Here is a 144,179-nt window from a genome sequence, read left to right on the forward strand (position 1 = left end):
AGAATTGTACCAGGATGTCTTTGCCAGTTCTTCATGGGGGTGCCTATAGCTATGCAGTTCTTTTCTCCCACTGGGTTTCAGCCCAGAGGGAGAGCCAGGGCCCTGCAGTCAGATCTCCTTGCATTACTCCCTTTCTTTCCCTCCAAATCCACCCAGCAAGGAGGAACTTGTACTTCTTGCTGGATGCCTTTATGATTGTCTTTGATATGGTCTTCATTCAACAAATACTTGTTTGTTTGTCTGCTTGCTTATTTATTTTGAGAGAGTGAGCATGTGGGAGGGGCAGAGAGAGGGCTCTGCACTGTTAGCATGGAGGCGGATGTGGGGCTCAAACTCATGAATCATGAGATCATGACTTGAGCTGAAACCAAGAGCTGGCCGCTTAACCCTCTGAGCCACCCAGGTGCCCCTCAACAAATATTATGGGACACCTGTAATATACCAGGTCCTAGTCTACATACTCAGGATATACCCACGATCAAAACAAAGGCTCCTGTCTTTATTGAGTTTACATTCTAGTGTGGGGAGAGGGGAGAGAATCAATAGACATAGAAAATAAGTTAATTATATAGTATATTAGAAGGTCATAAAAGTTACTGAAAAGGAATAAGAAGGGCAAGTAGGATGGAGAGTGTGGGGCTGGAGGGCAGGATGCACTTTTCAATGGAATGGTCAGGGTTGGCCCCAATCAGAAGGAGGGATGCAGCAAAGGTTTGGGGGAGATGTCTGCGTTGACCATTTGGACATCTGGGGAATAAGTGCTCTGGGCAGAGGGAATAGCAACTGCTCTAAGGTGGGGGTTTGACTTGCACACAGAAAGGAGACCACGACCAGGGCCAATCAAGACATCATGGCGGTGGTGGGGGGGGAGGGAGGTGGGGAGGGAGGAAGAGGAACAGCAGTGACTACAGTAAGGAAGCTTATGAACATGGGGTGGGATCATGCGATTGTCTGAAATTGTACAGCTCATTTTGCCATGATATTTTTAACTCCTATTGCAAAGGTGTGTTTGATACTTCTTTTCTTGCCAGCACGAGAGGTGCTCAATATTTACTGATTCGTTTTAAAAACATTTAGAAACTTTTTAGGGATTTTAGGGATTATTTGAGCATGGGTCAAGAGTGACAAGATGATGGGCTAAATTCCCTTCTGTAGTTCCATCTGTCTCTAAATTCTGGGCAAGGGTTGCAGCTGCACTTAGTCCTGAGTTAGGGTGAAATATTTCCAGTTTCCGTGCAGATCTATTCTGGTTCTGGTGGCAGAGCCTCAATGAGTCAGGTTGGAGTAAGAAGATTCTCATTAACATTCTGCCTTGATTCAATGAGACACTCAGAGATCACAGTCCAGGACAGAGAAAGGTTAACAGTGGCAGCAGACTAACAATGGCACTTAGCTCAAAAGCACAGGGGCTTGCTGGTAACAGATGCTTTTGCCTAAAAAAGTGGCATTCTTGGGCGCCTGGGTGGCTCAGTCAGTTAAGCGTCCGACTTCAGCTCAGGTCACGATCTCGAGGTCCGTGAGTTCAAGCCCCGCGTCGGGCTCTGGGCTGATGGCTCAGAGCCTGGAGCCTGCTTCCGATTCTGTGTCTCCCTCTCTCTCTGCCCCTCCCCGTTCATGCTCTGTCTCTCTCTGTCTCAAAAATAAATAAAGGTTAAAAAAATTTTTTTTAAAAAAGTGGCATTCTTACCTAATATTTATGTAAAGGAGACAACTATAAATGGTTGGGGAGGGGGAGACAACTATAAATGGTTCCTGAAGCCCAGGAAATTCATTGCAGGGATTTGGCTGGCTTACCCTGCAGAGACAGTTCAACTCAGTGAGATAGATAGATAGATAGATAGATAGATAGATAGATATCTTTGAAAATGAAATTTATAGAGCAAATCTACCAAAGAGAAATTAACAAGTTCCATTTCTGCCCAATCAGTGAATTTGATGTAATGTCTGGCTCATAATCCTTTTTTTGGTAAGCTTTATGTAAACCGAATTTACTTGTTTTCTGAAGGGGATCTGGATAAGAAGCCAGTAGCCAAGCATCCAACAAGTTACTTTTCGGTGTTTGAACAACTCAGCTACAGAAATGTGAGGAGCATGTTGGAAAAGGAGGGACTGCCCTTCAGTGTCTGTTAAGAATTTGCTGTGCGTGTTTGTACTGTGTACAAGAGCAATCTGTGAAGTATCACATTCCTAGAAGGAGGATTAATGAAATTCTGAAACCATCTAAATATGATACACCTCTTGGGTATCCTCACATGTGTTAAAACTGTTACAGACATTTTCCTGTCACCGCAATTACAATTTTTTTGTGTGTTGGGGGGTGCAGGGAAAGAAAGGAAAAGGATTCACGAAATCAAAGTAAGTCTTTGACATGTGGTGAATCTATCAGATACGTGATAAATCTTTTTGAGAGACGCACTCTGTATGGTGAGAGAGCCTGTTCTCCTTCACCACGGCCTGGCCTTCAGTAACTCGGGACTGCAGTTAATTGCACTTTGCATGAGAACAAAGTTCCAGAGGCCTCCAGTGGGCAGTTTGCTGTATTTTTTTTGTACATTTTAAGGTTGTATTTTCAGTTGTTTGTCTTTCCCCTCTTTGAATGCCATGCAGTTTACTACAGTAGAATTACTTTTATGTTTCCTTTCTCTTTCATGTCCATTTCTGGCTGGCTCTTCAATACTGTGGCCATTGGCATGGGCCATAATGCTTTGGTAACTGGGCGAGCCATTAGTAGAACCAGACAGATCTGCCTTCTTCAGCAAGGCTTTCCTGGCTTCTCCAAACACAGCTGGCCAGAAAAGGACCATGAGAAGAAACCAGTCAGTCATTTCTTTCTTTAAAAGAAATGAACTCAAAATTGTATTATTAGGTGTCGTTTTGTAGTTGAAGACAAGATGTTTCAGGCACCAATGCTGCAAGGAAAATGTTGGAGGGTGCTTAGCCTTTTGTGGCTCTCTTCCTCCGTTGTAGCACAGAACTTGGGGTAAAACATTCAGATTTCAGGTCAACACATGGCTAATGGAAGAAGCTTCTGGAAATCTCCACTGACATTCTGAGAAGCCAGCTTGAAGGGGAAGAACTCAGTGAGACACCTCTTCAAACATCTTGGAAACAAATGATAGATTAGTGCTGGGGCTGTAATTAGAGCCTGAGATGAGAATTCTTCTATCCTGGAAACTAAACAAACCAGAGGGGAAAGAAATCCAAATATAATTTATAGACACAAAAGGAACAATTGAATTAGTAAGACTAGGCAAGAGCTCAAAGGTAAATTGGAGCATGAATTCTGTAGGCACAAGATCACATGAAATATATTTTTAAAAGCTTTTCAAAAACTTCTGAATCCCGTTGCTCTTGAAATGCAGTCGAAGAAATGGAAAAAGCATGGCTGGAAGCTCTGGTGAAGCCAGGGGAGTAGAAACTGTTGGTTCTACCAGGCTGAGCTCATCTTGGGGACTGGGAAGGAAGAGAAAAGTTGTGTCCCCACATGGTCCCTGTGGAGGATACAAGCACTGTGGCCTCACCCCTCACCTTTTTTTAAATGTTTATTTGTTTTTTTTGAGAGAGAGAGAGAGCGTGAATGGGGGGGGGCAGAGAAAGAGGGAGACACAGAATCCGAAGCAGGCTCCAGGCTCTGAGCTGTCAGCACAGAGCCGGACATGGGACTCGGACTCATGAACCGAGACGTCATGACCAGAGCAGAAGTAAGGATGCTTTACCGACCCAGGCGCCCCTCACCCCTCATCTTTGTAGATGTCATGTAGGATCAGTCTTGATGACGATGATAAGTCCTTGGTGACTGTGATACCCACTATCAGATCCTTCACATTTGACCTAGGACTGGGATGGAGTGGAAGAGTGAAGAAGGGGGAGGGAGAGAAAGGGATCACAGGGGATGGAAGAGAGTCATGAATTTCTTTTTTTTTAAATTTTTTTTTCCACGTTTATTTATTTTTGGGACAGAGAGAGACAGAGCATGAACGGGGGAGGGGCAGAGAGAGAGGGAGACACAGAATCGGAAACAGGCTCCAGGCTCTGAGCCATCAGCCCAGAGCCCGACGCGGGGCTCGAACTCACGGACCGTGAGATCGTGACCTGGCTGAAGTCGGACGCTCAACCGACTGCACCACCCAGGCGCCCCAAGAGAGTCATGAATTTCAAACCAACCACAGGATGACACAAAGACAGGACTCCTCAGAAAAGTTGCAAGACTTCCTAAACAAGTAAGTTAGGAAAACAACACTAATCGTGCTGCCCATTAAAGGTAGTAAGCAAGAGGATTCCTTTCTATTGTCTTTTCTGAAGGCTGGAATAAGTTCTCTTGGATGCTTTTGCAAATAATATTGTAATTTTTAACTTTTCAAGTTGCTGGAGCTCACCACTTAAGCTGGACACCTAGGAGGAAGTTGTTTTGTGCAGTTTTCCAACTTACAAGAATAATCTCCAAGGAAAGAGCACTGTCCTGGGACATTTCAGATGTGGCTTCCTGCCACTGGCTACTTGTGTGACCTTAAACAGATCAGCATCTCTGGACCTGCCTCCTAATCTGAAAAATGAAGGCTTTGGGTCGAATGACCTTTCACAACTCTCTAAGTTCTGGAAATGCCCCCCAATTTAATATTCTATAGATTTAAGTTTATCTTATTCCTTGCCATAGACTGGCAACTTCCTTAAAATTCTCTTTAAAAGGAAAACTTCATGTAAAATATTTCCTATATAGTGAAAGAGTTTAGAAGACACCACCCTAAAATGAGCTGCTCTGGCATATTGATTATTTTGAGTTAAAGGCACTTGAGAACAGCAGATGCAAGGAAGGCACCATTCCTTTTTCTTCCTGAAAGGAGGAGATGAGGCGCCCATGTGGAAGATGTCCTGTCTGTACCAGAAGAAAAGAAACATTCTTATCACCAGGGATGAAGAGTGGAGACCAGGAGAAATTTGCATAAACAAACCTATTAAATGAATTCTATCTTCCTAGTCCACTTTCTGTAATTAACTACCCCAGCCTAAGCCCCTTTGCCTTGTCACGTGCTTACCATTTAGCGCTTGTTGTCCAACTTCATGTGGAAGTGTTTGACTCTAGCAGCTTCTTTGCTTCCTCATTTTTTCTTGTAAGGACTCCAATGTACAAGTATAAAGAAAATAATTAAAACTTGTATGCTTTTCCCCCTGCTAATCTATCTCATGTCAGTTTAATTCTTAGGCCGGAGGAAACCCAAATGTAGAGGAGAAATTGTTCCTTCCCTACAATAGCAATATGTGTCTCTCATTTTTATATGCTAAGCGCATGTGATGAACATTGCCATCTATAGGAGCGTTCTCCTCCTTCTTACTGTTCTTCTGGGGAACAGTTGTCTTCCTTTCTTTCTGCTCTTCATACAATTGCAAATGATGAGACCCAAGTAGAAGCCTTAAAAACAATAATAGAGTGAGAGGAAAAAGATAGGAAGGAAAGGAAAAGGAAAGTGAAAAAATAGAACAGGTCGTAATGAGAGGAAAAAGAAAAGGATGTGAGGAAGGGATTGGTGAGGGAGAAAAGAGCAACCCCCATGAGGAATGGCCTCTGTCTCTGGGCAGCCCTCAGGCTGAGAGGGATTCAACAGCCCTACAATTGCTCAACATTTCTTTAAAAACTAGAGATGCTTTAACTGGCCTACCTGAGAATATACACCTACTTACTCTTCAGTTCTATGGGGCTTTTTGTAACACAAATATAAGGGCACTTGAGTTTAACAGCCCCTGAGACAGAGTTGGGATCTACTGACATAGAAGTGAGCAGCCCCAAGGGGGCAGCACCACCACGGGAAATTGGGGAGGTATCCCTTAAGGCCTCCTATTAAACAAACAAGGGCTGGGTTCTTTTTGGGGGATGCCTGAGAATCATGCAAGCCCATGGATTGCCATTGGATCCACGGATAAAGGTCACTATGCCTCTCCACTCACTTTCCCAACCCAAACCACTCACACACCTAGGGTTGCTGCCAGGTCTTTGCGTGAGGTGGATGCTTGCGGTCACCGGCCACGTTGCATCTAGTCTGACACAGGGGACCCTCTGCTGGCAACCCAAATCAGCAGTGCTGCTCAACCTTTTTCATACAGGTTGCATACGATGAATTATCATCCAGGTCCATACCAGGCTCAAATTAGTCAGCCACTAATCAGCAACTCTCAGCACTCTGGAGAAGCAGAATCAAGTCACTGCTCAAGGAGAGGGTGTTAGCGCTGCGTGATCCTGGTCCCCAGGAGGGGACCTAAGTACCGGTCCCCTTAGGCATCCTCCTTTAAGTCTCTTTTAAAAGTGAAGAGCTGCCAGCCAAACTAGACTTTGCTGAAAGTCAGTAGGAGAGGGAGAAGCGGTAGTATTTGGAAAGAGCAACAGGGCTTCTAGGTGCCGGTAGTGTTGTCTTTCTTGATGGGATGCTCATTACACAGCTGTGTTTGGTTCATGAAAATTCACTGAGCAGGACAATTACGATTTGTGTACTTTTGTGTGTATATATTACCATTCAATTTAGAAAATGGAGTCTTTAGAAAGCGCCCTAGGTTGTACTCTCCTTGAGAAAAAAGAAAGATTGGATTTTTATTCGCAGCCCTATCCCCCTCTTTGAGCAGTGTCTAGCTCAAATTAACTACTTGATAAATATTTGTTCAATGAAAAAAAAAAAAAGAAGAAGAAGAAGGAATGGCATTTTCCCAGTGTCCCAGCACCAACCATTTGTTGTGCTTCAGAAATTTTGGTTTCCGACCTGACCAGTGAGCCACTGTCCACACACAATTAACAGATGTCAGCTAGTGGCAACATTTCTGTGCTACGTTGGCAAGGAAACTCAATGGACAGGTGCCTGGCTTTTTGGGTTTCAAGTTCTCTTAAGAACAGGATGGCCCTTTAAGCCTGCAGAAGCCGTGCTAATCACAAATGTAAATCATCTGGGACAAGAGCTCCATGGTGGAGAGAAAAACCAGGCTTCAAAGATAAAGGCCCAGCTGCTCTTGGAGGAACCCAAAGAACTGCTCCAGGAGGTTCTATCTTACCCCCAGGGGATGGAACAGCCAGGCACCCTGACATCTGAGCACCTTGCCGTCAGGTATTTCATTGCCACCATAGGACATATTTGTCCTGGTATAAACAAAGTACTTAAAATTTATTTTAAACAATCACAAATTTACAGAAAGTTTGCAACTGTAGTATAAAAAAACATGTTTTCTGGCTGAAATGGTTAAGCGTCCGACTCTTGATTTTGGCTCAGGTCAGGATCTTACAGTTCATGGGATGAACCCCACATGGGGGATCCTCTCTCTCCTCTCTCTGCCCCTCCCCCATGCTCGCTTGTACACTCTCTCTCAAAATAAATAAATAAACTTAAAAGGTGTTTTCATTTTTTTTATTTTTTTTTCAACGTTTTTTATTTATTTTTGGGACAGAGAGACAGAGCATGAACGGGGGAGGGGCAGAGAGAGAGGGAGACACAGAATCGGAAAAAGGCTCCAGGCTCTGAGCCATCAGCCCAGAGCCTGACGCGGGGCTCGAACTCACGGAGCGCGAGATCGTGACCTGGCTGAAGTCGGACGCTTAACCGACTGCGCCATCCAGGCGCCCCTAAAAGGTGTTTTCAAAACACGTTTTCTGAGCTAGGTGAGAGTCGGTTGCCGACCTGATGCCCCTCATCTCTAAATACTCTAGTGTGCATTGCACGCAGCCAACACGGGCTCATGGCCACAGTGCAACCATCCCCGTCAGGAAATTAACAGACATACGTCACTACCGCCTCAACTTTAGTTTCCACTACAGTTCCACCAACTGTCTCAATAATCTCTTTATGGCGAAGGGATCCAGTTCAGAAAACGCATGCCCTGTCGTTTTCATGCCTCTTTGGTTTCCTTATCCAGCGGCGATTTTTCAGTCTTTCCTTGGCTTTCATGCTCTACGAGAGTATAGGCCAGTTGTTCAGTAGACTGTCCTCCAGTTTGGCTTTCCGGGCTGTTTCCTCATGATTAGATTTCGGTTCTTTGTTTTTGGCTGGGAAGTCACAGAAGCGAGCCTGTGTTCTCTCGATGCACCCTCTCAGATGCACAGGATTTTAATTTGTCCGGGGACTGATAATGTTGACTTTGATGATTTGATGAAGGTGGTGTGCGTGTGGTTTCTCCACCGTATAGTTACATACAGGTATTCTGGGGGAGGTGATATGAAACTGTGGAAACATCCCATTCACCATCAAACTTTCAATGTACTCATTTATTAATTAAGTCTGTATGGACTCAGGGTTTCTTTCCTATTTATTTAGATGCTCTAATGTAATTGTCCCTCAATTTGTTTTTTTTAATTTTTTTTTTTAACGTTTATTTATTTTTGAGACAGAGAGAGACAGAGCACAACGGGGGAGGGTCAGAGAGAGACGTAGACACAGAATCTGAAACAGGCTCCAGGCTCTGAGCCATCAGCACAGAGCCCGACGCGGGGCTGGAACTCACGGACCATGAGATCATGACCTGAGCCGAAGTCGGACGCTCAACCGACTGAGCCACCCAGGCGCCCCAATTGTCCTTCAATTTGGGCAGTGGACCCCCTTCAAACTGGATTCTGTGTCCCTTGACATGACTTCCTCATTCTTTGAGTGCTTTGTTTCCCGCCAGAAGATGCTCCAGGCTTATCTTGTCCTTTCCTTGCTATTTCCTTTGGCCAGCCAGGGAATGAGCCATTTTTCCAAGTAGTGACGCACGCATACATACACACCCACCCCCACACACTCACACACACAATCTTTGTTTCTATAATTAGCTTTTGTATGGAAAACTACAAGTTCATATCCTTTTCTCCGATTCTCATTCAGTACCAATATGGCAGGGTTCCTATTTGTAGCTTCCTTCTCTGTCCATGAGAGACTTGGCTCCCATTGTCCTTAATATATTTGCTTATTTGATCTGTTTCCTTGAACATAACTGATAGCTCTTCTGCACTACCATCTCCTCCTCTGCATGGTCACCCTCGGCATGCTTATGCCCTGCTGGGGCTCTGCACCCTCTGCTGGGACGCCCCTCCGTGTGGTCTGTCCTCACTCTCTGGCATCCTCTCTGAATCACCTCACATTGGGCACCCTCCGCACCTGCTTTGTCTCTGGCCATCAGTGCTGCCCACCCTTCGCACAGGCTCTGACACTTGGTGCCGGACTGCCCCCACATGTGAATACCCTCTTTACCTGATCTGGACTCCGACTCCCTGGTGTGGCTGCCTCTGCAGCCTCTGGGATCTCTTCCCATCCCACCTGCACCCCGACACTCTGCTCTGGGCCCTGTGGCTTCCAACCCTCTCCCACCTGCCAGTGTAGAAGCCCACTGAAGGCTGCCCCACTGCTGACTCTAGATGTGAATCCTTCAGGAAAGGAAGGAAAGAGAGAGGAGGGGGAAGGGGACTAGGGGGGAGGAGAGCTTTCTCCGAGATTTTGGCCCAGAAAAATGTATTCAGCATAGTTGTTTCAAACGTGAATTATATTCTACTATTTAGATGGTTCACTCATATATTTTGACTTATCACAGAGAGCTGTCCTTTCAGACAGTAAGGAGGAATATCTGATTGTTTTTATCATAGTTTTCAGAAAAATGTATACCATCTAAGTCTTATGATTTCAAGTTACCCTGGTCAATCTGTCTTGGTCAAGGAGGATCCAAGATGCAGGTAACAGCTTCAGAGAGGAGAAGATTAATCTGCCTTTATTTTGTAGCTCTCAGGAGAATCCATGCTACTCTCCTTCTTTCAGAGGGACCCTGGTCACACCGGAGAACCTGTCTACACTGTTGCTGTGGAGAGGGCTGGGGGGAGGAAGGGGCAGGATTCTATCCCCATTCCCCCTTGGCCCTGGCCTGGTGGGGCTTCTCATCACACCTACGTATCTCTCCTGCATTTTCCAGGGTCCTTCATCATTTTCTACCTCAGAAAGACCCTACCTACCTGAAGGCACTCCTCAGCCATTTGGGGCCAGGTTTTGGGCCTCTTTTCCTATTTGAGATGCTTAATCTGGGGTCCTAACACAAAACATTAGTTGCAATGCTGTTATCAACATTTCTTCCACAGGTGACTTTGCCTGAAACAGTCCATGCTTTGCTAGAATGACTTCCTTGCTGCCTGTAAAAATCTTCCATTTCATATAGCTCTTGGGAGCTCTTTTCTCCTTGCCAGATGGGATGCTGCCTGATTCCTGAATCATTGAGTAAAGCCAATTCGATCTTCAAATTTACTCAGTTGAATTTTTTTTAACAAGCCCTTTGGAGTGTAAGACTTATCATCTCAAACTAGTGAAATACAAGAACTTCATGCATTGTCATAGACTCTAAGTCTAAAGTTCTCTTTTGGCCAGCAAAAGAGCGGACACAGGATTGAAAGTCAGAGATGGCTAATGTCTGGGAAAAGACAAGAGCCCCGAATAAGGGTCCTTGCCCAGTTTTATTAGGATCAGAAGGCTTACAAACATGGCGATGGATGTGCACAAAGGGACAATGAATCTGTGAACATTAACTTGTGGATGTGAGGGAAAGGGGGTCTTGAAGATATTCGTGGTTAGGGGTTTGGGTTAATACAAAACAAAATCTGGGCACCAGGCAGTCAGGAGGAAGGTTGTTTACAGCAGACAGGAGGCAGCAGCTCTGTTTATCTTAACTAGCTTAGGGATGAGACAGATAGGGGAGTAACCTCAGGGTTGACAAGGCACCTTTTCTTTTGTTAACCATCTCCGCTCTGGGCTGCTTTGCCTGCAGCGCAGTGATCCAAAGTCCAATTCACCAATTTACCTAACCTGGCCCTATTCTCCTATGAAAGCAGCTTTCTGCTCTAGTACTAAACTTGGGGTGCTTTCACCCTGGATATCTAATCTTGTTATTCCTATGTATTGGGCACCTTTGCATCATTTCTATCTCAGGACTTTGCTTCTCCCTTTCTATTTTGGGGGCTCTGCACCCCCTAGTTTGGGGTGCCTTTACACTTTCCTATTCCTGGCACCTTTGTGCCTCCCTATTCTTGGGGTGTCTTTACACCCCCCTATTCTTTTTAAATGTTTTTTTAATTTATTTTTGAAAGTGAGAGAGAGAGAGAGACAGAGCATGAGTGGGGGAAGTGTAGAGAGAGATGCACCCCCTATTCTTGGAGTGCCAATCTGTTTGATCCAAACTCGGGTGTGAGAGTTTTATGACTTTGTATTTCTTTATGACTTGTCAACCCATTGGTGTAAGCCTGGGGGATTCCTAAGCTTATCCCCCACAATGCATAGCATGTAATGTAATTAGAGGGAAAAGTTGTTTTCATAAAAACAAAACAACAGCAATAACAATAAAAACCAGCAGTATTGGGCTTATTTTCAGAGTATCTTGGGTCAGACATCATAAGAATCATCCCATTGTCCTCTTATCCACCTAACTTGTTTGGCGTTAACTTGAGGCATTTCTTGTAGAAGGAAACTTAACCACCTCTCCCCTCCCTAGCTCAGGCCTCTTTGTTGTGTCCCCACAACACCCTCTGTCCCACAGAAAGTTAACAAATTATCCTCTTTCCCTCTGAAAGATTCACTTCTTAATGCAGGGCGTATTCATACCTTTAAACTTAGCATCTGAGTAAATAAATGAGCAACAAGTTAATTCTGCAGCCACCTTTGCTAGGTAAGATACTTTGAAGATTTCATTTGTACAAGGGTGTGCTCCAGCTCTGCAGGAAATAGGGGACATGGACCCTTTCCTTTTAGGGAGGGAAAACAACTTTCCAGAAACTTGGCAAATGTTTCATGGAAATCCCACTTTTGGTTCTCTTAAGGACTCTTTTCTTGTTCATCACTCCATATGCCTCATAGACCAAATTGCCACATTATTCTGATGGTTCAACATGTTCTTGGCTACAGAAGGATGAAATCCTGCTACAAATTGAGCCTTGTAGGAACTTAAAAGGAGATGCATCTCATGGGAAACCTGTCCTCCAGCATGCCTTAAGTGAGATGCAGGCATTTGAAGACATCAGACCAAGACACCAAAATGAAATTAACAAGAAGGAGCTCTCAGGGGGGACTCGGGTGCCTCAGATCCAAACGAGCAGTCAATTGAGTCCAATAAGGGTGCTAATGAGCTGTTTTATGTGATTCTGGGGAACTCACCCTGCACCCATAATTTTCTCTCAAGGTATCATTAAAATTAAATGATCCCTTATTTTGGGTATCCATTTACACTGTAATTATTTTGGTCTTTTGTAGTGACTTTCGCGGTTAAATTAGGCAATTCTTCTCCTGCCTGGTAGATAATGTAATGACTTTTTAATCATTTGTTTTTTACCAGCCAAATTGTTTCCATGATCCCATTAGAAATTCTTCTGTAGTGACTCCAATGGATTTATTGAACTACTGGTGACAGCCACATTGATGAACTGCAGGCTGCCTGCTGCTAAATACAGCTGATGTATATCAAACACCTTCTATTTTCCCGTGAACCCAGAATGAATCTCATAATTTTGATCGATGGACATATTTCCAGACATTCCCCATAGAAGTCATAAGGAATACCATGTGGTTACAGTAGACTTTTTAAAGATTGCGTTTATTTTTTTGTTCTGATTATAAAAGTAATATGTTTTATTACAGAAAATTCAGAAATATATGACAATACAAATACTACAAATACTATAAAAACATCTATAGTTTCACCAATGACTTAAAACCATTTCATAATTGACGGTATTTCCTTATAGATTTTATCTACTTTTTTGTTTCTATTATGTATCACCTATCTATCCATCTATCTCCAAAATTGGAGCCATAACTTGCATGCAGCTTTTTAATCAAATTTTTTTCATTTAACATTCATGATAAGCATTTTTCCAGGTCACTGATATTCTTTAAAGTTGTTATTTTATTTTATTTTATTTTATTTTATTTATTTTTTGAAGTAGGCTCCATGCCCAGCATGGAGCCCAACACAGGGCTTGTACTCATGACCTTGAAATCAAGACCTGAGCTGAGATCAAGAATCGAATGCTTAGCAGACTGGGCCACCCAGGTGCTTCTGAATTTGTAATTTTAATGGTTGTATAATATTCTATTATATTTATTTGTCCTCTAAATATTTTCGGAGCTCCTACTAGAAACAAGCATAAAATTTGCTGTAATTTATTTCATTATTTCCTTATTGTTTGAACATTTGGATCCTTTAAAAATATGTCACCTTGTGCCTCTCTGCTCCAAACCCAGCAAAGGTGCCCTATTTTGCTAAGAGTTAAGTCTTTTGAAGCCCTTCATAACTGCCCCAAACTCTTTTCTCTCTGGTTTTTGGCTTCATCTCCTACTCCTCCCCCTGCTCAGGCTGCTCCAGACACACTGGACCCCCTATTGATTCTCTAATTGCCAGACAGGCTTGTGTCCCTGCATCTTCAGACCAGCTGTTCCCTCTGCCAGGAATGCCCACGGACCCACTGTCTAGATAGTTCACCTCCTTTAAAACTTTGCTCAATTGTCATCTTCTTATTGAAGCAACCTGTTCCTCTTCAACTTGCTCCCAGCCACTCATGATCCCCCTCATCTTGCTGCTTCTTTTTCTTTTTTCCACACCATCTATTCTCTCATGTACTATTTTACTTTAGCTATTTACTAAGTTTACTGTCTATTACCTATTTTTTCCACTATAATGTAAATTCCAACAGGGTAAAGATTTTTGTCAATTTTGTGCACTAGAGTATTGCCCCAAACAGTGCTTGGCACATAGTAGGTTCTCCGTAAATATTTGTCAAATGAATGGGCAAATGTTTTGCATTTGGGGCTATATTGAATCTAAATCTTTGACTGAATTTCTTATAATTTTCTGATACTGAGTCAAGGAAGCAAATTTTAAGCCTTGAGATGTACCCTTAAGTGACTTTTTAGAAAAGTTGTCCTGATTATGCTTTTAGAAGCAGACTTTAACTGTCCATCTCATTGCATTAACATATGCATTAAGTATTATTTAAAAATATCTTTGCCAATCTGACTGATGAAAAATGCTGTTCATTTAAAAAATTTACAGTAAAAGTTTTGCAACTATTTGATTACTAGTAAATTTGATGATTTAAAAATTGGTTTATTAGTCATTGACATCTCTTCCTTTGAGGATCACCTGATCACATACCTTATTGATTTTTCTGTTGTGAATATCAGGATTTATTTTCATTCATACTAGGAATAATTTGTGCATAGCAAGACAATATATTTAGAGAAATAAAATAAATAGTCTTGAACCTACCACCCAGCCTAAGAAATAGTACCTCATGGATTCTTTTTTTTTTTTTTTTTTTTTTTTTTTTGAGAGCAAGAGAGCGAGCAAGCAGGAGAGGGGCAAAGGGAGAGGGGAGAGAGAGAATTCCAAGCAGGCTCCTCACCCAGTGTGGAGACTGACTCTATCTCACGAACTGTGAGACCACGACCCGAGCAGAAATCAAGAGTTCGTCACTTAACCGACTGAGCCACCCGACGCCCCTGAATTTTTTGATTTAATATTTATTCATTTTTGAGAGAGAGAGAGAGAGAGAGAGAGAATGAGAATGATGGGGGGAGGGGCAGAGAGAGAGGGAGACACAGAAACTGTAGCAGGCTCCAGGCTCTGAACTGTCAGCACAGAGCCCGACACGGGGCTCGAACTCACAAACCGTGAGATCATGACCTGAGCCAAAGTCAGATGCCCAAACAACTGAGCCACCCAGGTGCCCCTTCCCTGGATGCTTTTGAAACCCTAATGAGTGCCTCCCAATCCTATTGCTCAGCATCTTCACAAAGAAACCACTGTTTTTTTTATGTGCCCCCAAATGGCATATTATTTAATTTTGTCTCTTTTGAAAATGAAGTCTTACTGTGTATAGTTTTCTGTACTTTAACATCGTGTTTCAAATTCACCAATGTCCGATTTCTGCAGCCGGAGGTCATTTGTTTTTACTGCTGCATAGTGTTCCCGTGTGTGGACATACCACCATTTATTTATCCAGTGTCTTGTCAGTGGGCAGTTGGGTTGTTTCTAACTCTCTGGTATTATAAACAACACTGCTACAAACATCCTTGTTCATGATTCCTGAGGCATTATATGCAAAGTCTCTCTAAGGTATGGAATTGCTGGATCTTAGAGGATGTGTATGTTCAACTCTTCAAGATAATGTGAAACTCCTTTCCTACTTGGCGTGTATCATTGTATATTCCCACTATGAGCAGATGGTCATTCCTGTGGCTTCACATTTTTTCTAACCCTTGTACTGTGTCGGAATGGCTGAAAAGTGATATCCCATTTTGTTTTAAATTTCATTTACCTTTCAAGTGATTATTGGGTATTTATCTTTCCTCTTCTCCTTCTTCTCCTTCCCCCCCTCTTCTTCCTCCTCCTCTTTCTTCTTCTTCTTCTTCTTCTTCTTCTTCTTCTTCTTCTTCTTCTTCTTCTCCTTCTTTTAAAAGTCATGACTCTTCAAATGATAGCTGAATGGAGCAAGAGTAGAAGCTGAAACACAGCATATCTGGAGGTTATAAACAGTCCCAGATCCACAAGACAGAAAGGTTTCCAATTCCTTTGGAGTAAACCTTTCTTATGAATGAAGTGCATTCATTGATTTATTCAGTCATTCATTTTCAACCACTGAAGTTCTAGGACCTCTGTTTGACTACTCTTACTGTATTGTGGGCATGAGCTTCTTTCCACTTGGGAAGAAATTACATATCAACCATTTTTGTATACACTATATTTTGTGTGGTACCCAAAGCAATGTTACTGACTATAATCATAAAGAGTAGAAGATTCTGGAACCAGGTTGCCTGTGTTCAAGTACTGGATTGCACTAACTAGCTGTGTGACTCTGGACATGTCACTTAACATCTTGTGCATTGGATCCCTTATCTAAATAATGGAAATAATAATTGTACAAACCTCATAAAATTTTTGTAAAGATTATGGGGTACCTGAGTGACTCAATTGGTTAAGTGTCTGACTTTGGCTCAGGTCATGATCTCACAGTTTGTGGGTTCGAGCTCTGTGTTGGGCTCTGTGCTTACAGCTCGGAGCCTGGAGCCTGCTTCCGATTCTGTGTCTCCTTCTCTTCTGCCCCTTCCCCACTCAAGTTCTGTCTCTGTCTCTCATGAAAATAAATATTTAAAAAAAGAAAAATAAATTTTTTTTGGTAATGGTTCAAGTAAAGGTTTAACAGCCAGCTCTCTTGATTTGTAGTATTTGCCAATCTCTGAGGGGTAAATACTCCCTCCATGGACAATTAGAAGCCACCAAAGTAGCATCACTGAATATGGAGTTGGGAAGAGATGCACAGTAGCTCACCATGACATAACATTTCCTTTAACACAGATGCACTACATAGAAATAACCTCAGGAATGTAGATAATAATAAGATAATTAGGGAGAGATTCATTTGGAGCATTTGTTAACCTTGTTTTTAAAAATTATTTATTTATTTAATACTGGCTCTGTTTAACAGTTGTTAAATTGTTCATACATTTCCAAAAATTTAACAATTAACATTCTCTCATGAGCTGGTATAAACTGACTCCAGCTTATTTAAATTAATGTACATAAAGAACTTTGAACAAAGCCTGGCACACAGCAAAGGATATATAAGCGTTACCTAGTTTCTACTGCTACTGCCATTGTTTGACAAGAAAGCTCTATAAATGCTGAAATTAGGTATTTTTTTAAATTACCCTAGAAAAGCCCTGGCACTAATGTAAAGTCCTCTCCTGTCACCAGAAATGACTAATTACTGTTAGAAGAGACCCACATTTAAGAGCATGGGCACCCAAGAACAGCACTGATTTGGTAGCAAAATGGAGGCGATGGTAGGTTTTCCATCACTTTCTCAGAATGCCTGATGCATTCAAAGCACTTTGGGCTTGGGAGCCAACTGTTAGGAAGAAAGAAGAGGCCTAGAGAGGGGGATGAGGAGGGCAGCATCGAGCTCAAGATCAACATCTTAGGGATCTTGGGTAAGAACCACCAGCTATAGAGGGGCAGAGTTGAAGCTTGGGTCTCTTCATTCCAGTCTGCTGTTCTTCTGATGCATCATGCTCCCTGTTAGTCTTTAGCCGGTAACCTTTTGTTCTCTGCCTGCCATCTCTACCTCTGATTTAAAGCTGAGCAATATTTAAGAAGCAATGTGGAGATCAAGAATTTATAAATCACTATAGACACCATCTGAAGGTAACTCACTTAGAGAAGTGCTTTAGCTAGGCAGTTCACACCAGCTCCCTAAATGTCAGATGCTACTTAAATACCTAGAAAATTAATTCATTATAATGATCCATTTATCCTTTGTTGATGAATTAATTCCGAAAGTTGTAAACGTCTATCTAAACTTTTAAAGTATTTACAATAATTAAAGTGTTTTCTAATACTTCTTTAAATTTTATTTATTTAAAAAAAATTTTTTAGTGTTTATTTATTTTTGACAAAGAGAGAGAGAGAGAGACAGAGTATGAGTGGGCAAGGGACAGAGAGAGGGAGACACAGAATCCGAAGCAAGCTCTAGGCTCTGAGCTGTCAGCACAGAGCCTGACATGAGGCTTGAACTCACAAACCAAGAGATCATGACCTGAACTGAAGTCAGACGCTCAACCGACTGAGCCACCCAGGCACCCCCTCCTTTAAATTTTTTAAATTTTTATTTATTTTTGAGAGACAGAGTGCGAGCGGGGGAGGAGCAGAGAGAGAGGGAGGCACAGAATCCGAAGCAGACTCCAGGCTCTGGGCTGCCAGCACAGAGCCCAATGTGGGACTCGAACCCATCAACTGCAACATCGTGACCTGAGTCAAAGTTAGATGCTTAATCGACTGAGCTACTCAGGCACCCCTCCTAATACTCCTTTAATGTTTAAAGCTAGAATATAACATCAGCTTATTCTGGAATATGTAGGGGAAAAAGAAACAAATTATATAAAACCAACTGATTTACAAGTTAAACTGGAAGTTCTTTGTGTTGTAAGTCATAAGTTTTAGTTTTCCTTGAATTAGCTTCAAACAGAATCACATTAAAAATTCTGAAGAAAAAAACTGTGTAGTAAAGACTCAACTTCAGAGACTTTGATCTGTTCTAGGACTGTGTGCCCCAAAGTGTGCTGTGTAAAATTTTATTCCCCGGGAGATGCCTTAGGGAAAAAAAGTCCTTTGATCAAGTTAGTTTGGGGAATGCTGGAGATTAGCCCCCTCCTGGAGATGCACAATGCATCTAGTGTAGTAAAAGCTCTGAGCAGTGCTGCTCTAAAGACAACTCCCTAATGTGGTGTAACTCTTCATCTCTTAGATTATTTGGCCCCAGCATCTTGTTTCCACGTAAATCATGTTAACATCCCAGGCAATTGGTGTTCTTCAGGAACAATTTTGGAGTCTCCACACTGAGGTTATCGTTAGCAATAATCAATTGCTTGTGATCTTCAGCAAACCCTAGCCTCAGTTTCTCCTTCGAACTAATAACCCCCTCCCAGAGATGCTGTGAACCAAAAGTTCCACAGAAAGCTTCTCTAAAGACTTTGGAATGCCACTTCTGTATCTGGCTAAGGTTCGTCACCAGAAAGCCACCTTATTGGTTCTCCTATTGTTCCGTTACAAGTCTCCACAACGCACCTCCAGAGTGTCATCTTGGACTGGCACACATGTAGATGTGGACGCTGGATAAGGCCAGGAAGCTACAACTTGCTTCAATTTCAACCTGATGGTTTGTTTCAAAGGTCATTTGTTTTTTCTCCTAAAGGTACAGCTGCTGTAGGAACTTCCTTTGGTACATGTGTAGCCACTTACGTTGAGACAAGTTGTCATGGGATAACCTGTGTTCACATGGTCATTTCAAGGGTGGCTGAAATGTGGACCCAGGATGGCCACAACCTTACGGCTCATCTTGGCTTGGTTTTCTGCTGCCTTCTTGGTCTGGGTTGGGTTTAGAAACAAGGTAGTATATAATCCAAATAAAGAAGTCAGGGCAAAATATCCAAATGACTGAAAAGCAGAGTGGCTTTAAAACTCCAGTAGGACACTTGGAGTTTAGCTCTTGTGACACAAGCCAATAATCCATTAATCAACACGGTGCCCAATAATCCATTAATCAACATGGATTAGGGGCCCACGATTGGCTTTGCTTCTGCTCCTTCCCAGAGACTTTGAGGCTTAAATGCAAACGCAGAGCAAATATTCATCTTTACAAAGTAAAAAATAATTACAAATTAGCTTTGGCTGTTTCCTTGAAGTGAGGCAAGACTAATTTGGGCTTTGCAGGACATTTGTCTTTGGGGTTTCTGGAGAGTGTCATAAGGCTCTTCATTGAATCAAGCTTCCATGGGTGGAGATGAACTTCATTTCTAAAACAAAGCTTTAGATCCCAATTCCAGCAAGGTTTCTGCCTTTCTGTCTTCTAATAAAGAACAGCAGTTATAAGTTGGAAAACCCCAAAATTATCTTTTTGGTTAAAAAAATTGTTCATAAAATTCTGAAAAATATCTTTCCCTTGCGACCTTTAATTGAAAGCTACAAATTCTTTCTTAAGCAGGAACTGAGGTTCAAAGAACTTCACTAGATTGACATATAAAGCAATAAATTTTGTCCTCTTAACTTGCCCCATACTTTCTTCCCCATTTTTGTGTTTGCAGTATTAACACAGGAACAATTCAGTACATGGTCCCTGACTTAACTGGTTCCATGGCGAATGAATCTTCCATTCTCAAGGCTTGGGTTCTGAAGTTGAGAGTGGGACAGGCACAGAAGAGCTTATCTGGCCAGTGCCTGAGGACAGGCAGATGTTTTGCATTTTCTCTAAACTTCCTTGTCCATGGACCTAGGAACTTGCTCCTCGACAGGGCCAGCTGCATGAATGTGTGAACGGTGCAGCTGTACAGGCTCTGCATGGAGAAAGACCACAGGCTTAATGCCCTGAGGTCACCATGTTGATATTCTTCATGCTTTTTTGAAAAATTTATTTATTTTGAGAGAGAGAGACAAAGAGAGAACAAGCACGGGAGGGGCAGAGGGAGAAAGAAAGAATCCCAAGCAGGCCCTACGCCTAGCCTGAGCCAAAATCAAGAGTTGGACGCTTAACCAACGAGCCACCCAGGTGCCCACTTAATGCTTTTTGAACAAGGGGTCCCACATTTTTATTTTGCTCTGGGCCCCTTTAATTATGTAGCTAGTCTCCTCTTGGATTATTGTTGACCAAGGCTCTCTGCTCTCCTCCTGCTCTTCTCTCCCACCTATGGCCCGAGACCCAGTATCAAGGCTATGCTCAGTGTCATGTTCACTGGATCAAGAAGCTAATATTTACTTTGTGGTGAGTCAACTTTCAATGGCCCTCTTATGAATTTCATGGATTAGTTATCATCTCAGAGTGGCTTTCTCTTGGTCTGGACTTTCAAGAAATGCCAGGACATTTCAACAGTTGTGCCAGCCAAGCATGGTTAGGAAGGGAAATGTGTTATTTAGAAAAAGCCCTGCAATGCCGAGGGCGCCTAGGTGGCTCAGTCGGTTAAGCAACTGACTTCAGCTCAGGTCATGATCTCGCGGTTTGTGGGTTTGTGCCCCACATTGGGCTCTGTGCTGACAGCTCACAGCCTGGAGCCTGTTTCACATTCTGTGTCCCCACCCTCTCTCTGCCCCTCCCCTGCTCATGCTCTGTCTCTCTCTCTCTCTCTCTCTCAAAAATAAATAAACATAAAAGAAAAAAAGAAAAAGCCCTGCAATGCCAAAGCTTAATAAAAATTATTTTTCATTTGTAATCTCTATATTTTTATTAACGATAAACCAATAAATAGGTGCAAAATCAATTTACAATTGGAGTTTTATATTTGAATTTTAAAAAGTCTTACTGAACACCTGAATACTTTGTTTTATGATGTCAGTTTCCTGTATATTGTTTCTATTTTTTTTATGTTGAGCCATATGGAGGACATTTATTCAGTATGCTTATTAAACTTTTATATTTGCACCCCTTGCATAAACTGCCTAAAAATTATGACGACAAAATTCCTGTCTTTGGAGTCCTTTGTTTTCTTTTCTTTCTTTCTTTTTTCTTTTTCTTTTTTTTTTTTTTTTTGCCCCAAGAAATTCTTCTGAAAGTCAGTGTTTCCCATTTAACGAATTTATTTATTTTTAAAAGGTTATTTTATTTATTTTGAGAGAGAAAGAGAGAGCATGAGCAAGGGAGGAGCAGAGAGAGAGAGAGAGAAAGAGGGAGAGAGAGAGAGAGAGAGAGAGAAAATCCTAAGCAGACTCCATGCCATCAGCACAGAGCCCAATGCAGGGCTTCAACCCATGAACCATCAGATCATGACCTGGTCTGAAACCATGAGTTGGACACTTATTCAACTGAGCCACCCAGACATTCTGCTCATTTAACTAACTTAAAATTTTCTCACCTCATGATATTTCCTTATCCCCCCTTATTTTGGTAGAAATGCTTTTCTTGAACTGTACTAATTGTGATGATATGTGCCTTCTTGAAGAGCGTGGAAAGAATAGTCCTATCTGTTATTGCTCTGTCTATATGACTGAGAACATTGTGTCGTATGTGACCTTCGGACGTCTTTAGGAGAACCCACGGGAGACATTGCTCTCCACTTGCAATCAGGGCTGGTGGAAGGGCTGGCTTGTCTGGGGTGATGCCTAGCACAGTGAGCTAATATTGTGCCGCAAGGATCACTGGACGGGGAGTGGGATGAGGACAACAATCTAGTTACCAAAACTTTTAGGAGGAGTACTGTACACGATTGAAGGGAATATTTTGAGAAGCCACGTGGGGAGGTGCTAAGAATTTCAAGGAGCATGATCAATGTGCTCCCTGAACTTCCCTCTGAGCATCTTGGCTGGATTTTGCTGGAGAGCTTCTGTTTGCTGGGTGGGGCATGGCATTTTAGGACTGGAGACAAATAGCCTAGGATACTGGATGAGAAGCTGAACCCTGTCAGCAACCCTCCCCACCCCCCTTTAAACCTCTTTAAGCAGCTCCTCTGTAAATATATGTGGAAGAGATATTTGAAAGGCTATTCGCTTGAAGGGACGCCAAAGCAGCTTTCCTGCAGACCTACTTACCTTGAGCCAGCCCTAATGTAAGTGCCTTATATAGTTTAACTTCTCCTGAGCAACTAGTTTTTGTGTTTGTGGTCTTTGGGACTCGTAACCAGCCCTGATTTCCTCTTTGAAGTGGCTGGAACAGGGCTTGGAGCAACACCTGTGGTCTACCTCTCACAAGTGTGTGGGTGTCCCCGTATACCTTTTGTCCTAACCTCATTCCTGGGCCTGTTTTATTGTTTAACCTTTATTTCTTCCTGCCTTATTTTTCCTACTTATTTTATCTTGCCAAACAGCATACATCTTCTCAGACTGCCTTGACTCCTTACTACTTTAACCTTAAAATTATTGTTTAGAAGTGTTTTACATAAATAATTCTCCTCCTCTTTCCCTTCCTCCTCTTTCTTCTTCCTCTCCCTTCCCCTCTTTTGTGGTTACTTCGTAAGAGTAACAGCAATTATTTTGTATCCTATAATATTGTTCATTGCTTCAAGAGCTGGCCTCTATCGTTGTGATTCTACATAAACAGACAAAGTAACCATGGGGCATATTTTGGATGAAGATTCATAATACATATGGTGGGAAAGGGAGGGAGGAAGTGCTCAATTTGCCAAATAGTAAAGACTCTACTGTTGTGTAAATAAACATGCACACAGGTAAGCAGCAAATGGTATTAACTATATAGGACCTAAAGACACAATAAAATACAAGTGAATCATACTGTACTTCGCCAAATAAAGCTGTTATATATGTGTATATTAAAAATAATTCAATATATAATTAGTACCATTCACTTATAACTGATAATCAACACATTATCAGACTAACCTCCTGATCACTGTATTTCCAAATGACTACCAGTCATTTCCACCAAGATGTCCCACACAGGCACATTAAACTCAACATCTTCAGTACCAAAGTCAACATCTCTGGAAGCCTTCACCGCTGCCCGTACTTGTTTCTCCTTGGTCATTCATATCACTGTTCAGATTCCTCTTTTTAAAAAAAAAAGTTTATTCATTTTTGAGCGAGCGAGCATGAGTGGGGTAGGGTCAGAGTGAGAGGAAGACAGAGGATAGGAAACGGGCCCTGAGAAAAATTGCCTCACAGAGGCCCAGAGCTCGACGTGGGGCTCGAACTCACAAACTGTAGTAAGATCATGACCTGAGCCGAAGTTGGATGCTTCATCAACTGAGCCACCCAGGAGCCCCAGATTTTCTCTTTTCTTAAACCCTACATGCAGTCGGCGACCCAGTCCCTTGCTTATGTTTGAAATCCCTCTCAAGTGCAGACTCAAGAATTCTAAAGCCATTTTGGATCCGATGTGTTTTCCTCAGTGATGTCTTTGCCTGAGTTCTCCTGTGGGGGCCTGTACTCCAGGGTGCACATAAAACTGTCTTCTGGGTGAGTGGTGAAAGTATTAATATTTTTATCTCTTCCACGTTTCTGCTTTTATAATGCATGCCAGTTATATATGTAAATAAATATAAGCACAGGTAGTACTATGCGCTCAGACATTTCCAATGGAGTGTAGAGTCAAATGGTTTGGAGATGACCAACCTAGGCTATTGTGCTTTGTTACCCTGCCTTCAGTCTAACTTTTCCACATTTCTATTACTCATTCATGAGGTAAAGGGCTTAGAATAAACTATGTACTATTAGTGTTAGCTATTAGTACTATTTTAGTTTATTTATTTATTTTGAGAGAGACAGAGAGCACGTGTGTGTGTGTGTGTGTGTGTGTGCATGCGCGCGAGAGAGAGGGAGAAAGGGAATCCCAAGTAGACCCTGTGCTGTCAGTGGGGAGCCCAGCACGGGTCTCAATCTCACAAACTGTGAGATCATGACCTGATCCAAAATCAAGAGTCGGATGCTTAACTGACTGAGCCACCCAGGTGCCCCTAGCTCTTAGTACTATTATCGTATCCCCAAACTTAACTTTCTGTCGCCATCTTGGATCCTCATCATCAAGCATCTGGATTTTTACTTCAAAGTCTTAAATCAGTTGGTTCTCATATTCAGATCCCCACGGTTAGCTCCCTGGGTCCTGACTGGCTTTGCCAAGTATGTGTGAGCAGAAGCTGGCACACCGGGCCCTGGCTAGTTAGAGGAGAGAGATTGCTGTGGTCTAGGACCACAACGAGATGTGTTCAGTCTGCTTCCAGACTCTCCCTTGATCACTTCCCATAACACGTCATGCCCCTAAACCGCACAAATCATTATGCCACTGCCCAGGAAAAGAAAACGTGTAGGCTTCAGATTTTCTATAAAATAGAGTCCACATTCCCCTGGAAGGATGAAGAGAATAAAATATGTTGGAAAGCACCTACTTAGGATTTGTGGAGTTTTGTGTTCTACTGTACTTGCTGAGAAAAGGGAAGGAGGAGGAATAGTCTAGTGTTAGTTAAGGCTTCCAAGTCAGGTGACATGAATTCAAACGTGCCCCTCTCTAGGGGCGCCTGGGTGGCTCAGTCAGTTGAGCGTCTGACTTCCGCTCAGGTCATGATCTTGCAGTTTGTGAGTTCGAGCCCGCGTCGGTCTCTGTGCTGACAGCTCGGAGCGTGGAGCCTGCTTCGGATTCTGTGTCTCCCCCTCTCTCTGCCCCTCCCCTGCTCATGCTCTGTCTCTGTCTCTCAATAGTAAATGTTAAAAAAAATTAAAAACAAAAAACAAACGTGACCCTCTCAAGTGTGATCTTGGGTAAACTGCTTCATATCTCCCTACCTCAGTTTTCTTATCTGTAGAAGGGCATAATGATACCTGCCTCACAGGATTGTAAGATAACACATACAGTGTCCTTGGGAACCAGTAAGGTTTGAATAAATGGTAGCACTTGTCGTTTGCAACATCCTGACACATTTAGAAAGTCTTAGAAAGTCTCCTACTGAAGGGAAATTTAACACATTCTAGTTAGAGAAGACTTCTTGAAAGAAATGTCAACTGGGGGTGGGAGGGAGGGGAGGGTGGGTGATGGGTATCGAGGAGGGCACCTTTTGGGATGAGCACTGGGTGTTGTATGGAAACCAATTTGACAATAAATTTCATATATTGAAAAAAAAAGAAAGAAATGTTAACTACACGGGAGCTGACATACACAGGAAGGTCACAGGCAGTGCCCAAGGTGTAACGCGGTGTGGCTAGAGCCAAGGCAGAGAGCTGGGAGGGAGGGGCACGCCTGGGGAGCAGGGCAGGGTCAGAGATGGGAACATCTTCTCTTTTTCATGATAACTACAGAGTGTTCACTACCACTCACTGCAACCAACTTTATTTCTGCAAGATAGCACGTGCAAAGACCACTCCATACAACCCTCTGAAAACTAAAGCAGCACCTTTATTTTATACAAACAGTATAAAATGTTTATTACGTAAGAGCTGTGTTTTGTTTACAATATATTATATTGCTTCAAGCCAATGCCAAAAGTCCATACATTATATTCCCTATTTTATTGTGTTTACATATATTATATTGTTAAATGCCACTGCCACAGTGTTCTTTCTTCTCTTTCTTTCTTTCTTTCTTTCTTTCTTTCTTTCTTTCTTTCTAGTGAATTCTCTGGAATCATGGTAAGGTCAAAATATATTGTGTTGAGAGTTTACAAACAAGGGGAATTTTAAAAATGTGACAAATGTCTAAATACCTGACAATAACACTAGAAATGTGGTAACTTCAACACAATTAAGTGCTTCATCCAAACGCTGTGATTTATGCCTTTTTGTTCCACGTATCTTCTTCAGTGTTCCCCAGCCCCTTGACACTGTGAATGCATTGCAATTTTGGAAATAATCTGCCAGCTACACAACTGAAAAGACACAGTTTTAACCTGATCCACTGACATAACATCAAATCTGTCCCAAAACACTGAAACAAGAAAATCTATGCCATCACTCTACAGACGTACTTAGAAAACTTAAAAGGAAGAGTAAATATCAGCTCAGTGATTTATAATGAAGCTAATAAAATTCAGGCCAGTTTTCTTAACTGTAATGAACATTATTTGAACATTCAACACATGAAAGGTTAACAAAGGCTATGAACTTGGTGTAACTTAAAACGTTTCAGATGTCGGAGTTCACCAGATGTAATTGGATTCAGGTGGATCCTGCCTCCCCTCGGCCTTTTTAAGTGAAGGCGTGTGCTGCCTGAGCCGGGCGCCTGCTGGCCTCAGGGCATGCATGAGGCTGGCTCCGTACCCTGTAAAATTATTCACAGCTTAAAAGAAAAGAAACTACAAAAACGGGCTCTACAGATTCATTATTAACCATTCAAATGAAATCCATTTTCCCTTTTCATCCCAGAGTGAAAGACCACAGTCACCACAAAAAGCCACCTGAATGAAGAGATGTTACAGGTTCAGGGTCTCTGTTAAAAAAAGAAACCCATTTTAGGAACCATCCAATCTGGCTTCCATTGAAGCTCTGATTCACTATATGTTTTGGCCATGCAGAAACTCTTGATCAAAGTTTGGATGAATGTGACTGAATGATTTGCTCCACCCAAGGGCTGGTAGGGATTTAGCACTGAGGTCCCCAAAGCAGGGATGCTTCTGCAGAGGATTTGATTATTTTCACCGCATTACAAAACCAGCCTCGATTAAATTGATCCAGAACACCCCGACTGTTCGTATCAATCACACAATCAAGTGTGGCTATTGCACTTACATAAAATAGGATTTGGGTAAGAAGTAAGGGCTTCTATGATACATTTTAGAGAAGGGTTATGGTTTGAACTGACTCCTTATCAATGGGGATTTGTCAGTTTCAGTCTAGGTGGGCATCTGTGCATTTCCAGCTCACTTGTAAGTGAACTGTAACACCGAGTAACATAGCTTCGGGCCTCCCTTCCTCCTGGTTGTGAACCTCTGGAGGTGCCTGGGGCACTGACTCATTTCTACTGATTTTCTAAAACGGATCCAAGACAGCAATCACATTTTAAAAATCTCCCACCATCTTCCTGGGCATTAGAGTCGAGTTTGGCATTCCGTTTGTTCCCTGTGGTTTTTAAATGCAAGCATGCCATTAAATAACTACTGAGAACAGAATACTTTGTTCCTGAATGTGTTTCTTTGAATTGTCAGTATGTAGGCTAGTAGCTCATGGAACAGCCAGAACGTGAGCCAACAACGCGCTGGAGTAAATCCCTACCCTGCTGCTCTCCCCGCCACCCATGAAGCCCGAACCTCCCTGCTGGCGGGGGGTGAGCCTCAGCCGGGAAGTCTGTCTCCAGTGTCCTCCTCCCCAATAACATGTCTGGGTGCCCAGGACCTCCCAAAGTGTCACCTCGCTGGGAATCTGTTCCCAGCAGAACTCTGTGCCTCAGAGCTTCCTAGTCACCACCCCCTGGTCAAAATAAACCTTATTCTTCCAGCCCAATTCTCTAAGCTAATGTACCAAATGGCTGGGTGGCCTCTCCCAGAAAACACATTTGCATCTTAGTCAAGCACCAGGGCATCTTCTTGATGCAATGCCTTGATCTGAGGGAGCCACGTAGTCGATGACAAAATGACAACACTCTCAGCACCGAGTCTGTGAATGAGGATGTCTGGGGCTGGCAGACCTGTGAGAATTGCTCACCAATGCCACCTGAGGCCTCCGATGCCACCTGAGGCCTCCTAACTTGCCTTCTTTCTGGAGGAGTGATATCTGAGGGAAAATATCTAAGCATGTTATATGTAAGTATATGTTATATGTAAGTATATCAGCAGGAACGGGGCCCCTTTACTCTCTGGCTATCACTCTTGGTCACCAAGCCCCAAATGTGGGGTCTCAGAAGATCTTTGTAACTGAGGCCTGGGAGGTACAGTGTGTGACCTCAGCTCATCCCTAGGCCTGAGGACATCTTGAAAGCTACTTTGATTTGGGGACAAACCTTAGGGTTTGTATCCCGAGTTAAGGGCCCCTAAAAGGATTTTGTTTACTCTTTCCCAAAAGGTCTCCAGAAATGGTTAGTTTTCTACAGGTCTCTTTTAGTTCAAAAAAGCCTTACCCCAAGTATGTCCCAGCATGGATACCATTCAACCATTACCACCTGGGGAAAGGACTATTTTCCGGAGAAGCTGCAAGTCTTGTTAAGCTCTGCCCATCTGAAGCCAATTCAATCTACCATACAGTCAATTCAGTGAGTGAAAAAGGCTCAAATCAATGGCTTAGTGTAACCTCGACTAGACACAAACCCACCTTAAACAAACAAACAAACAAACGTGTATACCTGCATGTAGATGTATTAGATATACATCATAATAATATAATGTGAACATTATAAAATATGCACAAAAATCAGAGGCTTTGGATTGAGATGTATACATATACTTACATATAACATGCTTAGATATTTTCCCTCAGCCTAGCTGATCATTTCTGTACTCATGGGCTACATGCACCACCCTCTGGACACCGTGGATCTAGGAAAACATCTGAGGTGGAAATGATCTGTTCAATTTGTGCCCATTAGTTTGGAGACCCGATATGACAGGCACAACGTGGGCTTCTGCTATTGAAGGATGTGATATGACAGAAGCCTTCCTTCCCTCCGAGGAAAAGTGGACAGCGGGCCCACGCTTAGGAGACTGAGTTCCAACCGCCAGATGGATAGCAGCCACGTTGTTTATTTTGTTCACTTGCTAACTGTCCCTCCCACTAGAACCTGGGCTCCGCCAGGCAGGGCATTGTCTCTCTGTTCACTGGCATCTCTCCGATGCCTGGATTCCTGCTTCCAACAGGGAAGATATCAATCAAAATGAAATAGTTGAATTTAGCCCGTTTCATTTTGTGTCTAAAATGGGCCAGTGGCTTATTATCTATACAGCTAGTTCAGAAGCCTTCTTCAGAAGGCTCCCACTCACTTTTATTGCAGTGTCTTCCGTGCCAGCCTTCTTGACACTGACATTTGTTGGGTTCATGGCAAGTTCCATGTGTACCGCAGCCAGGCTCACAGACAGCTAGAATCAGAGGAGACAAAAAAGAGCGTTTCCTGAGCTTTCGTTGTTCCACAGAATCACACAGCTGCTTTTCTTGCAGTTCTTTTTTTTTTTAATTTTTAAATTTATTTTTGAGATAAGAGAGAGAGAGAAAAAAAAAAGAGACAGAGCACTTGCAAGGGAGGGGCAGAGGGAGAGAGGGGAGGGAGACGCAGAATCTGAAGCAGGCTCCCAGCTCCAAGCTGTCAGCACAGAGCCTGATGGGGGCTCGAACCCATGAGCCGGGAGATCGCGACCTGAGATCCCACTTAACTGACTGAGCCACCCAGGCACTCCTCTTGTAGTTCTTTAGAATGTGTTAGTTTGGGTTTCATCCCCTGTTGCTTTTTATTTTCCCTAAGCCAATCTCCAGCTCTAAGTCAGTCTGGGACTTTTTGAAACAGTCCTGAAGCGCCTGTGTGTCTCAGTCGAACCTTTGATTCTTGATTTTGACTCGGGTCATGATCTCACGGTCATGGGATTGAGCCCTGTGTCAGGGTCCGTACTGAGCGTGGAGCCTAAGATTCTCTCTCTCTCTCTGCCCAGGCTCACACATGCATGCTCTCTCTCTCTCTCTCTCTCTCTCCCTCCCTCCCTCTCTCTGTCTCTCTCAAATTAAAAAAAAATAAAAAATAATAAATAAATAAATAAATAAATAAACAAATAAATAAATAAATAAAATTAAGTCCTGACAGAGATCTTAAACTAATCTTGATGCTTCTCATTCACAAAAGATGCTCAGTAGGACCTTGAAACTGCTGGAATGGAAGTTTATTTTCCTTAAGAAAACTCCAAATAGTTAAAAAGTTCAGTTGCTTGTGTGTGAATATGTCTGGTTTTTGTTGTTGTTGTTGTTGTTTTTTTACATGCATGGATTTCATACAGTGTTTTTCTTCTAGGTAAAGGGAACATATATGTCAGTGAACAGAGGTTAATCGTAATGCCGAGGCAACATGCAGTGGGTGAAGAAGTAATGTAGGAAGAGCTTCCCCAAGCCAGGCTGATTCTGTGTATGGATACTTACGCTTTGAACAGAGGTCTCCTTGGTAACCTTTGGAGCACTTACATTTGCTTTTACCAATGCATTTACCTCCATTTCGGCAGGGTTGCGGGCATTTGCCTGAAACAAGAGAAGGATGCAAACAGGCAAGGAACTCAGTGCTTCGTTCAGAGGTCATCACATTTTACAAAGGAAGGGCAGGGCTTTGAGAAGATAACTGGTTTTTAAATGGCAGCGATTCCCACTTGTTTCCGACCTACTCTGGCTTTGAGACCGTTTGAGTTTCATTCTTTGGGACAAACAGGCTAGTGTTATTACTTAGGATTTCTAACTTAGATCTTCGACGGTAAATGTGTTGCCCACACATTTATATTTCTATAAATGTATTGATATTACTTGTTTATAAACGGAATAAACTTCTGATTCATAAACACTTGTAATTTAAGATAGAGTAAAAGTTAAGATACGAATTAACCTCTAAATGATCTTTCCTCGGAGCTCAGACTTTGTCGCTCTTTCCGCAAGCAGGCCTGCACCTGTACCTGACAGGATCTTTCTCCGCCTAGGATTCCCCAGAGAGCAGGGCTGGCTTGCAGGCAGAGAGTGTCTTTGGTGAAGCAACCCTAGGAAACCGGGATGGGGGGACAGGGAGAATGAAAAATGGAAGGAGGGAAAGCCAGCACAAAAGTATATTTGCAGGGTGGCCATCACCGTGGCTCTATTCTGGACCAGGCTCCATCCTGCTGGGTCCTTCTGAGGAGCCGTGGAGACTGTACCCTCAAGTCACTTTTAAGAAGGGAGAGGGGAGCATTTCTTCATTGTCTCCCACTGGCCGAGGGTCACCTTATGGGATAGCTTCCTCACACTTCCAATGTGTCACTATGTGAGTGCACACTGATTTTTTAGAACTCAGAGGAGTCTCTGGGTAGAAAGCAGAAGTGTGGAGCAGCTAAGACAGGATGCAACCTGAGACACCTGGGTGGCTCAGTCGGTTAAGCGTCCGACTCTTGATTTTGGCTCAGGTCAGATCTCAAGGTTTGTGAGTTGGAGCCCCACGTTGGGCTCCTCACTGACAGCATGGAGACTGCTTGGGATTCTCTCTCCCTCTCTCTGCCCCTCCCCTGCTCTCTCTCTCAAAAAAAAAAAAAAAAAAAAAAAAAAAAGAGGAGGGGCAATCAGGTTATGCCTGTGCAAAACGGGTTGCCATAGCAGTAACTGGAGTAAGAGGCTGGCTGAGAACGATATGAGATAGGGCACCAAAGGGGCCCGATACCACACCTGTGCATTTTTCTGGAATGTCTTCGATCCTAATGATACATCACTCTTTCTTCGATCTTGGGACCAAACGAGAATTGCTAATGTGTTCACAGCTCTTTAGATACAGGATTTTAGAGCTGGGATAGGGCCTTAGATGTAAAAATTACATAATGATTGTCTTCTTTCTTACTCCAGAAGCTATTTATTCTCCCTCTGCAGTCTAGAATTTGCCATCCTAAGGCTGAATGTTTTGAAGAAGTAGAAGGAAAAGGATTGCTCACCCGGAGCTGACTGGCGTAATGATGTTCCAAAGAGAGAAAACAGCCATTAGATTGTGGTACTGGAGGAGTTTGGATTTTTTTTTTAATTGTTGTTCTTTTTATTTTCTACATTTTAGCAGAATACTCATTACAAAAGCCTCAGCACATAAGGAGAAGCAATGAAACTTTTATCCTAAAACAACACACTTTTATTCTCTAAGTTGTTCTTTTTATGGCCAAATGAAGCTTTGAAGGAAGTGAGCTACAATATGATTTACTGGCAAGCGCTGTTTGAGACACATGAATTCCATGTGCAAATTATTTTGCTTCTCTTTTAACTTACCCGAAAGGACCTTCTTCATGTATAAATTGGTCAAAGCAGCATTTAGTGGAGACAATATAGACATAATATTGATATGTTAGAGTCTCTTGAAAACCTGGAATGCCATTATATCTACAGGTTTTTCTGACACAGGGATGTTCTAGAAACAGGCATTAAAATAACCTTAATCATAGAATACCACCTTTTCACTAACCATTAAAAATATAAAGGATCCTTTTGGCTAGGTTTGTATACAAAGAATAGCATTTACCATGTGGTCAAGATCCCAACTCTTACCTAAAGGAAAAGAATACCGAATTCTGAATTTTCATTTGCATCCATGAAGCATCTGACCCCATCATATGCACAAAATTGGATAACATGGTACTCTGTCATGCACTTGGGTTTTTCAAATAAACAAGATGTGGGGCAATAATTATGTGGCACAGAAGATAGTACTTATTATGAAATACTGGGTGAGCCCAAATTTCCTCACATTCAATGAAAGGTGAATTTGGTAGACAGGGATATCACAGAGAATGAGTGGCAGAGAGAGACTTTTCATTGACTCCCTGGGTATTTTTATTTTCTTGGTCAGAGGGAAGGGAGGGTCCTCAGGTTCACCACAGCCAGGAAGAAGGACATTCTCTCCTGGTTATCACACAGTAGAAATGTGACTGCAGATGGCTGTCTGAAGGCCATTCCAAATCAAATCTTATGAAGCCATATCTTATGAATCTCACGAAGGCGTGATCGTTTTAAAATTCAGAATCCTGTAAGTGTCTTTAATATCGACTTCCTTTTCCTGAAAGTATTTTTGCAAGAGATTCTATCCATTAGACAGTGGGGAAAGTGAGTCAACTTGAAAGATGACACCACATTTTTACCTAAACCAGACTAAGCATTGCCTGAAGACAAACAGATTTGACTGTTTAATCAGTGTTCTTATTATAACTAGTGGATGAGTCCAGTGAGAACAATGAGCTAGGGATTGACAAAATAAGGACATTAAACTTCCTCTGCCCATCAGGTTGCAGGATAATTTAAAACTGGAGCTCTGCTTCACATAGAAAACAGATTAAAATGGTTTATGATAAGTGTCAACAACTATCATCACTGGGTCTTAGGATTATGGGTGATTTTGAATTGTTTTATTCAGTATTCTAAATTTTTTATAAGGAAAATTTTATACAGAGGATTTTTATGATAATAAGAACCCGTTAAGTTATTTTAAAAACCATTTATAATACAGTATAAATAATTCATGTAAACTTTTTACCTGAAAGTTCACTGAAGATTCTTGGGATATCTATGAACCTTAAATAACAAGATAAACCAAATGTATACTATGTACATCCAGATATTTCTAACTATGATGTTATTAGTTAATTGGCAAGAGTATCTCAAATTAAGTCAAAGTGAAGTTTGAGACGATATCGGTCCTGACAGAGGTCAGGGGAAACGAAAATATAAATTACATCAGAATAGCGTATGTGTGTATATGTGTGTGTGTGTGTGTGTGTGTGTGTGTATACATACACACATATACATATATATATACACACACATATATATGTAACAGAATACTGTTCAGCAATCAAAAGGAAGTAATGATACATGCCACAACATGGATGAACCTCAAAAACATCACGCTAAGTGAAAGAAGTTGGCCATAAAAGGACATATATTGTGTGATTCTATTATATGAAATGTCCAGAATAGGAAAATGTTAAGAGACAGAAAGTAGACTGGTAGCTTCCAGTATCTTGGAGAAAGGGAAATAGGGAGTCACTGCTCATGGGTACTGGGTTTTTTCTGTGGGTGATGACATATTCTAGAATGAGACAGAAGCGATGCTGTACAATTTCATGAATATACTGAATTACATATTTTTAAATGGTGAATTTTATGGTATGTGAATTATATCTCAATTTAAAAATAAGAATTCATAATTCAACTCTTTGTCTCTACTATACTAGAGGCACTTATCAAGTCAAGACCTATTTCCATATTTTCTTGGTTCTTATAATAGAAACAGGACACTTCCTAGAAGGGTTTGAGCATAACTTGTGATAGGGATAATCAGGAGCGTTCAAAGGCCTACATTTCGGGTGCAGTTAGGGGGGGAGAAACAAATAGAAATCATTGTCTCTGCCAATGGAAAGGTCGTAAACCCAAGAGCATGAAAGGGTATTTACATAGAGAGAAATGAGCCCATGAACAAAGATTCCTAAATATGATCTAACTAAGTATGTGGAGTCTGAGAGCAAGTATGGAAAAAGAAATTTGAGGGGAGTTAGTTCAGAGATACCTTTATCAGGGCAGGGTAATTAATAAGAACAGAAACCACATCCTGACAATCAATTACATGTTCTATGGAAACTTCAGAGGTATTTCGTTTGAACTCTATAAAAAAGCGGTTACTTCATCTACTACTCACTAAAGTACAGAAACTCACAAACAAATTAGAGCTTGAAAGTCAAAATTGCAAGTCAATATTATTTAATTTTGAGCCTACTGCAACTTCAGAAACCATGGCTGTACTAACCAGCAGTATTTTACAGATATGATACAGCTGGAAATGAAAATGCCATATTCCAGAGCCTCCAGAAAAGCAGGGACATGGCACCCGTAGCAGACATGCTCATGTTCCTTTTGCTCCTTCCTGAACGGAGTGCTGGTGTCATCTCTTTTCTGGATCCTAAAGCAATCTAGGGTGCCGTTGGCTCCTTTCTGAGTTTCAGAGAGCTTCAGTGATTTGCTGAGGGTTGCAAGGCCGGCAGGGGGCAGAGCCAGGAGGATAAGCAGTTTGATATCCTGATTCTGAAAACAATGATTATCTACCACATTCCACCCTTACATTTTTCTTTCTTTGTACTGAAGCATGACAAACACATAGTGAAGGCATAACTGCGTTGATCTAAAGTTTACAGCTCAACTATTTTTTTTTACATAAATAAACACTCAAGTGATACTTCATCAGTCAAGATATCGAGCATTTTTGGCAGCCCATAAAGTTCCTTTCTGCCCCTGAGCACTATCCTGGTTTCTACTGTCATCCATTAATTTTGCCTGTTCTTAAACTTCATAAAAATGGAATCGTGCGGTATGCACTTTTTTGTACCTCGTTCCTTTACTTAACATCGATGAGATGCATTCATGTTGTGTATGCTATTATTAGTTTGTTCTTTTTTATTGCTGCACACCCTTTTCCCCTTTTTCTTGAACTTGTCCTTTTCTCTTAGGTGGGATAATGGGCTCAGTCTGATTCAAGAAATGTGGCAGTGAATGGCAGGGAAGAAACTCTATGCCTGCAGGTAGATAAACACATTCACCTGTCCCAAAACTCTGGTCTACATTTCCAGGCTGAAACTATGGCTCTGCACAATGAGAAGGGGACAGACTCACTAAAAAGAAGCAATGCAACATGCCAAACAACCCAAGCCCAGATGAGAGGGCATCAGAGTGTTTGCTGTGAGTCATCTGAGCTAAGCTATGGCACCCTCTGCCCCCTCCCCCACACCCAGTCCCCCACCTTTAGCCTAAGTGAATGGTGGCTAAATCTAGTGAGAAGGAACCACTGGCCTGAGCCCTTAGATAAGCTCTTCATGGTCTCTGGGCTTCAGCTTCCTCACTGATTAGATGATAGGGTTGGATGGGGTTTTGAAGCTCCCCCCAGAAAAAAAGAGAATACAGAAGGTCAATACTCACTGATTTCACACTGTTCCCCCTCTAGTCCTGGAGGGCAAATACACTTCCCAGGGTAGAAACAGGTCCCTCCATTAAAGCAGGTAGTTGAGCAGTTTGCTATCAGAATGGTAACAGGGTATTGCATTAGACAGTGGGCTAAATCTTTTAAAAAAAAAAAAAATCCAACTTCACTTAAATTTAGGTGATACTTCTGGGGCATCTGCTTTTTTTTTTTTTTTTTTTACATAAACACTCATGTGATACTTCATCAATCAAGATATAGAGCATGTTTTACTTATTTAATCAAGTAAGCGGCTTTGCAAATCCAAGAATTGTAACCAATCGCTGAACCATTTGCAGATTCCAACAAGTTAAGAGGAGAAAACACACATTATATATGATCCTCCCCCAGGGGCTTATATCTTGGAGAAAAAAGGCATGGTGTGTAAACTTTTTAAAAAAATTATCTTTTTAATTTTCTTGTAAATATCTGTGCCCTTAAAAAAAGAAACACTATAAACTCCCCGAAGTATTTTTTAAGCTAAAAGAAGATGGAAAAAGGAGAAAACTTGCTTTGGAATAGATAAAAGGGAGACAGGCCATAAGTACTAGGATCCGGCAAAAAAGAAAGCAACTTTTTTCCTTTTCAGAATATGAATTCAGAGATTCATCTTATATAATAGGGATTTTTTTAAAAAAATAATTAACTTTTATATCATTTGGAGGAAGGAGTCCTGGTATTCGGGAAAGGACAGCCTGTCAGTCCTCATGAGACCCTATAGGTGGGCAAGTGGCAGCACCCAGTTGGACAGATTACCGTGGGAGTCCAAGTAACTAGGTTTTCCAGGTAAAAGTCATACTGTTTGTGATTCATCCTAAACCCTCTCTTCATGTCAACGTCTGGAATTTCACTGCTCACTGGAACATAAATAGAGGGAAGACAGAAATGGGGACAAGGGAGAACAAGTATCCAAAAATAGACACATTGGCTCATTCTATAAAGGACATTAAAATCAGAGCTTGGATTCTCAGCAATTCCAGTTATATGGCCAATTTGTTCTTGTCCTATATGGAACAGGCCAAAGTGGGCTACAGATGAACAAAAGCTGAAGGAAGCTTCCAGTAGGAAAATCAGAAAGGAGATCCAAAAGTTATGTGTATGCTTTCTTTGTGGAAAAGAAAGCCAATCAGCATGTTCTGCAAATATCATGCTTCTTAGAGGATAAAGCTTTTTGTTTAAAATCTTAAGTATCTCCCATCTAAAGACAATGCTGTACTCGCTTTGGCAAAATCCAGCCTCCTGATGCACAAGGGAACAGCAGCATTTGGGTACAGAATTTAGGATTTAGGACAACCAGCTCTTTGGGCTTTCTCTTTGCTACTTGCTGCTAGTATTGTTAGGTTTGCGAGTGTGACTCTGTCTCCCCATTTGTCCCTGTTTCTCCTGGGGAACTAACAAGAGAAGAGAAAACATCAGGATCAGGGTCTGCTTGGCCAGAGCTGACTGGGCACTATCCCTTACTAACAAATAGAATGCAATGAACCTGAGAGCTTAATTGGAAGTTATGGGATAATGACAAAGCTAGTTAAAGAATCTGGCCACTCTGTTAGTATTTGTATAATATTTTACAACCTTCTCTTGATAGTCAATGATTCTTGACTAGGAATCAGAGACACCAAGTAACTTTCACTGGGGTTGAGGGTATGCTGGGCCAGTGCTTAACTACTCATTTCCTAAAGTTTGCAACAGATGTCCCAAGAGCCAATGAAAGTTAATCTTTCATGTTTCTTCAAATACATTGTGCAAAGGTCTAGCTCCGTGCCAGTAATTAAACTGTTTTTCAGAAGCTCTATACTCCCTCCTGGATGATAAATGCATCTTTTTGTTGAGGTAGTAAAAACCACTCTTTTTTAATATTCCCCGATCTCCAGTGAGACCAAGTGGAATTTCAACAGACTTTCCAAAAGAATAATGATAATAATAATAATAATAATAATAATAAGTACTGGAGTCTAACAAGTAGGGAAAATCTTTCATCTGAAAGGTAAAATATTACAAAATGTAAAACATATTGGAATACACATATGTTCCTTCAACAGTGACCACACAGTGTTTGTGACTCTATAGCATCAGAAAAACACTGTAGTTAATTCTCCATTGTGCAAACTACAGCAAGAACAGCCACATCTAAGTAAGCAGGCCTCCCAAATGGTGTCTTTAAACCTGTTCATACAGGAGTGCCTCATCCAGATCTCTGAAGGATTTGCTGTATTTCCCAATCATTTTGTGACAAGAGGAATTTAATTTTGAATTAGCAGAGATGCTGAATGCTAAATTTAGACAAATAAAATAGTTTGTTTTTTTTTTTTTTTTTTTTTTACTCACTAGCTGTTCTTATCACGTCATCAGCGCTTAATCTTTGTGAATACAAACTTCAACATAGTGTTAAATCCAATACTCCAGTTTGGGATCGCTTAAAAATAAAAAGCAGAGATAGTCTCACATGCTCTCTCAATTAGCTTTGGGGGACCAGGGGCAATGGTTTAATTCCCATTTTAGAGACGGGAAAAGTATGACCCACAGAGAGACCAAGTTTTATCAGCCTAGGACACAGAGGTACTTGTGGAGGAGCAGGGACCCGAAACAGGTAGCCTGAGGGGCAACATGGTACGATAGAAGATGTGAGTTTGGGCCAAGAGACTGAAGCTCTGTAAACCTCGTTTTGCCCATCTGAGAACGAAATAGATAAAATGTTCCACATCTCAGGAAGCTGTTGGGTATAAAGTAAATTATTATTCTGACTCATGCTGAGGGATTCTTCCTTTAGCTTGTCCTTCTTTTGAAAAAATCTGTTTATTTCCATCCTTTTTTTTTTTAACGTTCATTTATTTCTGAGAGAGAGAGAGAGTGAGTGTGAGTGGGGCGGGCTCTGCACGGACCGCACAGAGCCTGATGCGGGGCTTGAGCTCAAGAACCGTGAAATCATGACCTGAGTGGATGGAAGCTTAACTGGCTGAGCCACCCAGGCTCCCCTGTTCATTTCCATCTTAACTGGTGCCAACTGTATTATCACTCAAGAGACACTTCTCAAAAAGGCACATCCTCTTACTTCATGGCATATATTTATTTTAAAAAATAGTACTCCACTCATGCAATTAGCCTTTTTGACACCAGGATAATTTCATTACATACACCTTGTATGACATTATTAATTTTTTTTCCATAAAATATGTAACCTGGGCAAAACAGACAGGTATCTTGTAAAGTGTATGGATCATTCAATATTTACACCAAGTTTGAACCCACTTTCTGAGAGAAAAACTGGCTATGATGCTGCATCATAGGCAGAGGGAAAACCATCTCTCAGGGATGTCATCTGTGAGCAGGTCCTTAAATTGGGGGTCAGTGGGCTTCTAGGTCAGGAAATGGGGAGCAGGCTGTTTCATTTCAGTCTTAGAAGCTCATCCATAGAATTTATTTAGGACATACCAAAACCCCATATGGCAGAGAAAGCTACATGTTCACAAAATCCACACTCCTCTCCCATAAAGTCGTCCGTGGGAGACAGTTGTCCAGCCAGGGATGACATTTCTCCAGGCTGCTTCTGGGACCAGCACTCTGGTAGGACCGTGAGGGCTCATACCTCTCCATGGAATAGATGTGGAAGTTTTGTGGATCACTTCTGGGACACAGCTTTTTAAAAAAAAAAAAAAAAAAAAAAAAAAGAGAAGTGCCTACATCAGTCCCCACCTCTGCTCACTGGCTGGTTTCAGGGAGCTCCAGAGCTGTAGGGAGGACCACTGATGTCAGGTACCTAGGCCCCAGAATCACAGCATGGAGAAGGGCTTCCTGCACTGGAGCATTCTGGGAGTGAAAACAAACTTCTACTGTGTGGAACTACACTAGAATTTGGGGTTAAAGTTGTTACAGAAGCCAACAAAGTGTTACACTCTATTTACAGAGCTATTATGTAGAGTGATAATATATTAAATATATTCCTTTTAACTGCACATTTAGAAAGTAAAAAGAACCTTGTTCTTAAAAAGAAACTGTTACCTTTATCACAATTGACTCCATAGAATCCAGGTGGGCAGATGCAGAACCCAGGAGTGACACAGAGCCCGCCGTTCATACACCGTGGTGTGCAAAGGGCTAATAGAGAGAGAGCTCCGATTAAGGTCAAGTGGGGTTTTGAGAAGGGCCATTTTGGAAATATCATTAATACAACAGTTCTACAATTTAGAAATTTTATTTGAGAGAGAGAGAGAAAGGGGCAGAGGGAGAGAGAGAATCGTACGCAGGCTCCATGCTCAGCTCAAAGCCCAACAGGGGCTTGACTCGGGGCTCCATCCCATGACCCTGGGATCAAGACCCGAGCTGAAATCAAGAGTCAGACACTCAACAGACTGAGCCACACAGGCGCCCAAACAGCTCTTCATTTTTGATCTTTGTGGTTGATTCTAAAGTCTGTAGAGATACAGCTTTGACATATATATATATATATATATATATTAATTTGAGAGAGAGAGCACAAGCAGGGGAGAGGGGCAGAGGGAGACGGAGGGGGGAGAGAGAGAGAGAGAGAGAGAGAGAGAGAGAGAGAGAATCTTAAGCAGACTCTACACTCAGCATGAAGCCCAATGTGGGACTCCATCCCACCTGGGATCATGACTTGAGCTAAAATCAAGAGGTGGACGCTCAACCAACTGAGCCACCCAGGCACCCCACAGGCTTGCTATATTTAACATTATTTATGTGTTGCAAATCAGTTTTTTTTTTAACCAGTTAATAGATGAGAATTTTAGAATTGTGCCATTTCAACGCCTGATTAAAATTTGCCTAGAATCATTACTTTGACTAAGAAGTAGCCTTCTTAAGACTAAATATTTTCCCCTGCCCTTTTTCCTAGATCTTCTAATTCCAAAATATATGCAAACAAGAAAAATTCTTATTCTCAAAGATGAAAAAGACTTTGCTTACTCTCACCAAAGAAACCCTTAGTATTTAAGCATCCTGTGGTTAATACAACTTGCTTGTTTAACTCTTTCATATAATAGTAATTTTACTGAGATAGATATATTTACAGTACAAATAATTTTCTTTTTTTTTTTTTGGTCTTATAGCAACTTCATAACTCAGATATATACTTAATTGTGAATCAAGGTACTTTTTATTACAGTAGACACTGTCAAATCAATCATTATATTAGCTTGTTAAACCCAACTTAAGTGGAGGAGAACTTTCTTAGGATTATGCCAAAGTATATAATAGTGAATTAAAGATGGCGGGGGAGTGGCCACAAAGAATGTAGACACGCTGCTGAGGTTCTCTGCCCCTGTCACCATATATTGGACTTAACAGAAAACCACTCCTATAAGTACTTTCCATTTGCTCTTCTGTGGCTTTTTAAGATTTTACCAATCCTTATGCTACGACCAGAAAAATAATTTCGATTTTTCCGAATGTGTTAAAAAAGCACATGTGGGGCTCTGGTGTGACGCCCATTTCATTAGGAAGCAAGTAGGGGTAGTTGGGTTCTGTCCGTTCTGTACCTTTCTCGCAGTGAGGGCCATAGAATCCATCAGGACACTCACAGATGCGTCTTTCATTACAAAAGCCTCCATTTCGGCACCCTCCTGGGCATTCGGCTTCACCAAAGAGAAACAAGGTTATACCCCTTGAAACTGTGTTGGGGGAATTAACTGCGGGCATGAAGAGGCTAGTGCTGATGTTCCCCCCTGTGCACTGATTATCATAATCTACTGAATACTGATAACTTCTACCTCATTCTCTCTGTACCACTTGTCTGTCCTTCACTAAATCCTCATCAAAGTAAGATTTTGTTTCTCTCAATCCCACTTACAATAGCGGGGGGCTCATGGAGGAAGGCAAAGCAAGCATTATTCTGCCTTCGTCCCCACCTATCAATCTACTGTACCTTCTTAGATTCACCCTGAAATAAAATGAATGGAATTGCCCACGATATTCACTTTCAGAGGGCAGAATGACCTTTTGGTACATCTTTATTTACTTATGTTTTTAAAGTACGCTTCGCGGCCAGCATGGAGCCCAACGTGGGGCTTGAACTGTCAGCTCTGAGATCAAGACCTGAGCTGAGATTAAGAGTTGGATGCTTAACCGACTAAGCCACCCAGACATCCCTTGGTACATCTTTAGAGTACTGAAAGCCTCTCGAGCTTAAGTTCTGTGCTGGAAAAGCTTGTATCAGGATGGGAAAAAAAAATCTAGGGCTTCATGCTTAAGTGGGCATCAGGGTGAGGTGCCTATGCCTGGCAGAGATTGCTGGTGTGATGGTGGCACTCTGTGCTCTGGAGAAGTCAGCCGCACCAAGCGTGTGGCCGTTGTGGCAGATAAGAGTTGTATTGCCTTGACAAGCGGTAGTTGCTGGTAATGACTGGTGATCTTGCTATGAGACTGGGGACTCCCAAAGATTATGCTGGAAGAGGGGAAGGAGAGAAGTAGAAGAGAGGGCTTTTGAAGGGGTATTGGAGTTCCCAAAATTGTGAGTGGGATCATAGCAGAGAAAGTCTGTCTTAGTACTATACTGGACCCCGTGGTTACCAGCCTCCTGCCATTAGTGTGGTTATAATTATACCAAAAAATTATCCTCTTCCTTCCTTCCCTCCCTTTCTTTCTTTTTCTTTTCTTTCTTTATTTCTTCCTTCCTTCCTTCCTTCCTTCCTTCCTTCCTTCCTTCCTTTCCTTCCCTTCTTCCCCTCCCTTTCCTCCTTCCTTCCTTCCTTCCTTCCTTCCTTCCTTCCTTCCTTCCTTTCTTCTTTCTTTCTTTCTTTCTTTGTATCCCCATCACACCTGCAAGTTTTATGAGCCTTTTCTTGATGATGATCACTGATTACCTTGTTGACATGTTTTAAAGAAGATAGCATTTTGAGGTGTCTGTAGGATGGTGTTGCCTTCAGAATTCATTACAATCACATTCACTTCAAAAGCTGCCACTCCATCTTGTTTTCCAAGACATGGGAAACCAACCTGAACAACTAAAGAAAAAGCAAGTATAGAGAAACAGTTTATTTAGTTGATTCCAGTTATATAGACATCTTGGTAGGAGAGACAAAGAACAAAGCAAACGTGTTCATATTTCATTATTTCATATTCTTGTATCTACACCACAGTAGAGACTGTATTTTGATCGTATGAGCATTCTCCAAAGAATTTATACATCATGCTGGGTGGAGAAAGAATGAATAATGCATTAATATGTACCTTACTGATATGGAATTGGGGGTATTTTGTTCCTAGTCTGGGCTTGTACTATCTTGAAAAAGAGATTTTCTCTAAAAATTAAAGGTGCAAATAGGCAGCACAGATTGATGCCAGCAAGAAACTTGTGGGCATCTTTACCAGCCTCCATATAATCCAAAAAAGAGCTTTAAAAACAGTATTCTAGAATTTTTAAAATAAAGCCCCATATAGGCACGAGCTTTAGTTTCAAGCTCGGTGTGCTTGAAAGTGACAAAATATATTCTTTGGAAATATCCTACAACGCAGACTAGACTCCAGTTATTGGATTGAGTTAGTGAAGCTAATATTTTCTTAGGCTAATATTAAAATGTGTCCATATCTTGGGATCTAGAAGAGAGTTTGGTGTGATGAAATAATCTCACAAACTTATACCTAATAATTTAGGTTCATAAAAATGAGCCATTTGCTTTTTGGGAGTATAATGATCACTTGGGGTATATCATGCTGACTTAGCAAATGAGTGGCGGCCAAAGATGATGGTGTACTGAGAGGGCAAGGAGGCCACCAATTGGGGAATGCCCACAAGTAAGTGGGTGGAAACTGGATCAAGTCATTGGCTAAGAGACTGACTGTGTAAATTTCTAAAATCCACTAGCTTATCATAACATATCCACTGGACAAGAGTGATTTAATTGATCCATTAGACTCTAGTTCTTCCTTATATATAGGAAGAAATATTGCTATAAATATGTTTGAAATTTTACTTCCTTTTGTTTCCAGATAGCAGCTTATGGTTACTGCCAAGCTTGGGGAAATCATACCAAACCAAGAAAAATCCTTTCCCTGTAGAGTTTTCATAAAACTTTCCCCTAGATGTATAAGAAGACATGAGCTGGAAATTGGCTTGCTCTCCCATAAGGCACTGCACACAAGCTGGCCATATAATCTTATTAGTGTGCTCAGCACTCAAGAGCCCCTCGTAAGGCTTTGCCACCGTCAGTGTTTATTACTGTGCCTTTCTCAGAATAACATGGATTCCCAGTTCTCTTGAATCTGGAGATCTGACCGTTGCAAACTAATCTGTTAAATGGTAAAAAGGAAATAGGGGCATTTTAATAGACATAAAAAGAGAGAGAAAAGCAAAATTGTGTCTGCCGTTCTAAAGTAAAATTGTCCCCGCTGAAAGCCTTGGTTTAAGGAAATCTTATACATGAAAATGCCAATTTACAAAACACAAAAATCCATTGTAGGGATTTCCATTTCAAAAAGAAGCAAAAGAGCTGGCAATTTCTTTCAATTGTTACTCTTCCAATGCATTTTCATTGTGTTCAATTCTAAAATTTCGTTAACCTTTCTCATGATTTTTTTACACGAATGGGTAGGCCAATAATTGCCCTCAGACACAAACAGAAGAAACTGAAAGGATTGTTAAAGATAAAACTTTTAGAATTTTCTCCCCACACGTTATCATCCAAACTATTATTTTCCAGGTGCATCTTTTTCCTGGACCTTTTTCAAGCCTCCACTTTGCAGCCCACTTAATTCTTTAAAAAAGGCGCTTCACTTTTATTTTAACTCTCAGAATCTTGGCATGGAAGAGAAGATCCTTGTAAGTAAATTCATCTTCATTTCTGTTTATCAGCATTGTCAAATTTATTTTTTTAATTGTTTTTAATTAAAAAAAAATTTTTAATGCTTTTATTTTTGAGAGAGAGACAGAGTGTGAGCTGGGGAGGGGCAGAAAGAGGGAGGGAGACACAGAATCCGAAGCAGGCTCCAGGCTCTGAGCTGTCAGCACAGAGCCCGACATGGGGCTCGAACTCGTGAACTACAAGATCATAACCTGGGCCGAAGTTGGACACTCAAGCGACTGAGCCACCCAAGTGCCCCATCATTGTCAAATTTTAAAACACACTTTGGATATTAAATATCAAAAATGCCTTATTATATGTATGGAAAGTTCAGTTAAAAATAATTACTTGCTTGCTCTTTCCGCCATCTTGGAACCCGTGGAGGCCTGCTGGGAACAGGACTCCTGAAACGACAAATATGTCTGGAAGGCTGTGGTCCAAAGCCATTTTTGCTGGCTATAAGCGGGGTCTCCGGACCCAGAGGGAGCACACAGCTCTTCTTAAAATTGAAGGTGTTTATGCTCGAGATGAAACTGAATTCTGTATAGGCAAGAGATGTGCTCATGTGTACAAAGCAAAGAACAACACAGTGACTCCTGGTGGCAAACCAAATAAAACCAGAGGAATCCGGGGAAAAGTAACTCATGCTCATGGAAACGGTGGCATGGTTCATGCCAAATTCCGAAGGAACCTTCCTGCTAAAGCCATTGGCCACAGAATCTGTGTGATGCTGTACCCCTCAAGGATTTGAACTAACTGAAAAGTAAATACATAAAGGTGTAGATCTGTTCTCTTGTAAAAAAACCAAATTACTTGCTTGCACATATTTTCAAATGTGCTAAAAGCAAACCATTTATAAATATGCTTAAATTATGACATATTCACAGGCTCCAGTCATCAGGGGGAGGATCTAGAAGGTCTGGAGTGCTCACATAAAAGTGTGCGATCTGCTAACGTGACCTCTGAGTCAATGAAAAGTAAAGAAATATGCAGAGGTTTCCCTGTCCTGTGGTCATCTTAAAACTATGGTTCTGAACAATCCCAGGAAAGAGAACCAAGGATGCAAAATCCCATAGAAGTTCCACAAGGAAAACACAACACAAGTAACTTTCTTTTGAGTCTTCAAGATGAATTTTTCTCTTTAAGTGGTTAATTGCAAATTTGAGTCAAGATACAGTTTATCCATTTAACAAATATTGAGTGTTTACTAACGTGCCAGCCACTATTCCAAGCACTGGGGATACTTTAGAGAACAGGACAAATAAAACCTCCTCCCTTTTGTGACATTTACGTTTCAGGGATGTGGTCTGAAGACAATTTGTGAGAGTAACATTTTAATCACCTAAAAATCCAGAAAAAGAAACACTAAACATTTAAAGCCAGAGACTTAAATTGGAATTGAAAGTAGTTTCGGTGCTTGTTTTGGGTCTGCAACTACTGGATTCTTTGGGTATTGACCTTTATCATCTAATTTCAATTTGCCTGTATTTTAACTTCACAACAGATGCATAAATGTCTTCTGCATAAATATTGCCGAATGCTTAAAATAAGGATCTGAGAGAGAACTGCACTTGCTATGACCGAATGATTTAGGGTGGGTTTAAATCCTTTGGGCCTCAATTTCCTTATTTGGCAGTAAGACTAATATGATTTTTTTTTTAATTTTTTAACATTTATTCATTTTTGAGAGACAGAGTGTGAATGGGGGAGGGGCAGAGACAGTAAGAGAACTGTATCTTATTTGTTTTTGTAAATTCAGCACTTGGCATACTGTCTGTCACAGGCTAGGCACTGACAGACACAAAGACCTTGTGGGAGACACATCCATATACCGTATACACACAGGCACACACTTCCACATAAATAGAACTTCACCACAGACAGTGGGAGACACGGAGAATAAGACATTAACGGCGTGCATGCAGAAAAACACACACAAAGAAAAAGAGATCTCAAAGGCAGAAAAAGCAGACTCTACATCCAAAGAATAGTAGAAATGTAAAAGTTACGTTGTGTTTTTGCAACAACAAGCATAGGAGTAGAAAGCTACTTTTACCCAAAGCTAGATGAGATTCGTCCAGATGTGAATTTCAGCACATCTGTATAATGAAACCAAGGTAAATTAAAACAACTCAGAACAACTAAAGCAGATTGAACATAACTCACGTGGCATCCAAGTACACCCTTGATGTGCAACTGATTGATTGCACGTAAACTAACTCTCACACAGAAGTAAACAGCAAACGCATTCTGATTACATGCTTCTCCCACACTCACGTGAGTATGGCGCTCACACGCCCTCAGCCTCCGGTCAGTCAGGGGAGCCTCTGCCCATACAAGGGAAGAGACGAGAGAGAGGGCGAGAGCTTATCCTCAGCCCCACACGACCACAGACTGATATGCGACCACACAAACAGTCATCAGTGTGGGCCAAGCTGTGCTGACAGCCATTCATCCTCTCACCAAATACTGAGCACCTTCCCTGGCTTCACGTTCTGCTAAAGACTGGGGTCACTAAGAAGATGGTCCCTCCTGCATTAGCACTTATTCCAAAATGTCTAGACATGGAATTCCTGGAAGTCTTGGTTGAGAAACAGGCCTGCCTTGTTGGTTTCATGGTATGACAGAAACAGTTTTCAAAGAGGCAGAGCCTTGGCTTCATGGAAACTGTTTTTGGTTATCCAATTTTACTGAACCAGCCTGCAGTTTGTATTTCCTGTTTTTGTTTTCTTCAGATGCCAGAAGGCAGGCACTTCGTAACTGTTAAAGATCAAGAGTTTTCTTTTCCATGCAATGTTCAGGCATAGAGGAGTCTGGGGGATAAAAGAACAACTTAGCAGCTTGAGGGTATAAAATAGACCAGTAGAATAATGAATACTACCTGGATGTTTAGGAGCAAAGACACACTGATCTGGTTACTTTTTAATAATTCAAGGTGCCCTTACTGCTCCTACTGTGGGGACTGAGCTAATAAGGCTAATGAATAACTGCCCTTCAATGGGCTAAAATTCCCATAAACTTAGTGCACCTGCATTTCTGCAAACAAATCCTACATCTGCCTTTAAAACCTTATGTATGTGGGGGTGGGGTTGTATATGCGGTGTATCTGCGTTTATGTGTGTGTGTGTGTGTGTGTGTGTGTATGCATGCGCGTGAGTCACAAGTCACCTCGCATAAGTCACCTCATCCCAGAAAAAGGTTTATTCTTTTTCGTCCCACCTTTTCCAAAGCATCATTCACTTTCCCCCCTAAATTTTATTATTTATAAGGATTCTAGATTATTAGAAATTAAAGTTTTACCTAAGCGTGGAGTATTAAAATATTCCCACATCATATATTCAAAATGTGGTTGTTTCAATATCCTAAGAAGTAGAAATTCAGTAAGCTTTTTTTTACTAGACACTATAAGGAACAAAACTGGGAAGAATTAGGATACAAGCATGAAATTGGAAATCCAGAGATGGAAGATTTATTGGATGTTGCGCAGGTGTAACTGTAATTAATGAATATGTTCTGAGTGCTCTACAAATGAGCCTGTATTCTTCTGATAATCAGGGAACAACAAAGGAAAAATGTTTAAATATAAAATGGCATTTGAGAGATATATTATGTATTTGTTTCATTCGTGAGTGCTTCTAAAAAGAAAGACTAAAACCTATGATCAAGAAAATTGTATACAAAAAAAATTATCTTTGACTAGAAAGAAACAGCAGTAGATGTGGCACGAGGCTGAGTAATGGCCATACTCGAAGAACGCCCTTGTCTCTGTGCAGTAATATGCGACAGCAGTAGCGATGTCATCTGCATGGAATAGCGATATCCATGTATCTGGAATGGGATAGCCTTATCCTTGGGGCTACAAATCTCAGGTGAGTTTATCTCCAGAATCCAAGTCCTCGTTCCTTCACAGGAGATTCCTAGAACTCCAAACCCATCTAGATTGGAGGTAAATACTCTGGGAGGACTGCTGGTTATACCAACAGCACCGGGATGACCCAAGAGAAACTCAGATTCACACTCTTGCTGTCTCCACCCACCTTGGTACCTATGGCAGGAAATTGGAAAAACTCTGCTTATTTAGTCCCCAACTCTTCCAATGCTGGGATGTGATCCTAGAGATCCACTGGAAGTAGTTGATAACCACAACCTGAAAATGGACTTTATAAGGGTATCCGATTCCCTAATTATTGCATAGATTTATATTAGACCTTAATGAGATTTTTATTTGATATCAAAGATAATCTAACTTTCCTCTAGAAAAATAAGACTATTTTTTTAAAGGACAGGGTTATGATATCAGCTATTTAAAAATATTATAAAACTAAAAATATGACAATATTGGAACAAATAGTAAGCTCTAAAACTCAATGTACAGAAGAACATAATGTGAAATAAAAAGCAGATCTTGAAACAATTCATCCTATCGCACTGGAAAAGCTGATTACTCAGGAAAATAATTCAGGTTAGAGCCTCTTACTCCTACCGAAACAAATTTTGATAAAATAATAGAAGCATGTGTAAATTGATGTGGGAAACAAAGGCAGAAGGAAAGGGCACGTAGAACTAAATTTCCTTAGAGCCTGCAACCCATTGACAAATACTTGAGGCAGGCAGAGTAAAATGTTTCTCCAGGAACTCCCTACTGTCTTAATGTTAATGTTTTGCTCCAGGGAAAACCACCTTAGCTTGACAATAGCTAGGCCTCCACTGTCTTGGGAGTCTTCTTTAGCATATGAAAATCTCACTGGAAACTTCCCCCCGGACTTTACCTCCCCCAACCTCGTAGTATATAACCAGTCTCTCCTCATGGCCCCAGGGCTGCTCTTCCTGCCCACGGGTCCTGTCCCCATGCTTCAGTAAAATCACCTTAAAAAAAATTTTTTTTAACGTTTATTTATTTTTTGAGAGACAGAGACAGAGCACGCGCTGGGGAGGGGACAGAGAGAGACGGGGAGTCCTAGATTCCGAAGCAGGCTCCAAGCTGTCAGTACAGAGCCCGACGCGAGACTCGAACTCATGAACCATGAGATCATGACCTGAGCCAAAGTCGGACGCCTAACCGACTGAGCCACCCAGGCACCCCAGCATCACTTTTTTTTGCACCAAAGACATCTTCAGGAATTCTCTTTGGCCACTGGCTCCGGACCCCGCAAACCCCACTATCACCCCCCTCAAAAACCGCATCATAAATTACCACTTACCAGCTCTCTGGAATAAGAGTTACCTTCCAAGCATAAAAGTAATAGGAAAAAGTGACAAAGAAAAGAATAGTTTTGACCACATAGGATTTTAAAGACTCTGCATATCGCCACCTTAAAAAAACTAAATAATAAATTGAAAAATATGCCATAAAGTATAAATAGTTAAAATACAGTGAGCTTTGAAAACAAAGAACACTATTATTTCAAATATAAAAATGAGCATAGTACACAGACATTTTACATTGTCTAATAGAGGCAGGAAAATGTCTTCTGCCTCTATTGAAATTAAAAAAACAAATGAAAAGAACACCAAGAAAACGCTTTTCATTTTTTAAGTCAGCAAAATAGTTGATGTGATTAATAACCCATACTGATGAAGTTACAATGAGCCAGGCACTCTCCCACACTGCTAGCCGGGGCAAAGGGGCACAGCCTGTGTGGAAAGTAATGTGGTATTTTGGCAATTCGTTCTAAAAGCCTTTTAAAATGCTCATAGTTCATGTCCTTTGACATAAGAATTGTACTTCTAAGAATTTATTTTAACAAAATAATGCGATGAGCTCTAAGATTTTGGTATACACATTAGTCCAATAAGTATTTTCTGAATGCCTGTTCTGTGCTCGGCCGTGTGTTGGCAGTCATGGGGGATAAGATGAGCAGGTTTTCTGCTCAGTGACCATCTAGTACTTTGTAAAGGATGTTTATTGTGATATTTCTAGTATGAAAACCCTGAAAACAATCTAAGTAACACACAATAAGGGAATGAGTAAACCAATTTGGGGGATGTTCATAAAATGGATAATAAGGGCATTAAAAATGACTTTTGGAAAAACCTAAATGACATGGGAAAATGCTTAGGTTAAAATGTTAATAGTAAGAAAAAAAACAGTGCAAAACCAAATATGTAATATTATCACAACCATGGGAAAATATATATTCATAAACTAGAAGGAAATGAACATGTGATTGAACACGTTAACATAAGTGATCTCTGTACTTTTCTAAAAGTCTTATAAGACCTGGGCTATACTCTCAGCTCCATTGCTTATTACTCATATATGACTTTGGGAAAGTCAGTGAAGTCTCTGATAGGGAAAAAATTATGTTATAAGATGGCCGACAGGGCTGATAGGGGAATTCCAGACCCTACTCAAAGACTCTCCTTCCATGGTCTTCTTCCTGCCTTGCTTGCCTTGCATGCCAAATTACTATTGTGGGAGTAAATGACTATAAATTGTCCTCCATGCTTATGCTGGGGACTCAGACCTCAGGAGAGTGATCTCCTCTGAGCCCACCAGTGTGAAATAAACCTCCTGCCTTCCAAGATCTCCGAGTGCTTGGTTCTTCCGCTAGGTGATCCAGACCAGGTTCCGTAACAACTCATAGGCCTGAATTTTCTAATTTGTAGAATGGAGCATTAATTCTGGCCTTGACTCCTTCCCAGAATTCAAATTAGATAATGTATGAAGTGCTATTTTGCAAGCTGAAAGCTCTAAACAAATAACCCATGCTTTATTTTCTTAGCAGGGAAAGGTGATAAGCTCTCAAATATTAACCCCTTTCTTCCATTTTTCCATGTCTTTTCTCTCCTTCAAATTCCTATTTAATACAATGCTCATTTTGAGGATGTTTCTCTTGATTGGATTCCATCTGCCCCAAGTCACTTTTTTTTCATACTTATTGGCCAGATATATCTCATATGGTGACTTTCTTTAATCTGTGGTCACTTACCAACTGGGGCTATGTAGAGTCTTTAGGAAATCATAAAACTGCCAGTTAGTCACTCCTGTCCTAATGTTTTGCGTAAAGGAGACAGGAACATGCCAAGCTGCCCTAAAATCAACAGATCTCTTCAGGAAAACATTCCACAATTCATTCCTCTGGTGGGCGACTTCTGGATCTTAAATATTATTCCCATTCCCATTACATTTTAAATGTAAACCTTCCTCCGAGGCAAAGACCACCCACCTGATGCCTTGTGAGGCACTGTTCCCAGCAGAGGGACATTGACAGTTGGGTCTGCCATGATGCCTTTATCCAGGGAGCGTAAGGACAGGAATTCATAGAAGTACTCTGCCTACAACAAAAGGCAATGACAATCAGTACCATGGGAACCACGGAGCTTGAGAAGGCATTTCTTCACTGGTCATTCCTTTGAAGGGAAAGTGACATTTTTCACTATAGGAACTCTGGTGGAGCACATGACATCCAAAAAATTGTGTAGGCAAAACTCGTCCTTCTGGATTTTAGAACTCTAGGAATTAGACTCTGGAGAGAAGTGATGCTTTAAAAACATTAATGACATCTATCCAAAATATCCACAAGGCAGCCTTTTCGCTTAATATTACTTAGTTGCTGTCTTTTAAAAGGATTGAGAAAAACATGCTCTTGAGGAAACAAATGGTGTCAAAACAATTAAGCAACTGTTAGTCCTTACACAATCAATCCACTTCGGCTTCTTGGGTCATTCTTTAAGTCTTTTGATCAGAATTTGGAAAGCTGTAAGATCTAAGGGAAAATGAAAGCAGTAACTTATTGGCAAAAGAAGATATTAAAGTCCAAAATTTAATGATTTTGCTGTTGAGATTTATTTTTCAGTGCCATTCCCTTTGGCAGGATTACATTAAATGTCTCAATTTAATTATGGAGAGAAAAGCCTAAAAGTGCAAAAGCCACTGCCGCAATATGGCAACAAGTGATAAAATTTTACGTTCTAAACATTTAAATTTTCCCACTAAGTCTAGTAGAGAAGAATAATTCCTCCTACTTGAATATCCATGAAACACTGAAACCAGTGAAGTCTGATCTCACTGGAGAGCTTTGATGCTTAACTGATTCTCAACTGGGTTATTCAAAAGATTTGTGATAGAAACAACGTGTTCTTGCTTGGGATTAAAGAAAAATCAATAAATAGTGTAGATGCCAAAATGAGAGGCAAGCTGAGTGGTTCTGCAGTTATCTGTAGAGATATACAGAATTTGGATGGGTTCATTAACTAAATTATTAATTACATGAATATGGGTTACAAAGAAGTTTAAAAAAGAATATGGCCTTTCTTTATATTCAGTATAAAATTTATTTCCCAGTATGGAGGGTATTAAGAGATACCTGCTAGACATTCACACAATTTTTTGCCCTAAGTCATAGAATCAATGTATTAGGTGTTAAGGACTTTGTAGGAGGATGATAATGCAAAGGGGTGATCTCAGCTGCTATGGGGACATTGGCTATGCTTGCAGCGTGTTGGAAAACACTTCCTGGTTTCACTGGACCAAAAGAAGCACCTTAGTTGACTAAATTCCCACTGTGGCCCCTTCTTTGGGTTGTGGCAGTGTTCCAGAAGACCACCATGAAGAGTCCTTGGTAACAAAGTTCCATGAATTAATTTTATTAAATTCATTCACCAGGAGGGCCCTGAGGATAGAGTCATTTCCTACCCTGATGGAGGAAAGGCAGAGGACTGCAAGTCTGATGAAGGAAAGAAGTGTCATCAGGAAAGGTAAGTCAGTTTGGAATGAATTCCTTTGAAAAAGAGAACGTTATTTCCGACCTTGTGGTAAACCGACAACTCTTAAAAGTGGGCTACTTCTCAGATAGTGTTTCATGAATCCGGGTGTTTTAAATGGCTCTGCCAGCTGCACTTCCCTCTACACTTTATTGAATAATGTTTATCACTTGACATTTGGTTCTAAAATATATTTTAGTTGGCATTGTGAAAGGATTTAGTGATACATGCCCTTATAATTCATAACTTTGGTTTATTTGCTTTATTAAGTACAGTAATAACAACAACAATAACATAACAAATGCCTGCGTAATGCACATGACGTCCCAACGTTTAACACTTGTAGTAACAGTACATATGATGATGGAAAAGAGCTGAGTGGACAGAACACAAACATGCTGAAAATAAAACATTTCAGTGGCTGGATTGCTTCAAATACCATTCAACAGGTCATCATTTGCCGCTCATAATTCTATCTTTGAGCTCCGTCACTTTATAAATGAAATCTACCTCTATATGGGTGATATACTTTAAAAGAGAATTAATAAAAATATAATTAAAAATAAGTTAATTTTTTTGTGTGTTACTAAGAAAAAGGATGAAAGACTAGCCATCAATATTAAAACAATGATTGTGTATGATTGATGCTAACTGATTTTTTTCCTTTTCCCTCTTTTCCAAATTTTCTACATGGGGTTCCTTGCCTTTTATAGTGAAATAAACCCATTTATTTAAAAACCAAACATTTATTATGTATCCTGCTTTCAGTTCTGTGTGGATGATGATAACATTGGCTCCGTTTGAATAATTCTCTGATCACAGATGAAATACTCTTTTTTTGGACTTCTATGTAGGCTGTGCTCATGTAACAATTGGATTTAAATCTCTTGCTTGCGTACTTGCTTTAAGAAAACAACATTTACTAAGAACGTAGCTTCTGAACATGTCTTTCAAAGACTTTTGATGATGTTCAAAGAATGTGGAACTGAGAGTTTTACTCAGGGTCCAGAAACAATTCCACAGAGCCACTGGGTCTCCTGTTGTTGCTTTTGAGTTTGGCCACGTTAAGTAGGCTGGCTAATTAGTTTGTAATTCGCATTGGCATGACTGCTCAATATGATGTTTAATGGATTTGTCTGGACAGCCAACATTCTCATTCTTATCAATAATGAATTTCACACTAGAGGTTGTAGGATGTCCCTTTGATTTCTCTGAGAATCAGTGAGTATCAGTTTTTCTACTGCAAATCTAAGACTATATCATAGGGCAGGAATTGGTCAAAACAGTTTCTTGCTTGGATTTTTATTGGCAATAGGCAGTTTCTAGAGAAAGCTTTTTTTTTTTTGTTCGTCTTTCTTTCTGAAGATGATAATGATGCTATAATTTCTGAAATATATAATTTCCTTCATACTTGGTATATATTTTTTAAAGGGGCTTGCCTATCTACTGTTTTCATTGCCTTCTTAAAAATCCTAATGTGGAAACTACTTAGAAATTGACCAACCTGGGGGGTCTGATGGCTCTGTCGGTTAAGCATCCAACTTTGGCTGGGGTCATGATGATCTCATGGTTCAGGGGTTCAAGCCCCACGTCAAGCTCTGTGCTGACAACTCAGAGCCTAGAGTCTGCTTTGGATTCTGTGTCTCCCTCTCTCTCTGCTCCTCCCCCACTCATGCTCCGGCTCTCTCTCAAAAACAAATAAACATTAACAAAAAAAAAAGCTGCAGTTGCACAATAAAAAAAGAAGTAAAAAAGGAAGAAAGAAATTGACTAACGCTTTGTCTCTGATCTTAACACTGACTTCTTTCAAAGTTTCACTTTGTCATTATAAACGGATCTACCCAAACCACGAGTACCATATAAATATTTCTACAAATAGATTATCATCACCGTGTGGTAGAAATGACATATATTCCTCATTTAACTTAAGTATTAACTTAAATAGCTAAAATATTTCCCTCAAAGTTAAAATGGCTGATGAAATAAGCGATAGATTTATAATGTCATATTTTCAGTTCTAGACAGGACTTTCTGTTTTTACTTTATTTATAATATAATAAACAGTCTTGGTCCCAAACCTCTCCACTGGAAAAACTTATTTGGGGGCAAATAAAACTTACATTCTAGGCCAAAGAACAGCGAGCTCGCTTTAAAGTTTGGGAACAAGTTTCAGAGATTGTAGATTTATTACTTAGATAAAAGGAACTCAGAGCATGAACTCTAATAGGGAGGTGGCATATTGGAGAGCATGAAACCTCTATTAGGGAAAAGAACATTTTGTTTTATTAAATGACACTAATGGAAACTCAGGTAGAGGTAAGTAGGGTGCTTATTTGAGAAACACATGAAAAGATCGCCTTGTATTCAAACAAAGAATGGGCCTATTCAGGAGAATAATTCACTTCTAAATTAAGTTGCTGAAAAATCTTGCTGGCCTGGCTTGCCATGCAGTAAATTTTCTTTTCATGGAGAAGTATAAAAGACACCCAAATATTATCAAGAGAGGAGTTGAGTGCTGGAGCAAGTTAACTTGCTTCCAAGCAACTTGGCTGACTATTAAGGTTGTTCCTTCCAGAAGAGATGAAGACATCATTTAAGCGGCAAAATGGAATAAACTCAGAAGGCCCTTCACACTGGCACTCTTTCTTGGGTGGACTCAGAGAGAGGAAGCAGAGAACTACATTGGGAGGAACAGGGAGAATCCAGGATTTATCATCTTTGAAGTTATGGGTTTGTGGTGCATACTTAATCTAATAAGCACAATAATTACAGGAACCTCTGAGTTAAGAATCAAAGGTTTTTCATAAAACCATGGCTCTCAAACCTCTTTTGACTTCATGTATCATGATGCTAACCTAAGTGTTCATGAGAGAACACTAAAGCAATAGTGGGATCAGGGTTGTCCTAAAAAAAATCTCAGGCGATTTGTAGATACAAAGCATATAGATGTTGTAAAGTTTGAAATCTACAAATAATTTTTATTGAGTGTTTACTACACTACAGTCACTGTTCATTGAATTCTCACAAGAACCTGGTGTTACTATAGCATGCATGTTTGTTCAGATTAGCCAGGCATTCAGTGTGAGAATTACTAGGAGGATTTGAAATAGTTCCTACACTGTATGTGAAGGGCGGGAAGAAATCTACTAAAGTAAGCATGAAAGGAAAATAGTTCAATGTTAAAGTCCCAAACAAAATGAACAAACACGCCCAATGCTTAAAATAATCTGACGCCTGAATGTCTAGACCAAAAATTGCCAGATCTCACATTCTTCCTGGGCATTCTTCTTGTCACCTCCCTGCAAAATATCATCCTTCAAACTCACAACTCATTATCTTTGGATGCTGTGACACTCTGTGGATTCTTCTCCCGTGTCTTGATTTTCCTGTATTTCCTTATTAACTCTTCTCCTCTCAGCTCCTGACTGTAAAAATCGCTAAGACTCAGGCCTCCGCTCTTCTCTCTTTATATTCTATCATAAAACTCATGCACATTCACAAGTTGAACTATTTCCTTTTGGGCAATGATGCTCAGTGTGAACCATTCACACTGCCTCATGGCCATGCTTGTGTGCACGGAGCTTAAGTCATTTATCTTCCCAAACCAGTTTCCTGACTCGATGTCTTTGTATCTGTCAACAGTATTATCATTTTTCCAATAACAAAAGTACTGAACCTCTGAGTCATTGTTTCTTGTCTCTACCTCATCTCCCAATAGACAGACACCAAAGTCTTGTCCTTTGTCCTTGTATAATCTTTTGATTCTGTCCCTGCCTCTCACTCCTACTGCTTCCTCCTTAACCCAGCCTTTGTTTACTCATGTTGGCATTATTAGAACATTTTCTGAAGTATCTTTCTTGCTTCCCTCTTTAAAACCTCTGCTATGGGGCGCCTGGGTGGCTCAGTTGGTTGAGCGTCTGACTTCAGCTCAGGTCACGATCTCGCAGTCCGCGAGTTCGAGCCCCCGCGTCGGGCTCTGGGCTGATGGCTCGGAGCCTGGAGCCTGCTTCTGATTCTGTGTCTCCCTCTCTCTCTGCCCCTCCCCCGTTCATGCTGTGTCTCTCTCTGTCTCAAAAATAAATAAACGTTAAAAAATTTTTTTTTCTAAAACCTCTGCTATAACATAAGCCAATATATCTAGTGGAAACATCGGTTTTGCCGTATCACAATGCTTTCCTGTCACCCCTTATCTCTGGGATAGGGCCCTCAGCCTGTCAAGTGTCCTCCAAAATCTGGCTCCAAATTTCCTTTATTTTGGACTACTCCCCAACAGAGGTCCTCTTCTGAGGCTCAAATGATGTGCTCTAAACATTACCAAAGCCATACCTCTATTCCAGTGTTTTCGCCTGCACTGACTGGTAATAGGACCCAAACTAGCATAGCCCTTAAACATACACTGTCCTGTGTCATTGTTAAATTTTTCCCACGTAGAGATCATGGATTTTCATGTACAGTTTGGATTCTTTGTGGTTAAGGATGGGATTCTATCTTTCCCCCAACACTACTAAGGATTCACTCAGCATTGGGCACACCAGGTATTTAATGAATATTTGCTGAATGAATGAATGAATGACCTACTGAGAAGCATCCAGATGCGTAAGCCCAGTGCATCCCAGGGCACACTGCTATGGTGAAGGGCATGAGCCTCTGATTTTACCGATAGGAATCAGCTTTTCTGTTTCGGTGATTGCTAAATTACTTTTATGGGTCAAAAGATTCCCTTTTACTTTGCTGTGTGGTCAGTCACTGCGGCATATGTAGAGACTAGAGAACATGTTTGAAAAAAAGAGCAATCAAACATTGACATTTGATATCCAACCAATCTCTGTGTAATTCGTAACTGTTTTATGCTTGTTTAGGGACAAAACCTTGGCAATGAGGCTCCCAGAATAAATATAGGCAGATAGTGTAGACAAGGTCCAGTTATGACACCTGATGTTGTCCAATGCTCTTCTGGTTCATGTTTCCAGAAGAGACCGGATCTCTTCTATAAGTTACATATATATCATTTTAATTATATGTAATTTACATAATTTTAAGTTTGTACATTTTGTAAGATTGTATAAATTTATATAAATTTTGCCTTGTCTAATGACAATATGCAATTACAATGTCACTGAGAAAGTGTGAAATGTCAACAAAGACTTTTTTCCTGAAGTCTTTTGAAACTGGCTCTAAGAAAAACTTGTTTCAAAACCAAAAGAAAAAGCTCCTCCCCAGGCAGAGTAGTTACTTAATTATCTCACTGGTCTTGGCTTAATTGATAACGAAATGAACATTGCTTAGAGAATTTCAATCAGCCTAGTTCTTCTGTTCCAGTAATCATTTTTATATACACTGCCATCGACCACAGTTAGTGGGCTGGGTTGAGGGAGTAAAGCTATTGGAATATAATGGTAATATTCAAACTTAAAGTCCAAGTAAACACATCCGGGACCATGAAAGTTTTGTAAACTAAAACTGGCAGGAGATCACAGGGTTTGGCTTCACATGAATCTGAAATATCTAAGACATTTTCCATCTTTTCCTCCTCTGGTTTGGAATCACCATTGCTCATGCAAACCAGAAACAGACCTGGCTATCTGACAGATCACTGGCTAGTCACTCTCTTTGAAGATTCCTGAAGATAGAAAACCAATGTCATAGAGCACTATATTACTGTTTTGTGTTGGATAAAACCAAAAGCGAGGGGTTTTTAATGTTTATTTTTTGAGGGAGGGGTAACAAGAAAGCAGAAAAGCAAAGCATTGGGGAATAGAAAAGAGGTTTTTCTCTTCTAAAGACCAAGAAAAAGGATGCAGTATGCAGACAAAACGGGCTCTAAAAATACAGCCCCCTTCAGCATACTGCTTTCACCAGATTGCCAAAATTTTCCACGGGAGGGGCAACGTAGGCAGCAGTGAGGCTACCGAAGGCTTCATTCCTCTTTATTCCTCAAGGCTTCTGGGACAAGGACCTCCTCCTCCCAGTGAGCCTGCCCTAATCCAACCATCTGCAAAGTGATGGGTCAATGGCAACCCCCAAACTGGGCACTGAGAAGGCCGGTATTGGGCACTATCACGTGGGGTAAGGAATGGGACTGGGGAAAGAAAACTTTGTTCTAAGGGGTACAGCTGGCACCCAGTGGACCAGGGCCAGGCCAAACAGGAGGTGTGGGAAGAGAAACTCGGGAGCACAGCCACTCGCTTCCCCTGGCTAGGATGGTAATTATTGGAGAACATGGAAGGGCTCAGGAGGCAGCAGTTTGAATGCACGGTGCTCTAGAGGAGACGAGAGGGAGATTTCAGCTCTGAAAAAAGAAAAGAAGTACTTTCTCTGGTTTTTTTCTTCTCATCTCACGATGTACATTTGAATATTTCTTTTCTTAAAGCTTCAGAAGCAGTCATTGGGTATTTGTTTATATGGGGGTGGGTGGGTGGAGAGAGAATTGGCTAAGAGCTATTTCTTTGATAATAATTTAAAAACTGAGCGATTATCCTCACACATCATGGAGTACAGTTATTCTTCATCAGTATCTCATTCCCTTGTTCTCGCCTTCATGCAATTCACACAATAGTGTATCTTCAGTACATCACTTTTTTTTTTTTTTTTTTTTAAATTTTTTTTTTTTTTCAACGTTTATTTATTTTTGGGACAGAGAGAGACAGAGCATGAACGGGGGAGGGGCAGAGAGAGAGGGAGACACAGAATCAGAAACAGGCTCCAGGCTCTGAGCCATCAGCCCAGAGCCCGACGCGGGGCTCGAACTCACAGACCGCGAGATCGTGACCTGGCTGAAGCCGGACGCTTAACCGACTGCGCCACCCAGGCGCCCCAGTACATCACATTTTTTAGGACAGAATGACTTTTATCAAATGTAGAAATAAATTTGTGTAGCACCTATAAGTAGCTTGAAAGGGGCAAGACTGATGTCCCATTTCTTTCAGTGTTCTTTTTAATGTAGAGTTATCTCCTGGGATGTATATTTATTTCATTCCACTATAAAAAGTATCCGGAAATCTTTAACTGACTTAGAAATGTCAGTGGATGTTCTCAGTGATGACTTTAAAAATATTTACCATTAGGTCATGTTTGTCTTAGTTTTAGCTTCAGGTAGTTTTCTAAAATTCTTTAATATACTTTTATTGAAACCACATGGACAGTGTTAACTTACGTCTTGATAAAAGCCAGAAAAAAAACCAGACTTTCCTTCTTGACTTTATGTTTTGAAAAAAATGCATTAAACTATTTGGTAAATAAGAGATATGCCTTAATTTGACTTCTTTGTCCATATAGTCACAATTTCATATATCAGGATACTATGTTACAAGATGCCTCCGATGACCAGTTTCTCTGTTCCTATCTAGAAACCAAATAGAGAAAAAAAAAAAAGTCTGTAATTTTAGTTTTAGATTTTAGGGAACTAGTGTTACTAGCAAAAGATTCAAATAGCGGTCGTCACTATAAATTTATTTTTATACTTCAGGAAAAGCCATTGCCTAGAACATGCAGCGTAATCATCCTTTTTAATCTTCTAAGTTCCTCTAGATACTTGCTATTTTAAAACTGTTACTAAGACATGCATTATTCATCCTTTATAAGAAAATGAGAAACTGAGGCAGAGCTGAAGCAATTTCTTGGAGAACACTGATGATGAAAATCCATAATCTGAGGACTGGCTAAATCTATGGGGCCAACTTCAGTTGCCCCCTGACACCCCTGAGCAATTCTTTTAAACATGTCTGGTCTTTCCCTTCCCCCCACACACCAATTCCATAGTTTCCCCCAAAGTCCTCTGCCCCATCCCTGCTATCATTGCTCGACTGATGACTGGATCATATTCACAAAGGAAACAGAAATGGCTACACATGAATTCTCTCAACTTTTCTTCCATCCACCTACAAATAGCCCACATCCACATTCAGTCAGCTTCCTTCCCATATCCTCTGAGATTGGCTCTATCAATAATGCCATCGTCCCTCATGTATATTAATTGGACTAAAAGGTTAAAACCCAACCCTGTCGCCACGAGGCTCTCTTTCTTCCTTCCTGTCAGCACCATGCTTCCGGAGGAGTCTATACTCATGGCTGCAGTGTTCTTGCTCATCAGTCTTCGGCTCACTGAGGTAAGGCTGTTGCCCTCATCGCTATTAAAATGTCTTCATAAAAGGTCACAGATGGCCTCCAGGTTGTTACAGCCAATGAGCACTTTCCATCTTAATCTCTCCTGTATTCTCTGAAAATTTTTATTATAATCTTTGTCTATATCAGCAACAGTGTCCATAAACTCCTCCTCTCCTCCTGTCTATCTTTCTGTAATGGTCTTCCCAGGCTTCTCTTTCTATAATGGCACCTGGAAAAAGAGTTCTGAAGGTGGGCCCACACACCATAGCTTATGTGTTCATATATATGTGACTGTTTTTCTGGGCACAGCAGACCCTGGCTCTCCTCACATTCTTTTTTTTTTTTTTTTTAATTTTTTTTTTTAACGTTTATTTATTTTTGAGACAGAGAGAGACAGAGCATGAACGGGGGAGGGTCAGAGAGAGAGGGAGACACAGAATCTGAAACAGGCTCCAGGCTCTGAGCGGTCAGCACAGAGCCCAACGTGGGGCTCGAACTCACGGACCGTGAGATCAAGCCGAAGTCGGCCAAAGTCGGACGCTTAACCGACTGAGCCACCCAGGCGCCCCTCTCCTCACATTCTTAAAGGAGTCCATGATTCAAAAAGAAAAAAAAAATGGTTAAGAGCCACTGCCTTAAAATGTTGATGTTTCCAGGAAACAACTCCTGCTCTCCTCTTCTTGCCTCTGCCCTCTTCTTGAAGTATTTTATCTATTTCTGTGACTTTATACCGCCATTTCAATGACCTCCAGATTTTTATCTCCACTTTCCATGCTTCTTCTTAGCTCTCAGTTCATGTTGGTAGCTGTCTACCAGACGTCCCTCCTTGGGTCTAATTTATTTGAACCAAACTCATCACCTTCCTGATGAACCTGTGCACTCACATTTCTTTAGATAGCACTGTATACCTGATTACCCAAGGAACAAACTTGGCAGTCTTTCTATACCCCTAACTTTTTTCTGACCAGGCATCTCCACAAACTATCCCTGATTTCTCAAATCTGTTCCCTTCTTTTCCTTCCCACTGTTACTACCAAAATTCAGGCATTTCTCACATAGGCTCCCGTAATTGTCCCTTAACCTATCTCCCCATTAACTCATGCTATCTGGATTTATGCCTTCCAGGCTACACTATCATCCATTTTTTTCCTCATAAATGCCAACTGGGCCACACCACTACTCCCACGTGAAACTCTTAATAGTTTCTAATCACGAGGAAGAGTTTAGCAACAGCTTTACGTTTGGCTCTGACCACCGGCCTCTTCTCTCACATCTTAGTTCCAGCAAACTTTGAGTCCAATCTTAGGTCCAGTAAGCTTTAAGTCCACTGAACTGCCATGCTCTCTCCTGAATCCTGCTCCCTACTCTATGCCCGGAATGTCCACTCCCTTCTCTTGTCCACCACGCAAACTTTGACTTACCTCTCCAGGCACAGGTGAAATATCATCTCTTTGGTAAAACTTTCCCGTCCCAGATTCTTCTTTCCTGCACTTTGCCCCTTATCTTTACTATTGTACTTACAGTAACAATCTGTTTACTTGTCTTCCCCATTAAATTCTCCTCTATGGAAGGGACTTTGTCTATTTTTATTTGAATCCCTAGTGACTAACAGTTTTGGTGGCATAAAAGCTTTTTATAAAAAATAAATTCAAGCTTTGAGTCAAACTATTCATCCCCTAAAAAAATCGGTAAATCACATCTTACCATGTCCATTCCCAGTCATGAAACTTCTGACTTTAAATGAAACAGAAGCCCAGGATACTTGTGAACCCTTGATTGAGAGAGGTAGACACTGGCATCCCAATCACAAGTCAGCAGGAAATAGGAGATAACGGGGCCATACACAAGGAGACTCAAGCTGGTCCCAAGCTGGCTCTCTATGGAGACTGCTAACAGTCCAAAACAACAACATCCACAGGCTGGGGTGAATATGGGTGAAATCTGGGCTACAGTAAGACCAACTTGGCTTGAATTCTCATTCCATTACTTACCAGTTGGTCTTGGGCATAGTCCTAGCCTCTTATCTATTGAGTGTGGCAGGCAACAGACATTGTATACACCTACAATGCCAAGGAAGACCAAAAACAGATCTAGTATTTATGCTTATGGAGCTAGCAGACTGAAAGGGAGTTGGTCATTAACCAAATAACTAAAAAAATTAAGACCGTGATAAGATGCTTTAGGGGAGAAGCATGTAGCATTTTGGGAATATGTAATTAGGCTTAGCTTGCCTAATTGTCAAGAAAGGCTTGCCTGAGAAAGAATGGCAGAACTGATATCTGCTTATGGGGCAGACGTTAAACAGGTGACAGGGGGCAACATTTTTGGCAGAGGTAAGATCAGGTGCGTAAGCTCTGGCAGGACTTTGGCAAGTTTGAGGAACCGAAGTGGGGCCAGCACCTACTCTATGGTGTTTTTGCAAGGATGAAAGTAAGTAATGGCTAAAGTAGGTAACCAATGTTGACACATGGGAAGCTTTCAACAAATGGTAGTCATTATAAACAGGATCAATACACAATTCTCTTATTGCTGGGGCATGCTAGTGGGAATTTCTAGACAGTGGAAGAACGCACACGTAGAAAGGAACATTCTGGGGATTTCTGAGTGTTTGGGGCTAGAGGAATGTGATCAAGGGGGTTCCCGTGGGTCCTGAAGGAATCAGCTATGTGCTGTGGGCCTAGGAGTAGAGTTCATAAGGAACAAGGGGCTGTGAAAATAGTCTAAAAAAATATTTTCCTTTTCTGTTTAGTGCAGCTGTGGGCTTACAGGTGAGGTTAGCGTAAATAGGTAAAATTGGAATTGCCGTATTTCTTTAGCTTTAAAACAAATGAGAAATGTCTTATTGACTATGATTCTACAGGGAATTTACAGGATAGAAGAATAAGTAAAACTACACCACAAAGATATAATCAATGAAATCCAGGCTATGGGACACTATGGGCCAAACACCCAGGGTCCTCAACAAAAATTTGAAGGAATAAGGAAAGAGAGAGAGATGGAGGGGAAACCTAAAGATTAGTGGGCACAGGGTGTGCACCTTTCTTGGATTCTCATTCAAATAAACGAACCTTTAAAAATGTATGGGCAATAGTTGGAAATGTAAACACTAACCAGATATTTGATGATGTTAAAGAATTATTTTTAATGGTTTGGGGGATTTTTAAAAAAACTTTTTTTATCTTTTATAGATACATACTAAAATATTAATAGATAAAATTACATGACACCTGAGATTATTTCAAAATATACTATGGGAGGGGGGCATGGGTAGGGAGTATAGATAAAACATGGATGGCCATGAATTAATGATTCTTGAATCTGGGTGATGGATAAATGGCTGCTCATTTTTCTATTCTCTCAATATTTGTATATGCTTGAAATTCTCCATAATAAAATGCTTTTTTTTTTAAAGTTTATTTATTTTGAGAGAGAGAGAGAGAGAGCATAAGGGGAGAGAGGCAGAGGGAGAGAGGGAGAGAATGCCAACCAGACTCCAGGCTGTCAGTGCAGAGCCCGACGTGGGGCTCAAACTTATGAACCGTGAGATCATGACCTGAGCCGAAATCAAGAGTCGGGTTGCTTAACAGACTGAGCTACCCAGGTGCCTCAATAAAAAGCTTTTTAATAAAGAAAAACAGCGAATACTGGCATTTGTGTTGAATGAATAAGCTTTAATTCACAGACAATAACACATCGCAAGTGATACAGTGATGCTTCCCCCCGGGCTGCATGATCATTAGCTGTAGCTCCCCGCTCACTCTGGTCCTGCCATGCTGGTTTCCTTGCTGCTTCTTAATGTGCCAGGTATACTCCCGTCGGAGGGACCTGGCACTAACTATGCCTTCTGCTGGGGTGCTTTTCCCCCAGATAGCCACATAGCTTACCCCCTTTTAAATTTTATTCCTTTCTAGTAAAATGTCATCTCATCCAAGCAGCCTTGCCTGACCATCCTCTCTGACACAGCAGCCCCCACCATGCATATTCTTATTCTCCGCTTTATGTTTTTCACTAGGACTTATCATCACTTGATATATGTCCATTTAAACATTTAACAAATTACGTATCTCCTCCTAAGCTTTACAAGGGCCATCACTCTCTTGTGTTCACTGCTGTATTTTCAGTACCTAGAGCAGTGCCTGGCACATTGAAAGGGCTCAATAAATGGAGACATTGGATAAATAAATTGGATGAGTCAAAGAAAGAAAGAAGAAAGTTCAGCTAACATAATGACATTCTTCTGTTCATGTTTCAATTTGGTAACATTTTTGTTATTAATTAATTAGAATTAATTTACTTTAAAATCTTTGCCAGGGTCAGAGCTGTTGGCTGAGATTGATCTGTAGGGTAAAAGGTAAGATCTAGGAAAATCAAATGTGTTTTGGAAATAAAAGCACAGTATAATTTAACCATAATTTTACCGATTACATGATTTCTTTCTACTCAGATATTAATACAAGAAGTTGGTTGTATGAGATAAAACACTGAGTTTAATTTAAACAGGAGTAAATACTCTTATTTCCTTTAGTAAGTTCAGATCAAGAGTATTATTATTAGAGTTTCTCAAAGAGAGAGACTGAGACCTCTTCTGCAACCCTCACCTTGCCTAATGCTGTGCTACACAATACAGGTAATATGTACTACTGATTTAAAACAGTACTTTTAAGGGGCGTCTGGGTGGCACAGTCGGTTAAGCGTCCGACTTCAGCCAGGTCACGATCTCGCGTTCCGTGAGTTCGAGCCCCGTGTCAGGCTCTGGGCTGATGGCTCAGAGCCTGGAGCCTGTTTCCGATTCTGTGTCTCCCTCTCTCTCTGCCCCTCGCCCGTTCATGCTCTGTCTCTCTCTGTCCCAAAAATAAATAAACGTTGAAAAAAAAATAAAAAAAATAAAACAGTACTTTTAAAACCACATACTCTCCGTTGCTGTCTTTGTCAGAAAACTTTTTATATCAATACAAGTGAGTAAATATGAGTGTTGGAAAACTTGTAAATAACCAAATACATTGAGCACATCTGAAGGAAGTGCACACCAGCAGAAAAGAATCATGGTACTAAGCCCCTCAGGTGGGAAGGTACCTGGCACATTCAGAAAAGAGAAGGAGGCCAGTGTGGGCAGGACCAGAGCGGGCAGGGCAGTGTGTTTTTCAGCATCCAGCAGGACGGGAAGCAGCCCTCCATCACAGGCAAAGGAATCCAATGCTCCCAGTGGAGGAACCCCAGAAAGTGCCCTCAGTAACAAGATCAGCTCTAAACATCCTCTGGGGCCACAGGAAACTGTACGCGACACCAAAGCCCTGTCTCTTATCTCTTGTCTCTGTTTCCCAGGCCCCCCACCTGCCCCCCAGCCTTTCAGCCCTAGAGGAGTTGGAGAAGAGTCAATCATGGTGCCTTCCAGGCTGCAGCTAAGGGAGGGGAGGGGTTTTAACTCTGAACGCAGTCTGGAATTTTTACAGAGCAGTGGATATTTTAATTACTGAAATAAGAATAATCTTAGCACTAAAGTAATCAGAAGACATTTTATTATCTTTGGCTAACTAGAGAAAGTCCAGGATCTGCCTGAGGAGTCATCCAAAGGCCCAGGGAGAAAGTCACCTATACAGTAGGTTTACAGGGGCTGCTGTGAGAATCAGTAAAGACTGCACAATGTGATCACACACGGTGGCATTTTGCTTATTTGGTGTAATAGTTTTAAGCCTCGGGTCCTTACATAAGGATCTTAGGTAGGAACCAAAGAGGAGGCAGCATATTTCCGTTGGTAACCTCACTGTCTTTCTATTTTGCCCACTTAACATATGCCGGAATATTAGCACAAATGTGAGCCCTCCTCTATTTCTTTTTAATTATTATATGTTATGCATTAGCTTTCTCATTTCTAAGAATTATTTGCTGTAAATTCCTTAGGACTTTCAATTTCCCTTCCTAGATGTAAACCTAGTTAATGACCATGACTCTCTCCAGAGAGCACATAGTGAACGACAGTACTTTACAGTTAAAACAAATGGGTAATGAGGCGGATGTGAGCAGACACCATAGTTAGTCAAACTGAGTCATTAAAGAAAAAAAAAAGCACATTAAAGCTGAATCAACTGTCATCTTTTAGTGATGACTGTTGATTTGATGTGATGAGAGAAAGTTCATGCACGTGGATGGGTTGATTCGGCTCCCGGATGGTCTGGAACATCGTTAACTCATACAGACTGATTCTGGCCCTGGTTCAAACTTCTCAGCCTTTGTTCTTGGGGCTCAGAGGATGGCTTTGAAGTTCAGGATAAAGCTCTTCTAACACACCATTACCAAAGAACAACCTTTTGATTATGATCTCATGAAAGTATAATCAATAACTTACATAAGTTAAAACCATGGCAAACAGTGATGGTCCTGTAATTGGACCTTTATGAATTCCATATGTAACAATCTCTGCATTAGCTAGCAGTCTTGCATAATACATATATTTCTTCCCCAAACATAGCTGTTGAACTTTCTTAAAAGGCTATGAAACTTTTCACAGCTACTGTCAGCCTTGAACTCTTCGGGCCCCTGAACTTGGGTGTGGGTACATTAACAGGCAGGATTTTTGGAAAGCTTAAAAGGATAAATAAATATTTCTCCCCAATCCAATAGACACTCACTTGTGCAAAGCAATTTAATCAAAGCCAGTTAAGTTTTTACTTAATTGTGTAGCTTGTGTGCTTTCAAAAATAGTTCAGGGGGAAAAAGACCTCCAGCAAACGATTAAAAACATAAGTAGAAAATATATTCACTTAGTAAAGGCTAGGAAGCCGTTATCCCATTATCTACATTATCTAAGATTGGTATTTACTCCTCTCTCTCGTTAAGCTAAATTATACTATTACTAAATTTAAAATGTAAGTGTTTAGGGTAGTTTAATTGGCTTCACTTTGGGAGGAAGGGCAGTATGCATGCAAAAAAAGACTTGGGAAGAAAAGTATCTAACCCATGGTCACAGTAGTTAAAAACAAAAACCAAAAAAACCAACAGAGTTCTCTGATGGATTGAAGGGGACAAAGAAGAAGTCTGAATTGAAGGAACATTTAACGACAGAATGAAAGATATGCAAGGAAAGAGGAGTCCCATCCTTTTAGACTAAACATCAGATCTTTAAGGAGAGATGAGACTATAAAGCCAAAACCAATAAATAAAGTTGGGGGACACATCAAAGGAGTTATTTTTGTATCTTCACCCTCTCTTCACAACTATTACTACCCCCGACAGTGTCACCTTAGTTCTGTTGCCTGTTACCATGAAGTAGCATTTTTTGGGAGCATATCTGAAAATTGCCAAAGGGGAGGGGAATGGGAGATCCAGGCTTCCAGTTATAGAGTGGATACGTTACAGGAATAAAACATACAGCATATGGAATATAATCAATGGTATTGTAATGGCGTTTTATGGTGACAGCTGGTAGCTACACTTGTGGTGAACATGGCAAAACACACACGCTTGTCGAATCACTGTGTTGTACACCTGAAAATAATGTAACACAGTGTGTCAACTATAGTTCAATAGAAAAAAGTTGCCAAGCTAATTTCCAGCAAATTTATAAACCGTTAGATTCCTTAGTTCAAAATAGCACCATTAAAGTAATCTTTGTGACTCTACTGTCACTTTATAAAACTTCTGCACTTGTAAATATGTTACTAGCTTTCCAATTAAAATTTGAATTACTGACTCGCAATGCCTTCATTGTACCATCTACATTAAAACACATGATATTTGATTCCGTATCTCCTCTATTTGATTATATATAATTCCTAAATTCAGAGACTGTAACTATTTACCAATCTATTTTAATTGTCCAACTTCATTTAATAAAAATAATTTCAAAGCCCTACACACACACACACACACACACACACACACACACACAGATGATCAAAGAAGACCAGTACACTGAAGGGGAAAAGGATCAAGCTTTTAACATCTTCTGTTTGATTGTTTTTAAGGAGGTATCAGTGAGCTGGTTTTGGTCCAGTTTCTGTCCAGTTGTGACAGAAGGCCACAGGCTACATAAAGAGGAAAGGAAATAGGCCAATGGGAAAACCAGATGTACACAAATCAGCAGGGCCAATAAGATCTAACTCGTGACTTGTATGAATGTGTGGAAACTAAAAGGTATTGAGAAATGAGTCTCCTGTATTTTTTTTCTTTGCAAAAAAGAAAAAAAGGATGGCTTTGGAAATTATAGACCTGTTAACATCAGTATCTGTTTCTATGACTCTCACACCTTGAAGAATAACCTAGATATCAACATAGGGTCACAAGAAACAAATAGTGCTTCCTCAATTGACGTCCTTCCTCAAAAGAAAGGGCAGGAAGCAATAGAGAGTCTACCTTTATGTCAAAATCACTATTGATTGCTTCCTACAATTGGGAAGTCCAGCCTTCACTCTTCTATAGGATGGCTAAACAATCAGTTTAAGAGTTTAAGAGTTTGTGTGGTATTACATTCAGACTGGTCTTGGAAACCAATCTATCAAGATTTCCTATGAGTGGCTTTTGTAAAAAAAAAAAAGTGTGAAGGTGCTTACAAAAGCTGTAGCCTTTCTTAAATTAAGTGGGTTTTAATACTCTGGAAGACAGAAGCACCTAAATGTTCTTAATCAATTAAAACATTTCAACACTAAAACTAGAATAAAATTTGCAGGGACAAAAAGCCAACCATTGAGGTATGAGGGAGCAGCTGAAACTAGAGAAATCAGATCTGGAAAATCATAGTTTGTTACAAACTGAATATGAGTTAGCAATCTTCTGCTATATGGAAAAAGTCAACTTGATTATGAAATTTACTGTGTGTAAAATTCTTCCTTCATGTCATGCATTAGATAGGATACTAGTATCTATTTAGAGAACAAACTGGTGGTTGCCAGAGGGGAGAGGGGTGGTTCAACAGGTGAAAAAGAGGAAGATTAAGAAGTCCAAACTTCCAGTTATAAAATAAGTCACGAAGATGAAACGTACAGCATAGGGAATACAGCCAATAAAATTGTAATAACGTTGTATGGTGACAGATGGTGACTACACTTAATTGTCAAATCACTATGTTGTACACTTAAAATTAAAATAACATTGTAGGTTAATTAAAAATTAATTCAATTAAAAAGCAAGAATTGCAGGGGCATCTGGGTGGCTCAATTGGTTAAACGTTCAAGTCTTGATTTCAGCTCAGGTCATGAACTCAGAGTCAGGAGCTCGAGACCTGTGTTGGGCTCCATGCTGCTTACAGCGCTTGTTTGGGATTCTCTCTCTCCCTTCCTCTCCCTCTGCCCATCATTCACTTGCATGTGCTCTATCTCTCTCTCTCAAGAAAATAATAATAAAATGAAATTTAAAAATAAAAATAAAAAAAGAATCGAGAATTTAAAAAATATTAATATCTATTTTAAATGATACGAACGAATCAGAAGGATTTAGAAAAAGATACCAAAAATCTACTGAAACCATTTAAGAAGTCTTATGAAGGAGTGTTTTTGAAAATTAAGTATTCAGACTGACTACTTTTTCAAGTTCAGTGTTGTCTCTAGTTCTTCTTGTTTTGTTTGTTGTTTACATATCATTCTGGAAAGGGAGTCCTACTTTGATGTAAATGAACTTTTGGCTGTTGTTCTCAAGTCCTGAAAAGTATAGCAACTAGATTTCATTGTAGCAAGGAAGATTCTGGATGGAGACAAAATGTGGGCCATCAAAATGATGAAACTCTGGATAGCCAAAGATGATGGCAGAGTTCCTACAGAAGGTAGTTAAAGATCTGGCCTATATGCTGAGAGAGGCTGAGATCCCTTTCTGCTCTGCTGATCGACTATTGACCTAAAAAGACTTTTGCATTCACAAGCAGCTTCCCTGTCAGCATTCACTCTCCAGTCCTCCTGCTCTGGGCTGTACATTGTCTACTTCTTTTTCTAATTTTTCCACTCCGAAGTTTTATCCTTTGTTTATGCTACTCTATATTACTCTTCCTGATCCCTCCAAAATTTCTTTGTTCCAGAAAATCAAATCTTTCCTTAGTACTTATTTCTAAATTATCTTCCTCCCAGAGAGTAAATATTTCTGCAGTACTCTTTCCATCAGCCTGTTTTTAGAATCACCTTGACATTTTCTCTTATATATTTCCATCTTCAGCGCTTTTCTTTGGTTGTACCATATTTCTTGGGGTGATATTATTAGGGGAAATTGAAGTAATAGCAGTTCTAGGACCATGGAGAAACATCGTGTTTATTAAATGGAAGAAGGAAGAAAAGGGAGAGAGGTTGTAATTCTAGGATTGGTGGATTCTAGGGGAAGGAATTCACCTCGAAGAAAGAGCCAGTGTTCTAAAATGAACTGAAAGGAGGACATCAGAACAAAAGGGTCACCACACTTTGTGCTAACGTCATGTTGTTCTTCCTCCATAGGCAGTGGATAGAAGACAAAGCCAACCTATGAACCCAGGCTTTTAGAAACAGGCTAACACAGGGTCAGGCCAACTTTTCAAAATCACCTAAAAACAACACTATTTTTATAGATATATATCATCTGACTATTAAACACTTTTCAAATGTCATTGAAAATTTTGTATCTGTATTTCTTTTGATACTGTTGGAATTTCCACAATAAGGGATCTCAGAGAGCTTTGTAAACAGGTCAGTCTTCACAAAGCCCCTCTGATGGGGAGACATGACACTTTAGAGCTGGAAAAAGTCTAGGAGATCATTTGGGGAAACTGAGGGCCAGGGAGGTTAAGTTATATTTCCAAGGCCCATCCATCAAGACTGGCTCAGTGTGCTTTCCATAATACTTCCCTACCACTGTCTCCATTACACAGTTGTTAAAATGAAAGAGAAAAAAACCCCAATACTGATATCAGCTTGAGATTTGGGGCACTACCATTGCTAAATACCTACCACGTCTTGGCCACTGGTGCTGGGTGAAATGTATGATGGCCAGAACCGACCAGTGCCCTCTCCAGCTATTGCCTCATCCTGTTATTCAGAGCAGTGACCAACCCATTGGCTTTGCCTCAAAATTTCACATTAGTGTGTGTGTGTGTGTGTGTGCACGCGCACGTGCTCGTGCGCACATGTGTTTGTGTGTTTGCTAGACTGTGTAACCTAAAAACAGATCAACAGACTTCCTTATTCTTCATTCTGGGAGAAAAATTATAGGCAATTCTTTCCTTCCACATTTTATGGGACTGTTGAATTGTGATATGGTGTTATTAACCCTCTCATAGCCTTAAGTTTCAGACGAAAACAAAGTGGGAAGCTCTCTCTGTCAGAAGATATGTTCTTTTGCCAGCTTTGTTGCTAACTCTGTGATTCTCACAATGTCTGGCATCACCCCTGGTCCGTGGTTTTCTAATCTGAAAATGCAGGTGGTTGAAAGAACCTTTAAGATTCCCTTCCCTTCTAAGAGTTTATGATTCTGAGTGGAGGCAGCCCTTGACAAATCCTTCCAGCGTTTAACATCAACACCCTCCTGAGCATTTGGGAAGAACAGAATTCTTTCTGCATAGAAAACCGGGTAGAGAACTGGGCTCAATAAAGAGCTAGTTCTTAAAGTGTCAATGTATTAGTTCTGTGCTCTTACAATCTAAGACCTCATGAGTAATCTCAGAAATGTGCAAACCTGGAAATTTGCTGCACAGATATCCTGGATGCACACTGTTGCCTTTATCAATTTCTGATATTTTCTAAACTACAGAGATACATGTTGATAACCAATTGGTGAGATTGCTTAGGGTGAGCCAACAGGGTGGCTGAGAATCCCTCCATCAGACCTGTCCATTTCCCTTCTGTTTGCCACCTGTTCGCTGCAGGAGATTTTGCTCAAAGAAGCAGGTGAGGGCTCCTGTCCTTGAAGTGGCTACAGGAGATTCTCTGCAGCAGAGAAGCCAGCAGTTTATAAACAGTAATTTGTGTCTACCTACCAGGCTTTTTTTTTTTCTTGCCTGAACCATTTTATTCCATAGACAGCAAATTCAGGACAAGTTAACAGACACTTCAAAGGCTAAAATGCAGAATATTTACTCTGATATCAAGACTTCTGGTTCAAGTGAATCCAGCTGCCTGAGTACTTTTCTCCAAAGGGTCCTTTAAACCAACTCTTTCTCTTTCTGTTTGAATATCCAGCTCCGGGAGCTCTGACCAGCAAATTAATTTGTCTTCTCTTTTATGGAACACCTATAAAAGCGTATTTATTTGCTCATAGCTCCCTTATTTTGATAAATGTAGTAAATATGCCATTCTTCCTCTTAGAAAGTGCTATGCTCTAGCCGCTGATGACAATAACTCTTTAGGCTTGGAAGTTGACCTACTTGCTAATCCTTCTCGAACTTTGTGCCTTTTAAAACTGAGAAAATTATACCACTGAGTGTTGGGAGCATAATAATAAATTACTTAATATATAAAAAAACTTATTTAAAGGGTATATATGCAGAAATAAGTGTTCCAATCACTATTATTTCAAAATATTTCTGGGTACACATATCTATGTACCTGAAACGTGCAGAAAAACTCATATATTTATTCATACTCCAAATTAATAGAAAATGTGTTTCTTTGCTGTTTAAAAAGGAATGACCTATTTTATTCTTTGCAATTCACCCACTGGTTTTGTATTTGTATCCGTAATTTATAATTAATATATATCTGAAGAGGTCTGTGTTCGCAATTAATCATCCCTATGCAGAGCTCTTTCCCTTGGCCGACCTTAACATCCCTCTCTGGAAAAGGACAGCCACTCACTGATCCCCCACTGCCCCCTACAGTATGAAACTCCTACTGAGATAAACTCGTCAGAACTTAAAAATGCAGGCACAAATCAACAGCCACCAGGACCATTTAGAAAGCCTCATTTCGAGGTTTAGAATTAAGCCTCTAATATTAAATACTAAAAATACTAAAGAGAGAATACTAAAAAGGATATCCTTGCATAATTCTGTTGAAAGTATGGAGTCCCCATTACAAGCCACTCAGCATTAACGTATGTGCCAAGAGCCTGCACAACTATCAAGTGCTTTGACTCAGAAATTCCACTTGTGGAACTCAGCCCTAAGGAAGTAATCCTCCTATGGAAAAACTTTTATGCCTTGGGTTGCTGTTCACAGTGTTATTTGTAATAGTGAAAAATTATCTAGAGACAACACCAATAGGAGAACGTTTAAATAATCCACAGAATATAGTGTGGTTGTTAAAAAACCATGTTTACAGAATATGTAATAACATGGGAAACTGCCCCACTGTTCCCAAGCAGACAACAACAAAAAAGGGGACAAGTTGTTGCTTGAACGGAAAAACACTAGGTGGAAAAACACCAATATTTTAGCGTTTTCTTACGTGAGTTAACTATACATGACTTCCCTTCTCCCATTCTTCCTTCTCTTTTTCTGTATTTTCCAAAGACATTTAGAGGGTGTACTCATTTATGATGGAAAAAAGTAATGAACTTAAAATAAAACTCTGTAACGATTCATGGTTATACCCAGGGTTATACCCAGGAAATTAAGTACTGAAAACCCTAATGAAGTCTAGTTTATGTAACTGAGGAACGAGTGCTGCAAGTTATAATTACTACAGGGACAGCTCGAAGTGTAAAAACCTCCATTTGTAACAGAGAGACAAAGTCTCAGACTTGATTCCTCAGTCCTTTGTAAAGAGCCCAGCAAGGAATAAGTGTTACGAATGTCTAGAAAGGAACTATTATTTGAAGAAGGTCTTACAGAGTAAATATTACTAGTAATAATCATTTGTCAAAAGGTCTTAAAGGTTAATATGAGTCACATAGCTGTCTGGCCTACCTGCCTCAGAGCTGAACTCCTAACGTGAGTTTATTAGTCAAACTGAATGAACTGAAACCAAGCTACTATTGGAAAACCAGGTAAACGTTGCCTAAAATAGATTTTGCTGGATTTTATTGGTGTGATTCAGGCAAACAGTATTTTGAAAGTTAGTTCTGCTCACATTTTCTTCCTTTTTGCTACAATTAATGGTATTGTCCAAGTTGTTTTTCTCTCTGTGATTTGAATTCAAACGCAGAACCAAGAACAATGCGGAAGTGATAATGGCTAGTAACAAATCACAGACATTTTAGAACTGAAAGGAACCCCTTATTTTACAGATGAGAAAGAAAATGAAATACTTGTCTGAAGCCCCAGATAGATGGTGTGGGAGCCGAGCCAGAAGCCAGATCTCCCGAGGCCAGCTCAGTGGGACACGGTGAGTTCAGAGACTGGGACGCCATCACTTATGGTGGAGTTTGGGCACCCCGCCAGCACACTCCCTAGCCTGGGATCTGGCAGACTACCTTTCTTTGGCCTCACGGCTTCCATTTAGCACTAACAGCTCATTAATATAAAGGGAAGAAAAGACCCTACTTTTTTAGTGTCGACTATGTGTCAAGTACTTTGTACACATTATGCAACTGCATTTTGCTGCCAGGGTAAAAAGTAAATTAATGATTTCCTTTTAGCACTTGAAGAAACCAAGGCCCCAAGCATTTAAGTTGATCAAGATTTGGCCCATGCTGCTGTTTGCTTCTCTTTGATAGTTAACTTCTCCTCTTGTTGGGCAGCTAAGACAGAAAACAGTGTGTTAGAACTCTCTAGAAGGAATCAATAGGATAGATGATAGATAGATAAATAGTTAATAAGGAATTGGTTCATGTGATTATGGAGGCTGGGGAGTCTGACATCTGCAGTTGGCCAGCTAAAGACTGAGGGAAGCCAGTGGTATCAGTTCCAGTCTGAAAGCAGGGAGGCTCAAGACCCAAGAAGAGCCAGTGTTTCAGTCTGAAGGCAATCAGGCAGGAGGAGTTCTCTCTTCCTCGTGGGAGGGTCAGCCTTTTTGTCCTATTCAGGCCTTCACACGATTGAATGAGGCCCATCCACACTGGGGAGGGTCATATGTCCCAGTCTCCCAGTTCAATGGTAATGTCATCCAGAAGACCGTCAAAGATGTGTCCAGAATAATGTTGGACCACATGTCTGGGCACCGTGTGGCCCAGTCAAGTTGACACGTAAAATTAACGACCACACATCGTGTTCTCCAGTATGGTCAGCGCCTGGACTAGGGGAAGGTGATCGGGGCACCCAGACTGTAAATGTATGGAGGCACTTACTCCTAGGTTCACACAATCACCCCGAGTGCCTCACTTGTCCCACTCAGCCTAGTACTGGCCCCATGTCCCCCTCAAAAGGGCAGATTCAATCATCTCTCTTAACTTCAAGTGTTTTATATTAAGGGGACAGCTTTCTACAATCATGTAAATACCATTCTAGAAAAGTCTTGGCTATGCAGAGTTTCTCAAGGAATTGATGGCAACAGATATCTGAAATACCAAGTATGAACCCAGATGAAGGGTGATTATTTCTATCCTCACCATGGCAATGGAATGGTAATCTACTTTTATTTTCCACTGAAAATGTTTCCTTATAATTTAAATAGAATTTATTGAATGGGCCCTTATTTATTTTTATCGAAAGGCAAAAGCCTTTCTATAAAATCACAGATGCAAAACTTTTGTGCATTATAGAAGAATGTACAGCTATTAAAGATCAGGTTTGAATTATTTTACTTTTGGCCAAAGGCCATCCACTGCAAATTATCACAGTTATTCCTCATATTTAATTATCTACAGTTTTAGCAATGCATGGTTTTTCAGTCATTAGGAGGACTGAGTGAACTCAATGAAACAATATAAACGAAAGCATGTTTTAAACTATTAAGTGTGATATAGAAAGGTGTCACTGCTATTAGCAGAATGATAGAAATCTCTTACCTTAATTCAAGAGAGCTGTACTAATTCAGCTTATGAGTAAATGTTCCCTCAAACCCCAGACAACACAGGATATGCAACGATAACTCTCCAAATTCAAGCCTGCGGATATCCAGGATATCAGATACATTTACTGATCAAACTTTGGGAACCAAAGACATTCAGCCAGTCTGAATGGATTTTGTATTTGTTCCATTTAGCTTCTGAACTAGATCTTGACTTAGTTGATTTGCTAGTGGCCTCATAAGGTACGACTCTCTAAATGAAGCTGCTTCTTTAAAAATTGATTTGGATGGGCAGATTGGCCTACTGTTAGATAACACAGAGGTGACATAATATAGACATATTTATACCTACTTTGGCATCTGACTGCCAGGGTTCAGGGCCTGGCCCTGCAGATGACTAAGGTATGATCTTGGGCAAGTTACTTAACTTCTCTGCGCCTCCGGCTTCTCATACATTTCATGGAGATAAAAATAGTATCTTCAGTTCACAGAATTGGTCCAAGAATTACATGAGATAATACCTATAAATTACTTAGAAGAGCTTCTGGCACGAGGTAAATATTCAGTAAGTGTCAGTTCTTCTTCTTAAGTGAAATCACATGAAATTCAACCATTTTGACCTACTAAAGATGACAATTTCAAATGATTCGATCAAATATTTACCAAACATTTGAAAGCCATGCTATTTTAGCACCTGTAACAGTGTCAGCTCTTATTGGTCAGGGTGGTATCTAACTCATGCTTCACAGCACATGGTGTGCATGCAATAAAATGTCTAAAGAATAAAGACGTAGATTCAGGAAAATCTCTGTTTTAAAAGAGTTCAAGACGCCATTTCATCGTGGATTCTGGAGTCAGATTACCTGAGTTTAAATCCTGGCTCCACTACCTACTAGATATGTGAACTTAGGCAATTTGCATAACTTTTCATGACCTGGTCGCCATTTTTGTAGAATGCGAATATTAGTAACGCTAATCTCACAGGGTTGTTGAATTAAACTAGATAGTGATGAGAAGTGATTATTAGCACAGTGACTGGCACACAGAATACCTTAGTAAGTGTTAGCTATTTTCCATTTTTCTTCCCCTCCCTTTTCTTCTCTGTCTTTAGTTTATCATACAAGTTTTGTAAACCAAAAATGATTTCACAATTCTAGAAGTAATCTCCAATTCTAGCAATGAATTATTTTCTCATGGGACTATAAAGAGTAAAATACCAGTATATTCCATCTGTGATAATTTTATACTTTTGCTAAGTATTTAGGAATCAAGGTTGAAAAGATGCAAAACTGCTTATGTGAAGGAGCTGGAGAAATTGGGGATGTTTGGGGACATGGGCTGCAGGAAATTAATGTTGGTGTCTAGTTGGGGCCAAAGGGCTTAGGTCATGTTGTTTTAGGTGCCAAGCGATAAAGTTCGATGTCAAATAGGGAGCAGGGGTAGACTCCCCATTTCTGCACAGAACACCGAGTTGCTCTGAGACGGTAAGACCTATGGAGAATACAGCCCTCTGTGGCCCCTTGAGTCTTTATCGCTTAGGGAGCATAGAGAGGCTGCATCTAGACCTGACAAGCAGGTCTCACCAGGACCATAATGTAGCAGCAGAGGTCAGGACATCTCCCTCCAGGATGGCATGTGTCGAGTCCTTCTAAGAATTCACAGAACTAGCTGGTCTTTGCCAGGAAAGAAGTAGGAGCAAATGAACCAGAGACCCTCCATTAGCAGTGGAGAGGATAAGGCAACAAACTTCAGGGTATAAATGCCCAGTGTAAGTCCATAGACTGGTAGAGTCTTGGGAGATTCGAGTTACAGTGGGAAGGCAGGTTGTGGCCCATTATGAAGAACCCTTTCTATGATTAACACAATTAAAATAATTCAGTAACATCTGCCTTAATAAGTTCCCTGCCACTGCACACGTTCAACTAGAAGTTAAGAAACCACAACTCATGGATGCTTCAGATAATGGTTAGGCTTGATAGGGTGAATGAACTCTGGGATATCTTCCAACTCTGCTATTCTGTTGACACCTAAAGTTACAGCCAGAGAAGGCAAAACAAAAACAAAACAAAACACTGGATGAATATGGAGAGATAACTTAAAACTTGACTCCTGCTTGAGATTGAGCAATTGTTTAAAAGGAAGAAACAGAAAATCAGGGTACAATGAAATCATTCACATTTGTACTTATTTAGGATGAGTTTTCAAATTTATGATGAGTCTTGATGTTTTCAGTGACATAGAATTTGAGACAGTTTATTTTCTAACTTACTGAATATATTAATGGCCTATTGAAATGAGTTATGTAAGATCACAGTACCCTACAAATTGGGCTCTGTTAGAGAGCACCCCCACAGACTTAAAAAATGCTGAGATGGAAAATTCCACAAAGAAGTAACTTTTACATTGCCACCTGCTGGCTACTGCTGTAAGTGACAGCGATATAAATACAATTTCAACGTCTTACCAAGTTCCAACTGGAAACAGGAATATTGATCGAATTAACAAATGACAGGAGTCAAACGGCTTCACTATAAGTACTCAAAAGGCAAACATCAGAGTAATTTTACAAGTTTATTAGGGTTCCATCAGGGTATTGCCTTAAATAGGAGATAAATCTACGTGGACTTGACTTCAGATGTGAATCCCACCGCCTCTCCCCCTCCCCCTCCGCCCACCCAGTTGTGCATCCATGACTAATACTGAAATAGCCCTTGTAAACCAGGCATCCTAACAAGCTCTATAGTATAGGTCTATTCAGGCATATCTCCAGCTCCCACAGACTGTTTTCCCCAAGAGTATTTCTAGACGCTTGATTCTGGAGAGATGATTTTCTCTGTCACCTAGTGGTATAGTGACATTTGTTGTATTCTTTTCCAAAACAACAACAACAACAACAATAATAATAGCAAGTAGAAAGCAGAATACATTAGGCCATACTGTCTCAAGTACATAAAAGCCATGAAGTTAAGCAGAGTTGTTCCAAGTGTGCATATGTTAGTTTCACAGGCTTCAGGTTATGCCCTGAAGAGCACCAGGAACTCTATGTAGATTAATTCACCCCTCTCCCAAAAGAGTTATGCTCCCTCCTCAGTATTTTCACAGCACTTTGTTCTTTTTGCAATTACAATACATTTACTATTGCATTGTTGTTGTTTTGTTCATATCTGTTGTCATACTAGACTGAGGGCAAGCTTCGTATACAATTTATATTTGTGTTTTTAGCATTCGGCACAAGCTTTGGCATTTTGTAGGACCCCAAGTATCTGTTGAGTTGAGGTCAAAACCAGGAAGGAAGAGAACTAGGTAGAGAAGAAAAACTCTAAATCTCCAAAATCAGTCTTTCGATTCTACATCTCATATCTTTGCCCTAGACTCCAGTTTTCAAATTCATACCAGACTCTGCCATCTGAATGTTCAGCAGAAAATTCGTGTTTGGGAAGTTCCAAACGGTTTGTACCTCAAACCGTTCTGCGCTTACTCCTGTAATTAATTTCTCGGTTAAGACACAACCATCCGACCATCTGTCCAGCCAGCTTAGAGTCATCCTCCAGTCCCCTGTTACCATAGCACCTACATGTCAATTATCCTGAGAGTTATCTCTGGGATCTGCTTCTTCCTCTCTCTCCCTACCCCCTGCCTTACTTCATACTCGTGTCACCTTGTAATGTCTTTTAAAACTTCCTAATTGTTTCCTTGTCCTCAGCCAGGCACCCCAGTATCCACTCTCCATCTGGCACCCCATTATCTACCCTCCCTCTGCCACCAAAGTTATCTTGCACGCAGGCACGATGTTACCATCTCTGTTATCATGCTCCCTATTTTCTGTAATACAAGTCAACTCTGCCATACAGAAGTCATCATGGTCTCAAACTTTTTGGGACTAACAGTCCTACTCCAACCACACCAGTGATTCTCAATCCCGCGTACCTTCCTATGCATCATTCAACTTACCCAGAACATCCATCCCAGCCCCACCTGCCTTGGTCATGCTCTGCCTACTGAACGTTTTTCGTGACCCAGTTTAGATGTTATCTTTCCTGTGATATCTTCTTCAGCATACAAGTAATTGTAAATTTACCTGACCAGTGGCAAAACCCTCTGGCTTTATGCTCCCATAGGAATTCTCTTAGGGCATGTAACGGGGGCCACCTGGCCCATATGAAGGCTGTATGCAAATTAGGTAGAAGTGCCCCTCTGGACAGAGGCAGCTCTGTGGCATGCTGTCAGATTTGACAGGTGAAATGTCGAAGAGCTGGATTTCAGCTTGGTCAGGTTGAACTCGCTGCTTTGGTCAGTTCGCCTTATGCGATGAAAAAGCCCGTCCAACCACACATGTTGGCCCTGAGAGCTCACCACAATTATTATTGCCTTGTTGACGCCATGGTCTTCACCCCCAGCTGGTGAATTCCTAGAAGGCAGTTGGATCAATTAAATTTTGCATTCTCAGAACCTAGGACATAGTAAGCATTGATAAATTGTTCTTTGAATTGGTATTTTTTTGGATGCGAAGACATCCATTATAACTTCTCTCAAGTGTATAAACATGCACATAGGTATTCTTAGCCGCGTAGTCTCAGGTAAGTAATTTGACTTCCTCACACCCCAGTTTCCTCATTTATACACTGGGGACAATACTAGTGCCTACCTCTGGCTTTCTGTGAGGAGGATCTGATGAGAGAGTATCTGCAAAGCTCCCAGCAAGTATATGCTATGCAAGTATTGGGTATCATCATCAACATACGATAAATAAAGGAGTATACTGAGATGAACCTCTGTAAGTTTCACAACAAATAGGACAGTTTTGGAGGAAGAATCTTTCTGTCTTGATTCTTAAAAATAGAGAAAGATATTGCAATTTGAATACAGATATTACCGTTAATGTTAAAATGATTGACGATGTTTTCTTAAGAGATAGAATCATAATAGTTTAGAATTTGGAAGGCATTTTATTTTTTTATTTTATTTTTTTAATGTTTATTTATTTTTGCAAGAGAGACAGAGTGCAAGTGGGGGAGGGACAGAGAGAGAGGGAGACACAGGATCCAAAGCAGGCTCCAGGCTCTGAGCTGTCAGCACAGAGCCCGATGTGGGGCTCGAACCCACGAACCGTGAGATCATGACCTGAACCGAAGTCAGACGCTTAACTGACTGAGCCACCCAGGTGCCCCTGGAAAGCATTTTAGAGTTAATCTAAACTGCTTTTCTTACAGATGAAAGAATTGAGTTAAGTGACCTTTCCATGGGTTCTACTGTTTCTGCCTCTGGCCTTTCCCAAATGTCCAGCCTCATCTAAACACACATACACCCTGCCCCCCAGCTCTGGATCCCAATATTTTCCCTTGCATACATCCGGCCCCTGTCCGAGGCACCATTACCTCTTCCCAGAATGCACTCTCCCAGATCCTTTGCCTCTACCTGTGACAGTCCTTCTCCCTACACCTGACTCCTGTCTCAGCTCATTAAACAGATTCAATTCCCAGTTCAATTATTCTGTCTTCTCTGGAGAAACTTGGCCCTCCTTCCTCAGCCAGAGTTTCTTGCTACCTCCTCTGTGTTCCCATTCTGTGTTCATACCTCTATTTAGCACTTATCAGAGCAAGGGCTCTGGATCCCAACTGCCTAGGTTTGAATTCCAGCTCTGCCACTTGCTACCCATGTTTCTTTTGCTCCTCTCTGTCTTAGCTGCCTTATCTATCAACTCAGAATAATATGGGATCTACATCATGTATTAATTCATTCAACAAATAGTTTATTGACTGCTTATTGTGTGTCAAGAGCTGTTTCAGGACCTGGAGTTGTTACATGGTGAACAGGACAAAGTCCTTGTTCTCATGAGCTTACATTGAATGGGAGGGTTGAACAATTAAAATAAAATATAATCAAGTATAATCATTATTCTTGGGGCCATAAAAATATATATAGCAGAGAAGAAGACTCAAGAGTGATGAGGGTGGTGGTTGATGTTTTACAGAGGGGAGTCAGGGAAAGCCTGTTAGAGGAGGTGACATTTGATTGGACATGGGGGAAATGAGGGAGCAAACCACATAGAAATCTAGTGGGAGTAAATTCTAAGCAGTGGAAACGTCATGTGCAAAGGCCCTGGGACAGGAAGGATGAGCTTGGGGGCAGGAAGGCTAAGTTAATGAAGCAGACAGTGGAGGAAATGAGATGCTCTTTATTCCTAGCACCAAGACTTTTGTATTTTTATCTCCTAAATGTTTCCCCAATCCATTTTTCCCTTCTTTTCATCTCTGATCTTACATATATTAATTATTCCTGATTTCTCTCCTTGCAGTCTATTCCCTTCAAAGCTATCTTCCATCCCACTAACACAATATCTAAATATGTAACTCTGATCCTACAGTCCTCTGCTGTATTTCATGGAATAACTCAACATCATCTGTAGAGTAAACACAAGATGCGTTAACTTGCTGGACAAAGTCCTCTAGGACCAACTCTCTACTTCCTACTTGCACATACACTCCAGCCACACCAACATACTGGTTCCCAGATAATGTCGTTCTGGTCTCTATATGTCGCCTAGTGCTGTTTCCTTTCCTAAAAACCATCCCCTCTTCCACATTTTTGCTTGGCTAGCTCAACTGTCAGGCTCAGCTCAGCTCTGGAGTTCCTTCTCCATGCTCTCATTATAACCTGAGAATGCCCTAGTCCTGCTACAATACCGCTTCCCAGCAATTATTTGGATGATCGATTTGTATATATCCACCTCTCCAGTTAGCTTCTAATTTTTCTCAAGGGCAGAAAATTGGTTCTTAGTCACGTGTTGCCTCCCTGGGGCACGATCTGGGTTCTGGCCAAGAGCAGCTAAGCAAGAACTGTGTTCATCTCCTTTCTCATATTGCCAGCTAAGAAGTCAATCCTGCATCTGTCCCCTGTTTCAGGCCCACACAATACATAGCTGCTCTGTGACACTGTGGTCGGGTGAATGGGTTTCAAATGATGCCTGACAATTTTCAGGATTCTTTAATCACATTCATCTAGAAAAGTCAAAAAGAAGATAAAATCCATAAGTCTATCTGAGGGAAACAGAGAACAGAAATTGTCCTAGGATTTTAGAATTTTAACTGATAAGTTTGTTTGTTTGTTGTTTTGGAGAAACAGAGAGAGAGAGAGAGAGAGAGAGAGAGAGAGCGCGCGCATGCGCGCGTGAACAGGGGAGGGGCAGAGAGAATCTTAAGCAGGCTCCACACTCAGTATGGGGCTCAGTCTCAGGACCATGAGATCGTGATCTGAGCCAAAATCAAGAGACAGATGCTTCATTGACTGAGCCACCCAGGTGCCTCTTAGCCAGTAAATTTTAAAAGAACATCTAATACTTGAAGAAGCAGGCTTATTTTAAATAACTCAATGTCCAATGTCCACTTCTCATCATTTAAACAGAAGCATTACCTGCCAAGTGTAATTTCTTTACCTTTATTGTACTTCTCTTGATACTTAAAAAGGTATGGGAGTTGGGCATAGATGCTCAATCAATTCTTTCACAAATTAACACACTCTTTTCCTTATTTAAGCTTCCTTTTACATTAAGTTCAAAGTTCTAAGTTCCATTAGAAAACTAAATTGATTTTTTAAAACGTTCTACACACTCACAAAGCGTGGTTTTTTTTAAATTTTTTTTTTTTAACGTTTATTTATTTTTGAGACAGAGAGAGACAGAGCATGAACAGGGGAGGAGCAGAGAGAGAGGGAGACACAGAATCTGAAACAGGCTCCAGGCTCTGAGCTGTCAGCACAGAGCCCGATGTGGGGCTCAAACCCACGAACCGTGAGGTCATGACCTGAGCCGAAGTTGGACGCTTAACCGATCAAGCCACCCAGGCGCCCCAACAAAGCGCGGTTTTTTAATAGCTCTATGCCCTACTGCAAACAAAAACAAAAACAAAAACAAAAACAAGGAAAAACAAACAAACAAAACTAACCTGGAGCAGAGACTAACCATCACAAAGTTTTCCAAAAGTTTAGTAAGAAAGAAGAGCTAAATGATGATTTTACAAAAGCCACTGTCCACCCAAGACATAAATCAAACATGTACTTAGTATATCCCTGGGACAAACCTGCAAAATGTTGAGTCCATTCTTTTCATAGTAGAGAGAAGAGAGAAATATCCCTGAATTGTTTCTACCTTCTCTTCTCCCCCAGAACCATCTCCATTATTTGACCTTGACATCCCCTTCACTGGGGCATCATCCCCACGACCTCTCAGATGTATACGAGGCCACTCATGATCACCTACCACTTGCCTTCCCTTTTAAGACCTCCGTGCACTTATACTCTTGAGCTCTCTGCTTGGAAGGTATTTTCTTACCATTCAGGTCTGATGGATGCTTTCCACATCCTTCAGGAATTAATTTAGACACACCTGCTCAGTGAGCTCAGGGAAGAGCTCCCGCCGCTCTTCCTCCAGGCAGGGAAAAGAGTGGCCTTCTCGGTGCTCTCCACCAATCCTAGACTTTCTAACCTTATTCAGATGAGTATGCTGAACGTTTCCCAGGCTATAAGCTCCCTGAGGGCAGGTTTATTCCTCTCTGTGTGCTCTATGTTTTTGTCTGTATTTGGTGATCGACTGAGTGCTTGAGGCAGAGAAATGCTGCAGGGGAGAACACTCCCCATCCCCTAAAGGTTCACAGCAGTGTAACCAAGTTACTCCCAGGTTGGCAAATAGGGCAAGTTGGCCAACTTTTTGCGGCAAAAGAATCCTAACCTGACAATGCCTCCTCCAGAGATCCAGCTACAGGATGAAGAACACTGTCACCAAACTCTTAATCCCCGAACTTTTCCTCTCACGACACGTCAGGGACATTTAAGTTAAATGAGTTTAATCCAACACAAAATGCTTTATTGAGTACCATTCCTTTCCACTTCACCACAACAATTTAAAAGATTTTTATTTGTGCAAGCATTTTAAAGTCGGGAATAAACGCAGAGGATAGCAGCGAAGGGTTTGTTTACATGCCTTTATACCACCATGTAAGCAAGACGTAGCAGAGTTTACATTTGTGCCATGTAAATCGCTGTAGAACCAGATGGGGCTTACAAGGTACCTTGTAACTCATCTCCTCTAAGCAATAAAGCTTTTTTTTTTTTTTTTTTTTTCTGGCAAAAGTTTGAGAAACTTACTGCTGTTTTCTATCAGCAGATACAACAGATGGCTGGCACATGCCTGCTTTGCTAAATGAAATGGGCTCTCTGCAGAATTACTCTTTGATCCCTGGTGGCATGTCCGCACCACCACAATGCAAAATGCCACAGCCTAGCAGAATCCAAACATGGAAAGTTTAAAGCTGGGTTTTTGATAGGAGTACCTTCTTAAAAAAACTCATGCCCACAGTATGTAAACATATTCACATTCCCACTTTGAAACCAGGGACCAGGGGTCAAAACACGAGGCATTTCCTCCATTTGATGACATAAAACCACTGAAAAGGTATGATGGCAAACCCCAGGAGTATGAAAGTATGCAGCCACTTGGGTTGCAACTACCAAAACAATCATACCTCCATTAGGAAAAAATGTGGGCAGTACACATGAAGGGACTCAAATAATAATAATAAGTGTTACCATAACTTACGGAATTGGAAGGAAGTGGGTAAGGGTACTTGGTAGTTCCTCTGACGAGGGAGAGGTAGTGCTTGAATTAAAACTCACTCTCTATTGCTTTTCTTTCATTTTTGTCAAGGGGAGAAAAGAAGGAAAAAACCCATTTTGAGACAGGTCTCCTTTCCTCGAGCAGTCCAATGGGAAATTTCAGACTGCAAACTGCAGCCAGTTTAATGGGACTAGTGCGACATCGTTATCAAACGCTGTACTGCAAAAACAAGTTATCCGGAGCTTTAGGGACATTTTCATGACATAATTGGATTATCTGGTTCATATTACAGAAACACATCAGTGGAATGATTCCACTTAAAAAAAAAATTAGCAAAAATCTGAGTCAGTTTCCAGACAAATGATCTCTTTTTGAGTTTTCTTTTCTTTTTCTTTTTTTTTTTTCAACAGTACCTTCCTCATTTTAAAGCTGAATTTGGGTGCTACTGAGTGGAGTCATTCAAAGACACCACCACCCAGGCCAAGTTCTTAGCTTTCTTCATACTTGATTTTGTATTATTATTGTTATTATTTAGGGCAGTCGGAGTTAATTCAGGGTGTTTTTTTAATTGATAGGGAAATGAGGAAGGATTATGAACACATTTATGTTCCTTACATAATGGGAAACCATTGTACTCGATACGCTACATTTTCGGCATATGTAGTATTTTCTGTTTTGTAAGGTGATACATAAAACAAGCACATTTCTGCAGTTTAACCCAATAGTCAATGCGTTCACAACATACATGTGACCACCCACTCCCCAGCACAGCAGACAAAATTCTCCCCTTTCTTTCCTGTATCCACCACGATGCTTTTAAGTTTTGGTTTTAAAGATCTTGAAACTGACGGAAATGAAGCTCTGTCACTGACTTCTGGTGGTCACAAGGATTGTGACCGCTACGCATAATAACAAGCTTACTTTAAGATCTGGACCTGTCGGTACAGATGGTTAGGGCTTGCTTGGTAATCCACGTGGTGGGTTGGAAGTTAATACTGGCTGGTTATCTTCACCCAGAGAATTTCTATTCCATACACACCAATTTCACCCCAACCCTTGCCAACCATCTCAGAAATCCAGGCATTTGGTCACAAGGAGGTTGGAAAACTAGTACAGATATGGCTCAGCATAAATCCATCACCACTGCAAAAAAAAAAAAGCCAACATAAAAAGAGATGGCTTATTAACTGCGTACTAGACTCGTAGTACCTTAGCATCTATGTGCAGGTGATAGAATATATTACAGTTGTTAAGTTCAAGTCTATATGATCTTTATAAATAAAGATCTATTTATAAGATCTATATAAACAAAAAATTTTGGCCTTGAACCAACTTGGTTCATATGGAAATCAGCAGTGGTGTCCTAATACTGGAATTCAGATTTGTCCAACAAAACTTCTCATTAAGGTTTTATTTGAAAGCCATTAGTTTCAGAAAGAGTTATTTTCCAAATAAAATGTTTAATTAGTGCATCGTTTAGAAAACCAAAATGGTCACTCATGGTCCCTACCTGTCCCAAATATGGAGAAAAATTAGAATAAGGAATGCCTCATTGAAAAATATCAACTATTAAAAGTTATATACAGCAATAAAGAGTGTTTTCCCTTGATTACTAAAAATCCTTTAAGCCTAAACCTCTTTAATAGAAATTCTTCTCTGATCTAAAGGCCTTGAGAAGGGCATGTGAGTAAATGAGTATTTTAAATGGGAGATAAAGTAGAGACAGGGTTTTCAATGGAAAATGAGGATTTCAGTGAGAGAAAGAGGTCAGGCCATCTGATTTCAGATAGGAAAGCCTTCGTAGGCAGATTTTTAGGGATCTTGAAAGAAACTGGTGAGAATCAGAGAAGCATTAGTGAATTCTTTGGGCTCCATAGCTATAGTCAGCCACAAAAACCACCTGTTTTATCATTTTGTTGAGTGATGTGTGGTGTAAAAATGATACTGTATTGGGGCGCCTGCGTGGCTCAGTCGGTTAAGCGTCTGACTTTGGCTCAGGTCATGATCTCATGGTTCATGAATTTGAGCCCCACATCGGGCTCTCTGATGTCAGTGCAAAGCCTGCTTTGAATCCTCTGCCTCCCCCTCTCTCTGCCCCTCCCTCGCCTGTGCTCTTTCTCCTTCTCAAAAATAAATTAAAAAAAACATTTAAAAAATGATACTGGGTAATAAATATAAGTAAACTAATGTAGAATGTCATACACGCATAAACTCTAAAGTATAACTTTTTGTATGTATCTAATGTAAAATTTAAAAAAAATTTAAAAAAAAAAGTATTTCAAAATTACAAATCAATACACATTCGTTGTGGAAAAACAAAAATGTAAAATACGCGAATGTGACTAATGTTAATACCCCGGAGAATCAGAGGTTTATCAGATGTTTGTTCCTATGTCTGCCTACATATTTTATAATGGAATCAGAATATACTGTTACACACCTGCTGACTTCATCTGTCATGAATATCTTTCTTCTGTGGCATTGGTTAGATCTCTAGAATATTCTTATTAATGCTTCTTTGCATTCTCCTGCCACTATCACTGGGCCTCTACATTCTACCCATGTTGACTTTTATTTTTTTTTATGTAAAAAAAAAATTTTTTTTAATGTTTATTTATTTTTGGGACAGAGAGAGACAGAGCATGAACGGGGGAGGGGCAGAGAGAGAGGGAGACACAGAATCGGAAGCAGGCTCCAGGCTCTGAGCCATCAGCCCAGAGCCTGACGCGGGGCTCGAACTCACGGACCGCAAGATCGTGACCTGAGCCGAAGTCGGACGCTTAACCGACTGCACCACCCAGGCGCCCCAACATGTTGACTTTTATAAGTAGTGTAATGAGGAACAGTCTTGCACCTAAATTTTTATTAATATCCTTAGGACATCATTTCCTTAGGATGAATCTCTGGAAGGAAAATTTCCAGTCAAAGGATCCATATCACGCTTTTTGCTCTCAGAATCAAATTGCTCTACAAAAAGGCTCAAGGGGCATCAGCCACATACAAGTGTGCCCAATTCTCCACATACTTAAAATACTCTTAAAAACCTGAGCAACTTGATGTGGGGAAACGAATCTCACTGTAATTTTTTTTTATTTGCATCTGTTTGAAGTAGAACATAAAAGTTATTTCAAATGATCGAAATCCCTAAATGCTTGATATTATTTGGATGAAATAACTAGATAATGGAGTGAGCTTTTCATTTTCCATGTCGATGTTTTGATGTGGTTTGGCTTTAGCCAGAGATACCTTTCAAAAGACTTAATTGCTATTGAAGTGATTATTTTTCTCATCTTCAAAATGTCCATGCATTTCAAAAATGATGCTGCTGGAGTCACATAACGTTGTTGAGTAAAATAAGCAACATTTAAGTAATATTTTTAAATGTCCCGCTGTTTGGCATTGCGTAGATCACACGCTTCTCACCTAGCCTCCCGCTAAATAAGACAGACTCCAGAGTACCTGCCCAGAGCAGAAAGCATAAAGAGCAAGGTAACTGAGGGGCTAACATTGTCCGGTGTAATGAGATAAGCCACAATGGCTATTAACAACTAAACAGGAGAAAAAAAGATGCTAGAAGCCTTATTTCCATGCCAGTTCTGATGTCTTCTCTAATCCTTTACAAGAGATATTCTGGAGATTGATCTGTGATTCATTTTGTACTCAATAACATGCCAGTGTTTGCAAACCTGCACTAGCCATAAACCAACAGGGGAGATAGCATGGCATTTAAACCTTTGCTTCAAATTCCATTCTTCAGAAGACAAACGCATATGAAAAACAAATAAATAAGAACCGTTGATACCTTCTGCTTCTCTTACAGTTATCAAATGCTTTCAGCTAGGAAGGGGTGTAAGTTAAGCGACCTTCCAATGGTGCTTACAAATTCATGAAAGTACAGGTTAAAAAAGTGTCCTTTTTAAAAGTACCGAATTAAGGGGCGCCTGGGTGGCGCAGTCGGTTAAGCGTCCGACTTCAGCCAGGTCACGGTCTCGCGGTCGGTGAGTTCGAGCCCCGCGTCAGGCTCTGGGCTGATGGCTCAGAGCCTGGAGCCTGTTTCAGATTCTGTGTCTCCCTCTCTCTCTGCCCCTCCCCCGTTCATGCTCTGTCTCTCTCTGTCCCAAAAATAATAAAAACAAACAAACAAACAAAAAAAAAACGTTGAAAAAAAAACTACCGAATTTAAGGGGCGCTTAGGTGGCTCAGTCAGTTAAACGTCCAACTTCAGCTCAGGTCAGGATCTGATCTCAGTTTGAGAGTTTGGGGGCCCCATCAAGCTCTCTGCTCTCAGCGCAGAGCCTAATTTGAATTTGAATACTCTGTTCCCCTCCATCTCTGCCCCTCCCTTCCTCACTCTCTCTCTCTCTCTCTCTCTCTCTCTCTCTCTCTCTCTCAAAGATAAGTAAACATTAAAAAACAAACAAACACTGAATTAATGTTGATCTCATCTGACAAATGGTCAAACACAGATACATTCAGGTGAAAAGAAAAAAGAGATGATAAAAGGTCATTCATTAAATTATTACTGATTTCACAATATTCCATAATTAACTGTCTATAAAGTATCCATGAAGAGGGAATTCTATAGGAAGAAAAGGGATAGTCTCTTTTGGAGCAATAGGCCCCTCAGTGAACGTATCTGCTAAATGGGGGTGTGAGAATAGATGACCTTCCTGTTATGAACCCTGATGGATCCAAAACATCTATTTTTTTTACAATGATGGAAGTGTCGATGGGTCTAGATTTGGTTTATTTTAGGGGGAAAAATGAGAGAACAGACCTGAGGGAAAAATGACAATTGAAATGATCACACCCCAAATATAACAGATAATTAGAGAGACACAAAGTGGTTTCTCAATTCAAAACAATTACTTTTAATTAATTAAGTGTCTTCTGGATCACATTCGTCACAAAAATGGCCACTTAAGTAATTTGGAGTTAAAAAAGGACCTGAGAATGTGATTTTAATTATAATTACAATGACTCTCATAGTGGACATATTTTACTGACTAATGAATAAAAGAATTTATTAGTTACTCTTTGTCCTCTACAGTAAATTCTCCAACTGCACAAAAGAAATTAAATCCCTATAACATTTATTTTCCCTTTCTTTCCAAAATTAGAGCTCATTTGTGTAATATTGGAACTGTACAAAAGGTAACATACAAAGGATGGTAATGTGCTAAGAGAATGTCTGCTTCTTCATAAAAATATATTGCAGTTTTCTTTTTCCATATGAACATATTTAAAATGCTACTTAAAAAAATCAATAGCCTGCAATATTTTACAAACATTCTTATATGACACTTTTTGAGGCTATGAAGTTGAACCAGAAATGTATCGCATTTGCATTGTTCCAGTGAGTAACATTCAACAATTTTTTTTTCAAATGCACAATGTCAAAAATACTTAGAGTTTAAAATTTGCTATAAAGTATAAATAATGTCAAACATGATTAGTATATACTATGGGGAAAAGAGTCTTCTAGGTACTAAGTTTTAATGTCACTGATCACAGGAAGAAGTGATGTTGGTATTGTCTCTAGCAGCCTGAAGACACAGTCATATCAAAATAGCAAGCTTAGGCACAATGCTTCCCCTTTTCTTCTGGGAATCTTTAATTTATGGGACATGTTTCAATAAACACGAGTTAGCTCTTTATTGGCGTTGGAAATCACATGAGAAATCACTCTTAAAAGTGGTAAAAAGGTACCAGCCTACACGCGACACCGTATTATTTCTACCTGCCATCGGGCAGTGGAAATATTAAAGGGTAATTTTCTCCACCCCTTCTGGTATCAGAACTTACCTGCCCTGCAGCTTGCCAGGTAAAATTCATGGAATGGATATTGACAGGAATGGCTGGCATTCTCTGTTGTGCTTTTCTGAAATCATGTGTAAAGGGGGCCATTTTCCCCTCTGAAACAATCAAGATATCTTCTTCAAATCCTGGTTTAAAAAAAACGAAAACAAAAACAAAACTATCAAACTAGGTGGACTTAAAAGAATCCAAACCAGAAACCGCATGCAAAAGGCGCATTAAAGAATTGGTATGGGTCATGCCTACATACCACGCACCTGTCTTGGCACCAACTAATTTTCCTCTGCACGGGGTAAGAACGGTGCTAAGAGACACAAGCTTTCAAGAAAGGGAGTGGACACGGAGTAACCGGGTGTTAACAAACGCTGGGTCCCCCGCAAAACTTAACGGTTGTGGAAACTAACAACTGCGCGATCAGAACACTAGATCTGCTGTTTCTTGAGAGAAGGGCATACGCCTTCAGGTGGAAAAATAGCTTATTAAAAGGTGGAGGGGAACAACCTTCCTTGCAAATTAAAGTTTTTAAAAGATCCTTAAATGCATGCATCTCTCCTTGAACAGAAGCGCTGGAGAGAGTAAAGGCACAGGCAGGGGAAGGGAGTGGGCGCGGGGGGGCTTACCTATGAGCACTCTTGCCTGGTGAGCATCGATCCACAGGTACAGGCTTTCCTCCCGCGGCTGCCCGACCTCCGCCCGCAGTACCAGCAGGCACGGGAGGATGCTCCAGAGCCGGAGCGCGGCGGCGGGGAAGGCGCTTCTCCCGGCCATGCTACCCCAGATCTCCCTCGCCGTGGCTCTCGCCGCCGCACCCACCCAACCTGCGTCCGTGAAGTCCTCCCTTAGCCGGAGCTGTGCCCGCTTAGACGGCCAGGCGTGCAGCCGCCTCCTTCCCGTGCGAGTGAGTCCGCGAGAGCCGGAGGAGGAGGGAGGGGAGAGCCGGCGCCTGCTGGGAGGCGCAGGGGGCGCAGGAGGGAGACGCGACGGCGGAGAGGCGAGACTGGCAAAGCGGGAGATGCCAGCACACACGGCGAGGCCAAGAGCCCGAGGGTTAAATACAGGCCGAGAGGAAGAGCGGGAAGGGAGGGCGCGAGTGAGGTGCGAGCGAGGAGTGGCGAGGTCCAGCCGCTCGCCACTGGGGGGCGCTGGGCGGCGCGGGACCCTCGGAAAAGCAGCGTCCCTGCCGCGGGGCGCGGGTGCGAGCGCGCGCAAAGGGAAAGCGTGGTGTAGGCGGTTGAGGAGAGGGGCGCTCAGACCGTCCCCCTGGACGTCACTCGCCTCTGCCTCTCGCCTGGCTGGCCTGGCAGGAAGCAAAGGGGAAGAACGGACATCGCGTGGCTTGATTAAGCTCTGAGGATGGTGATGATGACGACGATGACAACGACGACCCCCCATCCCTATGCCAGTGCTAAAGGAAAGCACATACTCCTCCACTTCTTCCTTTCCGCCACTATCGTTCCTCTCTGAGCCGCTCTACGCTGATACTCTACGCTGATACAGTGTAAAACCCGATCCACCGTCCAGTGGTGTCCTTGATTGCAGGCGCTCGGCTGGGCTCCTGGCGCAGGGCTTTCATTCCGCACTTGATTCACATCAAGGAGGGCGCTTTCACAGTTGGGGAGACTCTTCTCCTTGCTCACCCGGGAAGAGTTCCCTGGACGCTGGATGACACGTGCACCTGACCCCGTGAGGATAGGACTTCACAAAACCATGAAAATCTTAATGTTTGCTGGGCTTTCCCCAAACTTGGAGGCGCGCGCGGTGGTACTGAAATCACAGGCGCTTGGGAGGAAGACCAAGCTCTGGCCTTGCCTATGGGAAGACTGGTTGGCTGGCGGTGGGCTACAGCCTAACATACATACCCGACCTCCTCAGAAGGGATTTAACCTGCTCCCTGCCTAATCCCTCGGCTGCGCAAAGAAAACGGAAGCCAACGATTAAAAAAAAAAAAAAAAAAAAAAAAAAAAAGAGGCTTAGAAAGATTTCAGACTCAGAAAAGGGTTGTTTACGTCTCCTTGTTCTTAACCATCCAGATGCTGCGACAAATGCCCAAGGACGAGTGTCTAGGGCTGGGTGTGGTGTTTCACTCAGTCCTTTGTAGAGTGGTGGACACCTCAAGAGGGGAAAACAAACAGAACGGACAGAACAGAAGCCGAACATGTGCACGCATTCAGTTAAAAAAATGTTAGGTCACGATAAGTTACTAAAAAGAACAGAATATGCATTTCCAATTATGAAATATTTTCAGCTTTACAACTGTTGATCTTTAAAAGTAATTAGACAAGATGTCTAATTATGACTGTTTTGAAGTTGCAGTGCCTTAACTTATAAGGACTTTAAAGTGCTTACTTAATCCTCACGACTCTTTTAAAAAGGCACTATTAATAGCCCCATTTTACTGATAGGGAAGCACTGTTCCAAAAAGTCCCGGAAGCTGCCTTTGGTTACCCAGATGGTAATGGACAGAGTCAGGGTTCAAACCCCAGGCACTCTTGATTTAAAAGCCCATTCTTTTAGCCACTATATCTCGTACTGACAAGTAAATTATAATTAAGTGTATACATCCCAAGGCTCACAGCCATTCTTCCTTTAGAATAAGACTATTTACCTCTTTTCAAACATTTTATTAGTTTTGATTTCAGTGCATATGCATCTATATATAATGTATGCACATACATCAGGCAGCCTTTGAAGCCCTTTAACATTTTAATGCCAATTGTTTCCCAATTAAAGATAATTTCAGCACACAATAGACATTTTCTTTGACTCCAAAAAGTGTGGTCTGAACTGAAACTTTTTCCTTTGCAGTGCTCAGACCTCTATGGCTCTTGGTGCAAGGACGCCCTCTACAGGTTGTTATAATCAAACACTGTATTGTTTGTTAGGAGTAGGAAATACTCCTAAAATGTCCTTTTTGGTAGAGAAAAAGAGGGGCTAAATTCCCTCCTCATTCAACTTCCTCTGAATGAGGCCTTTCCGCAGTGGTTGACTTAGGTGTTGATGATGATGGTAAAATTTATTTTGCTGTAAGAAATTATTTTTCCTTCCAGAATGGTTGCTCTCTATTCTCTTCTCCTTAGCAGTGGACACTTAAAAAAAAAATTAGATTTTATTAGAGTTATAAAAACATGCTATTTTTAAAAAATCTTGGATTTGAACTCCTGGGATTTTAAAGGGAAGGAAGGAACGAACATATGGTATACACCAGTCAGCTATTTCCAAGAGTGTATCTTTTGGGGGGAGGGGCTGCCTAAGACGTAAATCAGGCTTGATTCTCCTTTCTGTTGTTTTTTTTTTTTCAATGTTTCTTTTTTAATTTATTTTTGAAGGAAAGAGAGAGAGAGACAGAGCATGAGCAGGGGAGGAGTAGAGAGAGAGGGAGACACAGAATCCGAAGCAGGCTCCAGGCTCCGAGCTGTCAGCACAAAGGCCGATGCAGGGCTCGAACCCACGAACGGTGAGATCATGACCTGAGCCTAAGCCGGACGCTCAACCGACTGAGCCACCCAGGCGCCCCTCTCCTTTCTATTGTTAAGGAGCAAAGTGGCTTTTTCATTTAGAATACAGTCATGTTTCAAATTTCTGTACTAAAAAAAAAGTAATGATATTTATTTGTATATTATAAAAATTTCAAAATAATGTGCTAGATGATATTACAAGTCAGCTTCGCTTAGTTTGAGAATTCTACCATTTATTGGGGCACTTGGCTGGCTCACTGGGCTGAGCATGTGATTCTTGATCTCATGGTTGTAAGTTCGAGCCCCATGTTGTATGTAGAGATGACTTAAAAATCTTTAAGAAAATTCTACCATTTATTTTCCAGACTATTATTTTTCCTTTCCTTGTGCAATTCATTCTCATCAGCTACATTTGTAGGCAGATGCATTTATTTATTAACTTACTTATTCCACAGAGACTGATAAAATAGCAATTTTGTGCAAGACACTGTGCTGAAAACTACAAGAAAAACAAAGACAGCAAAAAAAAAGTCATGAAACTACATGAAAAATGAAACACGACCTCAGCTCTTGACGAATATTGGAGTTATTAAAATGAATACGACAAGCACCCAAGTAACCCTAATAGAAGGCAAAATATGGTGGTTGTTGACAGAAGGACTGGGAATTCAAAGAGGAAGTATATCTGGGATTTGAAAAAATTTTTAGTTCATTCATTCAAAAAACATTGGTGAAGGAAAGTGGGTGAGGGTTTGCCTAAATGAGTGATGGGGATTAAGGAGGGCACTTGTTATGGTGATGAAATCACTGAATTCTACTCCTGAAAGCAATATTACACTCTTTATTAGCTAACTGGAATTTAACTGGAAATTTGACAAGAAAAAAAAAAAACATTGGTAAAGTGTCTGATGTATGGATAGAGAGGCAGGTAAAAACACAGCTCCTACTCTCCAAATCTTGGTCTAATTGGAGACAGAGTGAAGAATGAACCATGAAGACTTTTCCAGGCTTCTCATGGCTTCTGCAAGGCAAATTCAGAGATCTGGCAATACTCCCCCCTTACGAGGGGATGTGTGTGAGTACTGGGGTAAGTACTGGCTGCCATTCAAACAGGGCTCTGCTTCTTATAGTTATGATACACTTCTATCGAGCCCGCTTCACTTGACTTGCTGGGCTTCTGTAGGCTTCTGAATTTGCTGCTCTTGGACTAGAGGAGAGGCAATGGGACAGGGAGGAGGAAGGTGCTCGAGGGGACAGAAACCAGCACTCATCCTGGAAGTGCGGTTTTGCGGGAACAGGGGCAGAGCCTGCTATAGAGGAGGACCTTGTCAGTGCCCCGCCACCCACTCGCCAGGTAATCCTTTCCTTGCCCACTCTGCCTCGTTGTCTCAAGCAGAGCTAGCTTGCTAACTCCAGGGGCTGGCCCTGAGACTAGGGCACAGCAGATGCACCCTGAGCTGTGGTGAAGGAGGGGAGCAGGCACCCTGGCAGCACGAAAAGGGAGCCACAACACAGTAAGTGAATAGAGCAAGTTGCCAAGCATTATTTTTACCGCAGTCCTGTTTTTAAAAAACTATGCTGGGGCGCCTGGGTGGCTCAGTTGGTTGAGCGTCCGGCTCAGATCATGATCTCAGGACTCGTGAGTTCAAGCCCTGTGCAGGGCTCTGTGCTGACAGCTCAGAGCCTGGAGCCTGCGTTGAATTCTGTGTCTCCCTCGCTCTCGGTCCCTCCCCCGCCCGTGCTCTGTCACTTTCTGAGAAGTAAATAAACATAGAAGAACAATGTTTATGTGTGTATATGTTTATATTTGTACATGTCTAAAACTATACGCAGAAAATGTCTAAAAGGTTACATACCAAAATATTTCCAGGGGTGGTCTATAGGGAGTAGAACTGGGTCTAGGGGTGATTTTCACTTTATGCACAAATATTTCCGGCTTTGAAAAAAAAATGAGCAGATGCTCTTGTAGTTAAAAATCATTTTTAAGAAGGGAAAAAGGTCTTGTCTTTCCTGCTTCAGTCAGTTTCTCCCCCAAGTAGGCAGCTGTCACTACCCTAGGCCAGCACGGTTCGCTGTGCTGCTTGCATACGTTATCACTTCAGATCTGTCCATCACGACACATGACAGCTCATTACTGAAGCACAGCCCAGCTTGGGTATGCCTCGTCATCCCATGCCACACTCCTGTTCTTCTTCCCTCATTTAATGGCATTGCCAAGCAACCTACTATAACTTGTCTTCCACAAACCATATCTGGTATTTTCTGTTCACCCATGCTGTTTCATCTCTATGACATTTAACAGCTATTTTTTAAAAAAAAATTTTTAATGTTTATTTATTTTTGACACAGAGAGAGACAGAGCAAGAGCAGGGGAGGGGCAGAGAGAGAGAGGGAGACACAGAATCCGAAGCAGGCTCCAGGGTCCGAGCTGTCCGCACAGAGCCCGATGCAGGGCTCGAACTCACAGACCATGAGATCGTGACCTGAGCCGAAGTCGGACGCTCAACCGACTGAGCCACCCAGGTGCCCCTAACAGCTATAATTTTTTAACGATGGGGGAAAAACAGGAAAACAATTTTACTGTCGAGTATTAGAGGAATGAGAAACATATTTGGAACACTGTCATAGGATGAAATATTACTGAAGCCTTAAAATTGATGCAATTGATGTTCTGATATATATGTTCAATCATGAAACTGTCATCACAGTCAAGATAATGTACATTACCCACCACTCCCAGAGTTTAACAAATCATACACTTTATTTATTTTTTTTCTAAGAATTTTATTGTTCACCTTTCACAAATATTTAGATCTGCAATTCTCCTGAGATGATTTTTGTGTATCCTGTGATATACAGGCTACATTTGTTTTCTTTCCTTATATGAATATCAAATTGATTTTACAAACATTTTAAAAAGAACACCCTTTTCTTCATTTCCCTGTATGAGGATGTCTTTTTTTTTTTCAATATATGAAATTTATTGTCAAATTGGTTTCCATACAACACCAAGTGCTCATCCCAAAAGGTGCCCTCCTCAATACCCATCACCCACCCTCCCCTCCTTCCCACCCCCCATCAACCCTCAGTTTGTTCTCAGTTTTTAAGAGTCTCTTATGCTTTGGCTCTCTCCCACTCTAACCTCTTTTTTTTTTTTCCTTCCCCTCTCCCATGGGTTTCTGTTAAGTTTCTCAGAATCCATATAGGAGTGAAAACATGGTATCTGTCTTTCCCTGTATGACTTATTTCATTTAGCATAACACTCTCCAGTTCCATCCACGTTGCTACAAAAGGCCATATTTCATTCTTTCTCATTGCCACGTAGTATTCCATTGTGTATATAAACCACAATTTCTTTATCCATTCATCAGTTGATGGACATTTAGGCTCTTTCCACAATTTGGCTATTGTTGAGAGTGCTGCTATAAACATTGGGGTACAAGTGCCCCTGTGCATCAGCACTGCTGTATCCCTTGGGTAAATTCCTAGCAGTGCTATTGCTGGGTCATAGGGTAGGTCTATTTTTAATTTTCTGAGGAACCTCCACACTGCTTTCCAGAGCGGCTGCACCAGTTTGCATTCCCACCAACAGTGCAAGAGGGTTCCCGTTTCTCCACATCCTCTCCAGCATCTATAGTCTCTTGATTTGTTCATTTTGGCCACTCTGACTGGCGTGAGGTGATATCTGAGTGTGGTTTTGATTTGTATTTCCCTGATAAGGAGCGACATTGAACATCTTTTCATGTGCCTGTTGGCCATCCAGATGTCTTCACAAATCATACACTTTAAATATATGCAGTTTATTATGTCAACTGAATTTCATTCAAACTGTTTCAAAACTTTCTAAAGAAATGAGAAATATTGGTGTTTCATCAGGATACAAAAGGCACTAACAACGAAAGAAAAAATTGGTAAATTGGATGATATTAAAATTAATAACTTCCCTTATCAAAAGATAGCATTGAGAGTGAAAAGACAAGCCACTGAATGGGAGGAGGTACTTGGATGTACAGGATTCTTATCCAGAATATATAAAGAGTTTCTACAAATCCATAAGAAAAAGGACAGACAAGCCAGTAGAAAATGGGCAAAAGTCCTGAAAAGGTACTTCACAAAAGCACATACTCACATGGCCAATTAACACATGAAAAACTGCTCAACATCACTACTTATCAGAGAAATGAGGATTAAAACCACATAGGAAACCAATTCACACCCCTCAGAATAGTTCAAATAAAAATAGAAAGATTATATAAAGTTGGTGAGGGTGGGAAGCATACCCTGCCGTCAAAGTGTAAATTGGTACAATCATTTTGGAAAATGATTTGGAAATAACTGCTGAAGCTCAACTCACCAATTTCACTTCTACAGATAAGCCCAGCAGAAAAAAAAAAAGTGTATATATTTATGCAAAGACTGTCAATAACAGCACTCTTTATCTTGGCCTCCAAATGGAAACAATTCAAATATCTATTGTCAGTGGAATGAATTAATACATTATTATTGCTTGTACAGTGGAATACTACACAGCTATGAAAATATACAAGCAACAATTGCACACAGCATGGATGAATCTCACAGAACATCATATTGAGCTAAATAATCCAAAAGGATACATCCTGGGTGATTCTGTTTACTGAAAATTCAAAAATGAGAAAAACGGATGCATGCTATCAGAGGTCAAGATAGTGAAGGCATTACCTTTGGAGGGTGATACTGATCGAAAGGGGACATAAAAGGGGCTTTGAGATGTTGGCGATGTTTTGTTCTTGATCTGCGTGTTAGCCATATGAGAATGTTTATTTGATGAAATCTCATGAAGTTGAACACTTCTAACTGTGTGCCTTTTAATGTATGTTGTGTTTTAATAAAATATTAATGAAACATTACTGTATCATACAAAAACCAAAATAATGAAAGATCTGTGTTTATAAGCTTAGAACTGGGAAGATCTTTATAAACAAGATACTTGAAAGCTATGAAAGAAAAGATAAATAAATTGGACGTGAAAGAGTATTTTAAATAACTATGTAGAAATTAAAATAAAAATAGCCACACTGTAAACAAAACACTGAGAAAAATATCTGCAAACATGACGGACAAAGGAACAACTTCTTTAATTTCCAAAATGCTTGTATTTACATTTTACAGGGAACATGTCATTTAGGAGAAAAATGGACAAGACTATAGAATTTAAAAATAGCCGAATATAAAGGATTGTCGAGGATATAGGAAAAGAGATGCTTTCATATCATTGATGAAAGTGCAAGCTGATTCATCTTTTTTGCAGAACAGTTTCTAATTTCCCAATATCTATCAAACATTCAAAATGCAAAATACCCTTTGACTCAATAATTCCACGCTTGAGAATTTATTCCATGAACATGCATGAAAAAACCCACCAAATTACATTTACAAAGCTGTCCTTTGCATTGTGGCTTGTAATAGCAAAGACAAAGAAACAAAAAATTTGAGATCATCTATCGATTAGTAGGAAATTAGTAAAACAAATTATCGTACGGGTGTGCAGTGGAATATCGGCACTCTCTGGATGTGCCGATTATGAGAGTTCTCAGGATTCCTTGTGAAAGGAAGATGCAAAGCAGTGTATATAGTATGTGTTCCTTAACGCACATAAAAATCTACACAGAAGCGTTTATTTTTTTTATTTTTTTTTTTATTTTTTTTTTTAATTTTTTTTTTCAACGTTTATTTATTTTGGGGACAGAGAGAGACAGAGCATGAACGGGGGAGGGTCAGAGAGAGAGGGAGACACAGAATCGGAAACAGGCTCCAGGCTCTGAGCCATCAGCCCAGAGCCTGACGCGGGGCTCGAACTCATGGACCGCGAGATCGTGACCTGGCTGAAGTCGGACGCTTAACCGACTGCGCCACCCAGGCGCCCCCACAGAAGCGTTTAAACACAGACGTGCGTATACATACAAAAAAGGCAGCACAGCTGCCACACACATAGCCACACACTCATACCGTAAGTTTAGCATGCTTAGCAGGCTGGATGCTGGTTTCCTTTAGAGAAAGGAATTACGAATTAGGTAGAGTTTGGGGAAAGAGGCTTTTTCTATTCTATTTTTTTCTCTACCATTTGATACTTTTTAGACCTATCTACCTTTTGAAATGTTAATAGAAATTACCGAGGTAATGTGATTATGAGCCATTTAAAATTTCTTCTTTTTGCTTTTCTGTTTTCAAATATTAAACTCTAAAAATTGTTTTTAAATGACATTTTCAAATACTTTTTAATAGCTGAAAATATGGTTTCAGGTGAAAGACACCCAAGAAAACCATGTTTCTGTGTAATGTGTTTTGTGTACTATGAACACACAAAATGTAATATTTAAAAATGCCCTGATGTGTTCATGAGAAATGCCATTTCGATTGCTTAAGTCCTGTGGAAACGTGCTGTAAACTGCAAAGCCCCAGGAGTCGCTGGTATTTCATAAGTTCTAGTCATAGTGATCTAAGTGAATAGCTAAGGCTCAAGTCCTGGGTATAGAGCTGCTTTCTCACCTGTCGATCTGCGGCTACCCTCAGGACAGAGGAGTGGGAGAATCACTGAGCTCTGAAGTCTCCAGAGCGTTATGAACCTCTCTGTCTTGATGGACGTCTGATTTATATGTTAATCTGAGTTCCAGTCCTTCACTCATTCCCACACCCAGAAAGTTACCACAGACACAGACATCCTAGAACACAGATACCTGAAGCAATGGAAAGTTCTATGGGTAACAGAAATACTATATAAAGGATTTTATTTCAGAATGAGCCTTAAAAAGTAGCAAAATAATTTTGACACATAGCTTTGATGAGGCTGTTTTGCCTAGAGCAGGAGCAATCACACTGTTCTCACCCACCCTTTTGACAGGGTTGTTTGAGGTTAGTAGGAATGTGACTGTTACCACCAAGTAATCTCATTCCTTCCTTCACTGAGTCTTTTCCTGTCTGGTGAGCCTTGTGAGTGAGGTTAAGACATCTATTTGTATATCTTGGGGGAAAAAAATCTTGAAAGTGTGATGGTTTGTAAACATTCTAGAAAAAAATTTAGGTGATCATTTGGCAATCTTTTTAAAACAAAAACATCAAACATCACATGTATGATATACATATATCATATATATGTGCCAAAGATATATGTAAATATCTCTTCAACCAAATGATGACATATATATATATATATATATATATATATATACACTAAAGACATATATATGGTTTCTATGTAACATGTAGATATGTATATATATGTGTATATACATATATATGTATATATCTATATCTACATATCTATATGTAGATATTTACAACTATATATTTATATGCTTAGTGATATGAGAAACAACACTGAAAGATAAATGATGTTCTGAGGGGAAAATATTGGGTTAAAATCCTTAATATAAGTCAATGCTTACCAAAATTTAGATGAGGGAGATGAATTTCTCAGTAGAAAAATTTGACATACCAATACAAATAAATGAAAAACTACAATCATTTAACATTTTAAAGGATATCCAACTTCACTAGTCATTACAGAGATACAAATAATAACAGTAAGATACTCTTTTACCTTTCACTAGAACAAAGATGTAAATAATTCATAGCATTCACGGTTGTTGAGAGTACAAATTGGTATAACCTTTCCAAAGACCAATATATTATCTTGTACCAGCAGCTTAGATAAGCACAGTTTTTAAGAATTTTTGCTTCTGGGGCTCCTGGGTGGCTCAGTCAGTTAGGTGTCCAACTCTTGATCTCAGCTCAGGTCATGATCTCATATGGTCATGAGATCGAGCCTCAGGTCAAGTTCTGGGCTGAGCGTGGAGCCTGTTTGAGATTCTCTCTTTCCCTTTCTCTGCCCCTCCTCTGCTCATGCTCTCTCTCTCAAAATAATAAATAAATAAGCGTTAAAAAATGAAGAAACTTACCACTGAGAATTTATGAAATAATTAAAAATGCATAAAATATATATAAGCAAGAATGTTCTTGACAAACTTTACAATATTCAAGAATTAGAAACATTGCTCCTCAAAATTGAACAAGTGAGCACACAATGCATGCCATGCTGTAAGTTAAAATGGTGTTAACTTTATTTGATTAGCTACTTCAACTCAGGTTAGTTTAAGGACTACTTTTGGTTTTAAAGTGCCTGAAATATAATAGGTACGTTATCAGTGTCTGTTAAATATACATTGAAAGATTTAATGCAATATTTGGATCCAAATGGTTATGTTTGGTTTCTTCTTATAAGTTACTAGCTTTTTCTAAGTTACTACAGGCAGCCCACAAAGATATATTCTTAACTCAGCCTGTTCTAATGGCATGAATACCTTGCATATTTATCACTAATTTATATGGAGTCATATAACTTATTCCCAAGAGGAAATTTTGCTTTGCCTGTTGGCTATTGCAATAAAAACTTTACCGTTAACGGACAATGGGGACATAAATCTGGTTTCATCATCCATGCAAGCCTTTGCAGCATTGACTAGGATTCAGAGAGCATCGTGATTCTAAAACCCTTCCCATATAAAAAAATTATAATTTAAAAACTTTAAGTTTTTAAATATATCATAAGATATATTGTGAGATTTGTCTCACTGGTAACCAACAACCACAATAGGAGTTGAATTTTTTCTATCTGTACTCATTATTAAAATTCTCAAACTTCCTGAGGTATCTTTCCCTGGACTACCTGAACACGATATAGTTTCCTTCCGCTCGTAACAATGATCAAAATCAAACTATGCTAGATGGTGTGACTGGCTTCCTTTAGGTAAAATACCAAATAGCATTTGTAGTAACCTTGAAAAATGTTCACTTAGGAATTTTTGAAAGGACACATTTAAAATTTCAAGGGAGATCAGATCATTGTGAATTTAAGACCCATTGAGGGATAAAACCTTGGCAGAGTTAACACAAAATTGGAAGTTAATTTTGTATAGACAAATCTTTTGTTACTTCCAAGTTGATCAGGACCTCAGAGACTTTTTCAGGCTAAACACACTCAGAACCAGGATCATCCAAAATGGTAATTTAGTAATCTCCAATATGTGGAATATATTTCTGGAGACCAGAATGCAAAAGTTAGCACTCCAAGACATCGCTTTCCTAGCATGAAGCTACCTGCAGAATTCTGTTGGTAATCAAAAGATTGATGAATGTTGATTCCAGATGAGAGTATTGGATGGTACTTCATCTTGGCCAGTTAATCTCAACTGCTACCCATTAGGAGGCATTTTAGAAATCTGTGGGGATATTTCTGGTTGTTACAATGTCTGATGGGTGCTTTGGACTCCTACTGGATGCAAACCAGGAATGGTACTTCCTGCTATGCATGAGACAGGGCCACATATGAATGTGCCACAGTCTACACACATCTTTTGATTACCCCGTTGGAGATTCATGCAGATGAAAACTTGTTTATACTTATTTGACCCTGGGAACCGTTCCATTTTATGTGTAAACGCACAGTTTTAAAAACACCCTGAATTTTCCCGAAATGCAACTGCTGGGAATAGTAAGATTCTGTGGAAAGCAAGATTGTGCTTGGTTTTATTTGGATCTTTATCAAGAATTATTCACATTTTGGAAAAATCACATCACACCTCTCCTTTTTTCATTCTCTTGTACTTTTTATACATAATAGCTTCTGATCTTCTTACTTCCCATAAAACCAAACTTTTTCATTAAAGTAGGTGCAAGTATCCAGTTACTTCACTAGGTCGGGAACAGTTGCACTCAACCATTCCCATTTTAAATACATATTATTTTAGAATTGATTTTTTGCTTTGTTCATATATGTTAGAGCATTATATTTATTACTTGGGATTACATGTGTCAGAGTAGGTAATATTATCCTGTGTTCTGTTTGAGGAGAGTAAAGGGGAAATAATAGAATGTCTATTATAAAAAGGCAGCTTTGGATCAGTCTAAAAGGCTATCTACTGTGTGATTCCATTTATGTGACATTCTAGAAAAATCACTATAAACAGGGAACACAGGTTGACAGAGGCTAGGGGTTCCTAGAGGCTAGGGATTCCCAGGAAGGTTTAACGACAAAGGGGTTGCATGAGGGAATTTCTGTGAGGGGCAACGTTAACTGTTCTGATTCTTGACTGTGGCCGTGATGACTGTTTGCATCTGTCAAAATTTATAGAAATGCATACCCAAAAAAGTGAGTTTTATGTATGTAGATTGTAAAATGTTTAAAAAGGGGGGGGGTGGAAGAAAACACAAATAAAACACAGAAAATCAATCCAAATAGTAGCTTGGTTCCCAATGTTGAGAACCACTGAAGTAGGCCATAGAAACCCCTGATGACATTCATGTCTCTGGAGTCTAGGTCCTGCCTCTCATGACGGAACTCCTTATTCTCATTGTCCTTCTCAGATACGAGGAGAGAAAAAAATTAACTTTCCATAGAATTCATGGCCATGCACAAACTATACCTTAAGCAAAGCCAGCAAGTTATTGGCATTAGGATTAAAACTTAGACACTTCATTCTAGTGATCATTTCCTACATCACACTGCCTCACGAGTTTGTGCTAAAATGGAAGAATGCTGTGAGTTCTTAAGTTTTTCCATTCATATCTGGCATTATGTCTCTAAAGTAAAATAAAATAAAATACCAATATGCACATTACACTACCACCTGACTTTACTAAGAAAGCAAAAATAAAATAAAATAAATAACTTTCTTAATAACATTACCACTCACATTCCTAGAAGAAAAGTGCACTGTAATGTCACTTCTGTTGACAGAAAATACAAGTCTCTTGTGTTTTTTAGAAGGTGTTTACAATAGGTCAGTGTTTTGGTTAGGGTGTTAAAGGTTTTTTGTCATTTATAGTATTTATTCTGCAGCCTTCTGAAACCTCTTTGGGAGATTTTAACATGTAGAAATGTTTAGCTCACTTATAGGTGATTAAAATGTTTAAGGGAGGAACATTGCCCAATAAATGCCTTAATTTGGATCACATCCAAATAGTAGGTGTCAAAATGATACATTATTAGCTCTTCAAAAATTTTCCTGGCTAACATCCATTGAACCAGTTCAGCTACATGAATCAGTACAAGAATATAATATCGGCTACAAGAATATAATAACATTTAGATAATCATTAATTGTTACCTTTGCTAAGAATCTGTAAATCAAATGCAGTATGATGGCTTTCTAAAAGAAAAACCAAGTAGTTGTCACTTTAATAAATTTGCTTCATGATAATTAACATGGGAATTGACTGTAATTTCAAACTATTTAAAAACAAAAAACAAAAGGTATTTGACTGGCTGTAAGCTGAACCATGGATATGAAGGCAAGATGAAGGTACTGGTGCCATAGGGTACATTCTAGGATCTGTGGCACACGATCAATTTTCAAGGGATACCACTATTTCAGTCACTCACAAGTAGGCTTGCAATCATCCCCTCCATCATCAGTTTAAAGCTGGTGGTTTCTATGACTTATCTAGGAAGGGTGGAAGTGGAGGGAAAAGCATAGATGAAATAAGATTGGCCATGACTAGGTAATTTTTGAAACGGAAACTTTCTCTACTAGCTATGATGGAGTAACTGACACGGGACTTGTCCTCTCAGCGCACACAACTAGAAAACTGGACAACATACAAGGAGCATCTGTTTTAAGGGGTGCCTGGGTGGTTCAGTTGGTCAAGCTCCGACTCTTGGTTCTAGTTCGGGTCATGAGCGCACAAACTGAGATCAAGCTCCACACCAGGCTCTGCCCTGACAGTGCAGAGTCTGCTTGGAATTCTCACTCTCTCCCTCTCTCTCTGCGCCTCCGGCACACACTCTTTCTCTATCACAATAAATAAATAACCTTGAAAACAATTATAAAAAATAAAAAAGAAGCATCTGTTTTAAGACACTGAACAGCAGAAAGTGCAAGTTTGTAACCCTAAAAAAAGGAAACGAATGACCTAAGCTCAATGATCACTCTGGCTTTCTTCTTCTGAAGGCACTTTCATGACTATGGAGCAGGGAGAGGGAATCCAAGTAAAGCAAGGTAGTCTCTGAGAACACAGAGATTGGGGGCACTGAGGCGGCTGATTTGTGAAGCAAAGGATTTAGAAGAGATCTTTTATATATAATAGTAGTACCACTTGAAGGTTAATTGTGGGCCACAGATGCTAGAATATGCAATGTAGGCATCAATACCTTCATCTTGCCTTCATATCCATAATTCAGCTTATAGTCAATAAAATACATTTTGTACATACATATATCCAATGTAAATATATGTATATGTATGAATATATGTATATGTGTGTGTGTGTGTGTGTGTGTGTGTGTATATATATATATATATATATATATATGCTTAAGAAGTCTTCATACCCTTGAATCTGTTCTGAATACTAAGCTGAAAATTCATAGGGGGAGGGGCGCCTGGGTGACTCAGTCAATTAAGCAGCTGACATTGGCTCAGGTCACGAGTGCCAGCACTGCATCAGGCTCTGTGCTGACAGTGTGGAGCCTGCTTCACTATGTCTCCCTCTCTCTCTCTCTGCCCTTCCCCTGTTTGTGCCGTGTCTTTCTCTCAAAAATAAGTAAACATTGAAAAAAAAAGAAAAGAAAACTCCTAGGGGGAAATTTTATAAGGCTGGTAAAGAACTACTGGTAAGCTATAAGCTGAAAATTTTCCAGAGCTCACCTAGAGTAAGAAGACATTTGGGAGGAAGAAGGAGAAGGGGGAGGAGGAGGAGGGGAAGGAGGAGAAGGGGGAGGAGGAGGGAATTGAATACAGTCAATTCCCATGTTAATTATCATGATAGCAAATTCATGAAGCATGAAGAAGGAGGAGGAGGAGGAGGAGGAGGAGGAGGAGGAGGAGGAGGAGGGACAACAACATTTGAGTTCCAACCAAAAAAGTGAAGAGACTTCATTGAACAGCTAAAGTGCCTGTGGTAGAGACCTCAGAAGGATATCCCTTTAATGATTGGGTTAAACTCGTTCTAGAGTAAAGAGTACCATAAATTCGCCCTAACAAAGCTTAAAAATAGGATTCAAAAGGCTCAAGCTAATCTTCAAGTAAGTTAACTCCCTTCAAAACAATATCCAACACTCTTTAAAGAAAAATTTTGAAATCTAGGCATTTAAAACCTAAAATTCATAATGTCCAGCATCTAATAAAAAATTATTAGGCATGCAAAGAAGTAGGAAAAGGTAATACATAAACTATAAGGCAAATGAGCCAACAGAAAAAGATCAAGAAATGATAGAAATGATGGAATTCACAGATAAAAACTTTCAAACACTACTTTATTTTATTTATTTTTTAAAGTTTATTTATTTATTTTGAGAGAGAAGGAGTGTGTAAGCAGGGGAGGGGCATAGACAGGGGGAGGGAGAGAATCCGAAGCAGGCTCCGCACTGTCAGTGCAGAGCCTGATGCAGGGCTCGAACTCATGAACCTTGAGATCGTGACCCAAGCTGAAATCAATAATCCGTTGTTAACCAACTGAGCCACCCAGGTACCCTCAAGCACCCACTTTAAATATGCTCAAGCATTTAAAGGAAAACATGAATATAATGAGGAGAGAGATAGCAGCTATAAAAAGAATGCAATTGGAACTTACACATTGAAGAGTGCAATATCTGAAATGAAAAATTAACTGGATGGGATTAAGAGCAGATAGGTATCATAGAAGAAAAAAATCAATAAACTTGAACACATAGCATTAGAAATGATCTAAACTGAAACACCGAGAAGAAAAAGAATCTGAAAAAAAAAAAAATAGAGCCTCAGTATGGAGTTCCAAAAAGAGGGAGAAAGAGGAGGAGGAGGAAAATATTTGAAAAAAGAATGTTTGAAATATTTCCAAATTAGATGAAAACTATAAACTTAGATCCAAGAGGCCTAGCAAACCCAGGCACGATAAATACAAAGAAAATGACACCAAAGCACACCTCAACCAAATTGCTAAACACAAGTGATAAGGAGAAAAATCTTGAAAGCAGGCAGAGAGTAAAAGATACCTTACTTACAGAGGAATAAGCTTAAAACTTCTCCTTAGAAACAATTCAAGCTAGAAAAAATGGATGTTACAGTGCTGAAAGAAAATAAAGTCAACCTAGAATTCTATATTCATTGAAAACATCATTCACTAAATTAAAATGAAATGAAAACCTGAGAAACGTGTTACCAGAAGACCTGCATTACAAGAAATATAAGAGGAAGATTATACCAGATGAAAATCAGAAGAGGTAAATTATGGATAAATATAAAATAATCTTTTCTCTTTTTAACATTTCCTTAGGGGTGCCTAGGAGGCTCAGTGAGTTAATGACCAACTTTGGCTCAAGTCATGATCTCACAGTTCGCGGGTTCGAGCCCCGTGTCAGGCTCTGTGCTGACAGCTAGAGCCTGGAGCCTGCTTCGGATTCTGTGTCTCCCTCTCTCTCTGCCCTTGCCCTGCTTGTTCTCTCTCTCTCTCTCAAAAATAAATACACATTGAAAAAATTAAAACAAATAAATGAAATTTCCTTAAAAATAACTGACTCTTTAAAGCAAAAATAACAATGTATTGTGAAATTTATAATATGTAAAAGTAAAAGGTATGACAGCAATAGCACAAAAGATGAGAGGGAGGAAACAGATGTATGTTGTTATAAGGTTCTTCATTATATCTAAATTGGTACAATACTATTTGAAAGTAGACTGCTAAATTAAAGATGAATATCATAAATCCTAGAAAAAACACTGAAGCATAAAATAAAGAGGTATACTTAGTAAACTAATAATGGAGATCAAGTAGAATACTAAAAAATAATATAAAAGAGGGGGAAAAGAATCTGGAACAGATGTAACAAATAGAAAACAAATAGCAAAATGGTAGATTTAAAGCTGACCATATATTTAATTATATTAATTATAAATGTCTAAATACTCCATTTAAATAGCAGAGATTATCAGATTGAATTTAAAAAAGGAAGACTCAGCAAATCTATCTATAAAGAAAAAGGTTTAAATATGAAGACTCCAGTAGGTTAAGAGTGAAAAGATGGAAAAAAATATACCAAGGAAATACTATTCATAAGAAAGTTGGAGAGGCTTTATTCATATCAGAGAAAATTGACTTCAGGACAAGGAATATTAGCAGAGATCATTGTTGAAGCTGGGTGATAGATATATGGCAGTTCATCACACTATTCTCTCTACTTTTGTATACGCGTGACAGTTTTTCATAAAACATTAAAAACTGAAAAAGGAAAAATATATGCTAAAACAATATTTTTTCTGTAGAGATTAAATATACCCATCATTTATTTTGGTTACCTGTTTTGGAACAAAAATACCTTTTGCTGTGGATTTGTATTATTAGCCTCATGCTATACAGATCTACTGGTTCCTTTTTCCATTATTCTAATTTCCCTTATAATGATCATAATACTACATTTTTGGCATAATGATATCTAGAGGTATTATGAAAGGTTAATAATTCCCTGGTGAATGTGGATATTCGTTTCTGGAAAGCTGTGGTTGGATTTCAGTTTTATAGAGGTCCCAGAGTTACTACGTATTTGAAACACTGTACTGTACTTCAAATTTATAGCTAGTTTTTCTGAATACTCCAGAACAGAAAAGAATGTTTTTCATTATTAACAGAATATTTTTCTTTTTTTCTCTTTCCTTTTTTTTTGCAAAAAAAGAGAAGCAATTTGAAAACTGTCAGATTGAAAATGTCAAATATTTTACATGACAATAAATCATTTCACAAAGAATTGCTATAAATGGCACTTATCCCAGTATAGAAAAGACATTGTCATTTAACTTCCATTTTCTATGCTATTTACCACCCATATAAAACTTTCATACAATTTATCACAGATAGTATTTCTAATTTCAAACAAGGTTTTGTAGATAAGCCATATTAATATTAACCCATTATTCTCATCTTCAAATAGAGGTCAAAAAAATATCTATGCATATTCTTCTCTAATTCACTAGACAGCATTCAATAAATTTCCATCAGAAACTAAAAGAGAATATTAAACAGAATTTTCCCAAATATACCACCTTAAACATACAGCATTGTTATAATTTCGATACCTTATTTTAATGAAACTATACAAAACCCTTACTTACACATGGTAATACGTTAATTTTTATTTAGCAATTATTATGTGCCAGATACTTTCATGAACACCAGGACAGTTTTAATTTATAAGCAAAATTTATTGCTATAAATTTGTGACTGTATTTGTATTACTGTGTTTGTGACTGAGCTTTTTAAAGTAGTTTAAAAGATATGTTGAACATAACTGGATGGCATATATTCTCAAGCCAGGGAGCCTCTTAAAGTATAAATCAAAATATATAATTTGGGGCACGTGGGTGCCTCAGTCAGTTAAGCGTCTGACTTGGGCTCAGGTCATGGTCTTGCGGTTTGTGGGTTCAAGCCCTGTGTTGGGCTCTGTGCTGACAGCTCAGAGTCTGGAACCTGCTTTGGATTCTGTGTCTCCCTCTCTCTCTGCTCCTCCCCCACTCATACTCTGTCTCTCTGTCTCTGTCTCTGTCTCTCTCAAAAATAAATAAACATTAAAAACAATTAGATATTCCACAGCAGCAGAACATAGTTTTAAAAAAAAAACATAAAATATATAATTTACTCCTCTGTTCAAAACCCTGCAGAAACCTCGCTCCCCACTCAGGAAAAAGCTTTTAGTAGTTTGCATTGCTCACCTTCGTGGTTCTCAAGCCTGGCTGCATATTAGAATCACATGGGCCCTTTTAACACCTACTCATGCTAGAGTCCTATCCCAGCCCAATTACATCAGGTGGGTTGCTTTGAGCTGGGGTTTTCCAGGTGATTGTAATGCGCAGTCAAGGTTCAGAACCTCTGCCTGTACCGTCAGGCTTTCCCCAACACATGCACCCCTGTTCTACAGCTTTCCCCCAGCTCATTTCACTATAGCCGCACTGGCTTGTCTCTGATCTCCCCCGCCAGAAGTCTCACTCCCAGCTCAAGGCCTGTGCATCTGTTATTCCCCCTTGCTGAGATGTTTTCTTCTTGACAGCCACAAGTCTTGCTCCCTCACCTCGTTCAGGTCTTTGCTCAAATCCAGCCGCGCACTGAGGACTCCCTGTCTCCCTTATATAGAACCATACCTTCCTCCAGCCTTGCTCCGAGAATCCTTTTCTCCCCTGCTTTGTTTGATTGGTAGCATTTATCTCCATCTGATAAATTTCTACTTGTGCCCTTAATACACTCTCATCGCCCCATCTCCACATTTCCCTGAAACTAAGTTCTTTGAGCAGGAATTTTGTCTGTTTTGTTCACTGCTGTATCCCCAGGACCTAGAACAGTGCCTTGCCCTTACCCAGCGCCCTATGCGTATTTGTTGAATCAATTACGAGCAAACAACAACAACGTAAGACCCTACATAGGAAACTCTATATGTGAGATATTTCACAGTTAATCTTTCTCATAGCACTAAGAAATAGATATTTTTATTCTTTCCCAGCCTCCCTCCTCCTGAGGTCACCCCTCTAATATGGTATAGAAGAGATACTTCTTCAGACCACGTGCATTTTGCTCCTTGTTGTCACCTGAAATTCCACATCTATTGCCCTCACATGATGCTCTTCCCTCCACACTCAAGTGTCAGGAAGAAGTGAATGTGAGATGGTCCACACTTCCCATTGCTGGCTCTTTATTTCCCACTCACACACTTACGCGTAAGTATAGACATGTCAGACTTCAGTGAAGTCTTGGGAAAGTAAAGGAGATTTACATCACAGAAATGCAAATATAGACTTCAATGTTAGACGTCTCTTTTCCTAAAAGCTCTTTATTTATTCACCCTACGTTTCCCACTGACTAGCTTTCTCCATAGGCTCCTGGCTCCTGTCATGTTCTCTCATTCCTTTTTCCTCTTTTCTCTCTCCCATATTCTCTTATCCCTAATTTCTGTTTATTTCTCCAAGACAGCTTTGTTAAAACTTTCCCTTTCAGTACATGCTCTTAGTTCCCATTTGCACTTCCGACTCATTAAGACCTTTCCCTAAATAAAAACATCTCTCCACTGTGGGAAGAACCCTGGTGCGAGCTATAGATATCATTTTTCTCCATTAAAAAAAATAATTTTCTGGTGCAGCCACTCTGGAAAACAGGATGGAGGTTCCTCAAAAAATTAAAAATAGAACTACTCTACGAACCAGCAATTGCCCTACTAGGCATTTATCCAAGGGATACAGGTGTGCTGTTTCGAAGGGACACATGCACTCCCATGTTTATAGCAGCACTATCAACAATAGCCAGAGTATGGAAAGAGCCCAAATGTCCATCGATGGATGAATGGATAAAGAAGATGTGGCATATATATACAATGGAGTATTACTCGGCAATCAAAAAGAATGAAATCTTGCCATTTGCAACTACATGGATGGAACTGGAGGGTATTATGCTAAGTGAAATTAGTCAGAGAAAGACAAAAATCATATGACTTCATTCACATGAGGACTTTAAGAGACAAAACAGATGAACATAAAGGAAGGGAAACAAAAACAATATAAAAACAGGGAGGGGGACAAAACAGAAGAGACTCATAAATATGGAGAACAAACTGAGGGTTATGGGAGGGATTGTGGGAGGGGGGATGGGCTAAATGGGTAAGGGGCACTAAGGAATCTACTCCTGAAATCATATGCTAACTAATTCGGATATAAATTAAAAAAAATAAAAAATAGCACAAGTTAAAATAAAAAAATTAATTTTCAATGAAGGGAAAGAAAGAGATTAAGCGACTTGCCCAAGGTAAAATATCCAGTGATTAGGATTCAAACCCAGATCATTCATGATATTTATATTTTTTAATGTATTGATGATAAAAGAATCCTGGGGTAGGCAGGTATTAGTGTTGACATTTCGTAAAGGAAGATCCCAGCTCACAGGAGAAGTGCCTTGTTCAGTCTTGCTTACACATGTGGGTCAGCCCAGGACACGGGTGTTTTTGTTGTATCCCACTGTAATAGAAGCTGCAATACCTTAGGTTAAGAAACTGTAAGTTTAGTTTACTCATGCATATAACTGTATTATTTAACATAACTAATCTAATATTCTATCTGGAGGAGCTGTTAAGTTTAGGGAGATGTGTAATTATAGTCAATTATGACATTTACAAGGGGACAGGCACTATTCTATGCGTTTTATATGTGTTACAGTGTATAGCTCATTTCATCTTTGTGATGAACCTAATAATAATGATGATGATGATTATCCCCCTTTACAGTTGGGGTCACACAGCTAGTAAATGAAAGAGCTGGGATTTCAAACCAAATAGCCTAGCTCCAGAGTGTTTATTCTTAACCACTCTGCAATATAAAGAAACCATCCCTACTCTCCATGCTGACTTGGCCCACACGTTTTAGGATTGACTATATGCCAGGCTTTTCTAAGTGCTTTACATATGCTATCTCATTTAAACCTTACAAAGTCCTGGTGAGGTGGGCATTCTCATCTATATTTTATAAACACGGAAAGAAACCAAAGCTCATAAAAATTAGATTACTTACATAAGGTCACGGAACAAATAAGTGGTAGAATCAAGACTTGAACCCGTGTCTCATTCACTGCATCATATTCTCTTTTCAGAATACATAATACATTTATAAATACATAACACGTTGAATCTAAGTTCTCAATGAGCTTACATGGTAAGGAAAAGACAAACATGAACTTCTGTTTTTATTTTTGATTAAAAAAAATATGACAAAGATGATTGTAACCATATTTTCCCCTTGACCTTGGAGGCAAAGATGATGTCCTATTTTTGTTTTTATCTCCAACACTAAGCATAGTGTGGAGAGTAAAGAAGTAAGTGTCCATTCCAGTGAAGAGGGATTTACTTCATAAATACTGGAATACCATGGATTCCTCTAAAAATGTGGCTTTATGCTTTAAGTGTAAAGTTGGAAGTTATCATAGACACCAAAAGTAGCATGCTATTTGGAAGATATTTAGCTTCACATATAAATTAGCTGTAGGTATTGAAATTAGTTCATGAAATTCAGCCAAATGGTAAGTCTGAAGTACATAGGATATAAAGATGGGAAATTTGGTTACATAAACTGCTTTTTCGGCTAGGGAGAAAATTATCAGAGTCATCAAAATAGTTTAAGATTCTGTGGGTGGTTTAAAAAAGAAAGGGGAGGATAAAATGGTCCTTGAACAAAAGGTATTATTAACCTGGAAAGAATGCCTGGAATATATTTCTTGAAGAAGAGTAAGGACAATATACCTAAGTGGCTTTCTATGCTAGGCAGTGCTGGACAGGAGGCTAGGATAGTGTGGTAGGAGCTGTGGCAGGCAGAGTAATTGCCCCCAAAGAAGTGCATGTCCTACTCCCCAGAACCCAAGGATATATTACCTTATATGGCAAAAGGGACTTTGTAGATCTGATTAAGTTAAGGACCTTGAGATGATGAGATTATCCTGGATTATCCAGGTGGGTCCAGTGTGATCACAAGGGTCCTCGTAAGTGAAAGAGGGATGCAGGTGAGTCAGAATTAGAGGAGATGTGACAACAGAAGCAGAGATTTGAGAAATGCACTTTGAAGATAGAGGAAAAGACCACAGGCCAAGGAATGTAAGCAGCCTCTAGAAGATGGAGGAGGCAAGTTTTCTCCTCTAGAACCTCCAGCCATGCCACACCTTGGTTTTTAACTCAGGGAGACCCACTTCGGTTTCCTGACCCCCAGAATTATAAGATAATAAATTTGTACTGCTTTAAGCCACTAACTGTGAGACGATTCGTTACAGCAGTGATGGGAAACTGATACGGAGCCAAATTACTAATCATCCTCACAGTCCAAATAAATCATTTTTAATTTTTTAAAATGTTTATTTGTTTTTGAGAGAGAGTGAGACAGTGCAAGTGGAGGAGGGGCAGGGAGAGAGGGAGACACAGAATCCGAAGCAGACTCCGGGCTCTGTGCTGTGACAGCTGAGACACGGGTCTCGAACTCACAAACCATGAGATCATGACCTGAGCTGAAGTCAGACCCTTAACTGACTGAGCCACCCAGGCACCCCAAAGAAATCATTTTTAAAGAGGACAAAACTGATCAAGCAAAAGAATACATCACAAAGAACGAAATTAATAAATTTGATGATGTAACATTTCCATATATCCAAAATAGAAGATAAATGGTAAACTGAGAAAAATACCTGTGACAAATATGACAGAGAGAGGAAATCATCTTAGTATCAAAAAAGAGTCCTTTCAAATTAGGAAAAAAAAAGCGCATCCTGTTGGAAAAGCAAGAAAAAGGACATAAAGAGATAATACCCAGAAGAATGCAAATGACAATAAGCATACGTTTAAAAAAAAAATCCCATTTTAAATGAGGAAATGCAAATTAAAACAAAACTGAGATACCATTTTTAATTTACAAAACTGGGACAGATTTTTTTTTAAACTCATATTTAAAGTTAACAAAAATGCCACCAGACTGGCAGTCTAAGCCACTGCTGGTAACAGTGTTCATCCATAGGTTCTTGGTAAACAAATAATTTGCTAGTATGTACAGGTATAAAAATGTTTACGTTTTTGATCCAGTGGTTCTACATTTAGGGATCGGGGTGCTTATTCTTTTATCTGTCCATATCCTTAGTGGATCCCTCTCTGTCCTACACCATGCCCTCTATGGATTAGATCCCTGGTTCCCTTGTTCACTAGCTTCCAGGTGACTTTAGCCAGTCGAAGGCACTGAAAGAAGAGAGGGCAGATCAAGGGAGATTTGGAGACATTTACTCCACACCCCTGATCCCTCCCTTCAGCTAGGGTTTTGTGAGTGACTTTGCTCCTCAAAACCAGTGGCTCTCAAATTTCAGTGCATCAGAGTCCCCTGGGGGGACCTTGTGTCTGGTTCAGTAGGATGGGGGAGGATCTGAGAATTGGAATTTCTCATAGGTTTCCAGGCGTTGCTGATCCTGCTGGTCCAAGGGTGACACTTCGAGAGGTACAATTTAAAGGCCACAATTCCCTGTGGAACAGCCCTGATTCCCCAGCTGGAGGCTTTCTCTGTGCCCCAGTAACACAATGGCCCAGCTCTCTCCCTCCCCTCTAGGCCTTTGTAAGGGTTTGTTTGTCTTCCCTGAACCCTTCATCATTCCCTACCGCTTCCCTTAATCCTGCCCACACCTCTTGCAATCAGTCCCTTCATTAAAGTCTCTCAAATTAACATTTTGAATATTAGTTTCCTGCTAAAATCATGACTGTCGTAGGGATTTATCCTAGAGAAATAATCGAAGATGCAGACACAGACCTAGGTGCAAGAATGTTCTTTGCAGCATAATTTATAACAGCAAAAACATTAGAGACAAGATGTGTGCTCAACAATGGGGGAAAGATGGGATATTATAGTTATGAATGACTAATTATCCTGACTTAACCCGGGAATGCTCACGGTGCAATGTTGAAGTGAAAATAAGATATGAAACCTTACTTAGAGGATGTTCCCAATTTTGTAAATATATGTGGATGTTCTTGTATAAGGCTCAAAGTGAGGTGAAAGTGGGGGAAAAAGTAGTTGATGTGACAATGACTACATACATAGTTTACTGGCGGATTTGATTTGCCAGCATATTTGTATGAATGAATGTTTTGAACTGCAGGCATGATTCCAATTTCAATGCTTCCTCCCTTATTTCCAGTTGGTTTCAGCATTAATATCACATTTAATATTATATACATGCAAATATTTACATTATCTATACTTAATTTAGATTCTATTATGTTTCATAAAATAAAAACACGCTTAAATGCAGAGAAATGGGAATTGTATTCTAGCTAGCAATGGAATGAACCCTCCGCGTCACAACTTCTTTCTATACAAGCCCTTTAAACACGTGGACTCAGACCCACTTAAGCCACAAATGTTTACCGCGTGCCTGCCCTCAAGGAAATTACGGTCTAGGCGCGTACGTACAACACAAATGAAGATACAACATGCAGCAGCAGAAAGAACACAACCTGGAATTGAAACCCCAGAGTCTGGGCTTTGTCACAACTGCAATTTAGCAGTCCGTGAAGTCTTTTGCAGAGTATGTAGTGAAACATAAATTATAAAGCTCAATTATGTAATCGGGGAATCATGAAAAGCTTTTTCATCGGAGTCCGAATGCTGTGGCATGCTTAGCAAGTATGTGTTTACCAAGTCGGAGTTCACATTGGTCTGTCTTTTTCATTCTTGTCCGCTTCAGAACAGACATACACATCGTTCCCACTACAAATGCATAATTACCAAAGATTAGGCATGTTGGTTACATTGAGAATGAAAATTAAATAATCAGAGCTGATGGTTAGAACAGAGGTGGCATTATCCTTAGGGAAGAAAGCTAGCATGTTATCCCTGACTTAAATGGGGTAGGTTTCCATAAAGAAGACTGGGAGGGCTGCTTAGGAATCCAGCTTCTGGAAAGCAAGCAATACAACATTTATATGAGCCGGAGAGAAATGATTTTTGAAAATATACAATAAGGGGCGCCCAGGTGGCTCCGTCGGTGAAGCATCTGACTCTTGATTTCAGCTCAGGTTATGGCCTCAGGGTTCGTGAGTTTGAGCCCCTCGTCCCACTCTGCGCTGGTGGTGGAGAGCCTGGTTGGGATTCTCTCTTTCTCCCTCCCTCTCTGCCCCTCCACTGCTCGCTCTCGCTCTCTCTCTAAAAGAAATAAACTTAAAAAAATAAAAGATAAAATAAAATATACTAGGAAGAAAGACAACCCAATCATGGACTAATGGCATCAAACTGATAACGACTGAGGGGTCCACATAAGATCTGAATGTAGGATATACCCGAGACATTGAATTGAGAGATGAGCAGCTAAGATGGAATGAAATTTCCAATTCTGACGTTTCCCTCTCCGATCACGGCATCCTGATACTCTCTCCCATTCCATATAATAAAAAAAATTATTTTTCCAAATAATAAATTCAATTTTTTACTTTTGCCTGTTCTTCCAGAATATCCACCTGTGACTTCATTTACCTTCCTACCAGGTATGATTCTGCCAAGCCTTGCCAGTGTTGTTCTTGTCTGAACAGCAGTGTATGAACTTGTGTCATAGCCTACTTGCCAGGTTTTGAGCTTACAAAATCCCTAATAGGCAAAGGTCTGTTTTTTTTCCCTCATACTCTGAGCTGCCAAATCCAGCTGTAGAATCACAGAACCAATTTCAACGTCTGTCTAAAATAATGATAAAAGACCCAATGAAAAATCTCTTTGAAATTCCCTCCCAATTAACCAGGAGAATGTATTAAACCAGAAAAATCTTCAATGAATGTACAGCAAAATGAAAGATATAGTCAGATTCCGTTAAGAAACAGAATAATCCTGCCTATCTACTTGTGAAGTAGGTTTGAAATATAAGAGCCTTGTTGTTGCTCATTACTTGTTGCCACAGTGACCATGATTCAGTAGCTAAAGGCACTGATGTTCTACGCATTTGAGCTTCCTAAGCCATTTATTATCAGGTAGGGAAGCCACAGAATGACATTCTTAGGTATGCCAGGACTCAGAAACCAGATTGTCTTCCCAAATAAATGGTCCTAAAGGCGTGTTTCAGAACACCAACATATTCATCAACATTTAGATTTAAGAAAAGAGAGGTGGTGGCTGAAAGCGGATGGGGGAGAGGAGTAAGATAAATGAAATACATAGAGATAAATTGAATTTATACAAATAGGGTATACATTTGACATAAAGTTACTTGGAACAGATGATGTATACTATTTAACACAAAGACAATGAGTCAGTCTATGACTACGGTCTAAATGAAAAAGGAAAAAACACTTACATAAGAAAGAAAGGAGAAGCATCACCAAAGGAAACCAAAGCCCTGGGTTTCACATCCATTAAAAAGGGGAGTGATGTTCTTAGTTTGCTCTCAACTTTAATAATTAGATGGTAAGAGTCTAAGAATGGTTTAATTGAAACAGGATGCTTTCCTTCTTAATTATTGCAGAGAATAAGAACAAACTAATAGTCCAAGTCTAAAAAGAGGAAAAGGATTAAAGCCCGGAAGTAGAAAATAAGACATTTTATTTCTGTAACAATTAAAATGGTCATTTACCTCCTTTTCTGCCCAGCACCCCTGCATTTTTTTTGAGAAAAGCATCCGATGCCCCCATCCCTACTATAACCTTCTCATTCCCACCCACTCACCACCCAGCCCTGTAACCGGATCCAGCATACAAACTGGCACAAACTGTGAACATCATACTTCTCTTTCAGGGTTTGTTCAACAGGACTTGCACAAAAGAGACTTTCCCTTTTAGTAGATAAAGCAGGGAAGATGTGTGGAGTGGTGTGTGTGCGGACAACATAGTCAGAGAGAAGCAAAGTGAGGCAGAGTAGTCTCGAGTCTCGGGCTCAGCGGGTCTCTAGCTGCACTCTTGTTCTTTTTGCTTGCAGGAACCCATGAATTTCCATTTTGCTTAAGCTAATTCAAGAGGAATTTCTACACCATGCAACCAGATACATACATGCAAAAATTATGGTTGTAAATGTAAATGAGCGTAATTCTTTCAGTAAAAAGTCAAAGACTCAGATTGGAATGGAAAATGAAATGCAGTTATTTAAAAGCCTGCTTCTAAAATAAAAGGGTAGAGTAAAATGATTTACAAATACAAACCGAGAAGATATAGAAGCCAACGATAATTCAAAGCTGAAATCATTAAATAGAAAGGTGCTGTCCCTTTGAGTTACGAATAGCATGATCTCCAGAAAAGACGTGCAGCTCTCATTTTGGTTCCAAGATGGATGCTTCAGCTTCAGACGTCGATTCTGCGTCCCAGGCAGGAAGAAGAAGGGAGAGAAGGTATGGCATTTAAGTGAAAGAAAGCAACACTTCTTTGGGATCAAGGGCAGACTTCTGTTTTGCAGCATGTTGGTAAGTAATGTATCACATAGCCGTTGCTATTGCAAGGGAGGCTGAGGACTTATAAGCAGGACCCATTGCCACCCCAAATCATAATTCCATTACAAAAAAGGGGCAAAACGGAAATTGCACAGGCCACGTGCAGTGGCTGGCACACCTGTCAACGGTAATGCAAACTGGCCCGTCTCACACCTCCTTGGTAGTGCTACAAATTATCTGGTGAAATCCTTTTGGAAGGTAATTTGGCAGTGTCTCTTCTATAAAATCTTCGCATCCTTTGATCCAGTTAATTGGGACGTGCGTCTTCCACGCTCCTCTGATTTTCGTGAGAAATGTTTTTCCTAAACATCCCCCCTTGCACAGCTCCCGTCTCCAGCTTCTCCAGGGAAGACAGAGTGACTTCTTTGCTTAGTGAGTTTAAGGTTTGAAACAGGCGCAATTAGTTCAATTGTCCCTTTGGCCCTCTTGGGAGCCATCTCTTTACGGGAAACGCACATCTGGGTTGTCTCCACTATGCCACTAGTGTGTTTTACAGCATTAGGTCCATTGTGAGAACACGGTTGGTTATTCAGATGTGCCTCCAACGGGTGGTAAGATGTCCAGTTCTGTGTCTCAGGCTGCCACACACATAAGCCACTGCCTCCAACCCAGCCTTTATCAATAATTAAAGAGATATTTAGAAATAGCTTGGTTCGATAAAGAAATGTTAGGGTTTTGGTTGATTGCACTGGTATGCTATGTTTCACTCTTTGAAGACTGCCGATCTGTTTTCCAAAGGGACTGTACCATTTTATATCCCCACCAGCAACGCATACGTGTGTATATGAAACAAGCTCCTTGTCAGATACATGACTTACAAATATTTTCTACCCTTCTGTGGGTTGTCTTTCCACTTTCTGGATAGTATCCTTAGAAGCCCAAAGGTTTTTTAATTTTGATTAAGTCCAATCTATATGTTTTTCTTTATTATTTGTACTTTTGATGTCTTCTTACCAAAGATCTCATTGCTGGGGCGCCTGGGTGGCTCAGTTGGTTGAGCGTCTGACTTCGGCTCAGGTCATGATCTCGCAGTCCGTGGGTTCAGGCCGGGCTCTGTGCTGACAGCTCAGAGCCTGGAGCCTGTTTCAGATTCTGTGTCTCCCTCTCTCTCTGACCCTCCCCCATTCAAGCTCTGTCTCTGTCTCAAAAATAAACAAACATAAAAAAAAAATTAAAAAAAAAAGATCTCATTGCTTAATGCAAGGTGATGACGATTTACACCTTTGATTTTTAAAAGAGTTTTATAGTGTTAGCACTCACATTTAAGTCTTTGATCCATTTCAAGTTAAATTTTTGTGTATGTTGTGAGCGAGAGATCCAACTTCGTGCCCTTGCATATGGATATTCAGTGGTCCCAGCGACATTTGTTGAAGAGATTTTTTTTTCTTTCCCCATTAAATGGTTTTGACACTCTTGTTGAAATCAACTGGATGTTGATGTTTAAGGTTTATTTCTGGACTCTCACTTCTATTCCATTCCATTATATGTATGCTTATGGCCTTGAATGCTATAGCTTTGTAATAAGTTTTGAAGTTGGGAAATGTGAGTCCTCAGCTTTGTCGTGCTTTTTAAATATTGTTTTTGCTATTCTAGGTCCCTTGCATTTCCATGGGAATCTTAATGTCTGCTCACCAATTTCTCCAAAAAATTTCTCTGGGATTTTGATGGTGATTGAGTTGAATTAGCAGACCAATTTGGGCATTTTTGCCTGAATTTCAGTTTTACTTTCTTCTCTAATCAAGAATTATTTTTAAAAATGTTTGTCTAGGGGTGCCTGGGTGGCTCAGTTGGTTAAGCGTCCAACTTCAGCTCAGGTCATGACCTCATAGTTTGTGATGTCTGCTCTCAGTCCAGAGCCCGCTTCAATCCTCTGTCCCCCCACCCCCACCCCTCCCCTGCTTGTGCTGTCTCTCTCAAAAATAAATATTTAAAAATATCCATAAAAAATACAATTTAAAAAAATGTTTGTCTATCCTTTATGTTGTTACTCTATTTTTATTACGTGATTAGAAAGTGTGACTTTGTGAGTTCTGTTGTTTGGATGTGTTGAAATCGTTTTTGTTCTCTGATCCAATATCCATTTATCTGATAATATCCCATAGTCAGTTGAAAATAACACTCACCATAGAATTCACTACCTGTGTATGAGTATGTGGATGCTTTTAAATCATGTTATTTAAATCCTGTTTCCTTTTGTTTAGTGATATGTCTGTTTATAAGAGGGTTTGTTAACAGCTTTCACCATGACTGTGGATCTGTTAAGTATCTATTTCTAAAGCTTGAAACTGTGTAATTTGAAGTTATGTTGTTAGATTATGAAGATTCATGACTGTTATACTTTCATAGTCCCTTGTTTTTTACATTCCGTTTTTCCCTTCCAGCGACTAAAGAGCATATTTATCCCTTCAAAACTTTTTTATATTGAAGTATAATAACATACAGTGATGTATTAGTTTCAGGTGTACAAAATAGTGATTTGACAATTCTATACATTACTCAGTACATTAACTGTACTCACCATCTGTCACCAATGTCTTTACCATCTTATTGACTATATTCTCTGTGCTGTACTTTTCTTTTTTTTTTTTTTTTTAATTTTTTTTTCAACGTTTATTTATTTTTGGGACAGAGAGAGACAGAGCATGAACGGGGGAGGGGCAGAGAGAGAGGGAGACACAGCATCGGAAACAGGCTCCAGGCTCTGAGCCATCAGCCCAGAGCCCGACGCGGGGCTCGAACTCACGGACCGCGAGATCGTGACCTGGCTGAAGTCGGACGCTTAACCGACTGCGCCACCCAGGCGCCCCTGTGCTGTACTTTTCATCTCCATGACTTATTTATTTTGTAGCCGGAAGTTGGTACCTCTTAATCCCTTTTATCTATTTCATCCATCCCTCCACTGACCTCCCCTGAAGCAACCATCTGTTTGTTCTCTGTATTTAAGTCTGGGTTATTATTGTTGTTTGTTTGTTTGTTTTGTTTCTTAAATTCCACATAGGAGTGAAATTATATGGTATTTGTCTTTCTGTGACTTATATCACATAGCATTATACCCTCTAGATCCATCCATGTTATTGCAAATGGCAAGATTTGCCATTTATGGCTGAGTAATATTCCATTGTATGTATGCTCCATCAAAACTTTTTTTTATTTTTTTTGTTTTATTATTTAAAAAAAATTTTTTTTTAATTTATTTTTGAGACAGAGAAAGACAGCTTGAGCAGGGGAGGGGCAGGGAGACAGGGAGACAGAGAAACGGATCTCCAGGCTCTGAGCTGTCAGCACAGAGCCCGATGCAGGGCTTGAACTCACAAGCTGTGAGATCATGACCTGAGCTGAAGTCAGACGTTTAACCGACTGAGCCACCCAGGTGCCCCCATCAAAACTTTTTTTAAAGTTTATTTATTTACTTTGAGAGAGACAGCATGTGTGCAAGCAGTAGAGGGATAGAAAGAAAGGAGAGAGAGAAAATCCCAAGCAGGCTCTGCACTGTCAGTGTAGAGCCCGACTCGGGGGGCTTGATCCCACGAACCGCAGGATCATGACATGAGTGGAAATCAAGTGTCAGACGCTTAACGGACTAAGCCACCCAGGCTCCTCGAGAACATTTCAACACACGTTAAATTTCTATTTTACTAATCAACAACTGGAATTAATCAGCACTCTCTGAAGAAGCTATTGAACATTGATACCCTTTTCTTATCCTTTCCATGGCCCCCTCTTCACTACTTGACATCTTGAAGTCATCTGGAATTCTATTTCCAGAAAATTAATTTTTTACAGTGTGTGTTAATGGTCATCACCGTAACTTTCACAGATTCCTTTATTGTAATAATTAAATGAGCTAATGCATGAAAAGTGTTTTACATGAGGTTTGGTATATGTTAATCAGTCAATAGTGTTTTCAATGAGGAGAATTATCGAGATTATTATCATTCGGCACGGAGTGTTTCTCTCTCTACAACCTCGCTTTTGAGGTTCCTACCTTAGCCTTCATTATCACCACTACCTGGCTGATTTCCAAACCCATATCATCTATCCGGACACGACTCCTGGTCTTCCTCTATTTTCAATTTCTATTACAGAACACTACCTAAATATTCCACCAGGACATCCATCTCAATACATCCAAATTAAACTATCTTTTAATTTCCCAATTTCTGGTAACAGAACAATCATTCTCCCTGTTCTCCAATCTGGAAACTTTGGGGACATTTTTGTTGTTCCTCTTAGATGGCCCGCATTCCTCAGGAAGATAGTTGAGCTCAGTGCCCATATCATGTAACTGCACGGTCAATGTTAGTTTTCTTCCTCCTCCTCCTTTAACTTCAACACATTGCAAAGTCCCATAAATGCTTTAAAAAATTCTATTTACCTTCCTCTTTATGACCCCCTCCTCTGTCTTACTTTTCATCCAGTATTTAGTTAGACACCAAGTTTTCTTCCTTATTTTCTGATTTCTTTTCCATTCTCCTATCCTTACAGTCCAATCCTCCTCAAACATGGTGCCAGTCACATATTTGTTATATGCTACCTACCAGGCTCCTCATTTTGAGCGTAAGTTTGAAACCCTCAGCCTGGGGGTGCCTGGGTGGCTCGGTCGGTTAAGCATCCGACTTCGGCTCAGGTCGTGATCTCACAGTTCGTGAGTTTGAGCCCCGCGTCGGGCTCTGTGCTGACAGCTCAGAGCCTGGAGCCTGCTTCACATTCTGTGTCTCCCTCTCTCTCTGCCCCTTCCCTGCTCATGCTGTGTCTCTCTCTGTCTCAAAAATAAATAAACATTAAAAAAAATTAAAAAAAAAAAGAAACCCTCAGCCTGCCACTGAAATGGATCTAACCTGCAAACCAATAATATTGTTCATAATAACCTTTATGAACACTGGATCAGTGAATCTGGCACACTGGTTCCTCCCTGAAAACCCTGAACATTCTCTGAACTCTTTGGCTTTATCTTTGATATTCCTTCTGCCCAGAAAGCTTTCTTGAACCATCTTTGTCGAAATCCTACCTATCAAAATCCACCCTTGCCATAAAGCCTGGTTCATATACCACATAGGCCTTGTCCTATTTATAAGCCGCCGTAGTATTTTGTATGCCTGTATTAGTAATGACATTTTTTCACTTTAAAGATTTTCAGGGTTTATTATCTTGACGTCCTACCAGATTCTAAGATGTTTAAAGGGCTTTGCCTTACTTACTCACCTTTTAAGTTTCTGTCGGCCCTCAGTGGTACAGCGTATTTCACAGAGTTGGTGCTCAATAAATATTAGTTGAATTTAATAAAGATCGCATCATTTAAGACAAAGAAAAAAATATTCTGAAAGCATGACCAAGGTTTTTTAAGCCTACTATGTCAAATCAAGCTTTGCTCAAACACAAACATGCTATTTCCTGTATAGGAATCTTTGCTTAGGGGAATTAACGAGCTAAACGTGTCTCTGAATAACACAAGAGAAGGCAAACGAAATTTTTCTGGGGGCGAACCTGAAGGAAGCGTGTACTTTGTAAGAAAACCAGGCCACAGAAACAGCTGTGGCCTATGAATAGAGCTCTTTCTGAATATTTGATGAAATGCCGGAGGTTGTCCTTTGCACACAGCTTATGACCGACACAGCGTTGGAAATATTTGGTTCCCCATGTTGCTTTTGTTGCCAGAAGTGGTAATAGCCGCTTTCAACCACCACACTGTGGGGCCTGAGTAGATGTAAGAAAATAATGGACCGTAAGTCTGGGAATGCAGATTACAGCCCGACTCTGGAGTACCTTGAGTGCTGGCATTGGGGTTGTATGGAGTAAGCAGCTCATTGACATTTTTTTATTGTTTTTGTTTCCCATTGTTTGCTTTTGATCTTGTGAGCACCATCATAGAGATAGGCTTCAAGACAATTAACCACACAGCAGAGAGTAGGTTGGCTTGGAAGGAGACCCTAGATGTACAGACTTAGCTGGTGTACTTAGCAGAGAATAGGAGGAGGTCAAATGAAGTAACATGGCAGAAGTAATAGAGAGGAAGGAAATGATGCTGACGTTAGAACTATTATAAAGGAATTAGCAACTGACCTGTGAATGATTATGATGGTCAGTATAAGGAGAAACCAAAAATAGCTCCTGAATTTTGACTCAGGGAAAGAAGAGAGACTGTGATAGTGGGGGAAGGGGGAACCCTAGCGGAGTTGGAAAGGTTACTGCTTTTCCTCCTGTGACAATGAGTTTTCTTTTTACTTCTCTCATTTTCCCTTCTCAGTCGCTTCTTTTGTTTGTCCTTTGAAAGTTAGTATTTCAGACAAGTCACTAATATCTGCGCAATAGAAGCCAGTTAGCTACCTCTTTTGCACAGCAAGTGGGACAAAATTTAAAAGGATTTATCACAGCCAGTGTTTTGATCAGTATAGGAAAAAAAAAAACCCATATGGTTCTAATTCTCTAAATTGAGAATTCATTTTATGGATTTTTACACTTTAAATCAAATTCATTGATATATAATTTACCTATAATAAAATACTCTCTTTTAAGTGTACTGTTACATAAGTTTTTGACAAAAACTACCCACGTAACTACTACCCCAATCAAAATAAAAAGAATTTTCACCATCTCCCCAAATTCGCTCATGTCCTTTATTGTCATTCTCTCCCCAACCCCTACCAAAGACATCCATTATTCTGCTTTCTGTCACTAGGAATTAATTTTTCCCGTCTTAAAATCTCAAATAAATGAAATAATACAGTTTGTACTTTTTTGTGTCTAGCTTTTTCACTAAAAAAGGAGGGGGAAGCTCCCCTCAACTTGCCAGATGGGATGCTGCTCCATTCATGAATTGTTTAAGAAAGCCAATTAGAGGGGCGCCTGGGTGGCACAGTCGGTTAAGCGTCCGACTTCAGCCAGGTCACGATCTCGCGGTCCGGGAGTTCGAGCCCCGCGTCAGGCTCTGGGCTGATGGCTCAGAGCCTGGAGCCTGTTTCCGATTCTGTGTCTCCCTCTCTCCCTGCCCCTCCCCCATTCATGCTCTGTCTCTCTCTGTCCCAAAAATAAATAAACGTTGAAAAAAAAATTAAAAAAAAAAAAAAAAAGAAAGCCAATTAGATCTTCACATTAAAAAAAAAAAATGTTTTGAGGGGGCGCCTGGGTGGCTCAGTCAGTCAAGCATCCAAATTCAGCTCAGGCCATGATCTCGCAGTTCGTGAGTTCAAACCCCACATGGGACTCTATCCTGACAGCTCGGAGCCTGGCCCCTGCTTCAGATTCTGTCTCCCTCTCTCTCTACTCCTCCCTCCCCCACCCCCTCCCCCGTGCTTTGTCTCTCTCTCTCTTTCTAAAAAATCAACAAACATTTAAAAAATGTTTTGAAATGTCTGTAGATGGATGTATTCTAGTAGTTCATTTCTTCTTATTACTGAGTAGTTTGAATGTGGTTCCAGTTTTTGGAGCTCCACTAACATTTGTTTATATATTTACCTGTTGATAGATTCTGTTTCCAGTTTTTCTCTATTAGGAATAAAGCTGTTAACATTCATATTTAAGTCTTTGTGTGGATATGTGTGTCATTTCTCTTGGGCAAATACCTAGGAGTGGAATTGCTAGATTATAGGGTAAGTGCATATACTTAACCTTATAAGAAACTGGCAAATTGTTCTCCAAGGTGTGCGTACCATTGTGCACTCCCACCAGCAATGTATGAACACACTGGCTCATCCACACTCTTGCCAACACTCAGTTATGGTCGCCTTTTTGAATTTTAGTCATTCTAGTAGGTGCACAGTGGTATTTCATTGCATTTTAATCCGCATTGCTCTAACAACTACTGACGTTGAGCATATCGTGCGTTTATTGGTCATTGGTAGACCTCCTTTTAAGAAGTGTCTGTTCTAATACTTTGCACATTTTAAAATTTGGTTGTTTGTCTTCTTATTGAATTATGAGAGCTTGAAATTCAAGTTCTTTATCAGGTATCTGTATTGTGAATAGTTTCTCCTAGTTTGCCGTTCGCCTTTTCATTTTGTTAAAGGTGATTTTTGAGGAGCATAAGTTTTTAGTTTTAATGACATCTAAAATAGCACTTATTTTTTAATGATCAGGACTTTAGAAACTCCAGCTTAAGAAAATACAAGCCTCGGCTTTCATTTGCTACCTGTCTGTTACCTACCTGGCATGCGTGAACGTTGCAGAATTGGGCTAGACTCTAGGCAAATTTTATAAAATTTCATGAATGTGATAGCCACTTTTATTTACATTAAAAAGTATCATTTTGTGGGTATATGCTGTGAAATAAGCAGTGTGCTAAATACTTCGTATATAATATTTCAGTTAATCCTTACAGAAACCTTACTGGAAAGGAAACTTAGATGTAAAGTAATAAAATAACTAGACTAAAGGCTTACATATTATTAGTGGCAGAACTAAACTATACTCAACTCTAAAGCCCTTTGATTCTTAAAAACCATGCAGTGTCTTAGCTAAGAAATCTTTGTATGTGTTGAATCCATGAAGCGGAGGCCCTCTTCTGTTTTTGGCTGTTTACTGAAGGCAAACAGTTGCGGAACTATGGGGTTTTCTGCAATGTTCGGGCTCCACTTTCACGGCAGTAGCATCAGCCCCCTGACGTCTCAATCATAGCTACGGTGTTTTGTCTTTGTTTGTTTGTTTAACCTGGTTTGGTTTTAACTAGTAATTCTGGTGGCAGACTCCAGATTCCCCACCTTCCTGCTTATGGTAGAAGAAGTAACTCCCCTGGGAGGTCAGTTTCATGATATTCAGGGAGGGAGCCGTGCTAGGATCTCAGCTTATAACCCAGTCTTCCAGCCCTTCCAGTGATTTTCATAATGATCTAATTCTCTCTATTACATTACTTTCTACTTAAAATACCTTTGATGGAGTCTCTTTTCAGCACCAAACCCCGCCTGATACACACGGTCTGGACAGGCATTCAACAAAGGCTTAAGTAACTATTATTCCAAAGTGGAGGTAAACAGGCAGTTCGGGGACAAGAAACTGAGTCCTTGGGGAGACAGGCGTGCTAGACACATTCTCCATCCCAAGCAAATAATGGGCTAGCCTGATTCTCGGGGAACCAGGAAAACAACTTCAGGCCAGGCTGTGCTCTGACATGGCCTGTGTGTTGAGTTGGTAAACCTCTATCCCAGGGCTCTTAGGACTCCTCTTGTTCCCTGTGCCTACAGACAAGTTTGACCCCCAGGTGCAGGGCAAGTTTGTGCTTCAGACCAACGTGAAGCTATCTCAGCAATGACAACCAGGGAGAGGCGGGAACAGGGGAATGAGTTGGGCAGTTTAAAGCTCAAAAGAACAATTTCAAGGTGAGTCAGAGGCAGGGGTACTTCATAAAGCGTTTAGTAGATATATGGTGTTCATTGACTGAAGCTATGAAAGAGACACATAGCTTCAAAGTGTGTTTTCTTCATATACTATTAAGATCTGTGAGTTGCCGGGAGGTTGTCAAGTCAGCATTTGGCATCCAATTTAGGAATTCCCTCAATGTCACTGATGAATAATTATCCAACTCTTGCCTGAACAGTGAGAGTGACAGAGTTCATTATTTCACAAACCAGGCTATTTAATTTCTCTAATCATCAGAACATTATTTTTTGTTGTTGAATACCAAATCACCTGTCTGTAATTTTTTGTATGAGTGTAAGCATATGGCCTCTTGCTACTTATCTCAGTTTCGAAGTATCTCTGATATCTATTCCCACTCACAAAAGGCCCCAATTTCCTTCTCCCAATTTCTTCCATGATGTGTGGTTCTCAGGGAAGACCTGTGCGCCTGCTTCCCACTTTGGAAACAAAGGACAAATCCTTCCTCGCCTTGCCCTCATAAAACCAGGCATAGGTATGTGACCTAGGTTTGGCCACACATACCACTTCTCTTCAGGTTTTTAATCTTGAGAGAATGTGGCATCAGTAAAAGGAGTAGGTAGAGATCATTCAGAGCAAAGGTAGTGTGCTGATTGCACACTGAAGTAATGAGACAGTGGCTATATTTTCTGCTTCTAAATCAATTTGTTTTACCTTTGTTATTGTTCATTTTAGGATCTGGACCTCGAATCTCAATTCTAGGTGCCCTAGTAGCCTTCTAACAGTTTAGTTATTTTAGAGTTTTGGTTTTTTTCCCCGTTGCTTACAATTCAAATCTCTAACCAAAACCCTATCTATGAATGGGTGAATAGCTTTTTCCCCCGAAGTGTCTAGTTTCTGCTTATCTTACTTAAGGACAATTTGGTTGCAATGGACAGAACCCACTTTAGCTGACCCAAGAAAATGAGAGTTTCATTGAATGCACGTAAAGAAGCCTCAAGGCACTATGGACAGGAATTAGAACTGGATCCGGGAAAATGGAGCTGGGGAATGGGAAGTCAGGAGCTACGGTTATTCTTTCAATCTCTCAGCGGCCAAGTGTTCTCCTTCATATTAGTGTCTCTCGAGGTTTCACTCTGTTTTCTGTACATATATTCTGGTTTCTATTCTTGCTGGGTTCCTGTTTAACCATCTCATATTGACCGCTCATGACCTTTTAGCTTAACCTACAATCACGTGACTACAACTTTATGTCTCTTAGTTCCGATTGTCAAAAGAAAAGTATTTGTTCCAAAAATGAACTATTGGGACCTCATCAAAATAAAAAGCTTCTGCACAGCGAAGGAAACAATCAGCAAAACTAAAAGGCAACCAATGGAATGGGAAAATATATTTGCAAACGACATACCAGATAAAGGGTTAGTATCCAAAATCTATAAAGAACTTATCAAACTCAACACCCAAAAAACAAATAATCCAGTGAAGAAATGGGCAAAAGACATGAATAGACACTTCTCCAAGAAAGACATCCACATGGCCAACTGACACATGAAAAAATGCTCAACAACACTCATCATCAGGGAAATACAAATCAAAACCATTTACACCTGTCAGAATGGCTAACATGAACAACTCAGGCAACAACAGATGTTGGCAAGGATGCGGAGAAAGAGGATCTCTTTTGCACTGCTGGTGGGAATGCAAGCTGGTGCAACCACCCTGGAAAATAGTATGGAGTTTCCTCAAAAAACTAAAAATAGGACTACCCTATGACCCAGCAATTGCACTACTAGGTATTTATTCGAGGGATACAGGTATGCTGTTTTGAAGGGGCACATGCACCCCAATATTTATAGCAGCACTATCAACAATAGCCAAAGTATGGCAAGAGCCCAAATGTCCATCGCTGGATGAATGGATAAAGATAGAATGGATAAAGAAGATGTGATATATATATATATATATATATAAGTATATACTAAGTATATACTAGTATATATAAGTATATATATATATATATATATATATATATATATATATACTAAGTATATATAAGTATATACTAAGTATAATCCTTCTCACCAAAGGATACCTGCTTGTTTGTAACTAGTCATCCTGATTCTAGTCAGTTGTTGCCCCTGAGAGGCTGATCCCATCCCATCCCTTTGGTGGGTCCCTGAGACCCATCCCATCTTTTGGTGGCTCTTGGTGACGTTTCAGGATTTCTCAAAGCTGGGTCCTTGAACCACTTGCATTAGAATCTCCTGGAAGCTTAAAATGGAGATAGATTCCTGGGACTCGTTCAGGAACTACTGAATCAGCATTTCTGCAGGGGCAGGAGTGGAAGGAGCTGCCATTTACATTTTCAATAAATTCTGTAGGTGATTTTCAAATACATTAACATTTGAGAACTACTAAGCCAGAGTATCAAATACTTGAGGACAGGGAAGAGTGTTTGTCTTGTTCAGGATTATATCCCTGACACATTGCCTGGCACATAGAAGACACTTGGTAAACAAGGAATCAGTAAACTCTTACATCAACAACATAATTCTGATTATATACAAGTGTATAACAATAGTGATGAGGTTTTACCTACAATTACTGACTGAATCATAAACTCATTATATTACAATACCAAGTTATTTCTACAAGTTACTAAAGAGCACTCATTAAAAAAATCATCCCATGGGGCACCTGGGTGGCTCAGATGGTTAAGCATCCAACACTTGGTTTTGGCTCAGGTCATGATCTTATGGTTTGTGAGATAGAGGCCCACACTGGGCTCTGCGCTGACAGCGTGGAGCCTGCTTGGGATTCTCTCCCTCCCCCCCCCCTCCTGCTCCCCACCCCGTCCCTGCGCATGTGCACTTTCTCTCAAAATAAACTTAAAAAAAATCATCCCATTATTATGGTACTTTTAATAGCTAGAGTTCTCCTTTGATTTTATGTTAGACTTCCTTTCAGCCCACATTCCAATTCTTCTCTCCTAAGTGGCAGGGGTATGGTTTTCATGTCCTATGAGTCCGATTTCAGTTGCTTTCCCATCAGGCCCTTTTGAGGTAGAAATATTTGCCCATATTTAGCCATGCTGTTAATATTCCTGTTAGTTACTTTCTGTTTCATAGTTATAGAGTACCAAATAACGATTGTGGATGAATCGGAATGTGAGTTGGTGGTCATACAGGTAACGTGCAAGTGGGAATTCTGAGTCCTCAAGAAAGTGATAGAGCATAGTCTTTCTCTGTTCTCCTTTCATATTTTTTAAAATATGTGTTGTTTTGGGGCACCTGGGTGAGCATCCGACTTCGGCTCAGGTCATGATCTCGTGTCTATGGGTTCGAACCCCACATCAGGCTCTGTGCCTACAGCTTGGAGCCGGGAGCCTGCTTTGGATTCTGTGTCTCCCTCTCTCTCTGCCCCTGCCTTGCTCTCACTCTGTCTCTCTCTTTCTCTCTCTCTCTCTCTCAAAAAAATAAATATAAATAAATAAATACATACATACATAAATAAAATATGTGTTGTTTTTACATTATTGTAGAGCAAATGTAATAGCAGTTTTATGGTTTGCAATTTATGTTGCTGATTTCATAAGCTTTGGGAAATTCTATAAAATTTCTGACAGTTATGAACTTTTTCTCTCCCTGTGTGATACTGACTCAAGATGCTATAACAAGGGCACCTGGGTGGCTCAGTCGGTAAGCATCCAACTCTTGATTTCAACTCAGGTCGTGATCTTGTGGTTTGTGGGTTTGAGCCCCACATTGGGCTTTGTGCTGTCAGCAGAAGATTCTCTCTCTCTCTCTGCCCCTTGCCTGTTCCTGTGCACATGCTGTTTCTCTCTCTCTCTCCCTCTCTCAGAATAAATAAATACACCTTAAAAAAATTTTTTTAAATGCTATGACATCGGAGGGAGAGAGGCACGTTCCAGTTCTGCCTGCCCCCCACCTACCTCCTCTCTTTACGAATGGCAAATTCCCTCCTCCTTTTCCTGTTCCCTTCCCAACACCGTCCATGGGTTGTGGTGCTAACTTCTGGAGACACAGACATTTAAATTAAGTTTAACCAATTAAAAAAATTTTTTTTTCATTTATATGAGATATACTCTCATTTCAAAACATACCCCAAATCCAATCACTTCTCTTTCCCTCCACTGCTCCCATCCTGGTCCAAACAATGTCAGCTCCTGCTGGATTATTGCAGTAACCTGATTTGCCTCCACACTTCCACCCTTGCCCCACCCCCCAACAACCTAGTCTTTACATAACGCAGAATGGTGCCTTAAAAATATGGGACACACAGTCACTCCTCTACCTAAAATCCCTCACGTGGCTCCCCATCTCACTCAGGCCCTGGCCAAAGTCTTCACAGTCACCTAAAAGGCCCTACCTATTCTGACGTATAATAAGCACTCAGTAGATTTTTGCCAAGTGAATGAGTAGATTTAAAGAAACTTACTTCCCCTTGGTTTCAAAGTAATACCCGCGTTCCTCTCAAGCTCCTCTGAGGAGATGGCTTCCAGACTTCCATTCTGGTCATCATCCTCATACACGAACTTTAGATTTTAGTGTCTTTCTTAAAATGTGACATCCAGATGTGAACATAGTGATTCAACTTTGGTTAAGCAGCGAAATTTACTCCTTACATCCTTCTATCAGGCTTAGAATTGCATTAACTTTTTTGGCAGCCATTGTAACATTGGATCACATTTTGTTTGCAGTGAATGAAAATTCCCACGTCTTCACCCAGAAACTGATGTTAATTCTTATCTACTCATCCTTGCACTTGCGCAGTTGGTGTCTTGAAACTATGTAAGGACTGCCCCAAATTATCTTCTTTCATAGAATTTGATTCTTTTTGTTCAGGGAAATTAGCATCAATGCCTCTAATTGCTCAGTTTTGCTACTATGGCAACACTGTTAGTTGTTACTATTTTTTCAGCCATTACATTTCCTATCATCGGCTTGTCCCCCTTGTCTTCCAAATGGTATACAACACAAAAGTGGGTTTTTTTCCTTTTCTTAGGTTATTTTGCTAGATCATTTAAATATGTCCCCTGGCATAACTGATTAGAGAAATAAGAGTTAAGTAGAATTCAGAAGACCTGGGTACTTGCTGTCTACTAGCTCTGTGATCTTGGAGATGGAATGAAACTCTGTACCTCAATTTCATCCCCTATGTAAAGTGAGAAGGATAATAATAGTATCTGCTATTCAATAGGGTTATTTCAAAGTTCAGGGAGATCATGGAGGTGCCAAAGAAGTATTGATGTAAAACAAGAAAAATGGCTAGAGACCTTAAATCAAGTTAGTCAGACAGGCTTCTCTTATCTAGCTACTTTTTTTCCTTTAAAATATAGCTCCTTAACAAAATAACAAATAAAAAAATATAGTTCCTTAGTATAGAGAACTGGTGTGAAGTTAATATACCTGGGTTCTAACCCTAATTTCTTCACTAACTCTTTGGGGTATCTCAGACAAATAATACAATCTTATAGGCTGTATTTTCCTAACTCAAAAAACAATTAGATTTGTCTAAAATTTTCTAAAATCTCTCTCAGCTTTTTGAATTTTTAAAAACCTGTCGTGCTGGCCCACACTCAAGAATAACACGTCTTTTTTTTTTTTTTCTAAATATAATTTATTGTCAAGTTAGCTTACATACAGTGTATACAGTGTGCTCTTGGTTTAGGCTCTAGATTCCCGTGATGCATCGCTTATGTACAACACCCAGGGCTCATCCCAACAAGTGCCCTCCTCAATGCCCATCGCTCACTTTCCCCTCTCCCCTGCCCCCGCCATCAATCCTCAGTTTGTTCTTTGTATTTAAGAGTCTCTTATGGGTTTACCTCCCTCTCTGTTTGAAACTATTTTTTCCCCTACCCATCCCCCATGGTCTTCTGGTAAGTTTCTCAAATTCCACATATGAGAAGAATAACATAAGTCTTATTTGTACGTTTGTCTTCATCAAGGTACATGTCTGTTGGTTTCTATAATAATTAAGATACACATGCTGCATTTCAAATAGCAGCAGAGGCGTAGTGCCTGAAAGAGCTAAAGCTGTTTTAAGAAGCCCTAAAACACCAAGCCGAAATAAACAGGGTTTTAGTTCAAGTAATTAAAGAACCACTTAAGATGGGGCGCCCGGGTGGCTCAGTTGGTTGAGCGTCCAACTTCGGCTCAAGTCATGATCTCACAGTTTGTGAGTTCAAGCCCCACACTGGGCTCTGTGCTGACAGCTCAGAGCCTGGAACCTGCTTCAGATTCTGTGTCTCCCTCTCTCTCTGCCCCATCCCCACTCATGCTCTGTCTCTCTCTGTCTTAAAAATAAGTAAAACATTAAAAATTAAAAAAAAATAATAATAAAAAATAAAGAACCACTTAAGCAAAACGAGAAAGAAATTTTTACTCACTGAATGTGAGTTTTGTAACTCAGACCCCACCCAAAACGCATGGGTGCTAAGGACTTTAATAACAATAATGCATCTTGTTTCAATAAAAAGTTAATCTTTTTATATGATGTTTAAAAGATGCAGACATTAGCAATCAGTTATTTAGAAAAAAATGCACCACTTCTATGCAAAAATATCAAAATGCTAAGAGAACATAAGTAAATGTGAGCAGAGAAGAGAATGACAAGTTGAGACATTACTTCCAATTCTTTTTATGAAGCTTATGCTATTGAAAACATGATTAAACACTTAAGATAATCAAAATGAAGTTAATATTGAAGCACCTGGATGACTCAGTCAGCTAAGCATCTGACTTCGGCTCAGGTCATGATCTTGCAGTTCGTGAGTTCGAGCCCCACATTGGGATCTCTGCTGACAGTGTAGAGCTCGCTTCTGATCCTCTGTGTGCACCGCCCCCCCCCCCGCCCCGTCACTGCCCCTCCTTCCTCTCTAAAAGAATAAATAAGCATTTAAATAAAATAAAATAAATATTATATTATTCATTGTCCCACTACTGTAATGCAACTTTAAAAGTTTGTTATTTTTTAATTTACAGACATATTTGAATTCCTTAACTTTTGGGCAGTAATCAGTCTTAGGCCTTCAGGGGTAGGGTCCTTCTCCACAGGGAGAATATGTGGTCAGAATCTTCTGAAATTTGGCTTAGCAGCTTCCAAGATACCACACTTTCTGTTTTCCTTTTTCTCACCACTGGCTTATTTTGGGTCATCTTTGCAGGTTCCTAGCTATCCTCTCCCTAAATGTTTGAGTACTTCAGGACTGAATTCTCATATTTTTTTCTCTTTTCCATCCTGCTAATTTCCATGACTTTAAATTTCATCTATCTGCTGCTGACATTCCCATTGATAACTTTAGCTCGGAGCTTCCCCCTTGAACTCCAGACTTGTGTGTACTCCTTTACTTGGAAGTCCCCAACATAACATATCCAAATGGATCTCTTGACTGCTTCCCCAAAACTCACTGTCTTCCCAGCCTGCTACCTCTCAGTCAATAGCAACTTCTTCTCGATACGCAACCTCCAAACCTTGGAGTCATTCTTGACGTCTTCCTCTCATATCCAACGTCCAATCTGTAAGAAAACTTTGCTTGGCTCTACCTTTTCAATATATTCAGAATCCAAATGCTTCTCACTTCTTCCCACTACCACTCAGTTCTGATCCATAATCTTTTCCCCCTGGACTTTGTAATAGCCTCCTAATTTGTCTCTTTCCTTCCCCCCCTTCCCTTCCTAAAGTCCATTTAATACAAGTGGTCTTAAAAGTAAATTAGATCATGTTGCTCCTTTCCTCAAAACCCTACAGTGGCCTCTTATCTCACTCAGAGTGAAATCCAAAATCCTTACGATGGCCTAAAAGCCTCACAAGATCTGAACTCCTCATCTGCCACTGATCTGATGTCCTGTCCCATGGCTCATATCCCGTCCACCCTACCTACACCAGCTTCTCTGGCTTCCTTTCTATTCCGAGCACGATCGTACCTTGCACATTCCCACTCCAGGTTTTTGCCTTTGTCATTCCTCTCAGATGCCTGCTTGAAAGGCACTTTCTCAGCAGAGTCTTCTTAACCACCCATATAAAATAGCATCACCCACCTGTCACCTTTACTCTCTATCCCAATTTTAGCTTGCTTTGTTTTTCTTCTTAGCGTCTATCACTAACTGACATATCACATTTGTCTAGTGTCTATTTCCTTAAGACAAAATGTAAGGTCTATGATGTGATTTTTGTTAATTGTAGTATCCCCATCACCTAGAACAATGTTTGGCCCACAATAAGCACTCAATAATATTTGTTGAACAAGTGAATAAACAAATCCTGTAGTTTTAATCAGAGACTGACAAAATATACATGAGCAGGTAAAAAGTAAAGGTGCCATTCATTGATTTGATACAGTGAAAATGATTGAACTAGCTACATGCATCCGAATCTCATAAATAAAATGTTGGGCAAGAATGTAAATTGCAGGAGAATTGTAAATTGTGTAAGAATATATATGTGTATATATGTGTATATGTATATACACACCTACATACATACATGTATATAAATGACATAAAATGCTTACATAAACATGTTTTATATATATTGTGTGATATATGTGTGTGTGTGTGTGTGTGTGTGTGTGTGTGTGTGTGTTTATGTATATATACACACACACAGAAAGAGAGAGAGAAAGACAGGAAGAGATGATGCCTCGGAATGATAAATACCAAATTCAGAGGATAAAATGGCAGATATCCAAAGGGCAGTATGAGCACAGATGTTCATGATATTACTCTAACTTTTTGTATGCTAAAATTAAAAAATGAGTTATGTAGACTTTACTGAAAAATTCTCAGGGTCTCAAAAAAGAGAAACTCTTTACATCTTATGGATGATACAACTGAATAAAATTCCTGCTACACAACCCCATTATCCTGCAAAAACCTTCTGTGCTACCAAGCATCAGATTTTCACCTTTTTTAAAAACAGACAAACACTTTTTATTTTGGAGTATTTCAAGCATGTAGAAAATGTAGAGAGATTAGTATATTAAATCCCCATGTACTGGGATTTCTTCTTTTTGTCAAAATGGAGTAACAGGGATTAGATTTACCCTCTAGCATGAAACAACTGAAAATAAACTGAAACAACCCATTGGACACCAGACAATGAAGGGCAGTGAGCACTAAGAAAAGGGAGCCAAATGAGGTGAGACTAAGATGGTCCCAGCTTTGTCTGGAGAGAAGTTTCAGGCTGTGCAGCCGTGATGGAACTCAGTGACATTGCTGATCATTGTGGACCTGTGCTGCAGAGGCCAAAGGACCAATGAAAGAACACACACCATTCAGAAATGCTCCTCTTGTGTGGATGGGCAGAAAATGTTCTCTCTTGGAGGCAACATCAGAGGTCAGGAGCAAGTCTCAGCCATGAGTGATGGAAGAGGAAGCTTTCTATACCGTCAACAAAAACTAACAGTAGCACTCTCCCCCTGTTCTCCCCTCTGTCTGTGCTTAAGGTTCTGGGAAGAATAGATAAGAAACATCAAAGGCTAGGTCAACCCACGTTTGAACAAACCTGATGATTCTCTATTCCTGTTTCATACAAAGTTCTCTTATAACAAATAAAGCCACATTTAAGGAAAGGGTTGTTTTGAAAAGAATGGGTAATCATAAGCTGATGTGGTCAGATCCCTTTGTTCTCTATGTTCAGATTCATTGCTCCTATGATGTGGGGCAGGAAAACATCAGTATTAAAATGCCTTTTGCTGCTTAAGGAAACCAAATCTCTAGAACAGCCTGGGCCACGAGCCACTTTGCAGGTATATTCCTTAAACTTCATGCGGTTCCCCTTCTATTTCTAAATAATCCCACAGGAGTCCTATCCTTAATGTACTTCTTTGTGCGTTACCTTGAAATCTTCCTAATGCTCTTTTGTGACATGTGGCATTACTTTATTATTATTCATTCAATGCATTCAACAATAATGGGTGCAAATTTCAATCAGAAACAGACCTTTATCTCAAAGCACATAGAGGGAGAAATAAAGCAACTGTATAAATAAGCTTGATAAAGGGACACCTGGTTGGCTCAGTTGGTTGAGCCTCCGACTCTTGATTTCCATTCAGGTCATGATCTCATGGTTTGTGAGTCCAAGCCCTGAGCTGACAGTGCAGAGACCACTTGGGACTCTCTCTCTCCCTCTCTCTCTGTCCCTCCCCCACTCACATTCCCTCTCTTTCTCTCAAAATAAATAAATAGGCTTTAAAAAATAAATAAGTATAATAAAAAGTATAGTAATATATACCATAGGAAAGTGCTTTTAGAAAGTTTTGGATTTGTAAGAGATCTTAATGGTCTAGTATTCTTAGTTCCTCATTTTAAAGATGAGAAACTAAAAGAAAAAAGGTTAAATGACTCATTCTTTGGGATAGAATCTGCTCATGTGAGGCATCATCATGGACTAGAAAGAACAGTGAGCTTAGGTCCAGACAACCTAGGGTTGATTTGGGATTTCAGTCCTTAGTAGCTCTCATAAAGGACAAATGATCAAATTTGCTTGAGCCTTAGTTTTCTCATCTACAGAACTGGGATAATAATGCTTGCCTATTAGAGTTGATGTAAAGACAGTGAGATGATGAAATGGTTTTGTGGACTGGAGGCAATATAAAAATGTAAACTATTACTACAATTAATGAATTGCAGAACTAGGAAAAAAACTCAAATCTCCGAACTTTGAGACTCTTGTCCATCATGCGTTAATGTGAAATGCTCTCCGTGACTTCCAGTATAGGACTTAGCAGTTCACTTTCTTACATAAAATAGAATCTAATTATCAATCATACATACATATTGTTGACTCAGATCGTGTGATCATTTTTCATCCGTTTGAGTTATACGCAGAAAAATAAAATAGATGCTCTTGCTAGAAAATTTCTTGGCTAATTCTCACAGTAACATAGGATAAGAACGTTGTCCAACATTTCTCAATGCCATGTTGTATTTTCAGCCTGTTTATTCTGGCATCTTCCTTAGAAGCAGTGTTAGTGTTGAATAAAAGTTGAGCAATTAAAAAGAAAAAATAAACATCAGGAACTTTGTAGATCAAAACTTGTGAACACATCCTTGGGGCACTTTAAGAGAAGTTAAGTGATAACATCACTATAATATTGTGTTACTTCTTTGATCTGCTGAAAAGCTAAGTGATATAATCAGTTTTATATTTCTGAGTTTTCTTTCCAGTTGCTGCATGTGGCAACAAAGCTAAGACATAGGTTAATTATAAAAGCTTTTGTCCTTTTCCTCACCCTATTATAGACTTCTTCCTTGTTAAAGTGCATAAGAATAGAGGGAACTAAGTTTATTTTTATGTATTATATTGCTGTATGATTACATATATACATACACATATATTACTGTATGATTTAAAAGGCGAAAGATTTATGCGATCTGAAGAGAAACCAGAGTATTTTTTTTTTCAACGTTTATTTATTTTTGGGACAGAGAGAGACAGAGCATGAACGGGGGAGGGCAGACAGAGAGGGAGACACAGAATCGGAAACAGGCTCCAGGCGCTGAGCCATCAGCCCAGAGCCTGACGCGGGGCTCGAACTCACGGACCGCAAGATCATGACCTGGCTGAAGTCGGACGCTTAACCGACTGCGCCACCCAGGCGCCCCGAAACCAGAGTATTTTTACTGTATGATTTAAGACAGGTATTCAAGAGATGGTATGTTGTAGTGGAAAGAACATGGGCTTTGGACTCTGAAATTATGGGTCTCAGTTTTCCATCTGACTCTTTGAGGCTGGAATCAAGTAACTTTTCTAACCATGGTTTCTTTATCTGTAAAAGATGAAAACTAATGAAACTTATCCCTTGGATTGTCATAGGAATTGTATGGTATTCCCCAAATAATTGAAAGGCAGCTAAACATGCATATCATAATAGGAAGATAAAACAAAATTAAAATCATTTAAAAAATGAGGCACACAAATATAAAGTTAGGAAATTTAGAGAGAGTCAGCAATGGAATTAATTCGGAAAACATATGCTATGGAGCCCTACACAATTGCTAGGGCTGGGCCACAAAATTGAGTCTGAACTTCCTTGCTGTTGTCCCAAAGAGAAAAAACATGGCTCAAGTCATTACAACAACAGTGTTTGTCCGTAGGATTCAAAACAAATCAGTAGTTTCGTGACTCCTCAAAAAACTGAACGTGAATCACCATCTGATCTGAAATTTCTAGACACATACCCACAATAACTGAAAACAAGTACTCAAACAGATATACCAATATTCATAGCAGTGTGGTTCACAATAACCAAAAGGTGGAAACAATCAGAATGTCTATCAATGGATGAAGAGATATCCAACATGTGGACATCCAACATCCATTCATCCAAGCAATGAAACATTTTTCAACCACAAAAGGAAATGAAGTACTGATACATGGTACATCCTGGATGAATCACAAAAACATTATGTTAAGTGGTCAGACACAAAAAGTCACATGTTGTATGATTCTACTCATATGAAATATTCAGAATAGTTAAATCCATAGAGACAGAAAGCGGATTAGTGGTTGCCAGGAACTGAAAAGAGGGAGAAATAGGAAATGCTTGCTTAAAGGTTTTCTTTGGGAGTGACAAAAAAAAATTGTAGACATTTGCACAACATTGTAAATATACTAAGTGCTACTAATTATATACTTTTATTTTTTATTTTCGTAAAGATTTTATTTTTGAGTAATCTCTACACCTAACATGGGGCTAGATCTTACAACCCTGAGATCAAGAGTCACATGTTCTACTGACTGAGTCAGTCAGGTTTATTTATTTTTGAGAGAGAGAGAGAGAGAGTGAGAGAGAGAGAGAAACACAGAATCTGAGGCAGTTTCCAGGCTCTGAGCTGTCAGCACAGAGCCCAATGCGGGGCTCGAACCCACAAACCTCTAGATCATGACCTAAGCTGAAGTCAGATGCTTAACTGACTGAGCCACCCAGGCACCCCTTAAATGCTTAATTTTGTTTATGTGCATTTCACCTCAATAAAAGATAAAACAAAACCAAAGCACAAATAAATGAGTTGTCTGGAAAAGTGAAAGTATTCCTTCCTTCCTTTTTTTTTTTCTTTTTAGAGAGAGAGAGAGTGTGTGTGT

At 40.2% G+C, this 144,179-nt stretch overlaps 2 protein-coding genes across 2 annotated transcripts; one reads left to right on the forward strand and one right to left on the reverse strand.

Annotated features, from left to right (window-relative positions):
• Nucleotides 1-25,352: 25,352 nt before the first annotated feature.
• On the reverse strand, nucleotides 25,353-93,123 carry WIF1 (WNT inhibitory factor 1). The gene is made up of 10 exons (XM_047066492.1): nucleotides 92,976-93,123; nucleotides 92,344-92,483; nucleotides 51,522-51,630; nucleotides 42,376-42,516; nucleotides 41,053-41,148; nucleotides 39,557-39,652; nucleotides 35,521-35,616; nucleotides 29,995-30,090; nucleotides 28,857-28,952; nucleotides 25,353-26,209 (listed from the first exon to the last, which is right to left on the reverse strand). The coding sequence occupies exons 1-10, from the start codon at nucleotides 93,121-93,123 to the stop codon at nucleotides 26,088-26,090; spliced, it is 1,140 nt and encodes a 379-aa protein (XP_046922448.1). The 3' UTR covers nucleotides 25,353-26,087.
• On the forward strand, nucleotides 44,712-45,110 carry LOC124502057 (60S ribosomal protein L35a-like). Its single transcript, XM_047066494.1, has one exon. It carries the CDS (start codon nucleotides 44,771-44,773, stop codon nucleotides 45,101-45,103), a length of 333 nt encoding a protein of 110 aa, XP_046922450.1. The 5' UTR covers nucleotides 44,712-44,770; the 3' UTR covers nucleotides 45,104-45,110.
• Nucleotides 93,124-144,179: the final 51,056 nt, after the last annotated feature.

Source organism: Lynx rufus, unplaced genomic scaffold, assembly GCF_022079265.1.
Source record: "Lynx rufus isolate CCGP_SWC_20201006 ecotype Redwood Valley unplaced genomic scaffold, mLynRuf1.p SCAF_7, whole genome shotgun sequence".
NCBI lineage: Eukaryota > Metazoa > Chordata > Mammalia > Carnivora > Felidae > Lynx > Lynx rufus.

Bases quoted from the DNA above. Each gene is read 5' to 3' on its own strand.
- LOC124502057 (XM_047066494.1), top strand. From the start codon at position 44,771: ATGTCTGGAAGGCTGTGGTCCAAAGCCATTTTTGCTGGCTATAAGCGG.
- WIF1 (XM_047066492.1), bottom strand. From the start codon at position 93,123: ATGGCCGGGAGAAGCGCCTTCCCCGCCGCCGCGCTCCGGCTCTGGAGC. The intron at 35,617-39,556 runs GTAACAGTTTCT...CCATTCTGATAG, and splicing joins TGGAGTCAATTGTGATAAAG to CAAACTGCTCAACTACCTGC. The intron at 28,953-29,994 runs GTAAGTATCCAT...CTCTGATTCTAG, and splicing joins AGGAGACCTCTGTTCAAAGC to CTGTCTGTGAGCCTGGCTGC.